The sequence below is a fragment of the Schistocerca cancellata genome, chromosome 2, assembly GCF_023864275.1.
Source record: "Schistocerca cancellata isolate TAMUIC-IGC-003103 chromosome 2, iqSchCanc2.1, whole genome shotgun sequence".
In the NCBI taxonomy this organism is placed as follows: Eukaryota; Metazoa; Arthropoda; class Insecta; order Orthoptera; family Acrididae; genus Schistocerca; species Schistocerca cancellata.
In genome coordinates, this window is record NC_064627.1 from 1,142,050,109 (window position 1) to 1,142,194,287 (window position 144,179).

Here is a 144,179-nt window from a genome sequence, read left to right on the forward strand (position 1 = left end):
ACCTATCCAGATCTTTCTTAGTCTGATCTAACTCAGCCAGAAGAGCATCAATTTCCCCTGCTCTTCTACTATCTCCTTATCTCTGCTACAGACCCACTGATGAAACAGACTCACTTCTTCAATTCCCACTCCACTACAGTTACCTTAATGAAAAGAAAAAAAAAAACTACTGCGTCCGTCACCCCAAACCCCAGGAAGTAGCAACTGTATGGCAAGTCAGGCACTTTTCACTCATGATAAAAATAATATTTTAGGAGAATAATTCAATTAAATTACCGAAAAACAAGATAACACGTTTACGAAAATTAGGCTTACTCTAGGCGGTATGTTAACAAAGCTGCTGCATTTAAAGTTTCTACATCCAGCAAATTAAATTTACGCTGCATTTCGCAAATAAAAATCAAAACAGTAGAGGGATATGCTGTTCTTAACTTGCTGGAAAGAAAAAAGAATACTTAAATGAGATTCCTGATCTTCGCCTCTCAGTCCGGCAAACGGTTTTAATCTGTCATGATATTTCATTTCAGCACACATTGCACTGCACACTGAAACTTTCATTGTTTCCATTAACCTGTTTCTTCTTCTAGCAAAAGGTCCATAAATTCCATCCTCAACTATGCTTATTAATGCTTCCTCACTTCCTGATTAATCTGTCTACTTAATTTTTAACATGTGTTGCATATGAACTTCTTGTGACAACAATGATTACATATACAAGAGTTTAAGGACGACTATTCTATTCTGTACGACGACACACATTCCCAGATGTGAAGCTAAGAGTTAATGTAAATGCTCGTCATCGCTGATTCATCTTTTAATTAAGATTAATAGCGTATTGAAAACAAACCAGAAGAAATCTGGTCGTCTCGAGTGAAAATCGCTGGCGCCAGATGCATGTTTGGCGCCGGTTGTTAGTGCCGGATTGCGTACTGCTTCGCAATAGAAATAACGTAGAAAGAGTGTGACATCTTCAAGCTGGTGAACTTTGTTATATGTGATTCGTGCATGTCGAGTTCCCGATTTGTTTACGTACTAAGTTACTAGTGTTGGAACGCTGATTTAATTAAGGCATGTCATTAACTGTTCTTAAGTGTCAACACGCATAATGGGGAGGAAAATTCCAGGGAAGAAACACAAAGGAGTGAAAGATCCACTGCAGCAGTTAGCCAAACGCAATCAGAGGTGAGTTATGGAAATAGAATTAATAGACAATTAAAATTTTACTGCTGTGGGTACACCGGCACTATACCTAAGAGAATCGTACTGGCACTGTAAGATTGCATTTTATTACCACAGAGTTTACCGACATCCTTCGTACAGGTTGAACAAACTTTGTGTAGAGCTCCCGGCATCATACAGGATAACTAAACAGAATTGTTTGCACTTGAGAGTGCTATTTCAGAACGTGCAGATTCGTGAATATTACTTTACTCCTTATTCAAGTTATATAAAAATGTAACGACTGCTTCATATTCTATTAGGACTCAAATATCGCACTAGCTATTATGATAAATTCTCCCAGTTCACGTCCCCTCACCCTCATTGTGTGCCGCTGTCTGCCAACCCAACCACCCGTCTTTGCCCCCTCTCTGCACCTCTCGGTTTCCACTCCCCCTGCTCCTCACAGCCTTCCCTAACATTGAGCCTTGCATCCTTGTCCTGCCACCATCAATCCATGCATGGTCTATTAGGCAGAGTTAACTTCCCCCCCCCCCCCCCCCCCGTACCCTGCTAGACCTCCCCCTTCCCATTGCACACACTCGCATTTGGGCCGAAGATTTCGGTCATGTGCACGTTAGGTGTGCTTGCTTGTGTGAATATGTGTGTGTTTCCTGTCTGAAGAAAGCCTTAGCTGAAAGCTCAATGTATAACAACCTTTTCATTGTGCCTGCCTGCAACTCAGTGTGTCATCCTTATGGTGAGTAGCAGTCTATTCTTTTCATATAATTGAAGTGACACTTTTAGCACAGTATTAGCTACAATGAACTCTAATTGTAGTTTAGATTCTGTGTTTGGATTCCATATTTGAGCTTTGGTTTGGCAAACAAGTTTAACTTATGACTTATATTCTCTTTGCAGTTGGTGTCTTAATTCCATTTTTTGAGACCTTTATTTAAGGTGTGAGGCTTGATTTAATTAACTGGATTGTAAAGTGTTGTTCATGAGGGCCACAGGTCCTTAGATCGTAAAAAGTTTCTTTGTGCGGCTGTTTTCCGCAGCAAGAGAAGGCGCGCGCATGCGAGTGTATACCTGTCCTTTTTTCCCCCTAAGGTAAGTCTTTCCGCTACCGGGATTGGAATGACTCCTTACCCTCTCCCTTAAAACCCACATCCTTTCGTCTTTCCCTCTCCTTCGCTCTTTCCTGACGAAGCAACCGTTCATTGCGAAAACTTAAATTTTGTGTGTGTGTGTGTGTGTTTGTGTGTCTATCGACCTGCCAGCACTTTCGTTTGGTAAATCACATCATCTTTATTTTTAGATATATTTTTCCCACGTGGAATGTTTCCCTCTATTAAATCCATAATTAACACTATTTTTTTCGACAAATAAGTTAAGCAACGAGGTCAATTCAGAAATTTAGAATTGCAAAGTAGCTAAATATCCAATTATTTTAGTGCAAATTGTGTACATGTGGTCAACAGTGATAAATGTGAGGCAGTTGGGAATGCAGTGTAGCTTGTGCGAGGACCTTTCATTTTAATTTCTGTAGCCTGGAATATCTGCTTTCATTGTTGTATGTGAATACAAATTAGCACTTTTGCCTGTTGTAAATACTGTAGTTCTAAGTGTTTTGCAACTTATAAAGTATACTAAATACTAGAACATTCAAAAGTGATGATGGCTTAAATAGCAGTGGTGGCGGCATCCTCTGACAACAAAAGTGACTGAAGTAAATAATATGTCACTGTGGGTTAGGCCCTATATGGTGGTGCTCCCATTCCCACTAGTTTATTCTGTATCACAAAAAGTTTCCGTGTCATGACAGTTAAAACCAATTGCGCCTGGTCTCCTGTAATCAGTTTCCTGAAACAGACAGATAGAGGAACTCTAAGTGCTTTGGTATTTTATGAGGGTAATTCAAATTGAAATGGATTTTCAAGCCATGGATGGTGAAAGATCTTGCAATAGAGATGGATACCAGAACTGGAAGAAGTGAAGGTTCTGATACCGCCTGCCAGCTTAGAACCACAATGTCAAGATTTTTCTTCTTATGGAGTGTGACAGCCACATTCAAGATGTGAACAGACGAAAACAATGTCAGTATATAAAATATAAACAAAATGATCCAAAGAACAACGTGAGGCTAATGGGAAAACTTCCAGAATTAGGGATTTGGGGCAGGGACAAACAAAATGAAAGACATTCCTAATATAAAACACATAGAGCTATCCAAACAAAAACTTACTAAAAAATACAGTAGGCCTAAGCCAACGTCACATGAATTCCACAGAATTGGTATCTGAAGTTTCACTTCACCTATACATCTTGAATGAAGACAACATCACAGCTCACTCCAAAAGCTCGTATTGAAAACTTTGTTTGACGTATGTTGCTAGAACCAACTCCACAATAGCAAAAAAACAAAATTCACTGGTCTAACTATTATTCAAAACCTAACTTGACTGAAATAGCAAGAAACGTAGCTCCACAATGTCCACCAATCTTAATTAGTACTATTATCTGCAACAAGTAGCAAAACACAAATTCATACATCATTTGATTAACACCAATTTCTGTATACAAACAAAACACAATCATGCAAGCAAATTGAACATACATGGGCCGACGATACTTCTTACACTAAACAAAATGCATCTAGGCTGGCTGAAAGAACAAACATCTAAACATGAGCGCGTGTGTTTGCCCCCCCCCCCCCCCCCCCCCCCCCCCACACACACACACACATGACTGTAGTCTGACGCCACTGAGGCCACACTCATTCAAAATAAGCTGGGAACCGTGATGTCACCTAACACAACAAATTCCATCACAGGTTAAAGCCTATGTCTGGTACTGCACATTAGGTTGACTCCGAGAAATGAGTGACTTTCAGTTGACCAGAGAGAGTATTGAGATGGTTTAAATGGTTCTGAGCACTATGGGACTTAACATCTATGGTCATCAGTCCCATAGAACTTAAACCACTTAAACCTAACTAACCTAAGGACAGCACACAACTCCCAGCCATCACGAGGCAGAGATAATCCCTGACCCCGCCGGGAATCGAACCCGGGCGTGGGAAGCGAGAACGCTACCGCACGACCATGAGATGCGGGCTATTGAGATGGGAATATATATTAGGCTGAGGACGTGCCACAACATATGAAGGACAAAAATAAAGATGTAGCGTATAATGCACTTTTTGCACTGTGCAATACTAGTAACCTTTCAATGTTGAAGATATGTGTGAGTTGTTGTTTCGTAGCTGAGCTTTTGGATCCTGTAGTTGATAGTTTGTCATTGTGTATTATGTGGAAATGAAAATACAGATATGAATAAAACTAATACTACTAATATGTACAATATAGAAAGGATAGATTTGTACTCACTGCATATAGGAAGCTTCAGCTGCAGACAGATACAGTGAAAAGGAGTAAAAACACACACACACACACACACACACACACACACACACACACACACACACACACACAGCCACTGTCTCTGGGTGCTGGAGCCAAGCTGCATATGCTGTTATTTCATATATTGTGAGAGTTTAATTTTAATATATTTTTCTTTTAGTCTTTCAGCAAAAGTCAATGCACCACCAACTCAACCAGATGATCAGAGTGTTCCAAAAAGTTTAATACGTCTTATGAAGTTAAAAGATGATGTTAAACAAGGAAAATTCAAGCGCAAGAAGAAGAGGAAGAAGCGGAAAGGTGGGGAGTGGCTTATAGACACCGAAGTCCTTGCTGAAAAAGACTACAAAGTACCTGGTATGACGCGGCCTGACAAACCTGTGCCACATCTGATTCAGAGACCTGGTGAATCAGAGTTCCACTTCTTACGTCGAATAGAGCAAGCCTGTCATGTATGTATATTTTAAAAAAATATGATGATATGCTGTTTGCAATTTTGCTCGCATGTGGTTGATTTGACCAGTTCCAGTGAGAGCTATACTCATTTCTAACTTGGCACTGTAAATAGTTTGGAAAACTGAATTTGGTTGATTTTGACTTGTGTTATAGACTACCTAACATTTTTAAAATTAATAGTAGTAGTTGAAGAGAGAACTTAAATCGTACATTAAGACATATGAATATACGCAGGTGTTTAATGAGGAGGGAGCAGGTGGTCAATAGTGGCATTATTGAAGGAACTATTCCGGCATTTGCTTGAAGAGATTGTTTAAAAAAAGAAAAAAAAAGAAAACAACAACAAGGGAAACCTAAACCCTGGCTGGACAGAGCATGAGCATCCATCCACCCAGGTATGAGGTCAGTGTCTAAACAAATACACTAAATCAATATGCAGTTACTTTAGGACTACAGCCTTGTTGCTATGCCTCTGTTAGATCCCCCTGTTGCCTGTCTGAAAATCTATGTTAGCATCTCCTCGGTATGAGTGAGATGTTGAATCCAGAAAATTCATGAGATATTGGTATGCATGCAACAGCATGCACAACCAACATGTTCCAAAACGGCACACATAAAAATGGAATTTTTCCTGGGTTCACACCTTGGTTTCTATTGGTGATAGAAAGATAGGTTCAAGTGTTTTGGATGGCCCTTGGACTAGGGACCATTTGTATACCCAACAGAAGGATCATCTTACTTTAACTACTCTACAGTACAAGGTCAAAGTTCGAATACTTCACACTTCCTGCTGTATCTGCAGGTAGCATGGTACCAGTGTGCATGTTGGAGCTGTAGAAGAAATGGGGATATGTAGGAACCCACTGTTGGGAGAGCTGCCTGCTGAAGAGTAACCCAAACTAATGGTAGGCAAACGAAATGCAACAAACGGACTGTGGACAAGACAATGGACCAGGGCAAGGACAGACAATCTACGCTAGAGGGAGGTGCTACGCAAAGTCATTGCCACAGTGATGACAACAAGACCAAGAGCAATGGATAGAGAAATCCGAGATGTGACGAAGGAACAAAGAGAGTAACTGGATGACAAGCAGCAGTAGATGCGACAAGGCGTCGGCATTAGAACATTGTTCTCCGTTATGTTGGATTGGAGCCAGAATAATGTATCCAATGGCTTGTGATCTGTAATTAGGGAGAACTTTGCTCCGGAAAGGTAGACTTGAAATTTGTTAACAGCAGACACTGTCACCAGTGTCTCGTTTTCGATCTGTGAGAAGTTGCACTGTGCAGGAGTCAACCTCTTGGACATAAGTGCAATTGGCTGTTTGGAGCCAACCTCATTTGTACTCTTATGCCATAGACAGATTAATTAGCCGCCACAACTGAGAGACGTTCAGGAGAGAAGGGGTGGATTTCAGCATGGTTTTTAATTGGGTAAGAGTCTGATCATAGGCAAGGGTCCAGTTGTAGGCCACTTCTTTTTTACGCAAGTGTTGAGGGATTGCATAGCAAGGGCTGATTGGGGGAGGAACTTGGAGTAGTAGCTGACGTTGCTCAAAAACGTCAGGTGTTAGTGTAAGTTCCTGGGGCAGTGAAGGGAATCGATGGCAGCGTCATTTCGATCAATAAACCAGACACTGTCTTGGTGAACTAATGCCCCAGATAGTCCACTCTCATTTCCTCAGATACCATCAACACTTCCTCAAACACCAATGCAGACCTGTGTCCAGCAGGGTTGTAAAGAGAGTGTGGAGGTTTTGCAAATGCTCCTGGCAAGAGGATCCTGTAACAATGATATCATCCAGATAATTCACACAAGCTGGAATGGGCTCGTGTCAGTTGTTCCTGATAAATTTGAAAAATTACGGTGTTCAAGGCAATGCCAGAGGGAGGCGCTTGTATTTTTATAATCCAAAAAATGTGTCGATGACAACAGTATTCTGAGATACCTCATCTAAGGACAATTGAGGGTAAGCATTGACTAGGTCAGTCTTTGAGTAGTATTCCCACCAGCAAGTGTGGTAAGGTGGTCTTCCATCCGGACGATAGGATAAGTTTCGACCAGTGATTGAGCCTTGAAATCGAAGGGAACCATTTGGCTTCCTGATTGTGAGTGAAGTGTCCCATGTGCTAGATTCTACAGGCTTGATACCTCCAACAGCCTGGAGATAATAAATTTATTTTAAGTTGGAAAGCTCTTTGTCACTGCAGCCTCAAATGAACTCACTTTGTATTTGTTTTTGTTTAGAATATTAAAACTGTTATTGGTATAGTAGGAAAAACTGCAATGTATTGAAGTTTACCTCTGGTTTTGTGTATTGTCGTAAATGCAAATGTTTTTGCATAGTTGGAACTTTTATTTTGTTTGCCATTCCTGTTTCACACTTTAGGCATTTCAGGAAATTGTAATGTGGTGGTTTTTTTTAAAAAAAAAAATGTTGCAGCAATAGACATAGTGATAATTAGCACCCAAGCCAAAAAAAACTATCAAAAATACTAAACAGAACAGGTTTCGTAGTTATCATGTAAGAAAATCTTAAATACCGTGAAAATGGGAAAGGTTGGGTCATAACCAGCTAGTGGCCAAGTTAATAATGCTTGTGCAAAAGATGTGTATAGCTTGACAAGGAACAAAAATTTACAATCCATTAGACATTTTGTGCATTACCAAATAAAACAGAAATAGCTTCATCGTGAAACCACTATATGCTGCTTGATGAATATAGTCATTATTAGACAACTAGTTTCATATGTCACAGTAAATACCAAGCCTATATGAGATTCATTATCTCCAAAATGATAGGGAAAGGATATTATACAGTGTATCCAAGTACTGGTTATCTGTTACGTAAAATACAGGGCAAGACCTTAGCCAAACTAGAAAGTTAGGTGTTCCCTTACAAAATGTGTCATACCTAATAGTCATATAGCAGCAGCAGCAACACAATCTGGTGGGTCCTCTTGCAGGAGAAGAAATCATTGTTGCCCAGTCAGGAGTCACACAAATTGCACTTTCTCATATCAGCAGCTATTTCAAGGCAGACAATATGTTTTAGTAACTGCAGCGTGTTTGTCACTTCTAGCAACTCGTCCTCTGACTGAAGAATTACTCTGTGCCTCAGAAGTGATGACAAAACTGTGGTGGCAGAACTGCATAAGTCTTTCCATGAGCAAAACAGATGCCAGACTGAGAGCAATCATAATTCTTCGCTTTCAGGGTTATCACTAAGAAAACACTTGATGGGCTAAGTCTTGATCATTGTTTGTCAATCCAGGATCTTTATCAGGTTGTATTAATGGAAGATTCAGATAATAGCTCTGTACCAGAATGAGATTTTCACTCTGCAGCAGAGTGTGTGCTGATATGAAACTTTCTGGCAGATTAAAACTGTGTGCTGGACTGGGACTCGAACTCGGGACCTTTGCCTTTCACAGGCAAGTGCTCTACCATCTGAGCTCACCAAGCATGACTCACGACCCGTCCTCTCAGGTTTAATTCTGCCAGTACCTTGTCTCCTACCGTCCACACTTCACAGAAGCTCTTCTGTGAACCTTGCAGAACTAGCACTCCTGGAAGAAATGATATTGCGGAGACATGGCTTAGCCACAGCCTAGGGGATGTTTCTTGAATGAGATTTTCACTCTGCAGTGGAGTGTGCACTGATATGAAACTTCCTGGCAGATTAAAACTGTGTGCTGGACTGAGACTTGAACTCACGCTGTCACACAGTTTTAATCTGCCAGGAAGCTTAATAGCTGTGTAGTTTGTCATGGATTTGGTTTAGTCAGTTTAAGAAACATTGTGGAAATGCTCAGCAAATTCCAGTGGGGACATCACAAGAAAGATTTGCATTGTAGAGAGTCGTGCTCTTAGAATTATGAGAGCTTTTCCAATAACAGTAAAGAATTACATTATGTCCTCCAACGTATGTGTGTGTTGACTACAAGGGGGAACAGATTAAGAACAACCCTTTTTCCCCACGTGTGTGTGTGTGTGTGTGTGTGTGTGTGTGTGTGTGTGTGTGTGTGTTTGTGTGGTCTTCAGTCCTGAGACTGGTTTGATGCAGCTCTCCATGCTACTCTATCCTGTGCAAGCTTCTTCATCTCCCAGTACTTACTGCAACCTACATCCTTCTGAATCTGCTTAGTGTATTCATCTCTTGGTCTCCGTCTTCGATTTTTACCCTCCACGCTGCCCTCCAATGCTAAATTTGTGATCCCTTGATGCCTCAAAACATGTCCTACCAGCTGGTCCCTTCTTCTTGTCAAGTTGTGCCACAAACTCCTCTTCTCCCCAATTCTATTCAATACCTCCTCATTAGTTATGTGATCTACCCATCTAATCTTCAGCATTCTTCTGTAGCACCACATTTCGAAAGCTTCTATTCTCTTCTTGTCCAAACTATTTACCATCCATGTTTCACTTCCATACATGGCTACACTCCATACAAATACATTCAGAAATGACTTCCTGACACTTAAATCTATACTTGCTGTTAACAAATTTCTCTTCTTCAGAAACACTTTCCTTGCCATTGCCAGTCTACATTTTATATACTCTCTACTTCGACCATCATCAGTTATTTTGCTCCCCAAATAGCAAAACTCATTTACTATTTTAAGTGTCTCATTTCCCAATCTAATTCCCTCAGCATCACCCGACTTAATTCGACTACATTCCATTATCCTCGATTTACTTTTGTTGATGTTCATCTTATATCCTCCTTTCAAGACACTGTCCATTCCGTTCAACTGCTCTTCCAAGTCCTTTGCTGTCTCTGACAGAATTACAATGTCATCGGCGAACCTCCAAGTTTTTATTTCTTCTCCATGGATTTTAATACCTACTCCGAACTTTTCTTTCGTTTCCTTTACTGCTTGCTCAATATACAGATTGAATAATATCGGGTAGAGGCTACAACCCTGTCTCACTCCCTTCCCAACCGCTGCTTCCATTTCATGCCCCACGACTCTTATAACTGCCATCTGGTTTCTGTACAAATTGTAAATAGCCTTTCGCTCCCTGTATTTTACCCCTGCCACCTTCAGAATTTGGAAGAGAGTATTCCAGTCAACATTGTCAAAAGCTTGCTCTAAGTCTACAAATGCTAGAAATGTTGGTTTACCTTTCCTTAATCTTTCTTCTAAGATAAGTCTTATGTTCAGTATTGCCTCACGTGTTCCAACATTTCTACGGAATCCAAACTGATCTTCCCCGAGGTCGTCTTCTACCAGTTTTTCCATTCGTCTGTGAAGAATTCGTGTTAGTGTTTTGCAGCTGTGACTTATTAAACTGATAGTTTGGTAATTTTCACATCTGTCAACACCTGCTTTCTTTGGGATTGAAATTATTATATTCTTCTTGAAGTCTGAGGGTATTTCGCCTGTCTGATACATCTTGCTCACCAGATGGTAGAGTTTTGTCAGGAATGGCTCTCCCAAGGCCGTCAGTAGTCCTAATGGAATGTTGTCTACTGTGGGGGCCTTGTTTCGACTCAGGTCTTTCAGTGCTTTGTCAAACTCTTCACGCAGTCTCGTATCTCCCATTTGATCTTCATCTACCTTCTCTTCCATTTCCATAACATTGTCCTCAAGTACATCACCCTTGTATACCATTTGTAAATGGAATGGGGAGATGACAAAGTAATGCTGGTACATCAAATCCCTCTCCATGCTGAACTGGTGTTTCCAGAGTATGTATATATATATGTACTGCTTTTCGAAGTGTTTAATAAATCCAGGCATCCAGGGCTCCAACCTTAATAGGCAGGGAAAGTACCAGAATGATGAAACAATGGAAAGTCTAGAATGGATAACAACAATATGAAAAGGACAGGTTTCTTCACACCTCATAAAGGAGGCGTAGAGCCACGGACATACACAATAAAAAGATTACTTAACTTTTAGCTTTCGGTCAAAAGAGTCCTTCCTCAGAAGCGAAAACAAATGTGTACACGTGCAGCCCCCCCCACCCCTCCCCCCGCAGACACACACAGACATGAATACTGTCCATAATCGCTTAGGCCCTATTGTGGGCTGCACTTGAGTCTGAGGGGGAGCAGCAATCCAGGATGGGTAGTGGGTTAAGGAGGTGGCGTGGCATGGCATGGAATGGGAAGGGGAAGCTGTTGTGCTGCTGTGCGACTGATTAGGGACATGATGAGGAGAGGATAGGGCTGCTAAGTGTGGAGTCATGAGGCTGTGCGGGGGGAGGGAAAGGAGAAAGGAGAGGGAGAGATGTGGCTCTCCCTTAGAGTATGTATCCCGTCAGTTACAGGAATGGTGGTAGGACGATGCATTGGGCAAGTGTGGGGCTGGTCACAGGATTAGGAGGCAAGGAGTAGGGAAATGTGTGTAGAGCAGGGCTTAACAACTCATATTTTGAGCATGAGCACCCACACCAGCTCATGCTTTTACTCATGGGGGTGGTCAGTTTTGACCACGGTGCCATCTAATAGTAGCATTGGCGAGTTGGTGTTGCAGAACACTGCCATTGTCTTCACACCTCAGTGCATATACAAGGAATCTTTCCTTTTTACACAAAGCGATGGGTGCAAAAATGGCACCTGGTAAAAGGAAATCCCACCCATTTTCCTAAAATGTCATCCGTGCAAGATGCTATTGTTGACAAAGACTTTGAATGGTGTTCACATAAAACTTCCTGGCAGATTAAAACTGTGTGCCCGACCGAGACTCGAACTCGGGACCTTTGCCTTTCGCGGGCAAGTGCTCTACCAACTGAGCTACCGAAGCACGACTCACGCCCGGTACTCACAGCTTTACTTCTACCAGCACCTCGTCTCCTACCTTCCAAACTTTACAGAAGCTCTCCTGCGAAACTTGCAGAACTAGCACTCCTGAAAGAAAGGATATTGCGGAGACATGGCTTAGCCACAGCCTGGGGGATGTTTCCAGAATGAGATTTTCACTCTGCAGCGGAGTGTGCGCTGATATGAAACTTCCTGGCAGATTAAAACTGTGTGCCCGACCGAGACTCGAACTCGGGACCTTTGCCTTTCGCGGGCAAGTGCTCTACCAACTGAGCTACCGAAGCACGACTCACTCCCGGTACTCACAGCTTTACTTCTGCCAGTACCTCGTCTCCTACCTTCCAAACTTTCTTTCAGGAGTGCTAGTTCTGCAAGTTTCGCAGGAGAGCTTCTGTAAAGTTTGGAAGGTAGGAGACGAGGTGCTGGTAGAAGTAAAGCTCTGAGTACCGGGCGTGAGTCGTGCTTTGGTAGCTCAGTTGGTAGAGCACTTGCCCGCGAAAGGCAAAGGTCCCGAGTTCGAGTCTCGGTTGGGCACACAGTTTTAATCTGCCAGGAAGTTTCATATCAGCGCACACTCCGCTGCAGAGTGAAAATCTCATTCTGGAAACATCCCCCAGGCTGTGGCTAAGCCATGTCTCTGCAATATCCTTTCTTTCAGGAGTGCTAATTCTGCAAGTTTCGCAGGAGAGCTTCTGTAAAGTTTGGATGGTAGGAGACGAGGTGCTGGTAGAAGTAAAGCTGTGAGTACCGGGCGTGAGTCGTGCTTCGGTAGCTCAGTTGGTAGAGCACTTGCCCGCGAAAGGCAAAGGTCCCGAGTTCGAGTCTCGGTCGGGCACACAGTTTTAATCTGCCAGGAAGTTTCATATCAGCGCACACTCCGCTGCAGAGTGAAAATCTCATTCTGGTGTTCACATATTTTAGTATCCCTGGAGAAAGAATTTGTGCAAAGTGTTCAAGATCTGATGGCATTAGAAACTAGTTTTGATTTGTTCTCCTCTCCATATTTAGCAAATATTGAAGAGACTTGTCCTGAACTAAAACTAGAAATTATTGACCTGCAGTGCAAAAGAAAATAAAAAGACAAATATCAGTACAAGAAAAACATCTTAGAATTCTACACACATATCCCTCAGGATAAATTTCCTCATTTCCACAAACAGGTGGTTACAATAATAATAAATGTTCGGTTCTATGTATGCTTTTGAACAATTGTCCTCTGCAGTGAAAAATAAGAAGACGCCCCTGGGAAACTCACTGTCTGACCACAATATAAACTGCATGCGGTGTCTACTATGTAAAAATAGAATTACTCTGGTTAAGGGGAAAAAATGCAAGAGAACCAAGAATCTTAAACTTAAAATGCGTCATTTTTCTATAACAACTCACAAAGTAAATTAAGAAAAATGTAGAAGTATATGTTAATAAGATACTGTGGAAAGTGTGCATCTTTGTTTCACTAGCAATAATATTCGATACGTGCAACTGGCTGTACATTTAAATTGACTGACGAACATGTGACAGCGGCTGTTGTGTTTCTCACTGGACTGTCCATTTGACTCCCCATTCTCCGCCGTGTGGCAATAGTTTGGATATCATGCTCAACACTCATGCACTCCTGCTCACAGCTTGCTCTGTAAGTTTCTCGTGATGTACTGGTGACTAGGATATTCCAGAGATTGGGGTTGATAAATAGCTAGTCTAGGTGGGTTGGGAGAAATATCAAATGGTATGCACTTCATTTCTGGACATGACTTAGGGGGGACATAGTGCTGTTGAAATAATTGATTAATATATTGAATAACAGGATAGTACTGAGTAACAAGGAAGGGGTGCGCTCCTAACTTTTTTTTTTTGAAGGATCATCAGTATCATTATTGGATGTGACGGTCTGGGAATGTACTTTTGAACTAGACTGGTGGAATAATTATGTATAGTAGGCTGAGTTGAGAATGGTGGTGTATAATTGTAAAGAGTATGCATCTGAAGAAGTGTACTTGCCTTGAATGCCAAGGTTGTTGGAAGGAATGTTAGACATGGAAAGGATGGCAACTGTGAAAATGCCTGTACTGCTGTTTGCTTGTAGGTTAAATGTTATCAGAAGTGTGTAGCTGACCATTGGTCATCAAGGAAAGTGGCTTGAGATGTGGAATAGGACCATGTGAAATTTATTTGGGAGTATGTATTTAGAGATACCAAAAATTTCAGTAGGCCAGCCTCACCATGAATCCATATGGCAGTTAATGTCATCAATGCATGTAAACCAAACAAAGGATTGAAGTCTTAAGAATCTGTGGAAAGCCCCTCCAAGCACGTGGGCATAGGAAGAAGCCATCTTGGATCCTATGGCGATATCCCTGTTCTGTACATTGTATGTATGCCCCTTAAAGGTAAAACAGTTATTGGTAAGTATGAAGTTGATTAAGGTGGGCAGGCATATGTAGGGAATCATCTGGGTGCTGGTTGAGATAATGTTCATCAGTTGGCAGAGCAGGTACATGGGGAATTGTTGATGTAGAGGATTTGGCATCAGTGGTGAAAGCAAGGTGTGTGGTGGGAATGGGCGGGGGGGGGGGGGGGGGCGTATTTCAGATTATCTAGGAAATGGTTGTTGTGTTACTTGTGATTGTTCAGATGCAGACTGTTTACACCAAAACAACGCAGTTTCCACGACAGCCTACGTAATTATCCCATGTTCTTAGTTCAAAAGAACATTTTCCGGGCCCTTACATCAAATCCGAATATTGTTGATTCCTTCACAAAACAACTTAGGAATGCATCTCTTGTTAGTCATTATTGTCGTCATCCTGAATGCGTTAATCAGCTGTTTCGATAGGGCTATGACTCCTTAAAATTATACCTGGAAATTAAACCCATTCTGTCTGATATTTTGCCCGCCTCACCTAGATAGCTATTTGTCGTCCCCCAATCTCCAAAATATTCTGGTCAGACCCAGTGTTCCTTCTACACTTCTTCCCTACCCTTGTGACTGTCCATGCTGTGAAATTTGCCTGATAGACCCTTGTACTACCACTTGCTCTAGTACTGTAACTGGCAGAACATATATTACCAAAGCAAGAGCTAGCTGTGAAACGATACATGTTGTGTACCAGCTTTTCAATCTTCTACATTGGTATGACTACAATCAAGTTATCAGTAAGGATGAATGGGTATAGATAGAGGGCATATAATGGCAGCACACAATATCATGTTGCAGAGCATTCTCTACAACATGGTTTGTGACCGCAGTGCTTGTTTCATCACAAATGCTCTCTGGACTCTTCCTCCCAACTCCAGTTTTCAGAAATTCACCAGTAGGAACTGGTTTTACAACATGTGATTGGTTCTCGCCACTGATCTGGCTTCAATTTATATTTATTTCTGTGGTCTCGGCATTTCTTTTCAGTACCTATGTCTTTTCTTCACTTGTTTTTATTTTGTTTTCTTGTCCCCCTTCATCTGTTTACCATGTGTAAGACATTATTTTTACACATGTATTGATTCTTTAATGATGCTTTTTTAAGTAATTTGTCTTGCAGATTGCCATATCTTCCACATTTAAGTTCTCATATTTTCAGATATCATCTGATGCAGGTACCAACAATCAGTCTTTCCTCTCATCTTGTTCATTCCATGACTCTTCCCATTTTCTAAATTTCACATTCCTTTTCCTTCATCCTTCTTCCTTTCCCCTCAACCTACCTGCCAGGAAAAAGAGCCACTGCCTTTGTAAGCATGCATGTTTCCACATCTTTTGTGTGTTTTCTTGTGTAATGCTTGTTGAGTAGATTTGTTACATTTTCAATACAGTTTATGAATAACAGAAATTGCAGGATGTAAACAATAAGCAAAAATGATGTAAGGCAACCACTTATCTGCTTGCGGTCTTAAGTACATGCAACCCCACAGACACCCAAATTTTGTTGCACTTGTAGCTGCCTTCCATAGTATCACTATGACTGCAGATTGTTGCCTTTGGGTAGCTGTTGGGTTGTATGTTTCGCAGTGTGAACTGTAACTGAAAAAGACAAAGTTAGTAACATTTCAGAAATACATAGCAGAACAAAGTGCAATGCCTTTTCTCATTGTATGTAAGTATCAATGCAAATATGTATATTTACAATAATATGTTTCAGGAAGTAGTAAAAGAATCCCAGTTTGAGGATAAATTTGGAGTAAATGTTATAAGAGATACAGATACAGGTGAAGTGGTTAATGTTGTGAAGAAACCAAAGGATCCTATTCTTGAGTTTGATGCAGCAAAGAAAAAGAAGAAAAAGAATGATAGTGCAAATGCCACCGACAGTTTGTCGAAAACAGCTAGGAGGCGGCAAAAGAAACTGGAGAGGAAACAATTGAATAACAGTGATATGGAAAGAGATTTTGACATGTTTAAGGACAATGTGAAGTTTGGAGAGGTTGTCAGTGAACCTCCACAATTGAAAGCACCAAAGGGAATCAAAAGCAATCCACTGGAATCAAAGGTAAGTTGTAATGAGTTGCTGCACAGAGACAAAGCAGAATGTTCTATTCTGTAGTCTCCTACAGTTCATTCAACTGTTAATGACAGTATTATATTGTATGTGGTGGATATATTGTTTAAGTTCAGATAGTTATCCCTGACTTGAAAGATCCTTATAAAAGATGATGATCTGTACTACCGTTGTCTGTGTCCTCCATTTCTAAAAGTCTTGGTATGTGTGAAATGGAGAATTTTAAAGAAGAATATCAATGTTTTCCTCATTTTTTGTGTGAGTTGTATAGTGTTAGATTCTCCTTTGCAATCTGGTCCCACTGCAGGCGAGAGCAGTGGAGTTGGACACCAACTCGTGTTCTCACTCTTGTTTAGAGTGATTGCTCTTAAGAAGTATTTTTCCATTGTCTTTCTGCATAGCTATATTTGTGATCTTTTCTCTTCAGCAGTTGTCACAAGCACTTGGTAGGCTCTCATGGAATTAGGCTAATTGGAGAGAAAGTCTTCTTGTCATTAAAAACTTGTCTTTTGGTCATTTTTAATTTTTTTAGTTACGGGAACGTACAGCTATTCACATCCTATTTATGCTCTGAAAACATTGCCGAGATCACATTGCATTGCAGCCTGTGTGTTATTACTAATTTTTGATTTATATAAAAGTTTTGTATTGGTTATAAATGTTACCTGAATGTTTGTAAAATAAATAGGTAAAATTGTATGTCAAGGACTATTCACCTTCTATCTGTGGTTAAAATTGCTTAAATTGATGTAAGATTGTGTCACTATTCAGGTACATTTGCAGAAAGTGAGTTAACCAGAGAGTGTCTCCAAACTTTATTCTTGTAGCACTTCTTTCACTCTTAAGTATGAAATGTTTATAATTACATAAATAATTCCTGTTAGGATGTTAGTCATGCTTTATAGCTGGAGGCTCTTCAGTCTCTTTTATGCCTTTAACTATGGAAATACTTGGTATTGTGTAAACTGCCAACTTTATTCTGTAAGAAAGCAGTCATCAGTTTGAAGATTGTTTTGAACACCAAAGTGCTTTACTAGTCATGGTCCTGTTGGCAGGGCTATGCAATTGCCTTCCACTGACCTTTGAACTGACTTCCTGAGCCAATTTAATGTGGATTCCAAACCACAGTGCAGCTCGGCATTTTTCATATCGACAAACGTTGCCATAGATGAAAGAATGTAACAGTATTAGAGAAGGGAAGTTGCTATTCACCATATAGCGGAGATGCTGAGTCGTGATAGGCACAACAAAAAGATTCACACAATTATAGATTTCGGCCATTATGGCCTTTGTCAGCAATAGACACACATACATTCATGCACACACACACTCTCATGCAAACGCAACTTGCATACACGTCTGCAGTCTCAGACAGCACCCGCGCATGATTGGAGTGGCAACTGGGTGGGGATAAGGAGGAGGCTGGGCTTGGGAGGGGGAGGGATAGTATGTTGGGGGTGGCGGGCAGTGAAGGGCTGCAGTTCAGATGGAGGGGCCGGAGAGGAGGTGGGGAGGGGGTTAAGTACGGCTGTGTAATGGTGGAATGGGAACAGGGAAGAGGCTGGCTGGGTGAGGTCAGTGACTAAAGCCCATATTACACGATGGGCCTAAACCGAACACCTATGCATCAACACCCCTAACGTGCATACCTGTAACTACAAACTAGTTCACTTCCGACCTATTACACCATCCATGCGGGATATACCTAGCGCGCATGTGCAGCAGCAGACTGTACGCGCGAAAATAAAATAGATGTCTTATGTTCTGATGTCTTGTAAAGTTGTTCGTTCTACCGTGCGTGCAACTCAAGGGCGATTGTATGATACACTGAAGCGTCATACGTTCAAATTATTTGTGAACTCAACGTTCCTATTTATAAAGACATTGTTTTCTACCATTATGTATTAAGTAATAGTTTTTCTCTAATGTAGGTTAGTACTGTTCTAAATTACAGACGCAACAGTTTTAGATTACGACACTTCATTACACAGGTATATGTGTATCAAAATTTACATTTATACAGCATATTGCACATTGAGGATCTACTTGTTTTTGGAGCTATTGCCCTAGCAGTGACAGTAAATCTTTGGATTAGGGCAGAACGGTGACGAAAACGAAAAGTCAAACGTTGTTGGGTTCGACCCTGGCTGACAAGAAGGGTGGAAGGCAGGGAAATATATTCACTGTTAATGAAAGAACTGAGGCGCGAAGATCCGCAAGAATTTCAGAACTTCGTTAGGATGGACATGGCCTGTTTCGAAAAGCTGCTGTCTATCATAGAAGATGGAAACAGAAAGTGTGACACAGTCATGAGGGAGGCTATCTCACCTTCTAGAGAGTAAGAATTATATGGTTATGATTTGTGATCATTCCAGCCTAGATCACTAATAAAATACCGGTGAACGCCCTGTTATGTTGCTGGCTGGTTGTAACATTACGTTTCCTGGCGAATGGGGAATCTTTTAAGAGTTTGGCTTTTAGCCACAGAGTAGCACAGCCCACCATTTCAAAAGTTGTTGTGGATGTATGCACTGAAATTTGCAACGCATTAAATGACCAATACTTAGGTGACGTGTTATTTTTCCAAGTTTGGACTATACTCAGAATTTTGCAGTCCTCGTCTGTCGCACTGAGGCAAACTGCAAGGACTTTCTCCCTTTCACTGCCAGTTTCTCTTTTCTGGCATGTTGTAATCAAGCAAGACGTGCAATTAAATCAAACCTGAACTTTCGTAAACTGAGGCGTTATGATACAAATCGAAAATCACCTTATAACGTTATATGCATATTCCTCAGAAAGAAACGATTTCCGACTACCTTATTATGATACAGTGGGTCATACATATACCTTTCCTCGCTGTTTGCCTGATTTCAGACGCTTAATTCCTCTCTGCACCATTTCATTTCTAGAATACGAAGCTATCAATAGAAAAAATCCTTTCACAAACAGCTAGTATATAAGAGTCTACCTAAAAAAAAAAAACTGCGTGCAGATAATGTGTCTGCTAATTTTCGTAGTTTCACCCATTCTACCGCTAGATGGCTGTCGCGGTAGACCAGTACCATTCGCGGCAGATCGTCGTGCAATACCGGCTTAACAAAGGTTGAGGCCAGGAGGGTTATGGGAATGTAGGATCTACTGCAGGGAAAGTTTCCACCTGCACAATTCAGAAAAGCTGGTGTTGGCGGGAAGGATCCATATGGCACGGGCTGTGAAGCAGTCATTGAGATACCATGTTTGGCAGCGTGTTCAACAACAGGGTGGTCCACTTGCTTTTTGGCCACAGTTTGTCGGTGGCTATTCATGCAGACAGACAGCTTGTTAGTTGTCATGACTACATAGAATGCAGCACAATGGTTGCAGCTTAGCTTGTAGATCACGTGACTGGTTTTACAGGTAGCCCTGCCTTTGATGGGATAGGTTATGTTAGTGACCGGACTGGAGTAGGTGGTGGTAGAAGGATGTATAGGACAGGTCTTGCATCTAGGTCTATTACAGGGGTGTGAGCCATGAGGTAAGGGATTGGGAACAGGGGCTGTGTAAGAATGGACGAGTATATTGTGTAGGTTCGGTGGACGGTGGAATACCACTGTAGGAGGGGTGGGAAATATAGTGGGCAGGACATTTCTCATTTCAGGGCACGACGAGAGGTAATCAAAACCCTGGCGGAGAATGAAATTGAGTTGAGTAGGACCAGGTGAAGCAAATGGGGGAGACGTTGTTGAGGTTCTGGAGGAATGTGGATAGGGTGTCCTCACCTTCAGTTCAGATAGCAAAGATGTCATCAGTGAATCTGAACCAGGTGAGGGGTTTAGGATTATGGGTTTTTAGGAAGGATTCCTCTAGATGGCCCATGAATAGGTTGGCATAGGATGGTGCCATGCGGGTGCCCATAGCTGCACCCCAGATTTGTTTGTAGGTAATGCCTTCAAAGGAGAAGTAATTGTCGGTGAGGATATAGTTGGTCATGGTGACTAGGAAGGAGGTTGTTGGTTTTGAATCCATAGGGCATCTGGAAAGATAGTGTTGAATAGTAGTAAGGCCATCAGGAATGTTAATGTAGCGGGAGGCGGCATCAATAGTGATGACCAGGGCACCGTGTGATAAAGGGACAGGAATTGTGGAGAGTCGGTGGAGGAAATGGTTAGTATCTTTTATATACGAGGATATGTTCCGGGTAATAGGTTTAAGGTGTTGGTCGACAGAAGCAGAGATTGTCTCAATGGGGCACAGTTAAACTGGCCACAATGGGTCGTCCTGGATGGATGGGCTTATGAACTTAGGAAGCATGTAGAAGGTGGGAGTGCAGTGAGTGGTAGGGGTAAGTAGACAGGTGGACTCTGAGGAGAGGTTCTGGGATGGGCCTAAGGATTTTAGTTGTGACCGGAGATCCTGCTGGATTACTTGAATGGGGTCACTGTGGCAAAGTTTGTAGGTGGATGTATCTGACAGCTGACAGAGTCCTCCTGCCAGGTAATCCTTGTAGTTCAAAACAACTGTGGTGGAGCCTTTATGTAGGCATGACAACCAACAAGCTGTCTGTTTGCATCAATGGCCAAAAAACAAGTGGACCACCCTGTTGCTGAACATGCTGCCAAACATGATATCTCAATGACTGCTTCACAGCCTGTGCCATATAGATCCTTCCTGCCAACACCAGCTTTTCTGAATTGTGCAGGTGGGAACTTTCCCTGTAATAAATTGTACGTTCCCGTAACCCCCCGGGCCTCAACCTTCGTTAGCCACTGACCTCACCCATCCTGCCCCCTCCCTGTTCCCATTCCAGCACTACACAGCCGTCATTTCACCGCCACACCCAGTCTTTTAATTTCTTTTTATTTCCCTCCTTTCCGCTATTTGACCCCCCCCTCCCCCCGCCTTATCTCCTGCCCTCCTTCGAAACTGCAGCACTTCACTGTCCGCCACCCCCACCATATTATCCCTCCCCCTCCCCACCCCAGCCTCCTCCTTACCCCCACCCAGTTGCCACTCCCATCATGCACTGGTGCTGTTGTTCCCAGTGTGATTTCAGTTGTCTGAGACTGCAGACATGTGTGCAAGTTCCATTTGCGTGAGGGTGTGTGTGTGTGTGTGTGTGTGTGTGTGTGTGTGTGTGTGTGTGTGTGTGTGTGTGTGTGTGTGATCCTGATAAAGGCATCGCGACTCAGCATCTCCGCTATGTGATGAGTAGAAACTTTCCTTCTCTAATATTGTTAAATTTCATCCTGGATTTTCCAGAGAGGAAAGAAGTGAGATGTGGCATAAAAATCCTAGAATTGACTGGGGATTGAACCCAAGACCTTTATATTTGTAGTCTGGCTCCTTACCGCTGGCCATTGAGCCACTTTCTTCATTCCATAACAGGATTTAATTTCACCAACAAAACTCTTCTCACACTTGTCATATATGGTAAGAAACTTGTGAATCAAATTTTATAATATTTTTCATAAGTAACCACACACACGATACATTTTATTACCACAGAAAGTTCTTGTATGACTTTCAATACATTTAATAGTTGCGCAGGCAAAGACAGACTTTACACTTCACTTAGAATTGTGAACATGTTCTATGAAGCTAGGGGATGGAGCAGTGAAATTGCAAAATGAAATAATGAACATAGAACATAATTTAAAAAGTATAGGGCACATAGACAGCAGAGTAAATGACTGACTACTTCACTCTTAAGTAAAGAAGTTTGGTGGTGTACTCTATATAAGAAAGCTAAATAAATTAGTTCTTTTCCTTTTGTCATCTCAACAGCAGTTGCATATAACAACATAATTTTCAAGGTCCTGTTATAGCTGGCTTCCACTGTACATGTAATGCATTACAAAAATCATCATCATCAGTTATCTGCTATATTAGCAGGTCCTTTGCCTCTCCATTGCTTCCTTCTTAAGGCTGCTGTATGTTGTACCGTCCATCATGTCATCCAGTATCTGGAATCTCTTCCTTCCTCGTTTCCTTTTCCCTTCTACATCATCATCATCATCATCATCAGCCAATTCAATCATTAGATGATGTGGCCTCTTCGAGTCGTGGATTCAGGTAGGCTTTCAGAAGTCTTCTCCAAGTGGGACGGTCTTGGGCAGTTTTCTGCCAGGTGTTACCAGCGATCTTCTTGATGTCTTTGTCCCATCTGTCTGGTGGCCTTCCTCTAGGCCTCCGGTGCTCTCTCAGACTCCACTCCAGTACTAGCTTCGTCCATCTGTTGTCTTTTCTTCTTGCGACATGGCCAGCCCACAGCCATTTCAAGGAACCTACTCTCTCTAAAATGTCATTAACCTTCGTCACAGACCGGATGTCATCTGCCCTTTTCCTGTCCTTTCTTGTATAGCCCAGTATTGATCTCTCCATAGCTCTCTGTGCTGTCCTAAGTTTACCTTTTGTGAATGAGTTCAGTGTCCATGTCTCGCATCCGTACGTCATCCCTTCTACATAACCTTCTAAAACTGTTTTTATCACTCCGTGATTATTTCTTAATATATGCCCAATCCAATTTCTTTTTCTTCTCTCTATTACATCTAGTAACTGTCTTTTCTCTCCCACTCTTCTCAGTGTCTCTTCCTTTTTTTACTCTGTCCGTCCAACTTATTCTTTCCATCTTCCGCCATGTCCAGATCTCAAAAGCCTCCAGCCTTTCTCTGTCTTTTTTCCTCATAGTCCACATTACAGCACCTTATAGAAGAACACTCCATACAAGACATTTTATAAGTCTCTTTCTGAGTTCTCTGTCCATACCGCTGCAGGAGCTTTTTGCAGCCGCCCGCTCTGGGCCAGACGCTGCATGAGAAGTATAGGTTGGAAAATGAAAGACCCCTAGCCCTTGAAACCTAATAGTGTCAGGGTCGGAAAAGAACAAGAGCTGGCCGAGGGTGGCCAGATAGGAAAGATAAAAGTGAGGAGCCTAGCGTAAGTAAGTGGAAGCAGTGCCAGGACTCAGCTCGGGGCCCCGTGGTTGCCAGTCACGTATCATTAGTTGTGACTCCCTGAGGGAATTACAAAAATACATAGCCTATATTAATTAAAGTATTATGTAAGAATTGGAAGTAAATCGGTCAAGAAATTTTTGAGATTTGTGTAAAATACGCTTTCTATTTATGTATTACATATCTATTTATATATTACATGTTTTACAAAAATATATAAGCTGTTTCTGTCTGTATGTTCATTGGTGTGTCGTGCAAAAATTTGTGGTAAATCAGTCGAGTGCTTTTTGATATTATTGGTTATGTTTCCCCTTTATGTATTACATATGTATTTATATAAAACATGCAACAGCAGAACTGTCAAGTCAAATGTTTCCTTTTTCATAACAACAATATCAATACCATCTACAGTTACGGACAAAAAGTCAAGCCTTTCTTATGTGATGACCTTTTATACATGTGGCATTTGTTTTTATTAATTTTGAGATTGGAAAATGTGATTAGTAAAATCAAAAGGTTGCATTGTCTCTTCCTGCATTAATCTACACTCCTGGAAATTGAAATAAGAACACCGTGAATTCATTGTCCCAGGAAGGGAAAACTTTATTGACACATTCCTGGGGTCAGATACATCACATGATCACACTGACAGAACCACAGGCACATAGACACAGGCAACAGAGCATGCACAATGTCGGCACTAGTACAGTGTATATCCACCTTTCGCAGCAATGCAGGCTGCTATTCTCCCATGGAGACGATCGTAGAGATGCTGGATGTAGTCCTGTGGAACGGCTTGCCATGCCATTTCCACCTGGCGCCTCAGTTGGACCAGCGTTCGTGCTGGACGTGCAGACCGTGTGAGACGACGCTTCATCCAGTCCCAAACATGCTCAATGGGGGACAGATCCGGAGATCTTGCTGGCCAGGGTAGTTGACTTACACCTTCTAGAGCACGTTGGGTGGCACGGGATACATGCGGACGTGCATTGTCCTGTTGGAACAGCAAGTTCCCTTGCCGGTCTAGGAATGGTAGAACGATGGGTTCGATGACGGTTTGGATGTACCGTGCACTATTCAGTGTCCCCTCGACGATCACCAGTGGTGTACGGCCAGTGTAGGAGATCGCTCCCCACACCATGATGCCGGGTGTTGGCCCTGTGTGCCTCGGTCGTATGCAGTCCTGATTGTGGCGCTCACCTGCACGGCGCCAAACACGCATACGACCATCATTGGCACCAAGGCAGAAGCGACTCTCATCGCTGAAGACGACACGTCTCCATTCGTCCCTCCATTCACGCCTGTCGCGACACCACTGGAGGCGGGCTGCACGATGTTGGGGCGTGAGCGGAAGACGGCCTAACGGTGTGTGGGACCGTAGCCCAGCTTCATGGAGACGGTTGCGAATGGTCCTCGCCGATACCCCAGGAGCAACAGTGTCCCTAATTTGCTGGGAAGTGGCGGTGCGGTCCCCTACGGCACTGCGTAGGATCCTACGGTCTTGGCGTGCATCCGTGCGTCGCTGCGGTCCGGTCCCAGGTCGATGGGCACGTGCACCTTCCGCCGACCACTGGCGACAACATCGATGTACTGTGGAGACCTCATGCCCCACGTGTTGAGCAATTCGGCGGTACGTCCACCCGGCCTCCCGCATGCCCACTATACGCCCTCGCTCAAAGTCCGTCAACTGCACATACGGTTCACGTCCACACTGTCGCGGCATGCTACCAGTGTTAAAGACTGCGATGGAGCTCCGTATGCCACGGCAAACTGGCTGACACTGACGGCGGCGGTGCACAAATGCTGCGCAGCTAGCACCATTCGACGGCCAACACCGCGGTTCCTGGTGTGTCCGCTGTGCCGTGCGTGTGATAATTGCTTGTACAGCCCTCTCGCAGTGTCCGGAGCAAGTATGGTGGGTCTGACACACCGGTGTCAATGTGTTCTTTTTTCCATTTCCAGGAGTGTATTTAAGTTAGCCACTTCTCTCTGTACAGCATTACTTCATCAGTAGATTATCAATTGCATCCCTTGAACCAATAAACTCACATAAAAATTATGTGCCTACAGCCTGGAAGAAAGGATCTATTATTGAAGACTTTTCTGGAGAACAAGTATGCTACAACAACAACAACATCATCATCATTATCGTCGTCGTCAGCTAAGCTGGATTTGACTGTGAAAAGGAAAAAACTTCCTGCTGCAGAACTTCGCCAACTTGAGCTTCAAAGGCAGGCAGCTGTTAATGCCTACAGGTTTGTCAAATCAAAGAATCTGGATAGACGGCCTCTGGCACTGTTAGAAAAATGAAGTATACCAAAATATTTTTATATTGACAATAAATTATACTTTTTACTTAAAACATTTGCATTTTTCTTGTTTGTGTGCGTGCTGTAATGGCGATCTAGCTCTGTGCTGGACTATGCAGAAGAAAAAAACAGAATATACACCTACACAATAAAGTAAGAATCATCTGTCAACAGTGACATATGTGAAATTCACTTTTCAGACAATAGATGTTGCCAAAATGACAACACATTTGAATCTTTGGCCACTCAATTCAATTATTGCAATCTAGAGTGAGGTACCTATCGTACTATGCTGAAAGGTAGAATACTTTGCGCATTGTCAATTCAGCAGTAGGTGGACAGCTGACCCTAGTGCACATGTATGCATAACAATATTGTTACTGGTCAGAGTTTCACCATTCCAATCGGAATGCAGTGCCACCATCACAGACAGCAGCAAAAAAAACACAACCAAATACATTGAGACTAAATTTTAGAAGCAGATGACAAATTCAAACACAGATCTAGCTGCAACATCAGGACAGTGTAGTTGGTTTTATGAATGTGTGTTATGTATTAGCCTAGCTCTGGAGAGGACATTGTCTGAAAGCTCAGTAATGCTTTCAGTGTCATTTATGTGCACACAGCAGTGAGTGTTACCTTTACAATGTGGAGTTAGGTGTCGCTGGGACTAAAAGGAGAAATTCTGTGTAACAAATAAGATATACACTAAACTCATAGCTTTTTATTCTTGGTATTTAGACTTTTGTGTTAACATCACCATACAGCACGTGAATGCCAATTGCGAATACATATGAATCAGTACTTCACATCCAGTGCACTTGCTCTTTTTTTTGATGTAGTATTATGCTATGAGATTGCTGACTGAAACAGGCATTAATTACAAACTTAAATCACTGTATTTTAGCACAAAGGATATTACTTGTTCTAGTTACAAAAAGGTAAGTAGTGTGATTTTGTGTGAAAGACAGTATTACTTAAATGGGATGTTGAAGAACTACTTTCATACCACTGTAGTGAAAGTATATTGTGGGTGGGCTAACGCCACCACTGTAAATAACCTATCATGAAACTGCATAGTACTATGTACCATTGTTACCAGTAAATCAAATCCAGTCAATATGCTATACTACAGGTTGCAGCACTCAAATAAGATGATTTGTGCAGATGAGATGGGAGAGCTGTTAGTGAGGCAAGGAATTTACCATGCTCGTCTGCACACCTGCACCTATAGCTACATCCATACTTTGCAAGCCACCGTATGATGCTTGGTGGAGGGTACTCTATCCCACTAATCATATCCTTTTCTTTTCCACTCACAAATAGAAGGAAGGAAAAATAGTTGTCTGTATGCCCCTATACAAACCCTAATATCATCTCCATGGGCCTTTCACGAACTTTATCTTGGCAGCAGTAGAATCGCTCTGCATCAGCATCAAATGTCGGTTCTCTAAATTTTCTCAGTAGAGGTCTTCGAAAAGAACGACGCATCCCTCCAGTAATTCCCATCTGAGTTTCTGAAACATTTCCCTAATCCTTATGTCTTGTTCAAACCTACAGGTAACAAATGTACCAGCCCGATTCTGAATTTCTTCGATGTCTTCCTTTAATCCGGCCTGGTGTGGATCCCAAACACTCAAATAGTACTCAACAGTGGGTTGCAGTAGTGTCGTATGTGCGGTCTCCTTTAAGGATGCAGTCTCCTTTATGGATGAAGCGCACTTTCCAAAAAATTCTCGCAATAAACCAAAGTCTACCATTCGCCTTCCCTACGACAGCCTTCACATGAGCATTCCATCTCATATTGCTTCGCAGCTTTACACTGGGATATTTAATTGACATGACTGTGTCAGACAACACACTACTAATACTGTTTTTAAACATTATGGGTTTGTTTTTCCTACTCATCTGCACTAACTTACACTTTTCTACATTTAGAGTTAGCTGCCATTCATCACACCAACCAGAAATTTTGTCTAAGTCATCTTGTATCCTCCTACAATTGCCCAATGAGACCACCTTCCCACAGATCACAGTATCATCAGCAAATAGCTGCAGACTGCTGGTTACCTATCCGCCAGATCATATATGTATTTATAAAATAACAGCGGTCCTACCACACTTCTCAGGGGCACTCCTGATGATATTCTTATCTATGGTGAACACTGGCCATTGAGGACAACATACTAGGTTCTGTGACTTAAGAAGTCTTCAAGCCACTCACATACCTGGGAACCTATTCCATACGCTTGTACCTTCGTTAACAGTCAGCAGTGTGGCACCATGGCAGATGCTTTACAGAAATCTATTAGTAATCACTCTGTTATGTGATAGGAACAATTCTTTTTCGGATGTGAATAATTTAATTGGAACATGCAGTGTGCCCCCTCCCTTTTGATCCCTCTTCTCACGTGTTCTACCTCTCTAGTTAAACTTTAATTTTAAATATTATCTGAAATGTGAATGATACTTTAATACATGCAACTGTATCTGTTTATAGATAAATATGCATGACCTAAGAATATTGGACAATTTCGTGGGAGAGGTGGTCACTGCAATTCCAACACACTGCAATTGAAGTATATGTGATGATTAATGTTACCAACAGTGAAATAAAAGCTTGCCAGCAGTGTGTAGCAATAATTGATCTTTAATGGCACTTGGAGAACTCATGGAATTTAATAGTAATACCTTTAACTATGAAACTCCTGTTAATTTTCTCACCACAAAAGCACATTTACCTCACATTATGGCAACAGGTCTATTGGGAAAGCAGAAATACTTTATTTAAAGTGTGAATTGTCGGTACACAATAGCCATGAATTATTAATCATTTATAGACACATCACCACCTTTATGAAAAGCAACAAGTGTTACATTTGGGAAAGAAAGTGTCAACTGAGTCATTTGTAGAAACAGTCCATAAATCTTTCCTGCACCTTGAACTAAGCATGTCAGAAACATAACTTGTGTAACACTTTGGAAAGCGAGTATTATTTGTGTATGTTTAAGGCCACTAACAGTTTCATCTGAATTCAAATCATTAACCAATTTGTTGCAAGCAAAATACTGTGCACTTTTTGTCTTCTTGTGTCTGTTGTCCTGGCTGTTACTGTTCATGTTGTTTAAATATGCTGCTTGGAGCTATCATTACCAGAACTTGCATGACATAGAATAATGTTGGCTCCATTAACCACTCACAATAAGCTGTGAGAATTCTGTACTAGTGAGAGATTATCACTGTCAATAGCATTTATTTTTCATAACACACATTTATTCAGAGAGTATACACACTGGGACAATCAGGAAATCCAGAAGAATTTTTTCAGACAGGAAAAACTTGGGAATTTTTTTAAATTCCAGGAATTTTTCATTGTTTTAGTTTGCAGTTAAATTTTTGTGATTTTGACTGGTGAGAACTGATACTCTAATAAAGAATTTCACTTTAGCCTGCTTCTGCAAAATAATACTGTAGCAATAAAACATAAACAAGAATAGAACGCCAAAATAAAACTTATAGTTGCAAAGAAAATGTGCCTTTTACAACAACAAAACACAGTGCACTCAAAAGTGTCTGCTGACAGCAAAATTTGTCAAAGGCTTTAGGACAAAGACTATGCAATATTTGTTGACAACAAACTGCTTTCCATGAGATTACATTTCTAACAGGTTACACGAAAATATTGTGAATAATGGTTTGAGATGTTACTCTCAAAGTAAATTTCCTTTTACGCAGGATGAATTACGTTACCTGTGAGAATGTGAGATGATTTTTGTAAATCTCGGAGCATTTGAGTCTCATTCAAAACTTAACACTTTGGGTACCAACAACATAGAAAATTTCAGGCCTAGAAGACCAGCCACTTACGCCAGTATTTAAAATTTTGCTTGGACATTTGTGTTTGATATATCTTAAAGGGTAACACGTTAAAAAAGACAAATATTGTATGAAATCTGTTTAAAAAATTCCAGAACTTTGTCCACAAATTTTTTCTACACTTACCTTTTAGTTATTGTACATGGTCTCCTTCAAAATGCTTTCCTCCACAATTGATACACCACTCACAACACTGTTTTCACTTCTGGAAGTAATCTTGGTATGCCTCCTGCTGGATCACATGAAGTGCTGTCTGCAAATTTACTTTTATCTTGTCTATCTTTGCAAATCACTGTCCTTTCGACAGAGTTTTCCACAGGGGCCAGGCCTGGAGAGTACAGAGGATGAGGCAGCACAGAGATTGCACTTTTGTGCAATAGTCACGCACCAACAGGGATGAATGTGCGGGTATGTTATAGTGATGCTAGAGCCATGAACTTTCAGGCCGTTTCCTTCTCACATTTTCTTATGTCCCAATAGTACCATTCATTAACAGTTTGTCCCTGTGGCACGAATTCATGATGAATTCATCCTTCAAAGTCAAACAAAATTAGCAGCATGGCTTTGACATTTGACCTGACTTGACAAGCTTTTTTTGGTCTTTAGAGCCTTTTCTGATGCATTGTGAAGTTTGAACCTCGGTCTCAACAACATAACTGTAGACCCATGTCTCATCTTGGACAGTCAGTCTTTGATTGGCATACACAATTTCACTGACGTTCGTAACATGAGCATCATTGGTAGATATCGAAGGGCGTTCTAAACGAGGGTCATCTTTAATTTCTGCCTGCATCGTTTGGCATGTCTCTGTAAAGGTTTCCTTGAATTTCATGCAAAATTTAATGCAGACATGTTTCTCCTCTAACTCTGCCAATTCGCAAACTGGTGACAACGTTCTACTCAATACAACACTGAACAATAACTAACAGACATATAACAATGAAACTTCTGGCAGTTGCACATTAAAAATGGGCTTAAGGAGGGATGTCAACTGCATGTTGCTCCAACACACCACTGGCGCAAAATGTTCCAGAATTTTTTGAACAGATCTTATATGTGAACACTAAGCTTTTCTTTTAGCTATATGAGATGTATATTAATTTAAACAATTTACTTTTTCTATATGTGTGTTTGCCCTACTTAATAGTGATTTTGCTATTGGCTCACTACATCACATTTCATACGCTCTATCTGCTATTATTGGCTGGTGAGATCACATGATGTGAGCTATGGTCGGCTGACAAAAGTGCATCGCAAGTTGATATCAGAACTTCAGATGCTACCATGCTGTATTTGGTGGAATTTGTATCTATTCTTTCATAATATGAAAATATGCTGTGTACATGTTACCACACATCAAAGATCTTTCCAAAAAGCATTGTTTTTTTACTGCATTTTGTTTCCTGAAGCACCTAAAAGTTCTATGGTGGGGTGTAAAACCTTTACCATTAAAAGGATTTTACTGCTCCGTTGGGTAGTATATTGTCACTTAACATGGGAAACACAGTTTCACCCAGTGTATAGTGTATTTTAACCAGGGAAAAAGTGTATTTTTAATGGGAATATCCGGAAATTTTTTCCCCCTTGTTGGCATAGACACTCTGTTATTACAGCTATTGTGAGAGAAAGGTCAATTACAATAAATGTTTAAAGCAGTTTATGAACCTTTGATGCAATCTATATGATATAAAAGAGAACAGGACATCTTGCCAGCTGTGTGATATAGTTGCATTTCTGTATATGGGCGGCTATAATTTTGGAGAATTATATCTCCAGTTCTTCATGGCCATATATCGTTTTGGTAACAACCACAATCAATACTGACCTTGCCACACAAAGAGGTAACATTCATTTTTATTTTATTTTATTTATTTAATTATTTAATATGATCTGATTTTACATTCAGCCAGGGTTTCACATATACAATACCTTTTTTACATTGTATTTTTCTAAGAAGTAATAATCTTAATATGACAAATAATATTAAAATGATTTGATTGTCTGAAGTTGTAATGAGAATAAATAATACTACGAACTAATTAAGTTAATACTGGCAGTATTTTTACTACTGCAGCTGCTGCCACTAGTAGTGTTAGTAGTAGTAGTAGTAGTAGTAGTAGTGGTGGTGGTGGTGGTGGTGGTGGTGGTAGTAACTATCTTCTGAAGCTGGAGCTCTCTAATATAATGTGGGAGTTTATTCCAGAGTTGGGTTCCTGCCATTGAGAAGGGCCTCGAGGAAGTGGCTAAGTGATGGAGGGACAGAAACGATTTTGCTGTGATGGGAACAGGTGTTTCTGCTATGTTGTTCACATAAGAGCACTAAGGTCGAGGAGAGAGATGAGGGACAGTGTTCGCTGTGCTTGTCCGCATGCAGCCAGGATAGCTTTGCATGCGATTGTGAAACGTGATCAAAGAGTTGAACACAGCAGATGTAATGAACACGAGCATTCGTAACCAGTGCCAGGCACCGTGATTTTTCCTGAGAAAAAGGTAGCAGGATAACATTGCTGTGTCAGTAATTGGAAGTGTAAGAGTTTGTACAAGCTGGTTTTACAGGTCAAGAGGGAACACCTTTTTATATTTTTGTTGGTCATGAAGAGATGCTAATGCCTTCTTGCACATTGCAGCTGTGTGCTCAGTCCAATTTAGATTTTTATCCATTATTACTCATAGCATAAGAAGCTACTTGGTAGAATATTTGCACAAAGCATTATTTAATCATAGCTAACACTTGGTTTAAGAATAATCAAAGAAGGTTGTTTATCTGTAAGAAACCTGGAGACTGCAGAAGGTTTCAGACTGATTATGTAGTGATAAGACAGAGATTACAGAACCAGATTTTAAATTGTACAACATTTCCAGGGGCAGATGTGGACTCTGGTCACAATTTGTTGGTTATGAAATGTATATTAAAACTGAAGAAACTGCAAAAAAGGTGGGAGTTTAAGATGGGACCTAGCTAGACTGAAAAAACCTGAGGTTTTAGAGAGTTTCAGAGGGAGCATTGGGGAACAATTGACAAGAACAGAGAAAGGAATACAGTAGAATGTGAGTGGTTAGCTTTGAGAGATAAAATAGTGAAGGCAGCACCTGATCAAGTAGGCAAAAAGATGAGGGCTAGTAGAAATCCTTGGGTAAGTCAAGAAATACTGAATTTAATTGATGAAAGGAGAAAATATAAAAATGCAGTAAATGAAGCAGGCAAAAAGGAATACAGAGGTCTCAAAAATGAGATAGACAGGAAGTGCAAAATGGCTAAGCAGGGATGGCTAGAGGACAAATGTAAGGATATAGAAGCATATATTACTAGGGGAAAGATAGATACCACCTACAGGAAAATTAGAGAGACCTTGGAAGAAAGAGAACCACCTGTGGGAATATCAAGAGCTCAGATGGAAAACCAGCCCTAAGCAGAGAAGGGAAAGCAGAAAGGTGGAAGGAGTATATAGAGGGTCTATACAAGGGAAATATACTTGAGGGCAATGATACTGTGTGAAGAATTTGGCAGAGCACTGAAAGACCTAATTCGAAACAAGGCCCTGGGAATGGAAAACATTCCATTAGACCTTATGACAGCCTTGGGAGAGCCAACCATGACAAAACTCTTCCATCGGGTGAGAAAGATGTACGAGACAGACAAAATATCATCAGACTTCAAGAAGAATATAATAATTCCAGTTCCAAAGAGAGCATGTGCTGACAGGTGTGAAAACTACGTCTATCAGTTTAATAAGTTGCAAAATACTAATACAAATATTTTAAAGAAGAATGGAAAAACTGGTAGAAGACGATGTCGGGGAAGACCAGTTTGAATCCAGGAGAAATGTAGGAACATGTGAGGCAATACTGACCTTATGACTTCTGGTAGAAGATAGGTTAAGGAAAGGCAAACCAACGTCTATAGCATTTGTAGAAAGCTTTTGACAATGTTGCATGGAATACTCACACCACCATATTCTAAAGGTAGCTGGGGTAAAATACAGGGAGCAAAAGGCTATTTCTAATTTTTACAGGAACCAGATGGCGGTTGAGGGTAATGAAAGGGAAGCAGTAGTTGAAACTGGAGTGAGATAGGGTTGTAGCCTGTCCCTGATATTCAGTCTATATATGGAGCAAACAGTAAAGGAAATAAAAGAAAAACTTGGAGATGGAATTAAAATCCAAGGAGAAGAAATAGAAACTTTGAGGTGTGCCAATGACATTGTAATTCTGTCAGACACAGCAGAGGACTTAGAAAAGCATTTGAACAGAATGGATAGTGTCTTGAAAGGAGGATATAAGATGGAAATCTACAAAATCAGGATAACGGAATGTAATCAAATTAAATCAGGTGATGCTGAGGGAATTAGTTTTGGAAATGAGACACTTAAAAGCAGTAGATAAGTTTTGCTTTGTGGGCAGCAAAACAATTGTTGATTGTCAAAGTAGCAAGGATATAAAATATATACTGGCAATCACAAGAAAGGCAATTTCTGAAGAAGAGAAATTTGTTAACTTGACAAAACTGTGCAACACACCATTCTACTCACTGAATAATAACTAACAGACATACAGCAATGAAACTGCTGGCAGTTATACATTAAACACAGGTATGTGCAGCGATGGCAACCACATTTTGCTCCAACATACCATTGGAGCAAAATAATAAATGTTCTGGAATTTTCTGAACAGACCTCATGTATGAATGTTACACCCGTTACATTTTAAAGGCTGATAATAGGCTAAGTGAAATTTGTAAAAGTTATGTAACTGGTTTCAAAAAAATTAGAAAATAAGATAACCTGGACAGAGTATCTGTAAATGTAAAAGCCCATAGTAAATAAGAAACCTTGTATGAAGGTCATAAACTTCTACCTGCAGTGATGCCCAAACTAGAGGTGTACAAGCGATAAAACGGTGGCCGATCATTTGTTGGGGTAAAGAATTAGTGCATAATCCCGATCCCTGGCAGGGTGCTAAAGGAACATTAGGACACTTGAAAGTCTCCCAGACATGCAGTCAGATTGATTGATTGTTGTAGAACAAATTGATCTCAGACTAAGAAAGACTTAAACCTGCACCGGACCACCTCAGGGACATGTTCCAGAAAACAGCTTTGGTGACTGCCAAATTTGACATTCCATCAGGTGAAAGGCTATGCCACCCAATGAAGACTAACTGGAAAAGATAACCTGCATTCCACAAGCAGGCAATGTATTTGGAAAAGTCAATAGAATTTTACAACATGTGTGTACCAGAATGAGATTTCCACTCTGCAGTGGAGTGGTGCTGGTATAAAACTCCCTGGCAGATTAAAACTGTTTGCCAGACCGAGACTCGAACTCGGGACCTTTGCCTTTCACGGGCGAGTGCTGTACCATCTGAGCTACCCAAGCACGACTCATGCCCCGTCCTCACAGCTTTACTTCTGCCAGTACCTCGTCTCCTATCTTTCAAACTTTACAGAAGCTCTCCTTTGAACCTTTGCAGAACTAGCACTCCTGAAAGAAAGGATATTGCGGAGACAGGGCTGAGCCACAGCCTGGGGGATGTTTCCAGAACATTTCTGGTTCCCCTGATGTTCTTTCCTTTTTCTTAAATTCCAGGAGGAATAACAATAATGTGGAAAGGATATACTGCTACTTTGCAAAAACAGATATAATATCTTATGGGATAACAGCAATCAGTGATATTATAATGTTACTTAAAATCCGTCTTGATTGCAAATTTTTTCTTCATATGACCGGTTTTGGTTCACTCAGAACCATCTTCAGATCTGATATTTCAGTTACAGGAGTAACCCGTCCAAATCCAGCAACTTTCACATGCAGCATGTGAAAGAAAAAAATTAGAAAATAAGATAACCTGGACAGAGTATCTGTAAATGTAAAAGCCCATAGTAAATAAGAAACCTTGTATGAAGGTCATAAACTTCTACCTGCAGTGATGCCCAAACTAGAGGTGTACAAGCGATAAAACGGTGGCCGATCATTTGTTGGGGTAAAGAATTAGTGCACTGTGCACTTTCACATGCAGCATGTGAAAGTTGCTGGATTTGGACGGGTTACTCCTGTAACTGAAATATCAGATCTGAAGATGGTTCTGAATGAACCGAAACCGGTCATATGAATAAAAAATTTGCAATCAAGATGGATTTTAAGTAACATTATATTGTTACTCACCACACAGAGGATGCATTGTGTTGCAGGCACACAAAAGGAAAAAGATTGCTGAAAATGTAGTTTTCGGACTAAGACCTTCATCAGACACAGAATACACACACACATTCACACAAACACATGGCCATTGTCATCTCTGGCTACCGGCCTTAGCGCCCGTCAAAGCGGTGTTCTGCCATCAGTACCATCTACAAAATATGCTGGTCCATTCTTATGCTACACCGATGCCAAGAAACACATGGATCAGACACCTGTTGAAGACTCAGGTGCAAGACCTGTCCTGTGCACCTATCTGACACTTTCTATCCAAGCCTTGTCACCTGTGAAAACAGCCATATCAGATATCATCTCTGCTGTGACCTGTGTAGAGTGGTTTATGTGGACAAGACCGTTTCTAAGCTGTGGCCATGAGCAGTGTTTCCTCTTGCAACAGCAGAACATATTGAGCAGTACATGGTCGGCTTCAGAGAATGCTGAACCTGTGCCATACGGATCTCCTCCCCCCCCTCCCCCCCTACCCTCTCCTCACTGCAATCATTATACCCACCCAACCCCATCTACCCCTCCTCTACATCACGGTGCATCACATGCAACTCGCTTTGACTGCACCAGGAAAGCCCTATTGCCATATTACTACTGATTCTTCCAGATGTCAGTATGCACCCTTCCAATCCTCCCTCACAAGTACAATTCATCCAGTAAAAACCTGCGAGTTCCTCTTCACCACTATCAATATTTACTTAAGTACTATGTCCAGAACAGCTGTTTCCCACTTACACTTAATAAATGTACTACTCTGATGAAATGACCAAATTTTGCCTGAGTGATGTTTGTCATTGCAGATCATCAGGATGCAAGCATACTGTTCACTGTGAAAAGAGCGAAACTCCAGTTGTTTTATCTGCAAGCCTACTGACCAGTTCTGGAAGAGATCTGAGCCTGTAGTTGTCCTCTGTCTCTTGAGTGTCGCAGAATTGTGCTTCATTCTCAAGTCTCACAAGTAGGGGCTTCAAAACGTAGCATCTATTTTTCGCATAATTTGCATCTAATTTTTTGTTTGTAAATGACTACATGTATAAATTTAAAAGGCTGTCATGCCACATGCCTGAAGAAAAGTCTTAGTGCTATGAAACTGTCAAAAAGTCATGATTGAGAAGCATTTAGACAGGAATGTTGGAATGTTGGCTGTCACAAAAACTTCAGCAGCTTTTTTTTTTTTTTTAATGGTCTTTGCTTGTTTTCTTCTGTTGGCTGTAGTTAAGCTCACAACAAATAATTGTTTCGGTTGAGAAGCAACATGATTTCCCCACTGGTAAACTGAATGTGTGTGTGTGTGTGTGTGTGTGTGTGTGTGTGTGTTTTAAGGTGTTTCTCAACATTATTATTATTTTTCAACCCAATTCGATAATTACAAAACTGGCTGATATTCATTTCAACCTTTTGTGGGCTTTCATAGCCATCTAGCCCATACTTGATAATGCTACAGATAGAACTGACAAGGCAGTTAGTCTAAAAGAAGAACCAAAAATGTTTTTATTCATAGGTTAGGGAAGACTTTCGGCATAGTTAAAATACATTGACAGATTTTGTTTTTCAGTCGCTGTTGTCCAGAGTGCGGACACTGTAAACTGGCAGCTGGCTGTGAGAGAGGGGGGGGAAAAAAATTTAAATTAAGACCGCCACAGAGGAGAGAAGTAGTGCAGTGAAACAAGCTTTGGCTCCCAATTGCAAAGCAACCAGCCTACAGTAGGGTGTTCCTTATTTTCTTACTTCAACATTGTTGAGCACTCACCCTCCAGTATCATTTGAATGACTTTAAAACAGGTATAAAATTCTGTTGTGTTAGAAGCACTGTAACTCATGCTGACTGGAGTGTGAACTCGCTTGAGGAACATAATCTTTCACATTGTTCATATATATCGTGCTGACGTCGTCATAGTACATGCATGTGCTGTGCAGTTAGTTGTTTATTTGCTAGGAATTGTATCACATTAATATAAAACACCAAATAACTGTATACAATTTACTGTCAGATAGACAAGTGCTGCAAGTTTTATAACATATGGGAAGTAAAATTAACCATTAGCTGAAGTGCTAATCTTGTTGTTTCTGAGTGCATATGTTGCAAGAAAGCAAGAATTCTGACAAGCTATTCAGCATAACTTTTTAACTTATATTCAGGTGCAGAAAACTGAAAGATAATGGAAGGAAGTGTCAAGATGCGTTTAGGCACAATGAAGACAAATTTATACATAATTTGGACAATGTATTTGATATCATAAATGCCAAAAAAGCAATGAAAACTGGAAAAATATAGGACATTTTTACTTTAACAGAGAGAGCCAGGGCATAAAGGCTACCTGCCATGAGTAGACCAAACACTTGTGGATAAAGAAGAAAAGGCGAGGCAGACAGAATCTGGAAGACAAGAAAAAGAAAAGTGCACACCTTCTATTTCTATATCTTCAGCTACATTTCCATCTTCATCATCTCAAGAATCAGATAGGGCATTTTCTAATTCAGTTGAAATTGATGTTGGTGATGGTGTCCTGGTGTAACCACAAGTGCCGGAATGGAGATGAAGAATGCAAGACCAGAGAAGGTGGTGAAACGCTATTCGCCAATGGTGCACGGAATAGGACCGCACCACGACAGTAGCATCCTCAAGCCGAAGTGAATATAAGCGCTGCTCATGCCAGCCTTGGCCGTTCAGATCGGCTCAGTATACAGACTTTAGTGAAACGAATTCACGGAGCATAGCATGGCCTAGCAGAGTGTGGTACGAGAAAAGTTAGTTGTGATTCACAAATATGTGACAGACTTGCCGGAACATTGAATATATCACAGGACTCTGATTTATGTCGTATGTCGCCCATCGCTTGTGACACCTATGTACATTAAAGTTAAGTATTGTCAATCTGCTTTATAGAAATAAAACTACTAATGTTATTTGCTTGAACTGTTGTATAGCATTCCGAGAACACAGCATCCCTTAGGCACCCTATATGAGACGAGTGGGCAAGACCAAACAGATGGTGTGTTTGTAGAACATACTGCTGAGAGTATTTCATTGGAGAATGCTGCAAGGCAAAGTACCAAGGTTTTACAACTGAAAAATTAGCATCTGCCTTTGATAGATGACAGGTGAGAGTAAGAGATTCCGTGTATATCCTTCAGATGACAGCAGAGGCACATGGTCACAATACTGGAGACCTCTGTATTAATAAATCTTCTCTTCATGCAGAAGAGAATCTTCTGAAACAATAAAATAAGCTTTCAAGAACGATATCCTTGCAGTTCTTACTGTCCATTAGGATGGTAAACTTACCAGCATTAACTGTCAGGAATCCAAAAGAAGAAACACTTCCAATCATTGCTACATTTGGTGACAGTGAACAGCTCTTTGGCCTTTCAAAATTACAGAACAGTTTTTGTAAAGAGCAAGTGAATGCTGTTCAGATTGCAACAAAGTATTGGGGTATTGAAGACAATGTACAAATTCTCTGCAGTGACACAACTGCCTCAAACACTGGCTGTCTTAATGGGGGCATGCCTCTTACTAGAATGCTAATTGGACTGGGAGTTGCATTTCCCATGCCGTCATCACAAATTAAACTTATTTTTACAAGTGTATTTGTCTGTGAAGTATGTGGTGTAACAAGCACACCTAATGAAACAGTTTTTAAACATCTGAGAGAAAACTGGAAAAGAATCAATATCATTACTTCACAGGCAAAATGACTGTCCATTTGGTATCTAACAAGGTAAAAATTAATATGTTGTTGCATTTTTATAAAATTTAATTAGATAACCCAACAGAGAAAAGTGATTACTGTGAACTCGTAGACCTCCGTCTACCATTTTTTGGGAGGAGACTTTGGAGGAGGAAATATGAAAATATACCCTCCTTGAGCAACACATAAAGCAAAATGGATAGCAAAAGCTATTGACTGCTTTAAAATGGTTCTTCTAAAATCACAGCTTCAATCATTTATTGAAAATAAAAATACATTTAGAGACGTATCTCTTTTCATTGTAAGTGTATGTGTCAAACTGTGGCTTCAGTGCAGTGGAGTTGTAGAAGTTCCTCATCTGGATCTGTGCTTCCTAACTGTAGCGGGACTTTGAATTTCGCCGCGCTGCACTCGTTCCCTCAGACATGAATTGTGCCGTCGCAGCGGTATGAGTGCTCGGCGGCAGAGAAAATACTAAAATTGTAACTCTTTTTTTGTTTTCTATCCGTTTCTTGATAGCCGAAGCTTAAGGCAGACATGATCTGATGAAGACGTTAAAAAATCTTATTAGCTAGTCTTGGTCTGATTTTAATGTGTAGACATAATGTGGAAGTTGTTAAGAAATTTGGAGGATGGAAGTAGCAAAGTAAATTAAATTGCATACAGTATCAAGATGATTTTAATTGGTATAAATTAGTGATTCCTGGACGATTGCAAGATTTCGGAGCAGACTTTTCACGCCGAAATGAAGGAGATTTTTGAAGACCTGGACGCCGCACGAAAGAAGACAAGTTAACCTGGTAAAGGATGAACTCTTATCTACGCCACTTCCCCCTGTCAGTTACATTTTGTTATTCTGTTTCTTTTCAATAATTATTGTAGTGGAAATTGGTTTAACTTTTGCTCAAAAACGCCACAAGGACCACCCCAACTATAGCTTTTCTGTAATACGAAGTCCGATCTGCATTTCTTTTCTTTCTTTCCCTTTTTTCACGGTCATTAACAATTAAAAAAAAAAAAAAAACCATTTTCACTTAAAATTTCTTCCCACATTTTCAACCTTTTTTCTTTTCTTCTCTCTTTTCTTTTTTTTATTAACCACTACAACTGGCGAGTATCTCTTTCCATTTTAAGTGTTTGTGTCAAACTGTGGCTTCAGTGCAGTGGAGTTGTAGAAGTTCCTCATCTGGATCTGTGCTTCCTAACATATCTGAAAGCAAATGAAAAGATAGATTCCATGACTTCAAAAGCAGCAGTAAGTGTATTTAGTCATCATTTTTTGTATTTAACAGAACAGTTCTCTCTCTCACCGTGCTGTGATGAAGTAGACACGCAATCCAAAACTTGAATGGTAGCAAATCTGGAGGGATAGAATTTACTGATGGAAAAGAGATATTGGCGAATTGGATGAACTTATATATGGCAAGATTAATTTTCCTAGACAAGGTACTGGTGGAAGTAAGGCTGTGAGGATAGGTCATGAGTCATGCTTTGATAGCTCAGATGATAGAGCACTTGCCCACAAAAGACAAAGATCCCGAGTTTGAGACTCGGTCCGGCACACAGTCTTAATCTGCCAGGAATTTTCAAGATTAATATTATTGAGATAACCATATATTATCAGTTTTAACTTGTTAATTTATTTCAGAAGAAACATAAACCAATTTCATGTCAAGAAAGAGCAGAGATTATTTTTCTTTCCTGAATAAGAATGAGCAGCCCTTCATATTTAGACATTAAAAGAATAGTCAAAGAGTTAAAAGTTGTTCATGACTATACTGAAAGGTGTGTTAAACTGATGCAAGATTTTCATGTATTACTGACTGTAATTGAGGAGCAAAAGGAATTTATTGTATTGTTTTCAAGAATGTTGTAGACTGTACCAGGATTGCAAGAAAGAAACACTGAAAAAAGTGTTCTCATGAATACTAAACACACCCTAAAAACCAAAGAGGTACTTAGTTTGATTTTATGCAGTCTCAATAGCTTTTACATTGACTAAAAACTACAAAACTCAATATTTCTAATATTAAAATTTGATAGGTAAAATATCTACTTGCCAATCAGCGGCAGAAGAACACACATATAAAAGGTATTGCATATGTGTGCTAGTGGTGTCACTGCTTCCGTGGAACAGTAAACACTGCAAGGAATGTGTCTGCTGCTTCTCTGCATCAAGCACTCATTTCCATGCACCGCTCAGATAATATTCGCTATCATGGTTAAAGTTCTTCTCACTCATTCTTATTTCAACAGCCTCCTTACTAACAGAATCCCAGTATGTGGAGGCATGGGACAAAATTTTTGTTTCATCAAACGGTATTTTATGTTTGCTAGTGAGGCTGTGCTACACAATTCCCAATTTCTCTTGTTCTCTATTTTTAATGTGGAGCTGGTGTTCTGCACAGCAGTCAGAAACGGCACAAATGGTCTGACGTATGTAATTACCTTCCTTCGTCCTCCATCTCGACAGTGAACCGGATGTTCGGATATGTGCTCTATGAATTGTTCGAGAGCTTCTGTGCCATGTGACTGTGGACCACAAATGTATCATCAACCTAACAATAAAATAAGGGTGGCTGGAGGAGAGCAGAATTTAATGCACGTTCCTCAAAATTCTCCATAAAGAATTTAGCCAATGATGGACACAACAGAGTGCATCACCATACTGTCCGTCATTTCATAAAATTTATTACCATACAAAAAGGAGGTGGTCATCATCACATGTCAGAAGAACTTTATAGTTTCAGGAGGAAAAAGATCCACCAGGATTTTCAAAGTGTCTTCTACAGCAATTTTTGTGAACAGCGATAGCATATCCACGCTGACTAAAATGTAATTTGGATCAATTCTAATCTGTTTGATTTTCTCAATGAACATCTGGAAGTTTTTGATGTGATGTTCACAATGGCCAACTATAGGAGACATCAATTTTTTAGGTATCTAGCCAGGTTGTAGGTAGGAGAATAAATTGCAATCAGTAGGGTAGTTTTTCTTCTGTTCATCAAAGTTGTGTCCCATTTAAGACATTTGTACGTACTGTCCTCCAATAGTGATGTCAGTTTGCTACGATAATCAGTAGTATTAAGAACGACGGTGGCATTTCCTCTGTTAGCTGGTAGAATGACAAGATTTTCATGTCTCAGAAGTAAATGGAGACCCTCTCTCTCCTCTCTACTGTTATTAGATTTGGGAGGCTTAGCTGATGCCATAAAAGGTACTGCAGTTTGCAGGCTTTTGGAGCCAGCAGCTCCTCCTCCTGGCAGAAGGGTCGAAGGGGAAGGAAACAGACTGGTGAAGTTTAGGAAAGAGGTAGAGTTCAGAAAAGTTGTCAAGAACCCTGTGTTAGAGGAGACTTACCAGATTGGACAAGAAGGAAAGACTGATTGTTGGGGATTCCACCGCATGAGATTTTAAAACCTGAGGGCTTAAAGGTGGAAAATAGGGTAATATGCAAGACAGAGATTACTGTTATACATTGTGCATGAGTTAATAAGAGCAAAAAGACACCAATCATTTCCTAGATCACCTGAAATCTGTGCCCGACCCACTCCTTGCTTGTCACCATTGATGCCACCTCCCTCTATACCAACAACCCCCATGTACATGGACTGTCTGTTGTTGAACATTTCTCAAGTCAGCACCCACTTGATTCCAAACCTATGACATCTTCCCTGCTCATTTTAATCAACTTCATACTTACCAACAACTATTTCACCTTTGAGGAGCAGACATACCAACAGATCTGGGGTATAACCATGGGAACCAGGATGTCTCCTTCCTATGCCAATCTTTACATGCGTTGCTTGGAGGGGGGCTTTCCTGGGATCCATAAGCCTTCAGCCCATGGTTTGGTTTAGATACACTGATGGCATCTTTGCCATATGTACTCATGGTGAGGCTGACCTGTTAAAATTCCTGGAATCTCTAAATACATTCACCCAATTAAATTTCACATTATCCTATTCCGAATCCCATGCTTCTTTCCTTCACGTTGATCTCATCCTCAAGGAAGGTTGTGGTGTCCCATAACATACTGTTACGCTCTTCAAAGTATGGAGGTTAGCCACATAAACGTAATAAAAGAATTATATATAGTTTTGATGGACTTTGTAAAAATAGTATACTGATAAGCGGTGTCTCCTTGAACAGAATCAAGTGAAATAAGACGCTACCCGTGCATGTGTGACCTAAGTGGCGAGCAGGCATCTCCACTTGCTGATGGAGCACACTATTCCATGCTGCCACCAGATGGTGTTTTGGAGGAGCGACCATAGAAAACACAGCAGACCACTCCAAGAATATCAATGATAGTAACGACTCGAAAGAGAATGGTTGACTTTGGGTGAAGACCCAGGTTAAAAAGTATTTGCAAATTGTAATTATGTAAGTTTATGCAAGAAAATACAGTGTCTAAAGCATAATTGCTGACAAAAATAATTTGTGTAGCTAAAGAAAGCAGAAACTCTGTTCTCTTTCAGTGAAGCACTCACAATTCGGTTAAGTTTACTGGGCATGGCAGGAACTGAAGTTGGTACTGACAGGGAAGTTAAGGAGACATTGAGAACCAAAAGGAAGACAAGAACAAGGTATCCAGTGAAACAAGCAGGACGTCAAGAAAGGTCTGGTAGGGAGGTACCAGGAGGTGCAGCAAGAAGGTTGAAGGGCAATAAAAGGGTTAGGATACTTCAGTACTTGTAATGATAGTTGTGTGATGTGATGCATCTCATAGATAGATAGAGAGAGAGAGAGAGAGAGAGAGAGAGAGGAGGAGGAGGACGGGGGGGTTAGGTTTGTAGGGTAGGTTACCCCTCAGATAGGAAATGGGAACCTATGTCAGGCTATGGTGGACCTAAAGGAGGGATGGCCTAACCACATTTTTTAGGATGATGGGAGGAGGAGGAGGTGAAGAGTGTTCATCACATCGAGTTTGTGTATTGGGGGGGAGGGGGGAGGGTGGATAATTATCCCTGGAAATGCTGTAGAGTGAAGAAAACTTAATAAAGGGCAAATGTTTTATCTGAAATGAGTTTTCTTCCAGACTGAAGGAAGTACAATGTAACAGTAACAAGAGAATTACAAAACTCACCTGTTTTTGGACTTCACTATGTTGTCTGTACCATGTTCTGAGGTTTTGTCCTAAAAAGCATGGTTGAAGTGCTGGCACATCCATGAATCTGCCGTATTTAAGTTACAGTTTGATGTTTATACGAGATGTAAAATACTGCTTTGAATCTTATCAGTTTTGGAACCAAGAGTTCCCTTTTTCCAAAAGATTTTAATGAATAATTGTAATTAAAAAAGAAAGGAAGTAGATATGATGAACTTCCATCTTAAATAAATATGAAAATGTTAAGGAGATACTTAAACAAAACAAATGCAGAGAAAATGTTCAATGAGAATTTGTAGTACACTGACCGGCACGAAAAATGCAACACCCAATAAATGATGTGCAATCATTGTATAATTATTATCTAATTACTCAAAATGAAGTACTTCAACCAGTTTCTTGAGACGGGATATGCTATTGGCTTTGCGAGCAAACAATGAAGTGTTGATTGTTTATTGCACTAGCCTCAATTGTTTCCCACGCAAACTGGAAAACACATCACTGGATGTGAATGAATAATGTGTTTCCATTCATGTAGTGCTTATTGTTGTACCCTGCATTATTCCCCTTTTCATCACACGTGTCTGTTGGACCTTTCTGCCATTGTCGTAACAAGCTTTCTGGAGTAAACATACTTTTAAGTCCTGAACAAGCTGCGAAAGCTGTTGCTTTGGTGGAAGATGGCTGCAGCTTGTATTATGTTATGAAAGTGTTGAGGACTACACTTTCTGTGATTTCCAGACCCATAAAAAGGTATAGGGAAACTGGAGACTTTGCAAGGAGACCAGTAGCAGGCTCGAGAAGAGAGATGACCACTTCGTACAACTTCAAGTTCTCCGCAACCATCACACCACCACTATTGAAGCACGAAATTGACTCCACCTGGTTCGAGACGTCAATGCTAGTGAGAGAACCATTCAAAGAAGATGGGAGAAAGCCAATCTTCAGATCATAAGAGCTGCTACAGATCTGGAACTCATCAGAGAGCATGGTACAGTTTGACTATGTTTCCCATGGGAGCATCTTGGCTAGACAGCACAACAATGGGATCCAGTGTTGTTCAACGGTGAGTTGTCATTTGGCTTCCGATTATCTGTCAGAAAAGAGAGGGTCTGGAGAAGGCCAGGGGAAAGGTATTCCCTTTGCACATTCTCATCCAGGACGGCTTTTCAGGGTGGTTCTGTGATGGAGTGAGCAGGAATCACTACAGCTGCAAGGACGGTTTCAGCCTTCGTGGAGCATGGGAGCCTTACTGCACATCGGTGTGTGAAGAAAATCCTTCTGCAGCCTTTTGCTCCATTTATTGTTAAACGACTGCACACCCACATGTTGGGAGAATTGTGCAAGAGTTCTTGGATGAAACAGGGATTCGTGCTATGGGTTGAGCAGCCTGAAGCGCTGATTTGAATTCTACTGAGCATGTTTGCGACTGGCTAGGGAGAAGACCCTGCCAACACTATCCAGAGTCCCTGCAGGACCTACAAATGCCCTCCTGGAAAAATAGGATACGGTTCATCAACAGCACATTACCACATTGATCAGGAGCATGCCTGAAAGGCTAAATGCCATCATTATTGGAAGACGTGGCAATACACACTTTTGAAGATGTGTACAGAGGTGTCAAGATCGTCTCCTATGTCTGTGAAGTAAAGTGTGAAGTGTGTAACATCAACAGACCTGCATTACCTTTATGAGCTTACTCAAAATTTCATAGAAGTGTGCATCTCTGGCTTAATTTCTTTTTTCATCGTTGGACACTTGTATGGGACCGTATCACAATGTTCCATCATAAATTTAGTTTTTCTTGCTGGTCAGTGTAGTAGCCAAGGCTATGAAATGTATGACTGAGTGATATAAAGTAGTACATAGATTTTTAACACGATATCCTCCATCTGAAGCTGGGGAGTATATGGTGTCCCATAATATTTCCATGTGAAAGGCCCATGGCACACACTTATGCTCTTCAAATTATGGAGGTTAGGTGTGTGAACAAAATAAAATAATTATATATAGCTTAGATGGACTTCGTAACAATAGCACACCCATGAGTGGTGTGTCTTTTTACAGAGTCAAGTGAGGTATAACACTACCAGTGTATGTGGCTTGAGTGATGTGCAGGTGTGTCCACTTGCTGATGGAGCATGCTATTCCATGTTGCCACCAGATGGTGTTTTGGTGGGGCCACCATAGAATGCGCAGCGGACCACTCAAAGAATATTAGTGATAGTAAAGACTCACAAGAGATTAATTGATTTTGGGTGAAGGTCCAGATTAAAAATTATTTGCAAATTGTAATTGTGTAAGTTTGTGGAAGAAAATACAGTATTTAAAGCAAAGTCACTGACAAAAATAATTTGCATAACTAAAGACAGCAGAAACACATCGTTTTCAGGGAAGCACTCACACTTCAGAAAAAAATTACCAAGTACAGCAAGAAGTGAAGTTCATACTGACTAGAAGGTCCAGCTGCTCATAAATTAAAGATGACTGTCAATCCTGTGCTAACATACTGTACATTCAAACAGCTAAAGAGGAGGCAGTGTTGCACCTTGTGTCAAGTACGCTGAAGCACAGCAGCACAGGGAACACGATAAATGCTGCTAGGTCAGCTACACACTTCTGTTCACGTTAAACCTACTAACAAATAACATTACTTACATTTTGACAGTTGCCAACCTTTCCATGTCAAATGTTCCTTCCCACACAGCCCAGGCATTTGAGGAAAACGTATCTGTTCAGAAGCCGACTTTTTACAGCAATGCACCGCAATTCTCACCTCAGCCTTCACTAGACATAATTATCCCATCACCATACTTCAAAAGCAGATTTCCAAATCATCACATCCAATCCTGGTACTCCTGAGTCCTCCATAAACCAGTTTAGAAGTACACCACTTGTCACTCAGAATTATCATGGTCTTTAATTTGTTAATCAGCTACTTTGACAAGGCTACAGAATCCTAAAATCAGGTCCATTCTGTCAGAAAATTTTTCCCCACACACGTAGAAAAGCTTTTCGTTGCCCTTCAAATCTCTGCAATATCCTTGTCAGACCCTACGCCCCTTCCCCTAGCTTATGGCTCCTACCCCTGTGACCCTCCCCACTGCAAGACGTGCACTATGCACCCTTCCTAGCACCACCTATACCACCCCTGTAACTGGCAAAACTTACGAGTACTATCAGAGGGAGAGTCACCTGTGAAATGGCATGTCACATACCAGCTGTTATGTAAACACTGTTCAGGCCTTTACATCAGCATGACTACCACCAAGTCATCAGTAAGGATGAATGGGCATAGGCAGAGTGTGTGTATTGGCAACACACAACGTCCTATTGCAGAGCATGCTCTACAACATGACAGTTGCGACCTCTGTGCCTGTTTCACAACAAGTGCCACCAGGATTCTTCCCCAGACAACAGTTTCAAAGAACTCCGCAGCTGGGAACCGGCACTACATCGTGTCCTTGGTTCATGTCACTCACCTGGTCTTAATTTCTGTTAATTTCTTCAGTATCAGCATTTCTTCACAAGTAATTATTCCTTTCTTCACTCCTTTAGTTTCCTATATCTTTCTTTATCTGACCTGTCTTATTTCTTCCCGTATGATAGAACATTGATTGCACTTAGCATTTTTGCTCAGGCACAATGTTTTAGCAGTAATCTCTGTCTTGCCTATTTCCCTGTCTTCCACTGTTACACTCTCAGGTTTTCAAATCTCGTCCAGTGTGGTCCCGAACAATCAGTCTTTCCATCTCATCCTGTCTGGTAAGTCTCCCCTGATTTTTCCAAACTCTACCCCTTTTCCTAAGCCTCACCAGTGATTTTCCTTTACCCCTCTTCCTTCCCCTTCACCCTTCTGCCAGAAAAAGGTGCCACAGACTCCAAAAGCTTGCAAATAGTAATACCATTTATATGTTCTCTTGCCACCATTTGGTTACTAGATTTTTTATCCATCCCATTACTTATATTTTGAAAAATTGATTGTTTTTGTTGACACAAATTAAAATTTGTCACGCCAATCGGCATAGGTTAAGGTCATCCTATTGAGATGAAATTTTGTTCAAGAGAAAATCTAACAAAATAGAAAACATTTAAGAGATATGCATAAAACTTTTCGAAAAAAAATTTTTTTTGGCCTAGATAAGGGACACCCTAGCCTACGAGGGACGTTTGAAAAGTCCGTGCAAAGTCTAAGAGATGGCACCATCAGCATGTATTGAGGTCACGTTTAGTTAGTTGCATCTTTGGAAAGAACGAACGCCAAGTTTCAGCCATATTGGTCTATTTTATTGTTTGGCATTCATGTGAATCAAGGAAGTTGAGTGATTGTCAAAAAATGTACGAAAAAGAATTTCATATGGTGATTAAACATTACTTTATGAAAGGCAAAACACCTGAGTAGACTAAAGAGAAGCTTGATAAACATTACGGTGACTTTTTTAGAGTAGCCATATGGGCACAAGTGATGCTGAAAGTTCTGGATGCCCTGTGGAGGTTATGACTCCAGAAATCGTTGATAAAATCCATGGTATGATGATGGATGACAGAAGAGTTAAGGTGCCTGAGATGGCTAGTGCTGTGGGCATCTTCAATGAATGGATAAATAATATTTTGCATAAACATTTGGACATGAGAAAGCTACCCAGAAGATGGGTTCCACGATTGCTCACACTTGACCAAAAATGGAATCGTATGAAGTGTTGCAAGGATGGTTTGCAGCTGTTCAGGAAGAATCCGCAGGATTTTAAGTGTCGTTTCGTCACTGTGGATGAAACATGGATACATTACTATACTCCTGAGACCAAACAACAATCTAAACAGTGGGTTACCAAGGGAGAATCTGCACCAAAGACCATTCCTTTGGCCGGAAAGGTTATGGCGACTGTCTTTTGGGATTTGCAAGGGATAATCCTCATCGACTATCTGGAAAAGTATAAAATTATTACAGGTGCATATTATTCATCGTTATTGGAACATTTGAAAACCGAACTGAAAGAAAAACGCCAGTGATTAGACAGCAAAAAAGTCCTTTTCCATCACGACAATGCACCAGCACACACCTCAGCTGCTGTGGTCGCAGGATTTCCCTGTTTCATAGGATTCCAACTCGTTTCGCATCCCCCCCTATTCTCCATACTTGGCTCCCTCGGACTACTATTTGTTCCCCAATTTGAAGAAATGGCTGGCGGGACAAAGATTTTATTCAAACGAGGTGGTGATTGAAAGGGATCAACAAATGAACAGCGTTGGATGAAGTGTATAAGTCTAAAAGGGGACTATGTCAAAAAATAAATGGGTTTACCCCAAAAATGTAAGTAGTTTTTATTTTTGCACGCACTTTTCAAATGTCCCTCGTATACCCATGTTGTCCTAGGAAATGCAGATTCCTGCTGAGGCTGTGAGGGTCATAATCAAACTCTGTGATGTGCAAGGATTAAACTCTTCACTTATTTTATTTTATTTATTTTTTTTTAAAGAGCAACACAAAACATAAATAGTTCGGCAATGGTTACCACACAATTTTTTGCTGAGGTTGGAAGTGTCTTAAACGAGGTAAGGTCTGATTTCTATTAGTATTTGACATGACCACAGTTCAGAATACTCACCACCTAAAAACTATCATGTTAAAGTGAGCACACTGCACAACTTTTGCTAACAGACAAACTTATATGTTTCTTTGTTTTAAGATGCTAACTCTCACAGTTGAGTCCTACATTGCGTTATGTGGCTCGTATGTTGTAGAGACCATCAGACGCCCACAACAGACATGGTATAAAACATCGAGTGCACCAATACACTGCCATGCACTTCTGATTATGCAAACACATTATTACATACAGTATCTCTTGATGGGGGGAGGGAGGGGGGGGGTGTTCGTGGTGGTGGTGCATGGCTTCTACAGAATACAGATCTTGTACGCTTCACTAAGGCTCAATCCTTTCAGCCTAGCCACCCTATGTCACAAACCATACTTGGGGAGAGTAATATTGAATTTTGTCATACTCAGTTGAAACCCATCTTAGATGGGTTTCATACAACCCACATCCTGCGTATATAAAAGCACCAGCATCAGCACATTGAAAATGCAATATTATTGGTTTCATTTGAAGAATTTTTGTATTATAGTTTGCATGATGATAGAAGTATGTCATTACAATGCAATGGCCCATTGAAGATGTATGGAAAACCCCTATTTCTTGGTACAATTTGTTGCAGTTAAATAGCAGTTAATGAGATATCGGGTATTAATGCCTTCTGGGGATCACATAATGTAAGAGATATGAATGCATGGAAGTTTTAGTAGTGTAGTGGATAGAGGCACAGACTTAAATGTCAAAGTTACTTGGTTTGCATCCTCCTTTCTTCAATTTTTTTATTCATCTTTGTGTTTTCTAAAGGATTCTGGGACTTGCTTATTAATTTAATAGAAGTGAGTTCTGTGCTAGTAGATGTACATATAAGAGCTCTCTCTCTGGAATGAATTTGTTTCACTGTATGAACATGCCAGAGAATATGAACCAACAACTTGAAGATTGTTTTCCATGTCACTGCCTGATTTGATCACAATTCAGTATTTATTTATTCATAAAAAATCACAATCACTGCACAAGACTCTTGATGTCACAAAAAAAAATCACTGTTTTATCATCCAATTTCACAAATGCCATGGACTGAACATACACAAACGCATTAAACGTTTCAAGCTTAGACCTAAAAACATGAGAAACATCAAGCATGCGGCAAAGTATAACACATACAGCATTAAATATCGCTCCGAAATGCACCTTTTGTACAGTCTAATACAGCGTGGCTCGTATCTATACACCTTGTCTTGGAGTTAGCTTTTGGTGTTATTTTGTAGTTGATTATGAAAATAAAAAGACGATATTTATGTAAACTTGACAGAAAGCATAAAATGACTAAGCCCAAGTGGCTAGAGCACAAATGCAAGACTATAGAAGAGTGTAAAACTAGGGGGAAGATAGTTACTACCAACAGGAAAATTAAAGTCATTTGGAGAAAAGAGAAGCAGTTGTATGAATATCAAGAACTCAGATGGAAATGCAGTACTAAGCACAGATGGAAAGGTAGGAGTATATAGAGGGTCTGTGCGAGGGAAATGAACTTCAAGGCAATATTACAGTAATGGAAGGGAAATTAGATGCAGATTAGATGGGAGGTACAGTACTGGAGAATAATTTGACAGAACACTGAAAGAGCTAAGACAAAATGGGGCCCCTGGAATAGGTGACATGCCCCCTGAACTGCTGATACCTTTGAGAGAGCCAGCTGCAACTGAACTATTCCATATGGTGCACAAGATATATGACACGGGGGAAATGCTTTCAGACTTCAAGAATACTGTAATAATTCCTATTCCAAAGAATGCAGGTGCTGACAGGTGTGAATATTACCAACCTATCTCTTCAGCAAGTCATGAGAAGAATGGAAAAACTGGTAGAAACTGACTTTGGGAGATGATGATGATGATGATGATGATAATGATGATGCTGCTGATGATAGTGGTGATGGTGATGACTGGTTTGTGGGGCACTCAACTGCATGGTTATTAGAGCCAGCACCCCCTGTAAAAGAAAGCCTGTCCAAGTAGTGTGTGACGTCACAAGATGGCTACACATCTACTCTCTTCTTCAACAGTTTCACAGAACAGTCGTGCGGCGAGTTTCGCGTCAGTTTACTATTATAGTGAATGGTGTTCCTGCGTTAGTGTACGTGATTTGGTTGTTTAGTTTCTGTGCACTAAACTGGTGATCTGTTTTTCATGCCTGTGAAAATTTCATTGTCTGCAAAATGCCGTTTTGTTGCTCTGTGCCAAATTGTAGAGGAAATTACGATGGTGGACCAAAAGTAACTCTGTTTAAATTTCCGGAGGATGAAGCAACGAGGAAGAAATGGTTGTCAAGTATTCGCAGAGATAACTTTACTCCTTCTACAAGTTCAAGAGTGAGTATTTGTTTTGTTTATTTCTTAAAGGAGGTTAAGTGTGCTAACAAAGAGTAGACACTTATGCAGTGTGGAAGGTCAGCGACATTTTGACGAATATATCAGATCTTAACTGCATAAGGGACGAAGAAAACAGTGTTTAGTTACCTTGTCCTGGCAATTCTACAGTTTAGCTGGTTTAGGTTATATGAATTCTGTATTCTGCAAGTTCAAGCAGTATAGCCTAAGCACAGTCACACTTTATTTGTTAAATATCTCAGTATATCTTTATACTTACTGTTTGCGCTGTTTATTGTTAAGAATAAAAGTTGATTTATAATTAAGTACATGAGCTTAAGAAACAGATGACGTTCGATGTATTCTGGTTCTAGTATTTAGGTCTGTTTCGTTCTCAGGAAGTTGCCTGTTCAAAAACATGGAATGTGGTGTACCCAGAAATTGAAAATTAAGTAAAAGCAGCATCTCAGTTGCTTGTTTTTAATAAATTATTGATGGGAATTTGAAGTTCAATGCAAGGAATGTTACTATTAGTGAATATAGTAATTTTTCGACTTTACAGTGCACAAATAAATATTTTGCTTTAAAACCATGTTGTTGTGGTCTTCAGTCCTGAGACTGGTTTGATGTGGTTCTCCATGCTACCCTATCCTGTGCAAGCTTCATCATCTCCCAGTACTTACTGCAACCTACGTCCTTCTGAATCTGCTTAGTGTATTCATCTCTTGGTCTCCCTCTACGATTTTTACCCTCCAATGCTAAATTTGTGATCCCTTGATGCCTCAGAACATGTCCTACCTGTTGTGGTTGGCAGGAGAGCCAACACCGTGTTACTAGAGGAGGCCGAAAGGCACGCGTTTTAGCTCACGCAGGCGGGCGTGAGGTCTGGAACAGGACAAGGAAATTAGAATTTAGAAAAACTGACGTAGCTGGTGGAATACTTAACTTTAATCCATTAATGATGAACGTCACTCTTGACGGTGCATGATCCACAATATCAATGGTAACTGAATATGGCGCCTTGCTAGGTCATAGCAAATGACGTAGCTGAACTATTGTCTCGGCAAATGAGAACGTAAGTAGGCAGTGAACAATCGCTAGCAAAGTCGGCTGTACAACTGGGGCGAGTGCTAGGAAGTCTCTCTAGACCTGCCGTGTGGCGGCGCTCGGTCTGCAATCACTGATAGTGGCGACACGCAGGTCCGACGTATACTAACGGACCGCGGCCGATTTTAAGGCTACCACCTAGCAAGTGTGGTGACACCACACTACCGACCGGTCCCTTCTTCTTGTCAAGTTGTGCCACAAACTCCTCTTCTCCCCATCTAATCTTCAGCATTCTTCTGTAGCACCACATTTCGAAAGTTTCTATTCTCTTCTTGTCCAAACTATTTATCGTCCATGTTTCACTTCTATACTTGGCTACACTCCATACAAATACTTTCAGAAATGACTTCCTGACACTTAAATCTATACTTGATGTTAAGAAATTTCTCTTCTTCAGAAACGCTTTCCTTGCCATTGCCAGTCTACATTTTATACCTTCTCTACTTCGACCATAGTGTTATTTTGCTCCCCAAATAACAAAACTCCTTTACTACTTTAAGTGTCTCATTTCCTAATCTAATACCCTCAACATCACCCGACTTAATTCGACTACATTCCATTATCCTCGTTTTGCTTTTGTTGGTGTTCATCTTATATCCTCCTTTCAAGACACTATCCATTCCGTTCAACTGCTCTTCCAAGTCCTTTGCTGTCTGACAGAATTGCAATGTCATCGGTGAACCTCAAAGTTTTTATTTCTTCTCCATGGATTTTAATACTTACTCCGAAGTTTTCTTTTGTTTCCTTTACTGCTTGCTCAATATACAGATTGAATAACATCGGGGAGAGGCTACAACCCTGTCTCACTCCCTTCCCAACCACTGCTTCCCTTTCATGCCCATCGACTCTTATAACTGCCATCTGGTTTCTGTACAAATTGTAAATAGCCTTTTCCTATCTGTATTTCACCCCTGCCACCTTTAGAATTTGAAAGAGAGTATTCCAGTCAACATTGTCAAAAGCTTTCTCTAAGTCTACAAATGCTAGAAACTTAGGTTTGCCTTTGCTTAATCTTTCTTCTAAGATAAGTCATAGGTCAGTATTGCCTCACGTGTTCCAACATTTCTACAGAATCCCAACTAATCTTCCCCGAGGTCGGCTTCTACCAGTTTTTCCATTCGTCTGTAAAGAATTCATGTTAGTATTTTGCAGCTGTGACTCATTAAAGTGATAGGTTGGTAATTTTCACCTCTGTCAACACCTGCTTTCTTTGGGGTTGGAATTATTACATTCTTCTTGAAGTCTGAGGGTATTTCGCCTGTCTCATACATCTTGCTCACCAGATGGTAGAGTTTTGAATGGACTGGCTCTCCCAAGGCTTCAGTAATTCTAATGGAATTTTGTCTACTCCCGGGGCTTTGTTTCGACTTAGGTCTTTCAGTGCTCTGTCAAACTCTTCACGCAGTATCATATCTCCCATTTTGTCTTCTTCTACTACCTCCTCTTCCATTTCCATAATATTGTCCTCAAGAACATTTCCATTGTATAGACCCTCTATAAACTCCTTCCACCTTTCTGCTTTCCCTTCTTTGCTTAGAACTGGGTTTCCATCTGAGCTCTTGATATTCATACAAGTGGTTGTCTTTTTTCCGAAGGTCTCTTTAATTTTCCTGTAGGTAGTATCTATCTTACCCCTAGTGAGATAAGCCTCTACATCCTTACATTTGTCCTCTAGCCATCCCTGCTTAGCCATTTTGCACTTCCTGTCGATCTCATTTTTGAGACGTTTGTATTCTTTTTTGCCTGCTTCATTTATTTCATTTTTATATTTTCTCCTTTCATCAATTAGATTCAATATTTCTTCTGTTACCCAGGGATTTCTACCAGCTCTTGTCTTTTTACCTACTTGATCCTCTGCTGCCTTCACTATTTCATTCCTCAAAGCTACCCATTCTTCTTCTACTGTATTACTTTCCCCCATTCCTGTTAATTGTTCCTGTCAATTGTTCCCTTATGCTCTCCTTGAAACTCTGTACAACCTCTGGTTTAGTCAGTTTATCCAGGTCCCTCCTTAAATTCCCACCTTTTTGCAGTTTCTTCAGTTTTGATCTACAGTTCATAACCAATAGATTGTGGTGAGAGCCCACATCTGCCCCTGGAAATGTCTTACAATTTAAAAGCCTGTTTCCTAAATCTCTGTCTTACCATTATATAACCTATCTGGTACCTTCTAGTATCTCCAGGATTCTTCCATGTATACAACATCCACAACATCCTTTTATGATTCTTGAACCAAGTGTTAGCTATGATTAATTTATGCTCTGTGCAAAATTCTACTAGACGGCTTCCTCTTTCATTTCTTACCCCCCCAATCCATACTCTGTGAAAACATGCAAAAAAATAAGAAAAATACTTGTGTATTTTACAAATTCTTACTTTCTGGGTCTGGAATTTCAGATACATACAAATGGCCTAACAGCTGTCTTCCCACTAAAGTACTTGAAAGCAACTGAGTGCTCATGTTTAGCCTAATAGGTAGCACATATCTGGCAATGTATTAGTTCATTATATTGTCAGTTTTTATGTAAGTTATGAACTGATATATCGACTAGAGAATAGCAGCTGAAATACAAAAGCAAAACAGTGTCTATCTCATAAAAAGCACTACCATTAAGCATTCCACAGTTCTACAGGATACACAGTCTGAGAATTACTTTGAAATATTTTGTTACTGTTTCACAGTTGCTTCTATGGACCGCACCTGTGTGAGTTTGGTGTCGTCATGCTTTCTTGTATCCGAGGTGTGTGTGTGTGTGTGTGTGTGTGGGGGGGGGGGGGGGGGGGGGCAATAGACCACGAGATTAATTGAAAATCCCACCCCTCTATTGAATATATGAGCTTCACGGCTAAATTATAAAAAAAATTATCACTTTTATTGAATTATGCTACAAACATTAGTCAATGTTAGTAATTATTGATGGGGGCGAGTACTTTCTTCATTTCACCATCTGTTGAAGAGCTTGTTGCCATGACATGTACTGCATGTGTTGTGATATTGTAGTGTTACTGTTTTATGGAGTTACTGTGCCATGGCCACATTTATCACTTGGGTATTCCTCTGCATTTCAGTTGGGAGTCTATTTGTATTTTTGGACTAGAAACTAACTTTATATACATAAATTGTTTTCACACTATTAATATTGTCATCACATTCATTTGTAGGCACCTTTTTCATTTTTTATTCATTTTTAATTACAGGTATGTTATGTTCACTTCCACAAGGATGATGTTATTTGGGAAACACAAATTGTGGATGAAAGGACTAGTCAGTTATTAATAGCCCCCCCTTCGAAAACCACGTTTGAGACCAGATGCAGTTCCATCACTACTCCCAAACTGTCCTTCCTACCTTTCAAAGGAAGAAAGCAGACGTGAATGGCCAGAGGAGAAAAAATCAAGGCTTGAAAATGAGCTATTAGCTGCAGCATTACAATCTAGTTTAGCGTCACAGAAGGACTAGAAAACACTTTCAGCTTCAGTTCTTTAGAAGAGTTGATGTTACGTACGAAGAAAGTGGAATTGCCCAATGGGTGGAGTGTGACGGGAAAAAAAAGTGATTTTGTGTGTTTTTTAAAGATAACAAGAAAACCAGCACCATTAATTACACATTCTGTCATTATTGATAGTAATTTAAATGTTTTGTTGTTTAAGAAAGATGTGCAAATTAAGACATTAGGAAAAAGATCTTTTCCTGTAATTGTAACCAATAACCATGAAATTGTCACTGTACTGCAGGAGTTTTCAGAGAGAGATTGTGGGCACTCAGAAACTTCTGTAGATAGTATTGTAGAGATAGTGAAAGACAGTTTAGGAGTGCTTAAAGACGGTGTACAGGAGAGTGAAAAGGAGATGGTACACTTCATATATGAACAAGTTAGTCTCATAAATGTCAAGAAATTTAATCATAGGTTTAGTTCTTTATTTATGATACTGTGTTGTTTGCTATTTTCAATTTCATCTCATGCTTATAAATTTTTACGTGGCAGTTCATTAATGAAAATGCCACATCCAAGCACTCTGCGCAGAACCTGCTGCAAATTTAATGTGAATCCATCTCATGAAAGGCTTGGGGGAAGTATTTTTGTCCTACGCAAGACAGAAATTTCAATACTTGAACAGTGATGATGTCGATGTTGAGTGTAGATGAAATTAATCTAAATTCTTATTTGGGATATAAAGGAGGTAGCTTTTTGGGCATGTCATATAACTCAGAACATGCTGCAAATTCAGCGTTTGTATTTATGTTGCAGAGTGTCATGTCTGTGTACAGGGATGTTGTTCACATTTTACCAGTGAAAACCATTTCATCTAATGTATGATATGATGTGCTACTGGCCATAATAAATGGCCTTAAACTAATAGGCTATACGGTTTTTTGTGTGGTAACTGACAACAAAATCAATAGCAAAACCATGTCCATGTTTTCTGTGCATAAAGCTGTTAATATAGTTTTTAAACATCCATCTGATCCTAATCGTCCACTTTTCTTTTTAATTGATGCCATACACATTGTTAAATGCATAAGAAACGTGTGACTGAACCAAAAAAAAAAAACCTGATGGTAACAATATGTTTTATCCTCAGTTTCCAGTCAGAAAAGAAGTGGAAGAAAATAAGTTTTCTGTAGCTTCTTTTAAAACGCTGAAACAGATTTATGACATAGATTCCAGTTCTTTAGTAAAATATTGTCACACATTGTCTCTCAAATCGCTTTGCCCTACACCATTAGAAAAACAGAGCATGAAACTAGTGTTGCAGATATTTAATTGACATGTTTCAGAGGGCCTTGAGGTAGCTAGTGGTAAATTTGATTTGAGACATGCACCATCAACAGTAGAACACATTCGAATAATAACAAAATGGTCTGATGTCATGAATGTGCAATAAATGTTTAACGGGAAACACAAGCAGAATCCCTATATGGATCAGTTGGCAACTGACAGTGTTTCAATGCGATTTCTGCTAGATTTTCTAGACTGGCTTGACGTGTGGAAAGCAAAGGGTCTGTCAAGTGGGTTTCTCCCAAAAGAAACATTTTTTGCTGTTCAGCATACAACATATGCCATTGCAGAAATTGCTTGATATTATACTGAAGAGCTAGGTATGGCCTATTTACTGACAACCAAGCTTCAAACAGATGTGCTTGAGTAGCGTGTTGGAAAGTATAGGCAGCTTGCAGGTTCCCAATACAATGTTTCAGTGATACAAGTCTATGAAGCAGAAAAGAAGCTTCGAATTCAAAGTTTAATGCCTTTAGTTTTATGTTCTCCTTCCTATGGCAATATCACAGTAGGGGGCCATAAAATTCTGAAGTTGAAGAAATGAACACATTAGACATAGAAGCCAGTGTGATGTTCTTTCAGTGAAAGATATTGCAACATCTTTAACTTTCATTGCAGGCTACTGTGCTCATGCAGTGATTAAGAAGATGAGGTGTGAGAGTTGCCTTAGTGAAATTGTGATTGAAAAGGAGTTGCCAATAAACGAACAATTTAGTTTGATACAAAGACTTGACCTGGTGGACTAAAATACCCACCAGACACTATTTTAAATATGGTTGTCTACTAAATGAAAAGCACCAGTTTGCTTTTGTTCTACAATATTACTTTTATTGTTAACCGGTTTTTGGCTTGCAAGGCCATCTTCAGACATTTACTGAGTATTATCACCAAAGAAGTTAAATGTTAGCAGACAACATTGGAAGAGAAGTAACACATCTAGACTAAAGTAGAAAGATACACAATTGGTTCTGTATCTCTCTCCATGTTTCATACCTCCTGTTGCAGCCTTGTCTAGTACTTATTTTATTTTATTTTATTAGTTTTGTTTATTAATAGACACTGTTATGTAGGCATGCTATTCCTATTTTGTGCTAAAGGTTTTCCTGTCTACTCCATTGTTATTTGTGCTGTTCAGTTTTTACTTTTTCATTGCAAAGATGTTACTTACTGTATGTTTCTACTTCAGTCTTGATGTGTTACTTCTACATCTACATCTACAGTTATACTCCGCAAGCCACCCAACGGTGTGTGCCGGAGGGCACTTTACGTGCCACTGTCATTACCTCCCTTTCCTGTTCCAGTCGCGTATGGTTTGCGGGAAGAACGACTGTCTGAAAGCCTCTGTGCACGCTCTAATCTCTCTAATTTTACATTCGTGATCTCCTCGGGAGGTATAAGTAGGGGGAAGCAATATATTCGGTACCTCATCCAGAAACGCACCCTCTCGAAACCTGGCGAGCAAGCTACACCGCGATGCAGAGCGCCTCTCTTGCAGAGTCTGCCGCTTGAGTTTGTTAAACATCTCCGTAACGCTATCACGGTTACCAAATAACCCTGTGACGAAACGCGTCGCTCTTCTTTGGATCTTCTCTGTCTCCTCTGTCAACCCGATCTGGTATGGATCCCACACTGATGCGCAATACTCAAGTACAGGTCGAACGAGTGTTTTGTAAGCCACCTCCTTTGTTGATGGACTACATTTTCTAAGGACTCTCCCAATGAATCTCAACCTGGTACCCGCCTTACCAACAATTAATTTTATATGATCATTCCACTTCAAATCGTTCCGTGCGCATACTCCCAGATATTTTACAGAAGTAACTGCTACCAGTGTTTGTTCTGCTATCATATAATCACACAATAAAGGATCCATCTTTCTATGTATTCGCAATACATTACATTTGTCTATGTTAAGGGTCAGTTGCCACTCCCTGCACCAAGTGCCTATCCGCTGCAGATCTTCCTGCATTTCGCTACAATTTTCTAATGCTGCAACTTCTCTGTATATTACAGCATCATCTGCGAAAAGCCACATGGAACTTCCGACACTATCTACTAGGTCATTTATATATATTGTGAAAAGCAATGGTCCCATAACACTCCCCTGTAGCATGCCAGAGGTTACGTCTGTAGACGTCTCTCCATTGATAACAACATGCTGTGTTCTGTTTGCCAAAAACTCTTCAATCCAGCCACACAGCTGGTCTGATATTCTGTAGGCTTGTACTTTGTTTATCATGCGACAGAGCGGAACTGTATCGAACGCCTTCCGGAAGTAAAGGAAAATAGCATCTACCTGGGAGCCTGTATCTAATATTTTCTGGGTCTCGTGAACAAATAAAGCAAGTTGGGTCTCACACGATCGCTGTTTCCGGAATCCATGTTGATTCCTACATAGTAGATTCTGGGTTTCCAAAAACGACATGATACGCAAGCAAAAAACATGTTCTAAAATTCTACAACAGATCGACGTCAGAGATATAGGTCTATAGTTTTGCGCATCTGCTCGACGACCCTTCTTGAAGACTGGGACTACCTGTGCTCTTTTCCAATCATTTGGAACCTTCCGTTCCTCTAGAGACTTGCGGTACACGGCTGTTAGAAGGGGGGCAAGTTCTTTCGCGTACTCTGTGTAGAATCGAATTGGTATCCCGTCAGGTCCAGTGAACTTTCCTCTGTTGAGTGATTCCAGTTGCTTTTCTATTCCTTGGACACTTATTTCGATGTCAGCCATTTTTTCGTTTGTGCGAGGATTTAGAGAAGGAACTGCAGTGCGGTCTTCCTCTGTGAAACAGCTTTGGAAAAAGGTGTTTAGTATTTCAGCTTTACGCGTGTCATACTCTGTTTCAATGCCTTCATCATCCCGGAGTGTCTGGATATGCTGTTTCGATCCTCTTACTGATTTAACGTAAGACCAGAACTTCCTAGGATTTTCTGTCAAGTCGGTACATAGAATTTTACTTTCGAGTTCACTGAACGCTTCACGCATAGCCCTCCTTACGCTAACTTTGACATCGTTTAGCTTCTGTTTGTCTGAGAGGTTTTGGCTGCGTTTAAACTTTGAGTGAAGCTCTCTTTGCTTTCGCAGTAGTTTCCTAACTTTGTTGTTGTACCACGGTGGGTTTTTCCCATCCCTCACAGTTTTACTCGGCACGTACCTGTCTAAAACGCATTTTACGATTGCCTTGAACATTTTCCATAAACACTCAACATTGTCAGTGTCGGAACAGAAATTTTCGTTTTGATCTGTTAGGTAGTCTGAAATCTACCTTCTATTACTCTTGCTAAACAGATAAACCTTCCTCCCTTTTTTTATATTCCTATTTACTTCCATATTCAGGGATGCTGCAACGGCCTTATGATCACTGATTCCCTGTTCTGCGCTTACAGAGTCGAAAAGTTTGGGTCTGTTTGTTATCAGTAGGTCCAAGATGTTATCTCCACGAGTCGGTTCTCTGTTTAATTGCTCGAGGTAATTTTCGGATAGTGCACTCAGTATAATGTCACTCGATGCTCTGTCCCTACCACCCGTCCTAAACATCTGAGTGTCCCAGTCTATATCTGGTAAATTGAAATCTCCACCTAAGACTATAACATGCTGAGAAAATTTATGTGAAATGTATTCCAAATTTTCTCTCAGTTGTTCTGCCACTAATGCTGCTGAGTCGGGAGGTCGGTAAAAGGAGCCAATTATTAACCTAGCTCGGTTGTTGTTCTCTTCCAATGTTGTCTGCTAACATTTAACTTCTTTGGTGATAATACTCAGTAAATGTCTGAAGATGGCCTTGTAAGGCGAAAACTGGTTAACAATAAAAGTAATAATGTAGAACAAAGGCAAACTGGTGCTTTTCATTTATTATAATGTTGTTCTATCAAGAACCGAGGGAAAATTCTGTTAATATGATAAAATGTGCCACAACAGCACAATTATCCGTCTTTTATAGTAGATTACTGAGACAAAAAGTAAAATCAACACAACACATTTGGTTTAACAAACAGTGTTTGCAATGCAAAATTACGCCAAAATACGTCTCCATAAAGTCAAGAGGAACATCTGCCACAGCAAACAAAGCTGTTGACATCGCAAGATACACGTGGATAAAGGAAGAAATGATATTGTGTTCGTGACAATGTGTGTACACGTCTGAAAGTGGTACTTTGGCAATCACATATAAGTTACACCTGTGTGAGTTCGACGTTTTCGATCGAGAAGTTCGTCAAAGTGTAAGTGATCTTATTCACGACAGAACAAGAAATTATCTATGATTAGGAAGCTGAGTGTACCTCTAACGTCAAACTGTAAACAAAATTTTTCGCAACGTGTAATTAACTTATCGAACTTGGTTCTGTTTCCAAATGAAAAAAAAAAAGTGCTTGAGAAAGGTTTTAAATATGCTCCTCCCCACCCTCCATCAGAAAAACAACTGGATGTTATGAAAGTTGATATTGAATATGCCTTAAGGAAAGACACCACTGCAAAATATATAGTTGCCAATGCACTAAAGAAAGAAACCAAATTCGTGTGTAACATCCCATGGTCTATTGACTTTCACACCCTCAAGTCCTTAAAACAGAAATTACAACACCAAGGTTGCCAAAAAATCTGATAAAGGCAACAGATTGTGCTTTTGAACAAATGTGATTATGTGGATAAAGTTAATGATTTTCTGAATACCACAGGCTTCCAAGTCCTTCCTAAAGACCCTACTAAATTGTTCAAAGAGGATGTTAAATATGCAATCACTTCATGCAAAAGCATATTCTCTGAACTTGAAGCAAATCTGTTAACTAATATGAACCCAGTGCCTCCTAGAATGTATGGGTTTCCTAAACTGCATAAACAAGATGTTCCTATTCATCCAGTTGTATCATTCACTGCTCCATCTTACAAACTAGCCAGTAAACTGGATGTCCTAATTAAAAGCAAGACTAAATTCAAGCCAAAGCATGGTAATTCAAACTCTGTGGACCTAGTAAACAAGTTAAAAGGTACATCTGTCTCACACAGTGATAAATTTGTATCCTTTGATGTTAGCAGTTTGTTTTCTAACATACCAGTAGTAGAATGCATTGCTATTCTGACAGAGCTGATGCACAAGTCTAATGTCAATCCTGTGGAACTGAATGACTTGATACTGGCCACACAGACATGCCTCGCACAGAACTATTTCCAGTTCCAAGGCACTCTTTATAAACAATTAGATGGCTTGGCTATGGGTTCTCCTCTTAGTCCACTGTTGGCTTAAATATTTATGGACCATTTAGAACCAAATTTTCTAAAAACAGAACCTTTGAGTGCAAACACCAAATACTGGTTCAGATATGTAGATGATGTCCTGTGTATGTGGACTGGTACTACAATACAACTCAACACATTCTTGAAAAACCTAAACAGTCAACATAAGAATGTCCAGTCCACAAAGGAAATTGGCAACAAATCCATAAACTTCTTAGATCTCACCATTGACATCAGTACACAAACACATTGTTTCAAAATTTACAGAAAAACAACAACTACAGACACAATAATACCTTCTTGCTCACAACACCCCATAGCTCACAAACATGCAGCTTTCCACTCAATGGTACACTGTCGCATATCCATCCCCATGTCCAGAGATGATTTTAAAACAGAGTTAGATACAATAAAATTTATTGCCACAGCCAATGGCTACAATTCAGTTCTTATTGACCACATCTTGTACAGGAAACAAAACCGGAAAATTATACCCCTCCTCTATGCCCCACCTGCTTCCCCATCCACTGTCTGCAAGAAATGGTGTACACTACCATTTCTAGGTCAGGTATCACAGATTGTAGCCGAAGCACTGAAATCCTGCAAGTATAGGCTTTGCTACTATGTCAGGAAAGACAACCCAGTGTGTTTTTAATAGCAAAGACAAGATCCAGTTAGTAGCCAACAGTGGGGTATATAAAATAACCTGTTCTGATTGTGACAAATTTTACTTTGGTCAGTGAGGCAGAGACATATCAACTAGGCTGGCTGAACACGACTGCAGCTGGAGGTTGCAGAATTCAGACTCTGCATTTGCTGAGCATGTACTGAGTGAGGGTCACAACTACCAGCCAGTGTAGCAAACAAAGGCAATAAACTCAACCTGCTGGAAGCCCTGGAAATTAAGAAACATATTGCTCACAGTCCAGATCTCATCCTAAATGACCAGACACACCTCAACACTTCCCCTCTCCTAAACTTCATATAATCAACTTTGTTGTTCATTACTTCCCACACTCTCTCTTCCTACATATTCCCATTTTCCTGTATTCATTAAGTTGTTTTATTTGTTGAAGTTGTCCTTGTATTCCACATAGACTGTAGTTTCAATAGTTAAGGCTTTCTTTTAACTGGTACTTGTATTACTGTCCATGTTTACACCCCTTGTAGTTGTCTCATCAAATACTGTTCATATTTTACTTTGCTCATTTATTTAATGAAAACTGGTACACAGCCACTGCTTTGATTATAATGTTAATGTTAAACTGCAGTACCACCACACTCTCAAACTGTAGGTTCCCTCAAACACTTCCATTTATTAATTTCTGTTTATCTTATTGATATTGCTTAAGTTCCTTATGTATTCTGTATTTACATTGACAACTGTCTCTTCTTTTAATTGGTTGTGTATCACTCTCCATGTTTCATACCTCCTGATGCAGCCTTGTCTAGTACTAATTTTATTTCATTTTATTAGTTTTGTTTATTACTAGAAACTGTTATGTAGGCATGCTAATCCTATTTTGTGCTAAAGGTTTTCCTGTCTACTACATTGTTATTTATGTATTGTTCAGTTTTTACTTTTTCATTGCAAAGATGTTACTTACTGCATGTTTCTACTTCAGTCTAGATGTGTTACTTCCTTCCAATGTTGTCTGCTAACATTTAACTTCTTTGGTGATAATACTCAGTAAATGTCTGAAGATGGCCTTGTAAGCTGAAAACTGGTTAACAATAAAAGTAATATTGTAGAACAAAAGCAAACTGGTGCTTTTCATTTATTATAATATTGTTCTACCAAGAACCGACGGAAGATTCTGTTAATATGGTTGTCTACACTTATATTGTCGTCAGCAAATTTCTCAAAGAACATGAAAGAGATTTTCTTGTTTGTACGAATCAACATGCTATTGCCTGTGCAGTAGCACTTGGTACTCTTCAAGAAAATGACTTTTTATTATTTGATGGGCTATGCTGCAATGGACATTCATCCCAGGCAATAATGAAAAGTGTTGTTTGGGTTGGTGTCAACATATTTTTAAATAACTACTGTAAAAAGGTTAATGGAAAAAAAATTCAAAAAACACTCAGCGAAAAGTATTCGAATTAAGTCGGGTGATGCTGAGGGAATTAGATTAGGAAATGAGACACTTAAAGTAGTCTTGCTATTTGGGGAGCAAAATGACTGATGACGGTCGAAGCAGAGAGGATATAAAATGTAGACTGGCAATGGGAAGGAAAGCGTTTCTGAAGAATTTGTTAAGATCGAGTATAGATTTAAGCATCAGGAAGTCATTTCTGAAAGTATTTATATGGAGTGTAGCCTTGTATGGAAGTGAAACATGGACGATAAATAGTCTGGACAAGAGTAGAATAGAAGCTTTCGATATGTGGTGCTACAGAAGAATGCTGAAGATTAGATGGGCAGATCACATAACTAATGAGGAGGTATTGAATAGAATTGGGGAGGAGTTTGTGGCACAACTTGACAAGAAGAAGGGACCGGTTGGTAGGACATGCTTTGAGGCATCAAGGGATCACCAATTTAGTATTGGAGGGCAGCGTGGAGGGTAAAAATCGTAGAGGGAGGCCAAGAGATGAATACACTAAGCAGATTCAGAAGGATGTAGGTTGCAGTAGGTACTGGGAGACGAAGAAGCTTGCACAGGATATAGTAGCATGGAGAGCAGCATCAAACCAGTCTCTGGACTGAAGACCACAACAACAACAACAGATATCAATGTAAGAGTTAGGAAATCTCTTCTGAAGGCATTTGCCTGGAGTGTAGCATTGTACAAAAGTGAAAAGTTTAGACAGGAGGAGAATAGAAACTTTTGAAATATGGTGTTACATAAGAACACTGTAGATTTGAGGGATAGATTGGATAACTAATGAGGTAGTTCTTAAAATAATTCAGAAGAAATGAACCAAATGGCATAAATTGACTAAAAGAGGAGATCAGATGATAGAATGCATACTAAGACACAAGGAATAGTTGATCTAGTACTGGAGGGAAGTGCAGGGAGCAAAATTTGCAGATGGGGACCGCAAAACAAGTACAGCACTCAGGTTCAAATGGATGACGGTTGCAACCGTTATTTTGAGATGAAGAGACTTGCAAAGGATACAGTGGCATGAAGAGCTGCATCAAACCAGGTTTCAGACTGAAGACCACAATAACAAATCTAAACTCATGGCTCTAGAGTGTAATGGTGGCAGACTGATCTGTAGTGTAGCCTGCAGTCTATGTTAATTTAGATCAATAAATGTTGCAGCCGTCCTCATTACTGGAACCGTAAGCCAAGCCTAATCTAGGGATCTGATCCTTTTTTATGATTGTACATTTGTCATGTGCAACCGGGCAATAAAAATTTCTCTCCTGATCCAACATCACATACAGTAACCACTCATATGAAATGGTTCATCATGATGTTGGAAACAAATCATATTAATGTAATTTCATACTTTTAGCAAGGACTAAATCAATGTTGAAAATGCTAAAGAAAGTTTTATTATTAGTAAATGCCATTGAGAAATACAGCAGATTTTAAAGACATTTTGAGTTTTGTGTAGTCATTATAAAATTATCAATAAATGCAAATTTCCAGAGAGCTGTTGTTTAAGAATAATACTGTACAGAACTGACTGCCTATGTGTTTCTAGTATGTGTCTAACTGCATATAAATATGACTTTCCCTTTTCTACACAAACTTCAAGCAATATACTGTGTCATGTCACAACCATATTCAGCTACTAAACAGAAACACAATGGTTGCATTAAACTTCCTTCCACATGAGGAGCTGTGCATTACCAAAATGCAAACTAGGAAAGCAGTAACATGATTTAATCAATACTTAATGTTAAAGCTAAAACTTGGTTTTTTACTTTACAAGGTTTCACTTTGAACCATACACAATAAAAAAGAAAAATGTAATAACAACAAAGTGTTAGAAGTTGACAGCACCCCAATGCTGTGATATAAACTATCACAATTGTTTGACTTTGTAAACAGGGAAGTTAATGTTACACCTGTATCAATGTAAATATTTTTGCACCTGGATTAATAAAAATGTCTTGAAGTACTGTTCTCAAGATCAAAATTGTGCCCAGCATTTCACAGTTACTGGTGAACTAGTATCAAGCCAATGCAGTTTGAAGTTAGTTACTACCAATAAATAATTCTGGAGAGCACAATCTCTCAGCCTTTTATCACCAAAGTAAAATGAAGAGGAGAACTGGAGCACAAATCAATGCATTCTGCAGAAGTTTTACAGTTCCCTCTCTGCTGGTTCACCATTTGTTCTAAATATAATTGATCCCAGGCTGTTAATATAACAGTCACTTGGTTGAGCAGTATTAATTTTTTTTTTTTTTTTTTTTTTTTTGCCATTTGTTATATGAATAGAGAGTATTACACAAAAAGGAAAATGCACTTGAAAGTTCAAATGAAGAAGAGAATATAAGTGTATTTAGATGTTCCCCAAATTATTCTGCTGGATCTGTCAGCTATCTTCTGAATGAAATTGTGCAGCATTTATGGATCAAAAGCACCACAGTACATTAAAGTTCCAATTAGTGACAGTTTATGTTCGTTTAGTTTGTTCCCACAACACTGATAGTATGATAATGAGCTGCTCATGACTACTTGAATGCTACAAAGAGTTGCATGCTGAAATACTGAAGTTTTTGTTTCATCTGATTTGCAGCACATAGTGTGTGCTGGGTGCATACAGAGTTTAGTATCATGTGAAGTAATGTCATAAGATAAGGAAATGGCATTATTTACCTACTGTCAGGACACTATATATACATGTTCAGTGAATTCCATATGAATGTAAAACAATATTTTGACTACTATCAACTAGTGACTTAGTTTCATTCACAGCTCCTTACAGAGCTGCTGAAAAATAGATACACACAAATTTCAAAAACTTCAACTGTTCCTGGTTTAAAAGCCAGGCAATCAATTGCACTTGCATATGGCACATAATAAATAATGTGTCCATACAGTCTTCACCACAGTGGCCACCATGATCTCTTTTCTGTAAGTTTTAATGCTTTTGTCCCAACAGCCTCCTCAACTGACTGGTAATTATTTATTCTGAAAAATAATAACAAATAATCATAGTAGTGAGTGAGTTACCATCAAATCACATCAGTATTCAGGAAAGAAAGACATGACATAAATGAAACATTTTACTAAAACTAACAGTATGAACTCATTGAATAACTTTGAATCTGAGACACAACAGACTCTACAGGTGAACAAACAAACAGCTTCCTGTCTTTGTTAAGTTATTTGTTATTGGATACTTCTAAATAACTGAGTGATGAATCAGACTCACACATAAATTTATAACATTCAATACTAAAATAGCTAAAGAAATGTACAAGTTCACCTAAAATTAATCCTCAGAGTGCTATGGTCTTGTTACTACACAATACTGTACTTTTCCCAATCTGTTTAAGTGTTTTAAGTGTACGGGAGTGATTTTGCCAGGGTTACAAATGTGGGTATTTGGGAAACATGGATGACACTCAATTGCTATGCCTCGTTTATACATACAGCCCCCTTTCCCCCTGAAGTCCTGGTGGGCTGAAAACATGTTACTGCCTACCTTGTTTACACCCTCTCTCTGAGGAGCTATACAAAGTTGAAACTGATTAGGTGGAGATTTTCATGGGCTGTGGCTTCATGCTGATGTTTTACACTTTGTTTTTTGTTTTACTCTTCAGCACTGACTTCAGAGATGACAAACCTTTCAATTATATTAAAATTTACACATTGACAGAAGTGCATTAAGGAAGAAATTGTAGCTACAGTGAGTGACAGTCAGAGTGAATATTTGTATTGACAATCACGACGAATCCTCTACAGAATCTTAAAGTAACACTCCACAGCTGTGTACACTAACAAGTCTTACATAACAGATTATTCTTTCTATAGTCGACATTTCACCAGAAATACAAAACAGAAAAAAGAAATGGTAAAACACTTTAGTAAAGAGCAGTTAACTGCAGAAAAAGGCTACTGAGCTCACTCAGATCAGTGCAAAAGATTGTGAAATGGTAAAATAGATAATATACTAAAGTTCTGGACTGATGCATTTTAATTTCTCACACTTTCCACAGGGCAACAAATGGGTGAACTAAGAGAAAAATGAACAGCAGATCTTCATACAGTTCTTAGTAAAACAACTTGTAAAAACTAATTCAACAGAATAGAAAGGGGGGAAATTTTCTGATAATGAGAATCATTTACTATTTTGTAAAATAAGAATCTACATCAATTGTAGTAAGAAATTCTCACTACAAATGAAAGTCAGTCTTATTTTACAAATATGTTACCCAGTTGCGGATATCCACATCAATTTATTTACTTTTTACTGGAAGGAATTTAACCAATGTTATAAAAAGTCGCTACTGCAAAAAATGTACACTAATGTGTAGATGATGATTTTGGAGGGTGTAGGGAGACATTTTGGGGAGGGAGTGGTGGGGCATCAGTTCAGTGCAAGTCATTATGCAGGAAGGGATAAGAATTCTTAAAACTGGAAAGAAACAGTAGTAACTCAGGCTGAAATCTGCAAAGCTATATTTCCTATAATCAGAAATTATACTTATTATCTTCTCTCCCACAATGATTTGGTTTTCCAAAATCATTACTGCAGTACTGTCTTCTATTTCAGAAACATTTCGGTGATTATCAGTTTTATAATAAATTACCCCTAAATCAGAATGAAAACTTAACATCTGAAGCTGGTGAATAGTTTTCCTTTTGGCCACTCTGATAACTCTGGATTGCTAAATGAAACTTCTGCCACAATAAAACTTATAACAAACCAAAATTACCTAGAAGCCTATGTCAATCCTCATGTCAAATACAGTTGGTGATACCACTGTCAGTTTACAAAAAGCTACTTTTCCATCTCTCTCTCTCTCTCTCTCTCTCTCTCTCTCTCTCTCTCTCTTTTTTTTTTTTTTTTTTTTTTTTTTTTTTTTTTTTTTTTTTTTTTTTTTGGTGGGGGGGTGGGCAATGCTCATTCAAGTGGCTATAAGATACAGGATTCATGTCTACTGAACTAACACAATATCCTAAAGTATTTACAAAAATTCTATACTTTTCCAAATTATTTTGCAACATATTGAAACATTAGTTGTATCCTTCAACGTAAAAGTTTTTGGTCATACAAATTAGTTATACTACAGATTTCACTTTACATTAGTTATAGCAAATGTCATATGTTTCAAGTATTTTTCCAAGTTTCATTTAAGTAATGTTTTATGGAAATTTGTTGTTCACTTAACAGAAAACCATTATGATGTTCTAAAAACATCCTTAATTCTTTCATACACAGTTCAATATTGTGTAAAAGCTAAGCATATTCTGTCCTTTACCAATGGTATACTTTGGAATCCCAAAATCTCTATTTTGCATTACTAATGGCATATTTTGGAATCCCAAAATTTCTATTTTGCAACTTTATAAAATAACTTTCATCATTATTTTATTCCTTTGATTTTTGCAAGAATGAATAAGACAAGTTTATGCTAAATTGTTAATAACACAAGAACTGGATGTTATTATAATAATAAATTTGGGCAATACAGCTTCTAGAACATACTAGAAGCTTATGTTTTAATGTATGTCAAATGAATAAGTGTCAAATTGTCTTTCAGTAATCTTCTCTCTTAAAGGCATGGGTAAAAAGCTCTCTTTAGTGCTAATCAGCTGAATGAGGTATTTTTACTGTTGTGACAAGTTAAAATGTGAAATAAAACATGTGATGTGATGTAATGAGAAAGTGTCTTCATTTTGTCAACAAAATCCTGAGGCTTGAGATCATCTCCAAGGAAAACACTGTGCACTGTATTAAGGACAAACAAAAAGATGAGTACCTCTTTCTTTATATTATTATTCATCGAACTTTTTGACAAATGATTTCTCTTTCCTTGAACTTTAAAAATGGATTACATTAGCAATTTAGTGATGCTAGAAGAGTACATAACTTCGATACAGAACAGCAAGAGTTGTTTTTCATGTAATTTTGGCAAGAGAATTGTTTCAACCTCCACTATAAAATGTCTTGCTGTATTCTCTTCTTTTTTTTTGCCATCTTTAGGTACCCTACTTAAAATGCATCTTTAGGTACCCTACTTAAAATGCTCACTTTATACTTGATGACATACTGGTATCTCAACTATGACATACTGGTATCTCAACTACGACATACTGGTATCTCAACTATCACAACACAGCAAAGAAGATAATTACAAACTTAACACTTAGAGCTCAGCATCTGTATGCCCTATGGGTGCTCTCACCCTGATGTTGACGGTGCCTGTATCCCATATGGGTGAGTGTTAATCGGCTACCTGAAGGTCACTTGATTTGTCCCGGAAGTTGTTTCATCACACAAGATGGAGGCAGTTCATCGTTCTTTGACCAAAGGACAGTGCTTATTGGCAAACTGACAAGAGATGTTTTAGATATTTTATATGGGGATCCTGGATCAGAAATTGAAAATACTGATGGGGTAGGGGTGTTAAGTTTGTAATTATCTTCTTTGCTGTGTAGTGATAGTTGAGATACCAGTATGTCATAGTTGAGATACCAGTATGTCATCAAGTATAAAGTGAGCATTTTAAATAGGGTACCTACAGATGGCAAAAAAAAAAAGAGAATACAGAACGACATTTTATAGTGGAGGTTGAAACAATTCTCTTGCCAAAATTACATGAAAAACAACTCTTGCAGTTCTGTATCCAAATTATGTACTCTCCAGACAAGAGTACAAGTACTGATTCAGGTACGCCTGTGCTTATGTTGGGTGTAAAGTGAGTGGTTAATTCCAGCCTTTTTGTACTGTGTTCACTATTTCATTCACATTTGTGACTTTCAAGTATTGGTGGAAGGATTTTTTTGCTATGCAGACAATGGTACAGAGCATCAGTCATAATTTGTGGTACCTGGCTCAGGTGAGTATTGCTAAGGAAAGACAACAAGACTACTAGGAACTAGATGATCAGCCACACTGCCTGCATTCCTGGAAGAAGTTGGAGTAAACTCATTTTTTCAGATGCTACTGAGGAGTTTTAATATTTTAGTTATTTCTTTAACAAGTGCACAGTTGAGACACCAAAAATTAAAGGAATCAGTATGCTATTGACACAATGGAATGTAAAGGCAATTTAAAAATAATCTCTGTATAGTATAAATGGCCTGCAGTAAAGTCACATGAAATTTACTGATTTTATAGTACTATTTTGCACATGTGCATACTCATATTGCCAAAACTCATTGATTATTGGTTAACAGACCTGTTTCTGCAGACAGATAAAGAGAGTAAATTGTTCAGTCACAATTGATTTTGAGCTATACTGTCCACATTACACATGTAATGTTACATAGGTCAGCAGGGGTGAAGAAAAGCATGGCCCACTTCATAAAGTAATGCCTTTCTGTGATTTTTTTGCAAGGAAATATCAAAGTAGTTCTCATCCCAGTATGTTGAGGCAATGTGTTCTTTTCGCAGCAGGTTTGGCTTTAGGGTGTATGGGGGGGGGGATACAATTGTATGCTCTCTCCATTCAGCAATCAGATTTGTGGTAAACTGTGATTTATACACACGTTCTGTAGGAAATATTCACAACAGTATCCAGGGCCTTGTACATAGATTGCGTGCAGAGAACTTTGGCAAAGGACATAATAAAGGTATGGATAGATACTACACAAACCCATCTCTTCAGGACATGCTGTGGGAAAATAAAACTCAGAGTGGTTATGGTATGAAGAACAGGAAAGAACTGCAACATGCAGATTTTCAAAGGTAAGCACACCTCTTGGCAGTGAAGTCAATATGTGATGTTTATTGTCTTTCCACAAAACATAAGGATACTACCACCGCTATCTCAGCGAGGCCCAAGGGAGGAATAGCAGAAATCATAAAGTCAGAAGTAATTATTGACTACAAAAACAATAAAAGTGGCCCTGACAAGAGTATATCAGCTTCCCAGCTACTATCAATTTGCCTGAAATACTGAAGTGGTAGACATTATAAACATACTGGGGAAGAAATATGCTGAAAATGGAGGAGACATTTTTTCAGCAACAACCCAATTCATCCTAACAAACTGAAAGAACATTTGCATGGCATCTTTCAAAGACAGTTCCACCTACTGCAAGCAGAGTGAATACAACTTGATACTGCAAGGTGTGCTCAGACATGAAAGAAGAGAATGGTAACCACAAAAGGAAGGAAAGTAGATAGTGGTGCAAGAACTGCAACTTTGGTCTTTGTATCCCACAGTGCTTCCAAGATTACAACATCAAAATTAATTACATCTGAATTACATAAAATACATAATAAGGTGGAAGGAGTATATAGAGGGTCCACACAGGGGCGATGTTCTTGAGGACAATATTATGGAAATGGAAGAGGAGGTAGATGAAGATGAAATGGGAGATATGATACTGCGTGAAGAGTTTGACAGAGCACTGAAAGACCTAAGTCGAAACAAGGCCCCGGGAGTAGACAACATTCCATTAGAACTACTGACAGCCTTGGGAGAGCCAGGCCTAACAAAACTCTACCATCTGTTGAGAAATATGTATGAGACAGGCGAAATTCCCTCAGACTTCAAGAAGAATATAGTAATTCCAATCCCAAAGAAAGCAGGTGTTGACAGATGTGAAAATTACCGAACTATCAGTTTAATAAGTCACAGCTGCAAAATACTAACGCAAATTCTTTACAGACGAATGGAAAAACTGGTAGACGCTGACCTTGGGGACGATCAGTTTGGATTCCGTAGAAATGTTGGAACACGTGAGGCAATAATGACCCTACGCCTTATCTTAGAAGAAAGATTAAGGAAAGGCAAACCTATGTTTCTAGCATTTGTAGACTTAGAGAAAGCTTTTGACAATGTTGACTGGAATACTCTCTTTCAAATTCTGAAGGTGGCAGGGGTAAAATACAGGGAGCGAAAGGCTATTTACAATTTGTACAGAAACCAGATGGCAGTCATAAGAGTCGAGGGGCATGAAAGGGAAGCAGTGGTTGGGAAGGGAGTGAGACAGGGTTGTAGCCTCTCCCCGATGCTATTCAATCTGTATATTGAGCAAGCAGTAAAGGAAACAAAAGAAAAATTTGGAGTAGGTATTAAAATCCATGGAGAAGAAATAAAAACTTTGAGGTTGCCTGATGACATTGTAATTCTGTCGGAGACAGCAAAGGATTTAGAAGAGCAGTTGAATGGAATGGACAGTGTCTTGAAAGGATGGTATAAGGTGAACATCAACAAAAGCAAAACGAGGATAATGGAATGTAGTTGAATTAAGTTGGATGACGCTGAGGGAATTAGATTAGGAAATGAGACACTTAAAGTAGTAAAGGAATTTTGCTATTTGGGGAGCAAAATAACTGATGATGGTTGAAGTAGAGAGGATATAAAATGTAGACTGGCAATGGGAAGGAAAGCGTTTCTGAAGAAGAGAAATTTGTTAACATCGAGTATAGATTTAAGTCTCAGGAAGTCATTTCTGAAAGTATTTGTATGGAGTGTAGCCATGTATGGAAGTGAAACATGGACAATAAATAGTTTAGACAAGAAGAGAATAGAAGCTTTCGAAATGTGGTGCTACAGAAGAATGCTGAAGATTAGATGGGTAGATCACATAACTAATGAGGAGGTATTGAACAGAATTGGGGAGGAGAGGAGTTTGTGGCACAACTTGACTAGAAGAAGGGATCGGTTGGTAGGACATGTTCTGAGGCATCAAAGGATCACCAATTTGGTACTGGAGGGCAGCGTGGAGGGTAAAAATCGTAGAGGGAGACCAAGAGATGAATACACTAAGCAGATTCAGAAGGATGTAGGCTGCAATAGGTACTGGGATATGAAGAAGCTTGCAAAGGATAGAGTAGCAAGGAGATCTGCATCAAACCAGTCTCAGGACTGAAGACAACAACAACAACAACAACAACAACAACTCTTGCTTAAGGGTAGCTACTTTTAGACTTTCCAGAACTATTTTTGTAAATGTAGACAGAATAATAACTGTGCTACTCTGCAGAGAGAGCATATAAAACTGTTTTTTCACAATTTTTTCTTCTTCTTTTTCATTAGTGTGTCTGTTTGCATGGCATATTCTAAAATAAACCATATTCATCTACTGTAATTACTTTTCCCTTTCAAATGAAGCAAAAATCATATTTCTATCACATTTCTGTATTTTGCAACCTGATATTTTAAAAGATCCCATAATACCACAGTTCACAGCCAAGTACCAGGAGTGAAGGGGGAAGTCTTGAAAGTTTAACATTTTTCAATGTTTCATTAGTACACCTAACTCATATGGGAACTACAGTTAATATAAAATTGATAATACGTACCTGAGTAACTCATCAAGTTCTTTTTTAATTCGTGTAATACGAGGTGGACCATAGAAAATGAAGGAAGTGTACAGCTGCACAGCGGAAGCACCAGCACATATTTTGTCATACGCATCTTGGCCAGTGAAAATGCCTCCAACTCCAATGATTGGTATCTTTCCTAAAATAAAATTTATTGAAATTGTAACAGCTCAATCATGATACCAAAACTGTTTAATTTATGACGACTCATTCACTCAATTTAGAATGTAATAAGATTCATGCTGAATGTACCAGTATATTATTATACAAATGAATGTTTTTGAGAAACACACTTCTTTTTTTCTAAATACTCCACTTGCCCAATATACACAAGCAGCTTTAAAAATCAGCCATTACGTTTTTGCCTTCCTTACTCATTCTAGTTTGCTATGTCATGTCTAACACTGGAGTAATATTATTATTGTTATTATTGCTTAGTGAGAAATTATGTAGTTGTAACATAACATGAAAAGATGTTTTCACTCAATGAGCTGCCTTTAAAAGAAAGATGTGATGACAATCTAACTCCTTGCTCAGTGCATCATTCAAGGTGGAGACACATTGAGAACACCACACAGTCGACTGGTGCTGTCTTTCTGGATTACAGATACAATTCAGGTTCCCTATGCAATATTTAATGGCACCAATTAGACTGTTGAAATGTAAGACAGATGGCATTTTAGAACCACATTGCTCTATATATGTTTAGGACCCTGACCTAATATTCAGAGACAGGTCTGATTCCCTGAATGTGGTGTGACCTCTTATTTCATAAGATTCCCATAGAAGCTATGTGCTCACTCTTTACTATTCTCTGGCCGAATAAAGATCTTCTTTAAGATTATTCCTTTCATAGTTTAATTCTGTACAGCAACTGAACTTCAGCATATGATTTAGGAAAGTTTTCGAAATAATTTACCAGACACTTATGAAATTTAACAATGGGAACTCCAGGTAGGAATATCAACAATATAGGAAAGAGAGTACTACTTAATGTAAGGATGACACGTCAAGTTGCAGACAGGCACGACTAAAAGAAACTCACATATAGCATTCGGCTACAGCCTTCATCACTAAAGACACACACACACACACACACACACACACACACACACACACACACACACACACACAAGCAAGTAAAGCAAGCACACCTCACACACACATGACCGACAACTCCAGCCGGCCCAAGATGCTGCAGTTGGCGGTCATCTGTGTGTGAGGTGTTCTTTGATTTCTTGTGTGTGTGACTCTCTTTACTGATGAAGGCTGTGGACAAAAGCTATATGTGAGTGTCTTCATGTGAGAGTCTTTTAATCGCACCTGCCTTCAACTTGACATGTCTTCTGTATTATAAGTAGCAATCTATCTCTTCCTACACTTATGAAATTGATATTCACTTAAATAAGAAATTAAATTATAACAAAGTACAACATAAAATTCTCTCCAGGGCTCAATTTTGTTCCTGGACAAAAAAATATTGATACCATTCAACTTCATGTTTCTAAATTCAAACACTTAAGTGCTCTGCCCTCTTTAAAATATGCCAGTACCAGTCATTTGTAGCAGTTTCACTGGAAAATGCTAACAACTAATGTAAACTGACAAAAACCAGCAACCTATAAAATGATAGGAGGAAACATATCTATGACCGACTAACTGCTTGTATAAAAAATCTCCACTACTACTTAACTGCAGGGAACTGGTCAATAACGTGTTGTCTGAAGTCTATAAAACCTCATACCGGGCACAGTACTGCACTAAAAAGTTTTTATTGTCTTCTAGACAGACAAATATTGTTCCGACTCAAATGATGATGATGTTTATACAGGGTGTTTCAAAAATGACCGGTATATTTGAAACGGCAATACAAACTAAACGAGCAGCGATAGAAATACACCGTTTGTTGCAATATGCTTGGGACAACAGTACATTTTCAGGCGGACAAACTTTTGAAATTACAGTAGTTACAATTTTCAACAACAGATGGCGCTGCGAGTGATGTGAAAGATATAGAAGACAACGCAGTCTGTGGGTGCGCCATTCTGTACATCGTCTTTCTGCTGTAAGCGTGTGCTGTTCACAACGTGCAAGTGTGCTGTAGACAACATGGTTTATTCCTTAGAACAGAGGATTTTTCTGGTGTTGGAATTCCACCGCCTAGAACACAGTGTTGTTGCAACAAGACGAAGTTTTCAACGGAGGTTTAATGTAACCAAAGGAACGAAAACCGATACAATAAAGGACCTGTTTGAAAAATTTCAACGGACTGGGAACGTGACGGATGAACGTGCTGGAAAGGTAGGGCGACCGCGTACGGCAACCACAGAGGGCAACACGCAGCTAGTGCAGCAGGTGATCTGACAGCGGCCTCGGGTTTCCGTTCGCCGTGTTGCAGCTGCGGTCCAAATGACGTCAACGTCCACGTATCGTCTCATGCGCCAGAGTTTACACCTCTATCCGTACAAGATTCAAACGCGGCAACCCCTCAGCGCCGCTACCATTGCTGCACCAGAGACATTCGCTAACGATATAGTGCACAGGATTGATGACGGCGATATGCATGTGGGCAGCATTTGGTTTACTGACGAAGCTTATTTTTACCTGGACGGCTTCATCAATAAACAGAACTGGCGCACATGGGGAACCAAAAAGCCCCATGTTGCAGTCCCATCGTCCCTGCATCCTCAAAAAGTACTGGTCTGGGCCGCCATTTCTTCCAAAGGAATCATTGGCCCATTTTTCAGATCCGAAACGATTACTGCATCACGCTATCTGGACATTCTTCGTGAATTTGTGGCGGTACAAACTGCCTTAGACGACACTGCGAACACCTCGTGGTTTATGCAAGATGGTGCCCGGCCACATCGCACGGCCGACGTCTTTAATTTCCTGAATGAATATTTCGATGATCGTGTGATTGCTTTGGGCTATCCGAAACATACAGGAGGCGGCGTGGATTGGCCTCCCTATTCGCCAGACATGAACCCCTGTGACTTCTTTCTGTGGGGACACTTGAAAGACCAGGTGTACCGCCAGAATCCAGAAACAATTGAACAGCTGAAGCAGTACATCTCATCTGCATGTGAAGCCATTCCGCCGGCCGAAGTGGCCGTGTGGTTAAAGGCGCTGCAGTCTGGAACCGCAAGACCGCTACGGTCGGAGGTTCGAATCCTGCCTCGGCCATGGATGTTTGTGATGCCCTTAGGTTAGTTAGGTTTAACTAGTTCTAAGTTCTAGGGGACTAATGACCTTTAGCAGTTGAGTCCCATAGTGCTCAGAGCCATTTGAACCATTTGAAGCCATTCCGCCAGACACGTTGTCAAAGGTTTCGGGTAATTTCATTCAGAGACTACGCCATATTATTGCTACGCATGGTGGATATGTGGAAAATATCGTACTATAGAGTTTCCCAGACCGCAGCGCCATCTGTTGTTGACAATTGTAACTACTGTAATTTCGAAAGTTTGTCTGCCTGAAAATGTACTGTTGTCCCAAGCATATTGCAACAAACGGTGTATTTCTATCGCTGCTCGTTTAGTTTGTATTGCCGTTTCAAATATACCGGTCATTTTTGAAACACCCTGTATTATACCATCTTTTAAACAGGTTCAATTATATCACTAAAAGGTTCCTACAAGTTATCTTCCAGCAAGAATTACAGAACTATAACAGCAGCAATAAGGGTTCTAAATTCTTTCCTCATACACAGTAGCTTAAGCTCAGTTTACTGCATTGCTGGAAAGAATATATTTCACAAGACCTATGCAGAAATGTGTATAGGGAACGACCTTTATTGGATCTGCTAGATCTGTGAGAAGCATATTAAATGATATAGTATTTAAACACAAGCATCAGAAAGACAACAGGCAAGTTTTACTTTAACACAATGACATTGTGGCCTCCAAAATTAAATTTTTGCAGACGATAAATTTGATGCGTACTTCAGGTGACATGAGACTTGTATTCCATTTGGATGAAACTTGGGTTGCTCAAAACCTTTCTCAAAATTAAATGTGGCAGAATTCAAACTAAAGTGGGGGCCTTAAGGTACCTATTGTGCAAGGAGCAAGGCTAATTGTTGTGCATGTGGGCTCTGTGAAGACTGGTTCTCATAAAGAAAGTAAATTAGTTTACAGATGCAGCAAAACAAACAAATCAGAAGATTATCATTCTGAAATGAAATAGCTAAGTTTAAGAATTGGTTGAAACTAGTTTTTGAATTTATTGGAGGAAGGTTCCACCACCCATATGGACAACACTGAGTATCATTCGGCAGTCAGGAACCGAGCTCCAGCAATGAAAACACAAAGGTTGGCGTAGCCACTTAGCTAAATGTGAAAAATATTGCCTTCTCAACTACAGAGACAAGAGCTGAGACATTATGAGGGATGAGACCTATCTACGAGCAAGGTCTACCAACACATGACAGGGGGCACCAAGTAGTACACTTATTACCTTTCTAAGTCACAGAAAGAACGAGCTGCAAAAAACCACACATTTAAAATCACAGATATCGAGTGCTTACTTCATGAAGCCATGGAAAATACCACAATTGAACAATGGCAGAAATGTGTTCAGCATGCAGAAAATCTACAGAAAGAAGATTTTGAGAAAGAAGTCACCCGAGACACTGAAACGAGCCTATAATATCAACGGCAATGATGACTCAACAACCACAGATGAGGGGAGCAGCAAAGAAGAAGAAGAAGAAGAAGAAGAAGAAGAAGAAAAAGAAGAAGAAGAAGAAAAATGCAATCAGGAGGATGACACAAGTGAAGAAAACTGAGATGGGATACTGAGACATTTTACATTTTATTCTCAGTTTAGGTCCAGTTATAAAAGCATTCACAACCAAAACATTTATAGCAGATTGGATTCCATAGGGAACTGGTATGCTCCGTGACTGTACAACAATTTGGAAAACAAAGTAGGTATTACTTACAGCAATCAGTTGCATTACAATTTGGTTTAATTGCAGGTCTACGTTTCAGCTTTCTTATAGCTAACATCAGTGCATTTAGAATATGGTATATACACCAATTATGAATTCTCGTTGGTGTGCTAATTTGATTGAAATTCCAGTAGTTCTACTTTTTCCATGATATGCATTTTTGTCACTAATTTATGTACATTTCCACTTCATATAAACATATAATACCTACTGTTGTCTACAATAATTTTGTACATTGTAGACTGCAAACAAGGAATTAAATAACAAGACTTTCAAAATGTTTTGAAATTGAAACAATGTAAACATACATTGCTTACATAACAAATGACTGACATAGCCTAAACCAATATTTCACAGCAAAAAATGTAACTGATTTTTAGAAGTTTAGAAACTATTATGAGTAACAGAGGAACTTGTGACTATGAAGTGTATGTGACTCTCTGTCTGGCAACAGTGCACTAACAGCCATCCACCAGTACACCTGACCACAGCTATTGGAAAATAGCGTCCGAAGTGTTGCTTCAATGTACAAATTATGAGAAAGCTGCCACCCTACTCCCTCCTCTACTCCTTGCCATCAAACACAGTGGCTAGAATGCAGGTTCTAGGGGTGCAAGACACTAGTTTACACACAATGCAATTTTAGCTATGCACTACTGTCAAATAAGAGTGCAGATGTACGTGGGCAGTTGATACATCTCAGTATGGGTGATTAAAATAATTTGATGCTTTTGTCAGTCTGGGCAGAGTGAGTGGAAGGAAGGACTGTTGTCACTGCAAGCCAAAGATGGCACACCAACTTCCTGTGTGCAGTCTTTAACAGACCAGTGAAGAATTGTTAAGTAATAAACAAACACCAATACCGAGCAGGGCACTTATGTCAATGAATGTTTTATAAATATTCATGAATATGGTGCACTTCAAGGGTAGAATCATCACTGTCCTCTTTCCTGGACACACAACTAGTGCTGGGGCCGACAGAAATCACTATCTCTTTGACTTACCCTTCACAGATCAGTGTTCCTTCAACAACTTTCTTGGAATGGTTTGAACACTGAGACCAGTCATGTGGGGTAACTTTCATAATAGCTTCTTTCATCACCATTTCCACATCACTGGGATTAAACTTTTTATTGTTTCTTGCTGCATAACTTTTCACCTGGACCCATAAAAGTTCAATAGAACTGAAACGAGCAAGATATGAAGGAAGTATGAAGGAAGCCTGATTACAGCACATCCTTTCGCAATCGCCATTTCACCAACCTGCCACCCTCTCATCTCAGTGTTTTTGCTGTTCCTTCGGCTGTGCAATCCACATGCCTTTTGTCAAGGACAAGGAAGGTAGGAGACGAGGTACTGGCAGAAGTAAAGCTGTGAGTACCGGCCGTGAGTCGTGCTTCGGTAGCTCAGATGGTAGAGCACTTGCCCGCGAAAGGCAAAGGTCCCGAGTTTGAGTCTCGGTCGGGCACACAGTTTTAATCTGCCAGGAAGTTTCATGTGACATAAATTAACATGTCTTGTCAAGCCACACAATGTCCTCAAAGGAAATGTTCCTCACTGCACAATGACAATCTACAAGCCATTATCTCACTTCCCTCGATAATAAACTTCAAAAATGAGAACTTTCTTTTCCTGAAGGCGAGCTCGTAAAGGCATTTTCAAAGAGACAACATATTCTCAGTGAATGACAATGCTTCTTTGAGGCTAAAAAAAAGATTGCTCATTGTTTCCAAGAGAGACTGACTTGGTGACACTTTAACTTTCTCATTTGCCTTCTTTTCTTTCTCCTTATCTTTCACTACTGAAAACTTTAATTAGTTCACCACTATTGCACTCTATTTCAAAGTACAAATTCACAACCTTCTCTTGAGATTTACAACCCACAATATCTTTAAAGACAGCAAACATGTTCTCAGATTACTTTTTTATGGCAAATCTTATCTTGAGACATATAATACTGTTACTAGAACAACACTAATACAACAACATTAGTTCACAGCATCAGCTGACAAATGCAGAACACTCCAATGCTCGAAGAAGGGGATAGAATTAAAAAGAATACTACTGTTCACGAGAGCAGAGGAGCACACAAGTAACAGTTTGGTCACCAGCACGTTTATTGATGCTTTGCACTTTACCTGCCAACTTGTTGGCAGTTTGGGTGGGGTGTGGACAGGGGACAAGCTCATCATTGAGGATACCTGGACAAGTTATTGCACAATGACTAATATCTATCACACAAATGAGTGAAAGAGATTTAGAAATCTTCATGCACTGCAGTAACTTCTCAGTGATGAGTTTTTCAGCATGTGTTAATCACTCCATTGGCCCATGGTATGACTGCCACTATATTGTGCTGAGCTCACTGGTTCTTCATGTTTTAAGAATTTCCACTACGACTAAGCTAAGATTATTTCTTTTCTTAACAGAGCAATAAAACATTGCATGTGTAGCAGTAATAAAATTAGAGCAGAAAAAAATGTGGGAAGTTCCTTCTTCAGTGAAGGGGATTAGGGGATTAGAGAGAGGAGGGGGAAGTGGACAGAGAGAGAGAGAGAGAGAGAGAGAGAGAGAGAGAGAGAGAGAGAGAGAGAGAGAGAGATTGCAAATTGCATTCAAAAAGAACAACTATCATGTTTCTTTAAAATCAAAGTTATTTAAAGATAACAGCCTTCTGCCTTCCTTCTCTTGTTTACAGCAACTATCCTTTCAACAACCATCCTTGCAGGTTACTTACTTTCTTTTTATTTCAGCATGAATTCTAGTTTTTTAATTCTTTCCCGAGTGGCTAAAGGCTAGATTATGGTCAGGTCTTGTCATATCTAGGATTTTTCTGACACTTAACACTTTTTGCTCCTCTGGCAGTGATTTGTTAATGTAAAAATACCAAGCTGCACTGTGTTTTGGAGTTAAAAGTGTAGGTCCCCAAGTATCTGACTAAGCAAAGATTGAAGGTCATGAGGAAAACGAAGGCATGCCACCTCCAATAAAATGACTTTTCAAACAGGACTGTGTGGAATATTGCTCTGATAACAGGAACACCAGTAGTACATTAAGGAAAAAAATGTGCATCTGCGGCACAATAAATTGAAGAAAGAAACAGGGAATTCAACGTCAAGAGATTTAATAAGTGAAATTGATTCACTAGGCATTGTTCGGTGTATGAGTACTGATGTAATCACACCATTTTCCGACTGAATTGAAGGAAATGACTAGTACAGGAAGAAAGCCAGCATCCTACTTGTCTTATTGTGAAATTTGATTAGCCTAATTTTATTCTTGTGGTAACAACATAAAACATGTGGACTAGCTCTCTCGTCACACAGGATGGCACAATTCCACACCATTCCTGCAAACAGCAATCATTTTGCAAATTTCCTATTTATAATTACCAAATATGGTTTTAGAACCTAATGTTCACAACACAAGGTGGCAATAAACTGGTAACATCTTTGAATACTATGTATGCAACTACTTTTTATCAATACAATTTTAACAAGATTTCATGTTTATCAATAGTGCTGACATATGGATACCACAGGAGCTTCAGCAATGATCTTCCTGTGTCACATTCTGGTGTAATACACGTAATGCGAAAATGTGCAAATACTTCATACAAGAACCACACGCACTGAAGTGGAACATAAAATGCACATTTAGCAACCCAGGGACACCGTCAGGAGACGCTCTCAATAGAAGGAAGAAATAACCAAACATATACCGAAAAATAATTTTACACATTTAGGGCGTAATGGCGCAAAATTTGATCATGCTATTTCTCAATTAATCAAAGTAAGGATAATCGTATTCATTGTTGGCTGCAACTGCTCTGAATCACATTTGTCATTTGGGACAAAAAAGATAATAGTCTAAATTAACTAAATAAAATGAAAAGTTTACAGAAAATATCTCAGGCAACGATAGTTCCCCAGAAACACAATTAGTTTAATATAGATAGAAACAAAGACTACAACAAATAGCAGAATGTCGGAGGTTAATGTGTATCAAACCCTTAAAACCTTACATATGCAGCTTCAGGAACAAAAGAGAAATGGCACATCACTTTACTATTGGTATTCTTATGCTGAATGCCATGTGACTGTTCCTGGAAATGGTATTCAGAATGAGTCACTTGCTGTACCTTCATCTATCTTTCTCTTTAATTCCTTCTGTGCAGTTGTTCCCACATTGCCCTATGGAGCATAGGCACCAGATCTAGTGCACACATTCTACACATTTGAGTCACTTTGCCACTCCTGTCCTTGGGCTCTCAGCCTGGGCAGTGCATTCATGCGGGCTATGGTCCAGCTGGCTGAAAGTCAGCTGTTTGCCCGACTGTCCACAGGACGGCACTTTGGCTGGAACAGCCAGCTTTAGAGGAAAAGGAATGATACTGGTGTTCCAACACACCAAAGCCCAAGTTGAGTACTTAGTTCATATAATTTTCTGAGATATTTTAATCAGTTTTTTTACGTAACGAATCAGATGGTAATAAATACAATCATGCCATACCTCCTGTCAGTGAATACATTTCTGCAATTAGATTTGTGGATAAATCTCTCAATGGCCGGCCACTCAGTCCTCCTTCCTCAAATACAGAATTACTCTGGAGATTTTCAGGTCTGCCCACTGTTGTGTTTGAAATAATAAGCCCATCAATAGCACACTGTAATGAAATAAGAGAATCACTCACAATTACTAGACCAACACATATAAATTATTACTATTAAAAGAAATGAACTCAGTACTTTACCTTAAATAAAACAATCTGAATATCATGTTTCATAAAATTTAGATGTGTGCACTATTGAACACAGTGAATATATTAAAAGATGTCCATTTCCTACTTCTTTGCTCTGGCCTTTATGTTAACAGTTTAAAACTGTTTACCACTTATACCATGCTAGAAGTAACTGGCCTCCCCATGTGTGTGTGTGTGTGTGTGTGTGTGTGTGTGTGTGTGTGTGAGGGAATAGGGGGAGGGGAGCAGCTGTGGGGAGGGGGGGGGGGGTGCATACACATACAGATAACTGAAATAGGCTCATACTGTTATCTCATTCATAAATTTAATTGAAGTTTAAACGATATACAACATGGGAAAACAGTGACTGCTAATGCATGTAAAAAGGTGCATTCAAACTCTTATTCACACCAAGAATAACTGAAATGCTGTAACAAATGCATAAGACTTTTCCTCAATGAGGTAATACTGAATTAAATAATTTTTGAGAATTGTTGTGATATCTCAAGTTTTCTCACCTTGCTTGACTGCAGGGGTGTTTTCGGGTTTCCGGCCCAGATGACAATCCCATTTTTCAAACAATATTGAGATGACTAGTGTAGGCATCTTTTTCGTGTGCTCTGAGCAGTGATATAGCATGTGCCTGCTCTCTGGACACGAACCAAACTGTGAGGTGTTGTTGGTCTGTCAACCCCATTTATAGCAGAGTTTGACTGCTGCGCTTGAAACTTGCTTTGGTGATCTTTGTTTCCCATTGTCTGTAATATTCTTCCATGAATAATATACTCTTAGATTTTTCCAGCAATAATAAACAGAGTGGTTGGTGAGATCGCAGTAAACTGTGTGCTGACCACAAAACTTGTGTATACTGAAACATCTGTTCCTGTTTATGAGTCGTCATATCTTCTGTATTTTGACAGACCTCTTAATTACACTGTCCTACAGCTTGGAACCTGCAGGATGATTTGTTATTGTTGTTTGTCATTTCACTATTGTATTCCAATCACTGCTTGGAAAACACCAATTTCCTTGGCTGCTTCTGTCAGAAGTGCTAATAATGTTCCTCACACAGTTTTCAAAAATTAGTATAAAAAGGTTGCACATCTAAGTACATTGCTTGGCACAGTTATAAAACACCTTTTGGCCTTAGGACTGAGAAGATAAACTAACTAAAATCATGAAATACTGTAAATCTGAGGGCAGCCTATAGCTATAGATTGTTAAAAAGATCAACAAATTATTTAGCCACAAAAACAGACTTAAAATTAATTTCCTATCAAATCTACATCACATACCTTTGGATCTTTGATGACATCGGCTATGTCTCTCTTTTCTTCATCTGTAAGATCTGGTGACAATTTTAGAAATACAGGTGTCCAACAATTAGCTGGTAGATCATCACGTGCTGCAACCACACCAGACAGCAGCTCCTTCAGATGGTGTTTTGACTGCAAACTACGAAGTCCTGGCGTATTCGGGCTGGCACGGTAAGAAAATGCATATGAAACTATGCTGCTTCGAAACTTAATCCAACGAACAACTAACTTCACTTTTATAACACGACACTAATGAACTTAACAGTTTTGGAAATGTAAATAAAATAAGTGGAATGCTGAGAGACAGAGATGAATCTAACTTTTGGTTCTTTTTAAGGTGAAAATTAGTAACAACTTCCTCTACATTTTAAATGTTTTTGGCATGGCATAAATGCTTAACTTGTTACAAGAACAACCAAAACTACAGCATCAGTTTTAGACCATGTACTCAGAGATATCAGCAATGAAAATTGTAGTGCATAAATAAATTCGAATTAAGTCAGGTGATGTTGAGGGTATTAGATTAGGAAATGAGACGCTTAAAGTAGTAAAGGAGTTTTGCTATTTGGGGAGCAAAATAACTGATGATGGTCGAAGTAGAGAGGATATAAAATGTAGACTGGCAATGGCAAGGAAAGAGTTTCTGAAGAAGAGAAATTTGTTAACATCGAGTATAGATTTAAGTGTCAGGAAGTCATTTCTGAAAGTATTTGTATGGAGTGTAGCCCATGAGGCTCTGCTAACGGTATACGACACCTTCCACATCGCTGGCAACGGTTTCTACACAATGCTGGTGACTACTTTGAAGGACAGTAACAGGTGCAAATATGTAAGTCTTTTATATCGGTTGTGAATAAATAGTTGCCACTATTTAAGTTCCAACCCTCGTATTTAACAGTTTTGCATCAGAGATTCCTTACATCACTTGGTGGCACCCAGTCTGTAAGTTCAATAGCAGTTCTGTGAGCATTGCAGAGGATGTTGTGAAGGACTCTGATTTCTTTATCCATTTCTGTTTAAATATCAGTCTATATCTGCACACTCTCCTCTGGTGCTCCATGGCTGCAGGGAGTGCTCCCTTTGTCATACAGCATGTAACTGATTCCTGAGCCTTTTATTTGATAAATAGCTTAGCTATACCTGTGATCTAGTGTTAGCGTCTTTGATTAATAATCAAAACGTCCTTGGTCCCATATTTGAAACTCGCCTCCACTTAAATTTTGAATAATACGAGGGTCACTCCAAAAGAAATGCACACTATTTAAAAAAAAAAAAAACCATCTTTTATTCTACATATTTGAAAGTTTTACAGTGTGTAGATACATCCTTTAGGAACAATATTTTCATTTCTCCACATAATTTCCATCCCTCTAGACTGCCTTACGCCATCTTGGAACCAGCGCCTGTATACCCGCGTGGTAAAATTCTGGACCAACCTGTTGGAGCCACTGTTTGGCAGCGTGCACAAGGGAGTCATCATCTTCAAATCTTGTTCCACGAAGAGAGTCTTTCAGTTTCCCAAAGAGATGGTAGTCACATGGAGCCAGGTCAGGACTGTAAGGCGGGTGTTTCAGTGTTGTCCATCCGAATTTTGTGATCACTTCCATGGTTTTTTGGCTGACATGTGGCCATGCATTGTCATGCAACAGCAAAACATCCTGCTTTTGTTGATGTAGTCGAACACGACTCAGTCGAGCTTGAAGTTTCTTCAGTGTCGTCACATATGCTTCAGGATTTATGGTGGTTCCATTTGGCATGACGTGCACAAGCAAGAGTCCTTCAGAATTGAAAAACACCACAGCCATACGGTAACTTTTCCAGCAGAAGGTGTGGTTTTGAATTTTTTTTTTTCTTTGATGGATTTGCATAATGCCACTCCATTGGCTGCCTCTTCATCTCTGGTGAAAAATGATGGAGCCATGTTTCATCACCTGTCATAATTTTTCCAAGAAATTCATCTCCACCATTCTCGTACTGTTCCAAAAGTTCACTGCATACCATTTTTCTTGTTTCTTTGTCACTGTTTCACTGTCAACATCCTGGGAACCCACCTGGCACAAACCTTTTTTAACGCCAACACTTTCAGTATTCTGCAAACACTTCCTTTCCCTATCCCAAAGTAGCATGACAGTTTGTTCACTGTGAGGCATCTGTCAGCAGTCACCAATTCGTTAACTCTCTGCACATTGTCTGGAGTGTGTGCAGTACGAGGCCTGCCGCAGGGAGAACAATCCTCAATATTGCCATGCCCGCTTTCATCACGTAACCTTCTTGCCCACCAACTAACTGTACTGCGATCGACAGCAGCATCTCCGTACACCTTGTTCAACCTCTTGTGGATGTTCCCCACTGTCTCGTTTTCACAGCACAGGAATTCTATGACAGCACGTTGCTTCTGAGAAACATCAAGTGTAGCAGCCATCTTGAAGACACGCTGTGATGGCTCCACTCACGGGAACAGGTTGGACTAAGTTTGAAAACAAGCGGGAAGGATGTATTACACACTGTAAAACTTTCACACGTGCAGAATGAAAACTGTGTTTTTACAAAAATAGTGTGCATTTCTTTTTGAGTGACCCTCATAATCAGCATTAGTGGCCGAAGTACCCTCATCCTGCCAACAACCTTGTCAGAGAGGATGGAGGAGCGGACAGAGGTTCAGGACTCTCTCCTGCCCTTGGGGTGGGAAACTGCCCTTAAAGGCAGAAAAATCTGCGATGATGTAGGGAATGATGATACAGAAGGCAATGGAAACCACTGCATTAAAGACTGTGTCCACTGGATATGTGGACTGTAATTGAAGCAGTGTCATGATGATCTCTCCATTGGCAAAATATTCCAGAATAGCCCCCCATTCAGATCTCTGAGAGGGACTGCCAAGGAGAAGGCGACCATGAGAAAAAAATTAAATAACCAGCAAAAGAATGACATTCTATGAGTTAGGCCATGGAATGTCACAAGCTTGAACATGATAGGGAAGCTAGAAAATCAGAAAATGGAAATGCAAAGGCTTAGTGTAGATGCAGTGGGGGTCAGTGAAGTGAAATGGAAAGAAGAGAATGATATCTGGTCAGGTGAAAATGGTAATATCAACAGCAGCAGAAAATGATATAATGGGAGTAGGATCTGTTATGAATAGGAAGGTAGGGCAGAAGGTGTTTTACTGTGAACGGTTTGGTGATAGGGTTGTTCTCATGAAAATCAACACCAAACGAACACCAACAACAATAGATCAGGTATACAAGCCGACGACGTAGGCTGAAGATGAAGAGATAGACAAGTATACGAAGATATTGACAGGGTAATATGGTACATAACAAGAGATGAAAATCTAATTGTCGTGGAGGACTGGAATGCAGTTTGTAGGGGAAGGAGTAGAAGAAAGGTTTACTTGAGAACAAGGGATTGGTACTAGGAATGAGTTGATCGATGAAAGAAGACAGTACTAAAATGTTCAGGGAAATGCAGCAATACTGAAATAAAAGTCACTGAGGAATGAAATAAATAGGAACTGTAGGGAAGCTAATATAAAAAGGCTACATGAAAAATGTGAAGAAATCAAAAAAGAAATGATTGCTAGAAGAGCGGACTCAGCATACAGGAAAGTCAAAACAGCCTTCAGTGACATTAAAAACAAGGCTATTAACATTAAGAGTGCAATGGGAATTCCACTGTTAAATGTGGAGGAGAGAGCAGATAGGTGGAAAGAATACATTGAAAGCCTCTATGAGGAGGAAGATTAGTCTGATGTGATAGAAGAAGAAACAGGAGTCGATTTAGAAGAATAGCGGATCCAGTACTAAAATCAGAATATAAACGAGCTTTGGAAGACTCTAGATCAAATAAGGCAGAAGGGATGGATAACAAAACATCAGAATTTCTAAAATTATTGGGAGGGGGGGGGGGGGGGGGGTGGCGGCGGCGCAACAGAATGACCATTCAAGTTGGTGTGTAGAATGTATGAGTCTTGCGATTTACCATCTGACTTTCGGAATAATATCGTCCATACAATTCCGAACACTGAAGGAGATGACAAGTGGAGAATTATCCCACAGTCATCTTAAGAGCTCATGCATCCAAGTTGCTTACAAGAATAATATACAGAAGAATGAAAAAGAAATTGAGGAGGTGTTAAATGAAGATCAGATTGGCTTTAAGAAAGGTAAAGGCACTTCTGGACATTGTGGTTGATAATGGAAGCAAGACTAAAGGAAAATCAAGAGACATTCATAGAATTTGTCAACCCGAAAAAGTGTTTAACAGTGGCAAATCATTTAAGGTGCACAAAATTCTGAGAAAAATCATGGTGAGCAGTAGGAGAGACAGGTAACATACAACATGTACAAGAGCCAAGAGGGAACAGTATGAGTGAAAGATGAAGAATGAAGTGCTAGGCCAACAACGAAGTGTTAGAATTATAAAAGATGTAAGATAGGGATGTAGTCTTTCACCCCTACTGTTGAATCTGTACACTGAAGAACAGTGACGTAAATAAAAGAAAGGTTCAGAAGTGTAAGTAAAATTCAAGATAAAAGGATATCAGTGATACAATTCGCTGGTGACATTGACATCCGCAGTGAAAGTGGAGAAGAATTATGTGATCTACTGAATGGAATGAACCACCTAACGAGTGCAGAATATGGATTGAGAGTAAATTGAAGAAATACGAAAGTAATGAGAAGTGGCAGAAATGCGAACACTGGGAAACTTAACATCAGTTTGATATTCACGACGTAGATGAAGTTGGGTTCTGCTGTCTGGGCAGCAAAATAACCAATGATGAATGGTGCAAGTTGGACATCAAAAACAGAGTAGCACTAGCAAAAAGGGCATTCCTGGCCAAGAGAAGTCTGCTAGTGTCAAACATAGGCCTAAGTTTGAGGAAAAAATTTCTGAGAATATACGTTTAGAGTACAGCTTCATATGGTAGTGAAACACGAACTGTGGGAAAACCAGAACAAAAGAGGATCGAAGCATTTGAGATGTGGTGATACAGACGAATGTTGAAAATTTGGTGAACTGATATGGTAACGAATGGGGAGATTCTGTGCAGAGTCAGAGAGGAAAGAAATACGTGGAAAACACTGACGAGAAGAAGGGGCAGGTTGATAGGACATCTCTTAAGATGTCAGGGAATAACCTCCTTGATAGTAGAGGGAACTGTAGAGGGTAAAAACTGTAGAGGAAGACAGAGATTGGAATACATCGGCATGAGGATGTAGGTTGCATGTGCTACTCTGAAATGAAGAGGTTGACATAACATGAATAGAATGGTAAGAAACCCTAATAACTGTCATAGTGGGAAGTGCACTCTGCCATGCACCTCACAGTGGTTGCTGAGTATAGATATAGATGTAGAGACGAATTTGTGGCAGGCCACACCCACTGATGAAGAAAAAAAAAACTGCATGTTCTCAGTTTTCCCCCGATTGAAATGGTTAAAACAACCACCTTGCATTATAGAGGAATGGCATCCATATTTGTTTAGATTTGGTTTGCTAATACCTTTGAAACAGTATGTGTTTTATGTTTAGAAGAGATTCTATTATAAGCATGCAGTTTTGTGGGATTTTCCGAGCTTGCCTTTAACTTTATTACTTGGCAGTAATAAATTGGGAGCCTCTGACCTTTTATTTGTTGTTGTTGTTGTGGTCTTCAGTCCTGAGACTGGTTTGATGCAGCTCTCCATGCTACTCTATCCTGTGCAAGCTTCTTCATCTCCCAGTACCTACTGCAACCTACATCCTTATGAACCTGCTTAGTGTATTCATCTCTTGGTCTCCCCCTACGATTTTTACCCTCCACGCTGCCCTCCAATACTAAATTGGTGATCCCTTGATGCCTCAGAACATGTCCTACCAACATATCCCTTCTTCTGGTCAAGTTGTGCCACAAACTTCTCTTCTCCCCAATCTATTCAATACTTCCTCAAAGCCTGTGCTACAAAACACTGGTGACTACTTTGAAGGACAGTAACAGGTGCAAACACATAACTCTTTTGTATCGGTTGTGAATAAATAGTTGCCACCATTTAAGTTCCAACCCTCATAGATATGTAAAAAAAGGTATAGTTGTAGTCAACCTGGAAGCTGGTTTGAACATCGCAGAGCTCCAACTTTTGAAATTACCCAGCCAGTTACGGGGGCGGGAGGTGGGGCTACAGTTTAATGTTGCAGGCTTGAATGTTTGAGCATCTGTGTGTGAATGTGTGTATGATTACAAGAAAAAAGAGCACAAACTTGAAAACCAGTGTGAATATTGTTTTCTGTTACATGTTTCTATGCTCCACATGTTACTCTTCTATAGGTGGATGTGTTGCCTTTCTCTTATTTTACATACTGGAATACAATGTTCAGAATTCTGAAGGTGGTAGGGATAAAATAAGGGAATGGAAAGTTCTGTACTGGAAAGTTCTCTACAACTTGTACAGAAACCACACTAGTTATTAGAGTCAAAGGACATAAAATCAAAGTAGCACTTCATAAGTTTTGCTGTTTGGGCAACAAAATAATTGATAATATCTAAAATAAAGATGATGGAAAATGCAGATTGGCTACAGTGAAACTTGGATCATAAACAGTACAAACAAAAAGAATGTATAAGCTTTAGAAACATGGCCCAACATAAGAATGCTGATGGTCAGACTGTACGACAAATGATGAGGTACGGAATCTATTTGGCAAGAAAGGAATTTGTGGCACAGCTAGATGAAAGGCAGGGATCAGTTAGTAAGATACATCCTGAGGCATCATAGAACTGCCAGTTTAGTAAATGGAGGGAGGTACGGAGGGTAGATATTCTACAGGGAGAGCTAGACTTACTGTGAGCTGGTTCAAATAAATATACTTTGTAGTAGTTATGCAGAGCTGGAGAGTCTTCCCCAAGATAAACTAGTGATGTGTGGGCAGTGGCATCAATCAATCTTCGGACTAATAGTCGAATATATTCACCTCGTCCTTGTTTCTTGACTTTACTAACCTTTCTGGGCATACATTCACAAATGTCCAGAGATTTTCACAGAGATTTATTTTAAACTGTATACATATATTGTTTTTATTCTTATAGCAATCTGGCTTTGCAATATTTTTACAATTTCTGTGCTAGAATTGCAATTATTCCTTCTTCTGCAACCTGTTCACTCTGTCTATTTGTTTTTCCTCTTCCACATTTATTGTAACTTACAAATCATTCTTTTCTTCACAAATACTGCATACTGAACTTCGACGGGTTTCTGTTATTTAATGTTTCCTAAACATCCCAAGTAAACAGTTAGACAGCCATCAAAATTAAAATACTTCATTACATCTGATGCAATAAGATATTGAATAAATCTGATGTTGAATTAGGGGCTGAATATAAGTTACAGTTTAAGTTTTACTGCTGGAAGTGGCTGGGTGAGCTGGTTCTTACGTCAGAGGAAGATAAAGGCTAACTATTCTCAGTAGCGCCATTTTGAAATGCTGCTGAATTCAAACCGACCTCTGATCTGATGACAGCCTTTTTTACTCAATAGTATCTCTTCTTTTCTCTCAAATACACTGCCTGACAAGAAAGTGAACCATCCAGAAGACATGGCCACATTTTAATGCAACTTCGTACACATACACAGCATGGAACATGTATGTAATGACTAGGGTTGCAATCCCCTGAGACTGGTAAAATGGCCACTAGAGTGTGTTAGTGCTGTTCACATTGAACTTTGTTACCAGGCTCGTTAGGGTACCCAGATGAACAGCGGCAGATGTTGAGTGACCATTGTGAAGGACACAGAAATACTGTTTACTCTTGTGAGGCATTTTCATCAGCAACTGGCAGAATTTGAAAGAGGCCTCGTTGTAGGTCTCTGTTTGGTTGACTGGTCAAACTGTACAATATCCATTATTTGTGGTGCATTAAGATGTGACAGTAGCCCAACGTTGGACTGCACGGACATATGAGGGCAAGCATACTTGTCAGTGTTCTGGTCGACCATCAAGCACTTTGTGACCCCTTCAACACTGGTGTCTGCCATCTGAGAACAAATGATGACTTGCCTATAATGTTCTGTGTCATCCCACACCATTGGTCGGAGACAAAAACAGCCACATTAATTACGGTCCCATTTGTAGGCTGCCATTAACACAACACAAACGGCTTTGTTTGGAGTGTTGCCATGACTGGGAAGCACTGATTGCTGATGAATGGCTTCACACTATGTTCAGTGACGAATTGTGGTTCTGCACTATCATAACCCTCATCAGTGATTGTGGAGGCGAACTAGGGAGAGACACATTCCTCTAATGTTTTGGAGATGCACAACGTTGTCACTTCTGGAATAATCAGGAACAACTTCATGTCACAGCTGGTAGCGATTGAGGGAACACTGGTGGCACCATATATGGTATGGGATGTTGGACGTGATAACAGATGTAGTTGTTGGTCATCCACAACATACCACACAGAACTGGGAGCAACATTCATTGAACGTCCAATTGCTCGTGCAGTATGGCCTCTTTGAATTTTGAATGTAGGATGTCTTCTTGGAGGACCAAAGTCACACCTGCTGACAGGGAAAGTACCCCTTCCTCAAAGCCTTTGCTTAATTGTGGCAAAAAGGGCATAAGGTCGAGTTGGATATTATGCTTAACAATCTTGACAAGGTGATGATTAGCTCTTCCATTAGCATGAGCCTGCTTTGCCATACAAAAGGATCATGTCAGTGTATTCTGATTCACCATACAGAAGGATCATGTTAGCGCGTTCTGCAAACGTGTACCTAACCAAGCTGCTCTAACACTCACAGACATGTGAATGAAGCTCGAACCAGGTCAGAGAGGTAGGATAGACGTCAAACGACAACATCAGCCAATTCGACATAAGCACCTCCCACCGCAACCACCAGCTGCAAATCTACCCAGTGAACATTTTCGAATGGCTGTAGCATGGAAATGGCACACTTCGGGACATGGGTTCCTATTCAAAATTTTATGTACTCACTGCCCTCTAACAAGTCCTAGAAGATTGTAATGGGAATTTCTGAACTCCCTGTATAAGATATCTTAGACGACAATCAGTTTGGCTTAAGAAAAATAAGGAAACTTTCATGTGACTGATCAAGTTAGAAAGTGTTCAACTATGTGTAATGGTGCACGATACTTGAAATTATTGGAGAAATATTTAACACTATATAGAAAGATTGGTAATACACAGTATGTACCAGACCCATTGGAACAATAAGAAAAGAAGTGCTCCGATAAAAATGGGTGTAAGGCAAGGATGCACTCTCACTCTCCTGTTCAATTTGTATGAAGAAGCAACAATGGAAGTAAAAGAGATATCAGCAGTGAGATTCAAATTCAAGGCTACAGGATATCAATGACACGATTTGCTGATGGCACTGCTATTCACGGTGTGAGTGATGAAGACTTCCAGGGCATGTTGAATGGAACGAATGGACTAATGAGCACATAGTATAGTGCGGGAATAAACCAAATAAAGACCAAACTGATAGCAGAAATGAGATTATTGACAAAAGTGACATAAAATAGGGATCTTGAAGCAGACCAAGTAAGGGAATTCTGCTACCTTTGAGGCAAAATAATGCATAATGGATATAGCAAGAATGATACAAGAACCAACTGGCACATGCAAAGAGAACATTTCTTACTAAAAGAAATCTACTGGTATCAAGCACAGGTCTTAATATCAGGAAGAAATTCCTGACACTGTACAGCAGGAGCACATCATCGTATGGAACCGAAAGATCAACTGTGGGGAAACTTGAAGAGAAGAGAATGGAAGTGTTAAGAGATGTAGTATTACGGCAAGATGTTGAATATTAAGTAGACTGATGAGGTAACAAATAGGTGGTCCTTCACAGAATCGATGAGGAAAGTGGTGTGGAAAATAATTAGGAGAAAGGGCAGGCTGATATGGGATGTTTTCAGATGTCAGAGAATAGCTTCCATGATCCTAGAGGGGGCAGTAGACAGCAAAAACTGAAGGGCAAGACAGATATTGGAATATATCCAACTAATAACTGAGATTTTTGGATGTTTGTCCTATGCTGGGATAAAGAGCATGGCACAGGAGAGAAGTAGTTGTGGGTGCATCAAATCAGGCAGCAGGGGAAGAGGGAGGGAGGGGGAGGGGGAGGGGAGAGAGAGAGAGAGAGAGAGAGAGAGAGAGAGAGAGACGGTGGGTGGTGCAACATACAGCCCACAAATGTCACAAATATTACATGAAAAAAAGTTGTATCTGTCTTCACTCTTTTTGGAACCTGCTGTTTCACATATTTCAAATGTGAGCCCCTTGCATCTCTCACCGGAGTTTGTTGAACATTTATGCGGAAATTTTATACCAGATTAGATTAGATTTACTTTCATTCCAATTGATCCATAGTGAGGAGGTCCTCCAGGATGTGGAACATGTCAGAAAAACAACAATACATGACAAATATTTATAACTAAAACAAATAAGCTAATGTACCATTCCACAGGTCCCAAGTGGAATGATCGTCATTTTTTAATGAACACTAAGAGTCATTTTACAAATACTAATGCACTGAATTTAAAATAAAAAAAGTTTTTTTATTTATTTATAAGGTAATAAACATGTAATACAACTACTGTAATACTTATTTACAATGAACACATTACTGCACTGAAATGATGCAGAAGTTAGATTATACTTACACACACACACACACACACACACACACACACACACACACACACACACACTTTCAGTGAACACATTACTGCACTGAAATTGTGCAGAAGCTATGTTGTACTTATATACAAATCAGTTGGTTTTACTAAGAAATTCATCAATCGAGTAGAAGGAGTTGGCCACCAATAAATCCTTTAGGCTTCTCTTAAACTGAATTTCATTGGTTGTTAAGCTTTTTATGGCTGCTGGCAAGTTATTGAAAATGTGTGTTCCTGAATAATGCACACCTTTTTGTACAAGACTAAGTGACTTTAAATCCTTGTGAAGATTATTCTTATTTCTAGTATTGATTCCATGAATTGAGCTGTTGGTTTGAAAAAGTGATATATTTTTAATGACAAATTTCATTAACGAATAAATATATTGGGAAGCTGTAGTTAGTATCCCTAGTTCCCTATACAGGCTACTGCAGGATGTTCTTGAGTTCACACCACATACAATTCTTACTGAACGTTTTTGTGCCCGGAAAACTTTAGCTTGGCTTGATGAATTACCCCAAAAAATAATCCCATATGACATTATGGAATGAAAGTAAGCATAGTATGCCAGCTTTTTCATTTTTATATCCCCTATGTCTGACAAAATTCGCATTGCAAACAGAGATTTGTTAAGACGCTTCAGCAGTTCTGTGGTGTGCTCCTCCCAGTTGAATTTATTATCAAGCTGTAATCCCAAGAATTTAACACTGTCCACTTCTTCTATCTTCTTGTCATCGTATGTTAGACATATACTCTTGGGACACCCCTTACAAGTTCTGAACTGCATGTAGTGTGTTTTTTCAAAGTTTAGTGACAAAGAATTGGCTAGGAACCAGTGATTAATGTCCACAAATATTTTATTGGCTGATCTTTCTAAGACTACACTTGATTTGCTATTTATTGCAATGTTTGTATCATCAGCAAACAAAACAAACTTGGCATCTGGTAATGTTACTGATGAAAGGTCATTGATATACACAAGAAAAAGTAAGGGCCCCAAAATGGAACCTTGTGGGACCCCACATGTAATTAGTTCCCAGTTGGATGATGCCTGATAGCTTGATACACGTCTCTTTCCTAATAACACCCTTTGTTTCCTGCCAGAGATATAAGATTTGAACCATTTTGCAGCATTTCCTGTTACACTATAATATTCTAGTTTACTTAAAAGGATATTGTGATTTACATAGTCAAATGCCTTTGACAGATCACAAAATATACCAGTTGCCTGCAATTTTTTGTCTAATGAATTAAGCACATTTTCACTGTAAGTGTAGATAGCCTTCTCAATATCAGAATCTTTTAGAAATCCAAACTGTGACTTTGACAGTATGTTATTTGAGATAAGATGGTTATAAAGACGACTGTACATTACTTTTTTGAAAATTTTTGAGAATGCTGGCAACAGTGAAATTGGACGGAAATTTGATGCTATTTCTTTATCTCCCTTCTTTAACAGTGGCTTAACTTCAGCATATTTCACCCATTCAGGAAATATTCCACTGATAAACGACAGGTTACACAGATAGCTTAATATGTTACTTAGCTCAGAATCACATTCTTTAATTAACTTTGTTGATATTTCATCATATCCACTAGATGTTTTTGATTTTAAAGATTTTATGATGGACATTATTTCTGTTGGGGTAGTGAGGATCAAATTCATATTATGGAAGTTACTTGAAATGTCTGGTCTAAGGTAATCCATAGCAGCATCTACCGAACCAGACAACCACATCTTTTCAGTAACAGTTATAAAATGTTTGTTAAAAAGTTCTGCAACACTATACACATCTGTCACCAATGTATCATTTACTCTTAATGCTATTTGTTCCTCTTCATGTCTGGTTCTACCGGTCTCCTCCTTCACTGTATCCCATATTGTCTTTATTTTGTTATCTGATATGACTATCTTTTCCTTGTAATATACAGGGTGTTTCAAAAATGACTGGTATATTTGAAACGGCAATAAAAACTAAACGAGCAGCGATAGAAATACACCGTTTGTTGCAATATGCTTGGGACAACAGTACATTTTCAGGCAGACAAACTTTCGAAATTACAGTAGTTACAATTTTCAACAACAGATGGCGCTGCGGTCTGGGAAACTCTATAGTACGATATTTTCCACATATCCACCATGCGTAGCAATAATATGGCGTAGACTCTGAATGAAATTACCCGAAACCTTTGACAACGTGTCTGGCGGAATGGCTTCACATGCAGATGAGATGTACTGCTTCAGCTGTTCAATTGTTTCTGGATTCTGGCGGTACACCTGGTCTTTCAAGTGTCCCCACAGAAAGAAGTCACAGGGGTTCATGTCTGGCGAACAGGGAGGCCAATCCACGCCGCCTCCTGTATGTTTCGGATAGCCCAAAGCAATCACACGATCATCGAAATATTCATTCAGGAAATTAAAGACATCGGCCGTGCGATGTGGTTGGGCACCATCTTGCATAAACCACGAGGTGTTCGCAGTGTCGTCTAAGGCAGATTGTACCGCCACAAATTCACGAAGAACGTCCAGATAGCGTGATGCAGTAATCGTTTTGGATCTGAAAAATGGGCCAATGATTCCTTTGGAAGAAATGGCGGCCCAGACCAGTACTTTTTGAGGATGCAGGGACGATGGGACTGCAACATGGGGCTTTTCGGTTCCCCATATGCGCCAGTTCTGTTTATTGACGAAGCCGTCCAGCTAAAAATAAGCTTCGTCAGTAAACCAAATGCTGCCCACATGCATATCGCCGTTATCAATCCTGTGCACTATATCGTTAGCGAATGTCTCTCGTGCAGCAATGGTAGCGGCGCTGAGGGGTTGCCGCGTTTGAATTTTGTACGGATAGAGGTGTAAACTCTGGCGCATGAGACAATACGTGGACATTGGCGTCATTTGGACCGCAGCTGCAACACGGCGAACGGAAACCCGAGGCTGCTGTCGGATCACCTGCTGCACTAGCTGCGCGTTGCCCTCTGTGGTTGCCGTACGCGGTCGCCCTACCTTTCCAGCACGTTCATCCATCACGTTTCCAGTCCGTTGAAATTTTTCAAACAGATCCTTTATTGTATCGCTTTTCGGTCCTTTGGTTACATTAAACCTCCACTGAAAACTTCATCTTGTTGCAACAACACTGTGTTCTAGGCGGTGGAATTCCAACACCAGAAAAATCCTCTGTTCTAAGGAATAAACCATGTTGTCTACAGCACACTTGCACATTGTGAACAGCACACGCTTGCAGCAGAAAGACGACGTACAGAATGGCGCACCCACAGAGTGCGTTGTCTTCTATATCTTTCACATCACTTGCAGCGCCATCTGTTGTTGAAAATTGTAACTACCGTAATTTCGAAAGTTTGTCCGCCTGAAAATGTACTGTTGTCCCAAGCATATTGCAACAAATGGTGTAGTTCTATCGCTGCTCGTTTAGTTTTTATTGCCGTTTCAAATATACCGGTCATTTTTGAAACACCCTGTATTTGCTTTGACACCCGTATTACAGTCTTTAATATTTTGCAGTATTTCTTATAATGTGCTATAGCATCAACATTGGAAATGTTTCGGATTGACAGATACAGTTTTCTTTTTGTTTTACAAGATACCCCTATTCCTCGAGTAATCCATGGTTTCTTTGTAGACTTTGCTCTAACCTTGGTAAGTTTTGGGGGAAAGCAGTGTTCGAATAAGGTAAGCACTTTATTAGCAAAAATGTTGTAACAGCTGCTCTTTGCCCTCCTTATCCATCATTTCTCTAATCAAACAAGGGAAAAAGAACTTAACATAGGTTTTCTGTTACCTTAGAATTCAAAAAATCTTAATATGGGAAGTATCTACTTTGTCATCTGAGAGCAATGCCAGAAAGCCATATCACACTTTCTTGAAAAATCCTTTTTTGCTGCCTCTTTATGTCTGTTCACTGAGAAGCATGTTTGGGGTTCTGTTTTCTTGGACGTATTCAAATGAATCACATACACTTGATAAATACACATTGTATTTACTTGGCAACAGTGAAGAATTATGTCACAGGTTTGCTTTATGTGAAGCTCCAGTATCAATTATATGCTACTACTTATGGTCTTCTTGTAGCAAAATAATGGACAAAAGCCGAGTTGCAGTCTAATTTGGAGTGCATCAAATTACATTCCCTCAGTGATTTACATCTGCTTCACAATTACTACAATAATTTCCACCTCAAAACTTGTCCTCTTTTAACTGTCTTCCTTCAGATTACCAACTTGTTTCGTGGTAAATGTGGCAATCAAATTATAAACTGAAGACTTGGAAGTGTGTTGTCCTTTCCTGCTTCCTTACAATACAGTGGAACCTCACATAGTGAGCATAATTCATTTCAGTAGCTTGCTTGTAGTGCGAAACACTTGTTAAATGAAACAGTTTATCCCATAAAAATTAATGTGAAATACGATAATGTGTTCCGTGAAGGAAAGGTACTAAATGTTTTATCTTATTCATGCCATTTATGTGAAGAAAATAATAAATACAGTTTTATGTACTTTATTATTCACAATACAACACTTGATGAAAACATAACAAAGCATTATTGACAAATAAATTTTTAGTGTGCATAGCCACTGCTTTTTTGAGGTGATCATTTTCAATGTACAATGCAACCAATTCCCATACTCTCAGCATTTGTCTTAGAAGATTGCTGCTTTGCTGTTACTGCCTCCTCCTCTGAAGAACTCCTCTCCACGACTTCCTGCAGTCAAACACATTGCAACTCCATAAGCTCTTCAATGGTCATTCCTTAGCTGTGATCTTCCACAAGCTCAGCAATATCATTGACATCCACTTCCAGTCCCCCGCTCTTGGCCAGAGAAACAATCGCGTTGACTACAGACTCCACAGGTATGAACTCAAATGCCACTGAGTGACCTTTGACAATGCATTCCAGCCAAAACTTCTTCCAAGCAGAGGTGAGAGTCTTCTTGAACCACTTCCCATGCCTTTTCAATCCTCTTCATGCAGGCAACGATGTTGAAGTGATATTTCCAAAACTCTGAGTGAGATTGTTAGCTTTAGTCAACCCAATGCTCAAAGAGTGCTTTAGCGTATAGTTTCTTAGAGTTAGAAATAATCTGTTGGTTCATATGCTGGAGCAACAGAGTGGTGTTGGGAGGCAGAAATTGGATCTTGATGAATGAAATTCTTCAAGATGGTCTTGTAGGCCTGGAAAGTGGGCAGGAGCATTGTCCATAACAAGCAAGATATGGAGTGTCAGATTCACCTCAAGCAAATATTTTTTCACCAAAGGACCAAACACTTCATTGACACAATCATAAAAAAGATCATGTGTCACCCAAGTCTTGTTGTTGGACTTCCATATCACATTTAACATGCTTTTTGAAGGCTTATGGAGTTTCTGAATGATAAACAAGCAATGGTTTAGTTTTCAAATTGTCACCTGCATTGGCATAGAATAGCAGTGTGAGACAGTCTTTCACTGGCTTGTGATAGGACAATGCATCCTCCTCTGCTGTTATAAAGGCATGCTTCGGCATTTTTTTTTTAGAACAGACCTGTCCAGTCACAATAAAAAACCCACTGCGGCAGATAACCCTCAGAACCTACAAGCATCTTGAAGTTGCTGATGAAGTTGTCTGCTGCCTTTGTGTTGGAGCTGGCTGCTTCGAGGTGCCTCACAACACTGTTGATACTGGTTCTTCTCTAAAACTTCTCAAACCACCCACAGCTTCCCTTAAACACTTCTTAGGCCAGTGATGATCCTGGCACAATCTTAAAGAGGTCAGCAAAAATCATTCTTGCCTTCTCACAAATGATCTTCTTGTTAATAGTGTTGCCTTGCAATTGCTTTTCATTTACCCATATAAGGAGCAACCTTTCAACATCATCCAGAGAACAAAACTGTTGTTTAGATACTCTTGTCTCCTTAATCTTGTCCTTGTTCTCAAGGATGGTGAACATAGTTGATGTAGACCGATTGCTTGTGCATGCTAAACAGCAACACTCACACCACGTTCGCATCTTTCAATAATTTCACATTTCATTCTAATGTCATTTTCTTTCTCTTATGATTATCTTCTTGCAGCTTTATCTTCGGGGACATTGCTACGAAGGTTATTACAATTTGAAGAAAAAAGAAACCACTGTGTGAACACAAGTTTAGAAAAATGTGTGATCACAAGCTGCACTAAGATGGTAGCAGAAAGAGCTCTAAACCCACACTGCAGAACGTTTCTGGAAAAAATTTTTGACCTACAGTGTCATCCATTTTATCTTGCTTTGGTCACACTGATTTCAAAGCTTGAATAAGTACATTATTTCCCAGAATTTATAACAAACTGCACCTTTCATTTTTGTTGTTGCAATAATTAACTCTCATGGGTTTACAGCTCTTTAGATATAAAAGAAAGACAACAAAAAAATCTAAGAGAAATTTTGAACTGCCTACCTTGATACATTTATGACTAAGTAGTCTGCAACATCAGCAAATTTCCGGATTCCAGACACATAATCTTCTAAAGGGTCTTCAGAATTTTTATTTTTACCAAGATTGACTCCAATGATTCCTACATAATTGGTTTTTCGTAAATTATGTAATCGATTGTATACAATGTCATGACCTTCACTGTTGAAACCATATCTGGAAAGAAATTTTTGCAGTGTTTTTCAAAATATTTTTGACATTTTGTATCTATTATGTACTCTCACACATATTACATACAAAAATCATTTGTAACAGCAATCATCCAAGAGTTTCTTAGAATTTCTGTCAGTATGTATATACTGTAAATCTACAGTGATGAATCATGATGAAAGAGAGAGAATAGATACGAATTTACATTGCAATAACGAAACCAAGTAAGAGAATAGATGTATAGCAGAGGGTAAAACAAACACACACACACACACACACACACACACACACACACACACACACACACACACACTCTGCATTAAATCTACATCAGTCAAGTGAAATGAAGACATCAAGGGAGTGTGGGTATTTTCAAACACTATGAGAGATGAATTATGTTTTGTTCATGCCACAGCTTTATAAATTAGCACTTCACAATAAAACTGGGTAAGTGCGAACAGTATGCCAGGCAATGTATGATTACTTGTGATTTCATCTAAGACTTTTATCACATGCAATGCTTCTCACCATGTGGCAGTGGAAGTGCAGATTTTCGCTTTTTATGACAATGACAACTGGCATACCAGCTACGACAGGATCATGTGAAAAGTACAAATGTTGAACTGACTGAAATACTCAGAATGTGAGCAGGGAAACAAATACTTATACTTTACATCAATATTTTTACCATGTAAATACATTTGCATATTTACAACAGAAATTAATGATATGCTGAGAGTGTATTAAAGTGAACATCTTATTTTTCAGATTTCCATCACCCTATGTAATTTCACAGAAAATTTGTAAAAATCCTTCTGGTGTATCAAGAGATATGCCATGATGACAGTTCGGAGAGTCTCTTCAGCTCACACGAATAACACAGAATTCAAGATGTGGTCATTGACCCTACATAGGACCTTGTGCTCTTTGCACTCATCGAGATTTTTTTTTTTTTTTTTTTTTAAATATGCATTTGCAGTAAAAAAAGCTGTTGATATTATTTAGAAACTGTATCTACAAAGCAGAGCCCAAAAACACATTAGTAATACTACAAGAAACATAGTACAAAGTAAAACAGTAACAAAACTGGCAAGCCTAAGTTAAAACGACTGTTGTCTGTCTGAGAGAATTGTTTCACACACAACTGTGACAAATCATAATTGAATAACGTACAAATTTAATATACACTGAAGAGCCAAAGAAACTGGTACACATACCTAATATGGTGTAGGGACCCAGCGAGCATGCAACAGTATGTGACATGGACTCGACTAATGTCTGAAGTGGTGCTGGAGGGAACTGACAACATGAAACCTGCAGGGCTGTCCATAAATCCGTAAGAGTACGAGGGGATGGAGATCTCTCCTGAACAGCACGTTGCAAGGCATCCAAGATATGCCAAATAATGTTCGTGTTTGGTGGCCAGCAGAAGTGTCTGAACTCAGAACAGTGTTCCTGGAGCCGCTCTGTAGCAATTATGGACATGTGGAATGTCGAATTGCCAAAGTCTGTCTGAATGCACAATGTGCATGGATGGATGCAGGTGATGAAACAAGATGCTTAGGTACGTGTTGCCTGTCAAGAGTTGTATCTGGACACATCAGGGGTCCCATATCTGTCCAACTGCACACACTCCACACCATTACAGAGTCTCCACAAGCTTTAACAGTCCCCTGCTGCAATGTAAGGGTACATGGATTCATGAGGTTGTCTCCATACCTGTACACAGCAATTCGCTCAATATGATTTGAAACGAGACTCGTCCGACCAGGCGACATATTTCGTCATCAACAGTCCAATATCGATGTTGACGGACCCAGGCAAGGCATAAAGCTTTGTGTCATGCAGTCTTCAAGGGTACATGAGTGGGCCTTCGGCTCCGAAAGCCCATATTAACAATGTTTCATTGAATGGTTCGCACACTGACACTTGTTGATGGCCTAGCACTGAAGTCTGCAGCAATTTGCAGAAGGGTTGCACTTCTGACGCACTGAATGATTCCCTTCAGTCATCGTTGGTCCTGTTCTTGCAGGATCGTTTTCCGGTTGCACCAATATTGGAGTTTAATGTTTGACTGGATTCCTGATATTCACCGTACACTCATGAAATGGTCGTACAGGAAAATCCCCACTTCATCGCTACCCTGGAGATACTGTGTCATATCATTCATGTGCCGACTATAACACTATGTTCAAACTCACTTAAATCCTGATTATATCCCAATGTAGCAGCAGTAACCAATCTAACAACTGTGCCAGGCACTTGTTGTCTTATATAGGTATTGCCGACCGCAACACCGTATTCTGCCTGTTTACATATCTCTGTATTTGAGAATGCATGCCTATACCTATTTCTTTGGCACTTCAGTGTATATGTCTTTAATATTGACAGCCACATGTAGAAATCAATACTAAAAGTTATTCATTATTTTTTGTATCCTTATCATGAAATACAATTATTGTAGTTTCCTCTCAGTGTTACTGTACCTGTTAATGACTGCTTCATCCTCAAGCAAACGGAATACTCTAGGTTTATCATTTCCAGGTTGAGGTACAGGAGTGACAGAACCAACTTCAACGAATCCGAAACCAATTTTATTAAGAGCTTCAACAGCTTCTCCTTGCTTATCAAATCCTGCAGCAATTCCAACAGGGTTATTCAATTTTAATGTTCCCAGTGAGGTGCTCTAGAATGAAACTAAAAAAATTTAGAAAATATGATCAAATGCTATAAATAATGAACACTACAGAAATTCTGAACTATGAAGTAAAAGTTTACACTGTCTTACCAAAGTATCTGGATCTTTATATTTGCTTCTCAAGACAAAACCATATTTTGAGACTGTTACAGCAAAATTGTGTGAAAATTCAGGATCAACTTTATGCAAGGCAGGCATCAAAAATTTCTCATAAAATATCTCATTTTCTTGGAAAATATTTAATGCTACAAACATGCCTGCAGCACCACCCGAAACTAAAAGCAGGGATTTTATTTTGTTCTGTGGAAAGAAAGAACAAAAATATACAGTTTAAATATGAAGACCAACTATGTAATAATTTATTACATGTATGTGTATTTTACTGAAATAAGCTCTGATGCTTAATCTTTAAATAATAAAAATAAATAAGCAAAATCAAAGACATTTGGGACATGTTAATACTACGGTAACTGACTGAAGATTACTAAGGGTGTTGAAGTATTACCAAAATGTATATTCAGTGCTCACTTTTAACCGTTACGTAATGATGTTGCATGTGATGTCATATGTCGGAGATGTGTTGTAAAGTTGGCATGTAGGAAGAGGGCATTCTGATGCAGGTTTTCATTCAATGTACTGATCTCTGTGGTATATTTCAATGTCAAGGGAGTGTTATTTGTAAAAGACTGTTGTGTGTGTTAGGTGTGTGATGGATCTGACAGAGAAGTTTAATAGATGTACTTCAACAGAGGAGACGCAGGACATACTGAGTATTATAACGTTTCTTCAGAAGTATTGCGTATAGGCAGAATAAGTTAAGTGACAAAAATGTGGAAAGCCTAGGAAGTGGCTCCAACCAGTAGCAATGATAATTTTATCTGACACTGTAGGGACGATAACTTTTGGAAACTGATTTGGTACTGAACTTGGTTCAAATGTTTAATCTAGCAATATCAGTTATTTAACTTACGATTTTTGTTATTGATCATCTGCATCACTTTGTTCCCAAAGAAAAATCATGCAATTACTGACTGTTTGGGAAGGGACAGAGCAGAAGTTTTACATTTCAAAGTATTTTCTGTTTGTTACAATTAATCAAAAGGAGTACTTTCACATTTTTTAAAAACTTAATTTATGTTTGTATTTTGTTTGTTGGAGGAAACTGGGAACTGGTTGGTGGGAGGGGTTTTTGATTTTTGGGGCTGACAATGGTAAGTAAGCACAGGTAGTTGTTTAGAGGAGAGTATGTGTTGTTTGGGTTTTGTGTTGAACTGTGTTTATTTGTTGATTTTTTGTTTTTGTGTAAGTCTAGATATTTTTGGTATGGTGATGTTTTCTGGAGAGTAAAATACTGGTATTTTGTTAAGATACATCTACTGAGTGTTTGGTTTTTTTTTATGAAAGTATTTGCATTATCTGGTGGATATAATCAATTTCGTTTTAGCTATACAGGCACACTGAAGCTAATGATACCAGATGTCCAATCATATTGGCACATTATTTTGTTTCTTTGCAATTGATGGGCACTGTGGAGTCCACTTTAGTGATGCAGGGCAAGTGCAAATAATAATAATAATAATAATAATAATAATAATAATAATAATAATAATAATAATAACAACAACAGTGTTACATCATATCGTGAACAGCATTGTTTTGTGGTTCATGAGTATTGTGGATTACATTTGAGCTATATAGGTGGAGTGAATTGGTCAATACTTGCATTTACATTGCCATAACCTTCCCCCTCCTGCATATATCAATAATTCATTGTTAGCTGGTATTGTGGAATTCAGCTACGACATAATAGTTAAACAGAAGACGATAATACCACCCCTTTGAGTTAGAAAGAAAGAGAGTGAGGTTAATGGATCTTTTTACATTTGAGAAGGAGGAAGTTAGTTGTAGCTACAGTTTATTTCCATCCACAATCCCCTAAATTCAAATTGGGTGTCCCATTAATTACATACTGGTTTTATGATTATTCCAAATATTTTTATTTATTTATTTATTTTTTAAAGCCTGAAATTTCTGTTACTGTGTGCATATTATGAGCGAGGGTGACTTCACAGTTGTTATTTTGGATTTAGAGGAGTTGCATATATCCACTGTTTTGATGACATCGCTAGCAGAAACCAATAACCAGTATCGAACACTTCAGTATTCCCGCATTTCTACAATACACGAAGAATTTAAAATACTCCAACAACCCCCACAATTTGACATCAGACACCTTTCTACAATTTGACATCAGACACCTTTCTAAGTATTCATTGTGTTTAATAACAAAACTGCCCTCAATTAGATTTGAACATTATTCAGTGAATACCTAATTAAATAATTTTCATTTGGGAGGGAAACATGGACCGGATTAGGGCATCACATTAATTCATGCACAAAATGTATCCCATAGCTATAACAATAAGGAACACTCTTTAAAGATATGGAATGAATTAAGTTACATGCTAATGGGCAAAAACAGCCACTGCAGCCTGCTTCCGTAAAGTGTACTAAAACAAATTAGGACTAGTGTCAATTTATTTGAAATGATAATTATGAGAATTACTTCTAGACTATGTTAGACACATACAGTAGGTGAGAAGCAGCTGCCCTGAAAAAGGATTCTGCTCCTCCTCTTAAATTACATGGTTCCCATTTTGACTAGTACAGTACTGTGAACAAAGAATTCCCAGACTTCTTGGGATGTTAATTCAGAGTAAAACTTCAAGCTTTTGACAATTACTGACTCTCAAAACTGCTGCTATGGTTGCCTTATATACACCATAGACAGCTTCTGACAGGTTGCTAATTATATAATACTATCTTGGCCACTCATTGTACCGCAAGCCGATGAACATTAATTTAGATCTTAGTGTCCAGAGTTTCCATTATCCAGTCAGGAAGATGCACTGATACCCACTGCAAAAACTGTTTCTGATGAGAACCACTTGTTGTTGTGGTCTTCAGTCCTGAGACTGGTTTGATGCAGCTCTCCATGCTACTATATTCTGTGTAAGTTTCTTCATCTCCCAGTACCTACTGCAGCCTACATCCTTATGAATCTGCTTAATGTATTCATCTCTTGGTCTCCTTCTATGATTTTAACCCTCCACGCTGCACTCCGGTACTAAATTGGTGATCCCTTGATGCCTCAGAACATCTCCTACCAACCGATCCCTTCTTCTAGTCAAGTTATGCCACAAACTCCTCTTCTCCCCAATTCTATTCAATACCTCCTCATTAGCTATGTGATCTACCCATCTGATCTTCAGCATTCTTCTGTAGCACCACATTTCGAAAGCTTCTATTCTCTTATTGTCCAAACTATTTATCGTCCATGTTTCACTTCCATACATGGCTACACTCCATACAAATACTTTCAGAAACGATTTCCTTACACTTAAATCAATACTCGATGTTAACAAATTTCTCTTCTTCAGAAACGCTTTCATTACAATTGCCAGTCTACATTTTATATCCTCTCTACTTTAACCATCATCAGTTATTTTGCTCCCCAAATAGCAAAACTCCTTTACTACTTTAAGTGTCTCATTTTCTAATCTAATTCCCTCAGCATCACCTGACTTAATTTGACTACATTCCATTACCCTCATTTTGCTTTTGTTGATGTTCATCTTATACCATCCTTTCAAGACACTGTCCATTCCGTTCAACTGCTCTTCCAAGTCCTTAGCTGTCTCTGACAGAATTGCAATGTCATCAGCGAACCTCAAAGTTTTTATTTCTTCTCCATGGATTTTAATACCTACTCCAAATTTTTCTTTTGTTTCCTCTACTGCTTGCTCAATATACAGATTGAATAGCATCAAGGAGAGGCTACAACCCTGTCTCACTCCCTTCCCAACCACTGCTTCCCTTTCATGCCCCTCAACTCTTATAACTGCCATCTGGTTTCTGTACAAATAGTAAATAGCCTTTCCCTCCCTGTATTTTACCCCTGCCACCTTCAGAATTTGAAAGAGAGTATTCCAGTCAACATTGTCAAAAGCTTTATCTACGTCTACAAATGCTCGAAACGTAGGTTTACCTTTCCTTAATCTTTCTTCTTAGATAAGTCATTGGGTCAGTGTTGCCTCACGTATTCCAACATTTCTACGGAATCCGACTGACAGTTCGGTAATTTTCACATCTGTCAACATCTGCTTTCTTTGGGATTGGAATTATTATATTCTTCTTGAAGTGTGAGGGTATTTTGCCTGTCTCACACATCTTGCCACTAGATGGTAGAGTTCTGTTCGGACTGGCTCTCCCAAGGCTGTCAGTAGTTCTAATGGAATGTTGTCTACTCCCGGGGCCTTGTTTCCACTCGTCTTTCAGTGCTCTTCACGCAGTACCGTATCTCCTATTTCATCTTCATCTACATCCTCTTCCATATCCATAATATTGTCCTCAAGTACATCGCCCTTGCATAGACCCTCTATATACTCCTTCCACCTTTCTGCTTTCCCTTCTTTGCTTAGAACTGGGTTTCCATCTGAGCTCTTGATATTCATACAAGTGGTTCTCTTTTTTCCGAAGGTCTCTTTAATTTTCCTGTAGGCAGTATCTATCTTACCCCTAGTGAGATAAGCCTCTACATCCTGACATTTGTCCTCTAGCCATCCCTGCTTAGCCATTTTGCACTTCCTGTCCATCTCATTTATTCCTTTTTGCCTGCTTCATTTACTGCATTTTTGTATTTTCTCCTTTCATCAATTAAATTCAGTATCTCTTCTGTCACCCAAGGATTTCTACTAGCCCTCGTCTTTTTACCTACTTGATCCTCTGCTGCCTTCACTATTTCATCACTCAAAGTTATCCATTCTTCCTCTACTGTATTTCTTTCCCCCATTCCTGTCAATTGTTCCCTTATGCTCTCCGTGAAACTCTGTACAACCTCTGGTTCTTTCAGTTTATCCAGGTCCCATCTCCTTAAATTCCCAACGTTTTGCAGTTTCTTCAGTTTTAATGTACAGTTCATAACCAATAGATTGTGGTCAGAGTCCACATCTGCCCCTAGAAATGTCTCACAATTTAAAACCTGGTTCCTAAATCTCTGTCTTACCCTTATACAATCTATCTGAAACCTTCTGGTATCTCCAGGCTTCTTCCTTGTATACAACCTTATTTCATGATTCTTGAACCAAGTGTTACCTATAATTAAGTTATGCTCTGTGCAAAATTCTACCAGACAGCTTCCTCTTTCATTTCTTAGCCCCAATCCATATTCACCTACTACGTTTCCTTCCCTTCCTTTTCCTACTGTCGAATTCCAGTCACCCATGACTATTAAATTTTCGTCTCCCTTCACTATCTGAATAATTCTTTTATTTCATCATACATTTCTTCAATTTCTGCGTCATCTGCAGAGCTAATTGGCATATAAACTTGTACTACTGTAGGAGGTGTGAGCTACATGTCTATCTTGGCCACAATAATGCGTTCACTATGCTGTTTGTAGTAGCTTTACCCGCACTCTTATTTTTTTATTCATTATTAAACCTACTCCTGCATTACCCCTATTTGATTTTGTATTTATAACCCTGTATTCATCTGACCAAAAGTCTTGTTCCTCCTGCCATCGAACTTCACTAATTCCCACTATATCTAACTTTGACATATCCATTTCTCTTTTTAATTTTTCTAACCTACCTACCTGATTAAGGGATCTAACATTCCACGCTCCGATCCGTAGAACGCCTGTTTTCTTTCTCCTGATAACGATATCTTCTTGATTTGTCCCCACCCGTAAATCCGAATGGGGGACTATTTTACCTCCGGAATATTTTACCCAAGAGGGCGCCATCATCATTTAATCATACAGTAAAGCTGCATGCCCTCGGGAAAAATTACGGCTGTGGTTTCCCCTTGCTTTCAGCTGTTCGCAGTACCACAACAGCAAGGCCATTTTGGTTAGTGTTACAGGGCCAGATCAGTCAATCATCCAGACTGTTGCCCTGCAACTACTGAAAAGGCTGCTGCCCCTCTTCAGGAACCACGCGTTTGTCTGGCCTCTCAACAGATACCCCTCCGTTGTGGTTGCACCTACGGTACGGCTATCTGTATTGTTGAGGTACGCAAGCCTTACCACCAACGGCAAGGTCCATGGTTCATGGACATAGATTCACTTAGATTCAGAAATCAATCATCTGAAGTACGTGTTCCAAGAAAACGGTGACTGTTCATGTGTTATGAAGGCAACATTCTAAAACAAAAGAAAATGTGACAATGTTGAATGCTCACATGGTGAGTCCCCAAATGTATTCCTTCCTTTCTGTGATACCACATTAAGTAAACTAGGCAATTTCCTAGGAAGACAAGGTATAAGACCTATTTTCTGACTTCCTAAGAAAATAAAGGAAATGCTAGGCCCTGTTAATGACAATTTTGGCCCCAGCAACCCTGGATCTGCCAGGAAGTTTCATATCAGCGCACACTCCGCTGCAGAGTGAAAATCTCATTCTGGAAACATCCCCCAGGCTGTGGCTAAGCCATATCTCTGCAGTATCCTTGCTTTCAGGAGTGCTGGTTCTGCAAGGTTCGCAGGAGAGCTTCTGTAAAGTTTGGAAGGTAGGAGACGAGATACTGGCAGAAGAAAAAATGTGAGGACCGGGCATGAGCCGTGCTTCGGTAGCTCAGATGGTAGAGCACTTGCCCGCGAAAGGCAAAGGTCCCGAGTTCGAGTCTCGGTCGGGCATACAGTTTTAATCTGCCAGGAAGTTTCATATCAGTGCACACTCCGCTGCAGAGTTAAAATCTCATTCTGGAACCCTGGGATAATTTGTAACATCCCTTGTGAGTCCAGAAGCAGTCAGTCCAACCATACCATTTCTGATTGCTGTGAAGAACATTCATGACAACTGAGAACTGAAGAAATCTGCAGTTGCTGACCATAGCCTCCAAACACAAATTTATTGTTTCATGGAACAAACATTTAGTCCCAGGCTTCAATATGCTGGCACTGTGTAACTAAAGAGGCTGTAGAAATAAGAATGTGTTAGAACTTTGATTATCTTTGATTGTGACAGTGGATATAATCTTGGTGGCACGTGGAAGTGAGCTCTCGATGCAGAAATTTTAGTCATGATGTTTACACTACTATGGAAGCAGTGGCACCACCAATGGAGATGCTGACTGCATCTGCGACATCATTACATAATTACTGACCAGTCAGAAGCCATCTGTGGGCTACATAAGGCCTCCACAGCAGCAGTTTTGACAGTCAGCTGCTCCTGACAAAGACAGCTGAGGTAATTGTCAAATTCTTGAAGTTTTACCCTAAACTTACACTGCAAGAAATCCGAAAATGTTTTATACAACAGTGCAGTAGTGAAAGACTTTATTCTCATGAATTTATATAGTTTTAAGCAGAACCGAAGGTACCTCAAACACTATCCTCTCCTGTGTCCCTGTCTCCTCTGCGGGAAGTACAGGATCTGCATTACTCAGCCACTTGACTGTGAGTGGTGTGTCAATGCTAGGTCTACGTGTCCTGTGCAAGGGACAGAGAGTATTCAGGCTGTTGTACCGATCCCCCTAACCAGTAAGCTGTAGATGCTTTGTCTCAAAACCAAAAGTGAGTCTAAGCCAGTGGGACTCAATTCATCTATTGGGAAACCTGCTTTATCCTGTCTCAAAGGGAGGCAAATGCAAAAGGGTAAGGGGTCTACTAATTGTCAGCATTTCAAATGTACGGTGAATAATGGTACCTCTCAGGGAAATGGCAGCAAGGTACAGATGCACTCAGTGTGAATACCTGGGGGCCTTATTCAACATGCTGAAGAGACTATCCAAGCAGCTACTGAGGAACATGATGCAATCAGCAGCACACTGAGGCACACGCTGGAATAAATGATGCCTCTCTCTGGGCTCTGAGCTCGTACCTGGATCATTCCAGCAACTGGCAGAGAAGACTGAGAAGGAAGACGAGCCTCGAGCAAGGAGTTTCAATGAAGCTCAAATCTGCAACATTGTCCCCAGAACTGATTATGGTACCCTGGTTTGGAGTTGAGATGAAGCACGGAACCAGACACTACAAAGGTTCTGTGACAAGCTAGGTTGTGCCACAGGATTGAGTCTCCCTAAATGGTTCAGGTATGCACTACACGTCACAGGCTGCTACCCAGGTAGCTGCTGTAGGAGGCTCAGAAGTATTTGTGTAAGATCCGAAGGAAACACAGACCCTTCAGTGATGTAGACCGAGTTAATGAATACATTACCAGTGACTGATAAATAGTCCTGTTTATAATGCATTACAATTTATCATGCAGCTTTATAATAAAATTTGCTACTTGCCATGTAGGTAACACAGCTTTTCAATTCTAAACATTTAAACTCAGAGAGGTTGAAAAAAATCAGGCAAATAGTTGCAAAGAAAGTTTTTTCATAATTTTAAAATTATTTTTTCAGAAGGTGTAATGGACATGCTGATTACATTAAACAGAGCCAAACGGCTCGTCATATTTGACATCCACCTTAAGAACACAAATAATCACACAACATTACTTAGGATTGAAGCACTATAGTATTACAGGTGTGCACATCAAATGCCAAGTTGACTTGTGTACAACAGACCACAGGGATTCTACCTGGATTACTATACTTGGCATTTGATCTGTCCACCTGTAGTACTACAGTGCTGTAATCCTAAGCTGTGGCTTGTAATTATTTGTGTTCTTAAGATGGATGTCGAATATGCCGATACCTGTTTGGGTTTATTTAATGTACTTAATCAGCATGTGGCTTAAGGTCTATTATACCTTCTGAAGAAGACAATTTTAAAACTGTAAAAACCCAATATATGGTTCCTATGAACCTTTATTTGCAACTGCTTGCCTGATTTCTTCAATCTCTACAACTTTACTGCCACACAGTTGCTGAAGTTGGATCCATGTTTATCATTCTAAATATCTGTATAATTTCTAAGAGTGACTCATTTAAGTACATTTTTAACTTTCTTTTCAGTTAATTGGGATTCTCAATTTCTTGTTTATGTACGTAATATGACAATACTTCAGCCGTTTAGTTGGAAATTATCATCATGTGATGGGTCAGAATTAACACCTGATGAAGATGATGGAGGCAGTCATCGTGAGCTTACGATTTTATTCATATTTGATGTGGCAAATTAGTCACGAACCTTTTATTCCATAGCTCTGTCATGGAAGACTTCATTATCAAGTGTTACTACTTTTCAGTAACTATGATATTTAATGACAGTAGTAGTGAGGCAGACTGCTAGATTCAAATCATTGCCCACTGAATATAAGCAAAAAAAAATTCCCATTCAAAGTAGACAGGCACTGCAATGCCAACTTGAGACATAACTTAAATTGATATTAAATGTCTTTAGCAATTTGTGTCTCAGGTTGGCATATGCAGTGCCTGTCGACTTTGAATGGTAAATTTTTTGCTTATCTTCAAAGGGTAATGATTTGAATGTAGCAGTCTGCCTCACTACTACTGTCATGAAATATTTGAACATCATTAACCTACTAGTTCATTCATTTCAAGCCTAATAATGTTTGCTTTGATCTTGGCTTTTTTCTTTTTTTTAACAGTGCATGGTTTTAGCCTTCATGATGACACAACGAACAATTTTGCAACGTTACTTGTAACACATTTTTAAATCTCGATTCAGCATGAAATAAAGAGGCTCTCTCCCCCTGGTCAATATTTTGATCCCATATGTTAGCCACTCTGTTTCTTGGCATCCATTGTAATTGTTCCTGATGTGCTGTAAATGAAAACTGGATTCATAATACTGTACGAATATTTTACTTCTGTCTTTCTTAGTAAACTTACGTCATTGTTTTTCCTGTTAATTCCTTTCTGAATACTGTGATTGAATCACCATTTATCACCTTTTTAACTAAACTTGACTAATGGTGAAATTTCTGTTGCTGCCTTTACAGCATAGGAGGCATGCAGTGCACTATTGGGGAACTAATGTCCATTTTGCGAAACAAAGTTGAATTTGGAAATTACTATCAATCAGTACCTATTTCCAGTCTGGTTAATAATATTTTACTGTGGCAAACAAACTGTAGCTGAACGTTTAGTAACTCTCACTGCCTTGGATCAGTATTATCTGAAGTCAATCAATGTGGGAATCTACTCACATAACGATTCATCAATTGTAAATCTAATATCACCTCTGACTGCTAGAAAAGTTAAATACACTTACTGGTAGAGGCACATACACCACTAGAACTGTTAATTTAGATGTTCCCAAGGCTACTAACAGCACTCGCAGAAATATTCAGTGCAGTATGCATTTAGGCTACTTCTTTGGCCTGGTGCTTTATCCCACTTAGATGTACACAGTCACTACATTCCCTTCTATAATGCCAACAGTAATGGGGCACTGTAGTCATTTCGGTTCATCTGTGCAATCTGAGTAATATATTAAGCTATGTATACGATGACAACGATTTTTTTTTTTAATTTTTCTGTTTCCCACTGTGAAACAAATCTATTACTCTAACATCACAGAAATCCCAATTTATCGTTATTTTCACTATAATGACGTCCAACGAGAATGGAAAGTGTAAACGCTATTACTTGAAGGTAATTAAATAGTCACTGAAAATAATGAAATACAACTATCCAAATGTTATCCCAATTCAAAAAAATGTTAAGAAAAAAAACATAGGCCGCAATAATCAAGGTAATTAGAGCGAAGCAACGATGTTACTCATGACATTCGCTAATCCAACGCATTATTCTCGTCAAATCCAATGGGTAACTTCAACCATCACAGTAAATTTTTCCCAATCAGCAGCTACTCACCAAAGCCATTGTCCCTCTCTGGCAGTGCAGTTTCGGATTAGTTCATAACACAAAATTTTGCACTATAAAATTATATGCCTTCTTTATAACATCAAATTTAACAGCTTTATGGCTTTAAATAAGACGACTGCATTCACGCAAGAAAATTTTTCTTTCAAAACATTGTGTACAAAATATGATTGTAAAGCAATCACAACCTCAAATTTTACTACAACAAGTAACAGCCATCACGACTAGCAAAACATACATTGCGCCCTCCAAAGTTTACTATTGACGAAAACACGCTCATGAAACGCCAAAGAGTCAAGGTTTTCTGTTCCAGAGGCAATGCGTATTAAGCGGAGTTCACACGCGTCTAATGTGGCGCCACAGCTTTTGGCTCGCTGTAGTGGCATCGTGAGCTACCATTCACATAGGACGCCGCAAATTGCACAGCTTTCAATATGACGTACATTGAAATCATGTGGATGTTATAGTGCAGCTTTAGAGCTGTGCCAAAAGTTAAATACAAGGAAGATGAAACACAAATATTGGATCCGAAAATATTTTTTCACACAAGGATAAAACAAGGGGAAACAAACAAATTTATAAAAGAAATAACACTCAGAGATGAAAATGCCGTCTGCAATGGCAAAGATTTCAAAATCCACAATTTATATAATGCTTGGTGTCACAAATTACGAAGTCCGTACGACTCGCTTTTTGATTAAATATATTAAGTTACTTTATTCATTCAAAAACCCTCTAAGACAGTGAGATACATCATTGGTTTGCACAACCAAACACTACTCTAGAAAACCAAACATAGGTTGCTATTCTTTTAGTTCTAGAAGCTGCGAGAGCGTACCTCACCACCATTCTTTTCACTTTTTTTCAGAAATACAATTAAAAAAACACTGAAATCGAATGGCGTACAGCAGCAGTTATAACACGATAACTGCGACAGAATGCTCGTGTTTTGAAATACTGCCCGCCAGGGATCAATGGTGGCACGAAAATGGTGCAACAAAGTACAACCAAGCTGAACTGTTTGTGACATGACAAAAGTTGCGACTCTTAAGTTGTGCCAATAAAAACTGGGAATTCACATATGTAACTACAATGCAACTGCAGTATGCCACTAGCTGTGGCGACACTTTCGTTGAGTGTGTGAACCTGGATTTCTACCTACGACCACACGCACGTGTTTTTCAGTGTTTCTGGTGGTATTCACATAAAAAATACAGACAAATGGTGCTGGCTGCACCATGCGTTTTCGCATGCTGTGCACTTGCAGACAGCTGCGTTTACGCATCGAGAATGGGCTGAGTAGCATTCGTTCTGCGTTTTTTTTTTTCACGCTGGCCGGTGGCTACACATGCGCAAAAAACTCTACGATTTTATCATCTGTCTGGGGGAAGTGGCCTCACAGGAAGTGTCCAGAATTATATGTATTAATCGCGCGCGTGTTGCACTGGACTTGTTGCTGATTTTGTGACAGCAATGACGTCTATAACGTTTTTATGCTTATTTAAGGGCTGTTCGACATCCGTTCTTTCATTCCTGTGTTAGTAGATGTGAGAAGCTGTCAACTAATAGGAACAATTTTCAATTAAATTTCAACATTTTTTCTACAGCCTGAATCATATCACAGCATGAATTTATGGTACTATAAGTATAACAATAAAAAACAGTATTTGTTTAGTCAATAAAAAAATATTTTAACATTCCAGTACATTACTGGAGATAAATCCTTAATAATCGAACAATCGCATTTGTGAAGTTCCCTCATTCTGATGTAGGATAGGACCAGTAACTTGGGGTTTTATAATCTTCATTTTGCTTCAGTTTCGGCGGGGCGGGGTTGGCGGGACTCGTTTCGCGATTTATTTAATGTCCACCTACCTCAGTATAGTGTCCATTCACCACCTATTGCTCTGCATTCGTAGGTACTATGCAGACGATGAGAAAAGCAGAGTCGAAGAAAACCACCGTCCCTACTTATGATTACAAAGTCCATCTAACTCCAGTAACAAGATAAACCTGTAAATCTCTATTAATAACGGCCAAAGTGGGTGCTTCCTCCATCCATTGAAAATGTTTGTTTGTAGATACTGATGTTTTATTCCGGTCCTTTTCATTTATTGTGTCACCAAGCCCACATTTACGTTGGTAGTATATCTACTACTAGTTCGTGCAGCTTATATCACAAGTAAAACAGCCAGAAATGTGCTAAGTCGAACCCGAAATATTACGAGATTCACACAGGCAACACACTGTTACAAAACGAGTTCACATTCGGCCCTTTTCAGTGGATTCTTCGAAAGAAGATGTTCGCCAAAATGTTCTGTACATGCATACAGAACAACCCAAGCAGAATATTCACAAAGACCGATAGTTTCACACGCGGTTTATTCTGCAACCAACATTCCAAAACCTCTAAAAACTTCACCGTAATGTCCATAATTGCATCTGCTAGCAAGGCGATTTATAAAATTATAATCTTAATACTTTCTCTAGGTTCTTGACTGGATAGTTGGGTTCAATATATTGTTGCATGTTAACAGTTTCTAAGTGTGACAAAGCGTACTAGTAATGTGAAGCAGAAATCTTATAACAACGACTAATTCAGAAAGCAAATTATTTCTCAATAAATGGTTTCACATGTGAAATGTGGTGTAATCCTTTACATTTCCTAGTATGCAGAGTTTCAACTTCAATGCAATTATCGTGTGGTATACGACAGATCCTTAAGGTCCACTGTATATCAGAAAGAATTTGTGACTCAAGTGTTATTTCTTATGTGACAATGAATGAGCTTTAATGAGAACTTTCTGATCAATATATACACTCCTGGAAATTGAAATAAGAACACCGTGAATTCATTGTCCCAGGAAGGGGAAACTTTATTGACACATTCCTGGGGTCAGATACATCACATGATCACACTGACACAACCACAGGCACATAGACACAGGCAACAGAGCATGCACAATGTCGGCACTAGTACAGTGTATATCCACCTTTCGCAGCAATGCAGGCTGATATTCTCCCATGGAGACGATCGTAGAGATGCTGGATGTAGTCCTGTGGAACGGCTTGCCATGCCATTTCCACCTGGCGCCTCAGTTGGACCAGCGTTCGTGCTGGACGTGCAGACCGCGTGAGACGACGCTTCATCCAGTCCCAAACATGCTCAATGGGGGACAGATCCGGAGATCTTGCTGGCCAGGGTAGTTGACTTACACCTTCTAGAGCACGTTGGGTGGCACGGGATACATGCGGACGTGCATTGTCCTGTTGGAACAGCAAGTTCCCTTGCCGGTCTAGGAATGGTAGAACGATGGGTTCGATGACGGTTTGGATGTACCGTGCACTATTCAGTGTCCCCTTGACGATCACCAGTGGTGTACGGCCAGTGTAGGAGATCGCTCCCCACACCACGATGCCGGGTGTTGGCCCTGTGTGCCTCGGTCGTATGCAGTCCTGATTGTGGCGCTCACCTGCACGGCGCCAAACACGCATACGACCATCATTGGCACCAAGGCAGAAGCGACTCTCATCGCTGAAGACGACACGTCTCCATTCGTCCCTCCATTCACGCCTGTCGCGACACCACTGGAGGCGGGCTGCACGATTTGGGGCGTGAGCGGAAGACGGCCTAACGGTGTGCGGGATCGTAGCCCAGCTTCATGGAGACGGTTGCGAATGGTCCTCGCCGAGACTGCGATGGAGCTCCGTATGCCACGGCAAACTGGCTGACACTGACGGCGGCGGTGCACAAATGCTGCGCAGCTAGCGCCATTCGACGGCCAACACCGCGGTTCCTGGTGTGTCCGCTGTGCCGTGCGTGTGATCATTGCTTGTACAGCCCTCTCGCAGTGTCCGGAGCAAGTATGGTGGGTCTGACACACCGGTGTCAATGTGTTCTTTTTTCCATTTCCAGGAGTGTAGTTTCTTTGAATTTACTTTACTGTGTAGTTTTCTCCTTTTGTCTGCAGAAAAATTTATATTTTTATTAGCCAAATGAACTATGTCTTTGTGTCGAAGTTTATGTGTATTTGGAAAAGATACAAGCTCTCTGATTCTGTCTAGTGGTTCTTCAAACTTCAGTACAAGAATAGGTGGTAAAGCAGTGGTGTCATGAGGCATTTCATTCAGCACATTTTGAAATAAGTGTAAATATCTGTCCCAATATTGATGCTTTCTGTGACAATAAAGCCTGCAGAGCTTATTGATTTCTTTCACAATCCGTTCAGACAGGTTAAAATGTGGTGAGTACAATGAAATAAAAACAGGTTTACGCTTCTGAAGCATGCGTGACCAAACAGCAGATCTGAATTGTGGTCTGTTATCTGAAATGACTTTAACAACATGTCCATCTTCAAGTAAGAAATTTTTAACAAAGGCGTTGGATACCGACCGTCCAGTGGTTTTACATAACATTGTGAAAGAAACAAATTTTGAAGTAAGTTCAAGAGCGACTAGAACATACGAAAATACATTCGATGTTCTGACCAGTGGTCCCAAGAGATCAACAGCAGCAAATTCTTTTAATTTAGCAGGGATGATAGGAAACAACGGAGCACGATGTGAGATGGTAGATGGTTTAGATTATTGACAAAGTTTACAAATAGACAAGACTCTTCGAATTCTCTTTTCCATATTGTTAAAATAACAAGTCAACTGAAGAATATGATAACATTTTCGTGAACCAAAATGTGCATAGCTGAAATGAATGTACCAAATGAGATTATTAACAAAATCGTCAGGAATGCAAATGTACCCATAACTTGTCATCAGCAATGCAACGTTTGAAGAGTATGTTGTTTCTAACCAGATAATAATGCCGAATCTGTGTGTGTCTTTTCATGCCATTTACTTTTGATGTCTTTCCAAATCGGATCTTTATCTTGTTCATATGAATAAAGATGTGGTGATGAAGTTTTCAAAGGCGACTTTCTGAATGTAAAGAATACTGAAATTTTTCTCGAGGTTGGCTTCCATGTTACTTTCCTCGAGCCCAGCCAGTGGATGTGATAGTGCATCCGCAACAATGTTCTCCTTGCCAGGAATGTAGACTATTCTGAAGTGGGATTCTAGCAGAAACAATGCCCAACGCTTTAACCTGTCATGATTTCATTTTGAAGACATAAGAAATTGTAATGCACGATGATCACCGTATACTTTTATGTGTTTACCAGAGAGAAACGGAATTTGTTAAATGCCCAAATGACAGCTAAAGCTACTAATTCAGTGATGGAATAATTTTTTTTCTCAGATTTTGTTAGCACGTGGCAAGCAAAAGCGATGGTTTTCTGAACAGTAGTGTCATATACTATGGCTTCTTGAAATAAATGGACACCAAGACCAACTTCCGAGGAATCTGTGCTAAGGCAGAAATCTTGCGGCAGATCCAGGTGAGCTAGGATTGGTGCGTTAAGTAGCACTTCTTTCAAAGAATTGAATTCCAATTGTGCCTGATCGTCCGAGTTCCAAATAGTGTTTTTTCCAGTAAGAGAACAAGGTTTTGGTGTTTCTAGAATTTACATATTCAGAGAACGACGGTAAAAGTTCACAAGACTTAGGAAACAGTGGACTTGTTTTTTTGTCGATGGAACTGGAATGGCTCTGATTGCTTCTAACTTCTCAGGATCCAGATGAATGCCTTCAGAAGAAATAATGTGTCCCAAAAATTCCAGATTCTCCAAAAATACATAACACACTGTTGGGGATGCGATTATGTTGTTCCTATAAGGCTTCTGCTATTAGAATATCGTCCACATATAAGGTGATGCGACGTTTTAAGAACTCAGGTAATATGGAATTTAGCACACGAATAAATCCTGCTGAAGAAATGTTCAAACCAAAAGGAAGTATCCGAAATTGATAACAAACGCCGAAACAGAGAAAAGCTGTGTATTTTCTGCATTCTGGATGAAGTTCGATCTGATAGAAGCTGGATCTGAGATCAATAGAGGACAACACTTTTACTCCATTAAAATTTTGAAGAAGTTCTTCCAACATTTGCGGTCTGTCTGTTTCAGGAATGATGATGGTATTTTTTTGTCTCGAATCTAAGACAAGCCTGACCGATCAGTTTTTCTTCTCAACAACATGAATTGGATTATTATATGAGCTTACTGAAGGTTCAATAATGCCCTCGTCGGGCATAGATTGTATTTCCGTTCTGATATGGTCCCTATAATGTGTCAGAATTACGTATGGTCTGACGCAAAATTTAGCTTGCTCACGAACATGAAGCTGGTACTGAAATCCCTTGATTGTTCCTGTTTTGTGAGTAAAAACTGTGGAATGTGCTTGTAAAATGTCAAGAAGGTCCTGCCTATCAGTGTCATTACAGTTCTGAGTTGTTTGAATTTTATTCTGAATTAAGTCATTAGTATCAAATACGTCGGCGATATCATCCCTGTCAATACTTGTGAAGTAATTATTATAGTCAAGTTCCGTCGATAGTTCTGAACTGTTGTCTAACAAGAGGTAATCCGATTACTTTTCTCATCATGGTTTGAGAGCCAATCTTCAAATTTCAAAGCTATTGACTTACCTTCTTTCTCTAAACTTAATTCAGCATCATGAAAGCTTAAGATTTCTTTGTATTCATTCAAAAAGTCTACTCCCAATATAATTTCTGTTGACGATAATGGAACAATAAGAAAGTTCATAGAGAATCTGTGATTTTGACAAAAGAATTCTAAGTTGGTTTGTTGGCAGACATCTACACTTTTGCCAAAGATTGCACCTTGTAATTTAATCTTACATAACGGAAGTGTGGGGCAGTTGTTCGATTTGTTGCATTTGCTAAAAGTTGTTTCACTAATTACAGAAATTGGACTGCCAGAGTCAAGTACTGCCATAAATTTTATGTCATTTACTGTGATGTGAATTATGGGATATACAATATTGTTCTGTTTTACATCACGTTCCTTGAGTAAGTTGTCCCTAATGTCTTCCATTTTCACGTAATTAAAAGTCACGGCAGCTACGTCGTCAGCTTCGTAAGTACGTTTTGTGGCTGCCAATGGTGTGTCATTGTCTGTTGTCTCTTTGTTGTTGCACTTCGTTATTGGGATTTGGAGATCTAACTTCTACAATTTCAACCTGTCGATCCCACCAGTTCTGATTAAATTCTGGTCCGTTGTTAATATTATGTCATCTGTCATCATGTCAGTAGGTTCCATAGTTTCTTTCTCGTCAGTCACGTGGTGGAGAACTTCTCCTGGAATCATAGCTGCGAGGTGGGCCATTGCAGCTGAAGTTATTCTGTCTCCCTTGATAATAATTATTTTGGTTCCCATATTGTCTGTTTCTCTGATTGTCTCTGTTATAGTCATTATTGCATAGAGGTGATTTTTCTCTGTAATTATTATTACTCTGCCAATGGTTGTCATACGGGTAGTGTCTGTTTTGGTCACGATTTATGTTGTAAGGATAGCCTTGTCATGTCCAGTTATCATTTCTGTCATCACGGAATTGTGACAGATGTGACCTGTAATTGTTGTTCTCCTGATTATGCATCCCACGATTGTCAGTGTCATTTTCCAATTCTTGAACAGTCCCTGAAAAGTTTCAGTGTTGTCTTTACAAAGTCCCAACAAAATGACATGTCTCAAATGTTCAGGCAAATTGATTAAGCACATGCGGATGAATTCTGAGGGGCTGTATGGGTTTGACAGGTACTGATTCTTGTGCAACATGTCTTCAAAATATTTGACAAGACTGGAAAATTCAGATTGTTCAAAGTGTTTCATCATTATGATGCTGTATTTTACTTGGTCTTGAGTAGCTTGAGACCAATATGCTGAGGGGAAGGCATGACAAAATTCTCCTTCACTGTGACGATCGTGAATGATCAAACACATTCTTAAAGCAGGTTCATTTTCCAAATAGCCACATATAAATTCGAATCTGTGCTCTAATGACCAGTTGAGAGGAAAACAATGAGAGAATTGAGGAAGCCACACTTGTGATAGAATTCCATTGCCAGAATTCTTAAATGATTTGAATTTACGTGTAGTAATGAACAGCTTATAATCAAAATCATTGTGTCAGTGAATTGCATATCGGTCACTGCTACGTCGTGTCGGCGGTTCCATCTCAAAATTCGGTGCACATTGCCGATTTCTTTCAAAATTTCCGAAATGCCCTGTGTTATTACTTTGTGGCTTTCCTGTATTTCTAAGTCCCTCTTCCCGTATTGGAGCACGAGTGTCCTCTGAAATATGTAATTCTTGTATTACTTGTGCCAATTGATCTTGTACTTCCTGGATTTCTCTTTAGTGTTGTGTATTAATTTGATTCTGATTTTGTTTGAATTTCTTAATTTGTTCCAGTGAAGGCTACCGGTCTTGTGTCATTCAGATCATCATCTACCTTCACAGATAAATTATTTAGCTGATCTGTAAGTTCGACTGCTTTCTCCAATAATGAACTGACTTCCTCCGTGTGTCTTTCTGAACCAAGTGTCAGAGTGTCCATTTGTGTTGAAAGCGTATTTACTGTGTCCTTTAAGATTTCCTGAGTTTCTGCAAGTTGTGTAACCGAATCAGTAGATGTAACTGAGTCAATTGTAGCTTGTAAGGTGTCGTGATTTTCATGAACAATAGTTTGTAGTTCTTTTATGGCTGCTTCGTGATTCTGTAATGCATTTTTAAGATGCAAAAAAATAGGTTGAAAATGCTCATAAATCTGTGTTTTTATGTCATTACAGACTTTTTGACATATCGATTCTATTTTAAGTAACTCAACAGTTAAATCTTCACATGCTTGTTCAAGCATTTGCTCAATTGTGTGTAACTTTAGAAGCTTTTGTCCCAGTTGTTGCTGTGTTTGTTTTTGACTTTGTTCCATTGTGTCTAACTTTTGTCCCATTTGTTTCTGATTTTGTTGCACTTGTCTTTGATTTAGTTTCATTTGTTGCATTAATTGCAATAATAATGTATTAGTAACGGCTGAAAGCAAGGCAAAACTAGAGCCGTAATTTTTCCCGAGGGCATGCAGCTTTACTGTATGGTTAAATGATGATGGCATCCTCTGGGTAAAACATTCTGGAGGTATAATAGTCACCCATTCGGATCTCTGGGTAGGGACTACTCAAGAGGACATCGTTATAAGGCGAAAGAAAACTGGCGTTCTATGGATCAGAGTGTGGAATGTCAGATGCCTTAATTGGGCAGGTAGGTTAGAAAATTTAAAAAGGGAAATGGATAGGTTAAAGTTAGATATAGTGGGTATTAATGAAGTTCGGTGGTAGGAGGAGCAAGACTTTTTGCCAGCTGAATACAGTGTTATAAATACAAAATCAAATAGGGGTAATGCAGGAGTAGGTTTAATAATGATTAAAAATATAGGAGTGTGGGTAATGTACTACAAACAGCACAGTGAACGCATTATTGTGGCTAAGATAGACACAAAGCCCACACCTACTACAGTAATACAAGTTTATATGCCAACTAGCTCTGCAGATATGAAGAAATTGATGAAATGTATGATGAGATAAAAGAAATTATTCAGGTAGTGAAGGGTGACTGGAATTCGATAGTAGGAAAAGGGAGAGAAGGAAACATAGTAGGTGAATGTAGATTGGGAGTAAGAAATGAAAGAGGAAGCTGCCTGGTAGAATTCTGCACAGAGCATGACTTAATCATAAATATAATCTTGAACACTTGGTTCAAGAATCATAAAATAAGGTTGTATACATGGAAGAAGCCTGGAGATACTAGAAGGTATCAGATAGATTATATAATGGTAAGACAGAGATATAGGAACCAGATTTTAAATTGTAAGACATTTCCAGGGGAAGATGTGGACTCTGACCACGATCTATTGGTTATGGATTGTAGATTAAAACGGAAGAAACTGCAAAAAAGTGGGAATTTAAGGAGGGACCTGGCTAAACTGACTAAACCAGAGGTTGTACAGAGTTTCAGCGAGAGCATAAGAGAACAATTGTCACGAATGGGGGGAAAAACACAGTAGAAGAAGAATGGCTAGCTTTGAAGGATGAAGTAGCGAAGGCAGCAGAGGATCAAGTAGGTAAAAAGACGAGGACTAGTAGAACTCCTTGGGGAACAGAAGAAATATTGAATTTCCTTTATTGAGAGGAGCAAATGTAAAAATGCAGTAAATGAAGCAGCCAAAAAGGAATACAAACGTCTCAAAAATGAGATCGACAGGAAGTGCAAAATGGCTATGCAATAATGGCTAGAGGACAAATGTAAGGATGCAGAGGCTTATCTCACTGGGGGTAAGATAGATATTACCTACAGGAAAATCAAAGAGTCCTTTGGAGAGAAGAGAACCACATGTATGAATATCAAGAGCTAAGATGGAAAACCCACTTATAAGCAAATAAGGGAAAGCAGAAAGGTGGAAGGAGTATATAGAGGGTCTATACAAGGGTGATGTACTTGAGGACAGTATTGTGGAAATGGAAGAGGATGTAGACGAAGGTGAAATCGGAGATACGATACTAAGTGAAGAGTTTGACAGGGCACTGAAAGACCTGAGTCGAAACAAGGCCCCGGGAGTAGACAACATTTCATTAGAACTACTGACAGCCCTGACAAAACTCTACCATCTGGTGAGCAAGTTGTATGAGACAGGCGAAATACCCTCAGACTTCAAGAAAAATATAATAATTCCATTTCCAAACAAAGCAGGTGTTGACAGATGTGAAAATTACCGAACTATCAGTTTAATAAGTCACAGCTGCTAAATACTAACGTGAATTCTTTACAGATGAATGGAGAAACTGGTAGAAGACGACCTCGGGGAAGATCAGTTACATTGGAGCACCTGAGGCAATACTGACCATACGACTTATCTTAGAAGAAATCTTATCTTAGAAGAAATACAGGGAGCGAAAGGCGATTTACAATTTGTAAAGAACCAGACAGCAGTTATAAGAGTTGAGGGACATGAAAGGAAAGCAGTGGTTGGGAAGGGAGTGAGACAGGGTTGTAACCTCTCCCCAATGTTATTCAATCTGTATATTGAGCAAGCAGTAAAGGAAACAAAAGAAAAATTCGGAGTAGGTATTAAAATCCATGGAGAAGAAATAAAAACTTTGAGGTTTGCCGATGACATTGTAATTCTGTCAGAGACAGCTAAGGACTTGGAAGAGCAGTTGAATGGAATGGACAGTGTCTTGAAAGGTGGATATAAGGTGAACGTCAACAAAATCAAAACGAAGATAATGGAATGTAGTCGAATTAAGTCGGTGATGCTGAGGGAATTAGATTAGGAAGTGAGACACTTAAAGTATTAAAGGAGTTTTGCTATTTGGGGAGCAAAATAACTGATGATGGTCGAAATAGAGAGGATATAAAATGTAGACTGGCAATGGCAAGGAAAGCGTTTCTGATGAAGAGATATTTGTTAACATCGAGTATAGATTTAAGTGTCAGTAAGTCGTTTCTGAAAGTATTTGTATGGCGTTTAGGCATGTATGGAAGTGAACCATGGATGATAAATAGTTTGGACATGAAGAGAATAGAAGCTTTCGAAATGTGGTGCTACAGAAGAATGCTGAATATTAGATGGGTAGATCACATAACTAGTGAGGAGATACTGAATGGAATTGGGGAGAAGAGAAATTTGTGGCACAACTTGACTAGAAGAAAGGATCGGTTGGTAGGACATGTTCTGAGGCATTAAGGGATCACCAATTTAGTATTGGAGGGCACCGTGGAGGGTAAAAATCGTAGAGGGAGACCAAGAGATGAATGCACTAAGCAAATTCAGAAGGATGTAGGTTGTAGTAGGTACGGGGAGATGAAGAAGCTTGCACAGGATAGAGTAGCATGGAGAGCTGCATGAAACAAGTCTCAGGACTGAAGACCACAACAAGAACAAACAATGTACACTCCTGGAAATTGAAATAAGAACACCGTGAATTCATTGTCCCAGGAAAGGGGAAACTTTACTGACACATTCCTGGGGTCAGATACATCACATGATCACACTGACAGAACCACAGGCACATAGACACAGGCAACAGAGCATGCACAATGTCGGCACTAGTACAGTGTATATCCACCTTTCGCAGCAATGCAGGCTGCTATTCTCCCATGGAGACGATCGTAGAGATGCTGGATGTAGTCCTGTGGAACGGCTAGCCATGCCATTTCCACCTGGCGCCTCAGTTGGACCAGCGTTCGTGCTGGACGTGCAGACCGCGTGAGACGACGCTTCATCCAGTCCCAAACATGCTCAGTGGGGGACAGATCCGGAGATCTTGCTGGCCAGGGTAGTTGACTTACACATTCTAGAGCACGTTGGGTGGCACGGGATACATGCAGACGTGCATTGTCCTGTTGGAACAGCAAGTTCCCTTGCCGGTCTAGGAATGGTAGAACGATGGGTTCGATGACGGTTTGGATGTACCGTGCACTATTCAGTGTCCCCTCGACGATCACCAGTGGTGTACGGCCAGTGTAGGAGATCGCTCCCCACACCACGATGCCGGGTGTTGGCCCTGTGTGCCTCGGTCGTATGCAGTCCTGATTGTGGCGCTCACCTGCACGGCGCCAAACACGCATACGACCATCATTGGCACCAAGGCAGAAGCGACTCTCATCGCTGAAGACGACACGTCTCCATTCGTCCCTCCATTCATGCCTGTCGCGACACCACTGGAGGCGGGCTGCACGATGTTGGGGCGTGAGCGGAAGACGGCCTAACGGTGTGCGGGACCGTAGCCCAGCTTCATGGAGACGGTTGCGAATGGTCCTCGCCGATACCCCAGGAGCAACAGTGTCCCTAATTTGCTGGGAAGTGGCGGTGCGGTCCCCTACGGCACTGCGTAGGATCCTACGGTCTTGGCGTGCATCCGTGCGTCGCTGCGGTCCGGTCCCAGGTCGACGGGCACGTGCACCTTCCGCCGACCACTGGCGACAACATCGATGTACTGCGGAGACCTCACGCCCCACGTGTTGAGCAATTCGGCGGTACGTCCACCCGGCCTCCCGCATGCCCACTATACGCCCTCGCTCAAAGTCCGTCAACTGCACATACGGTTCACGTCCACGCTGTCGCGGCATGCTACCAGTGTTAAAAGACTGCGATGGAGTTCCGTATGCCACGGCAAACTGGCTGACACTGACGGCGGCGGTGCACAAATGCTGCGCAGCTAGCGCCATTCGACGGCCAACACCGCGGTTCCTGGTGTGTCCGCTGTGCCGTGCGTGTGATCATTGCTTGTACCGCCCTCTCGCAGTGTCCGGAGCAGGTATGGTGGGTCTGACACACCGGTGTCAATGTGTTCTTTTTTCCATTTCCAGGAGTGTATTAGTATCTGGAACCTGTTCCTCTGTCCTTTTCGGCAGTGCATTTGTACCGGTAGCATTAGCATTTTGAAAAGCAGAAATAAGTGTCTTGACTTGACTGAGAAAAGGGTAATGATGCAAAATCGGAATCCACAGTATTTGCAAGATTTTGTCCTATCTTTTCTGATTCCTGAGGCGAGCTATTGCATACCGATCGACGGACAATACTACCCTGTTCACTAGCTGTTTCACTTTCTACACCATTATTTAGTGCCTGGTCCATTTCCCTATGCACAGTTAACAAATTACTGTGTTGAACATTAGTTAATTCACTACTCAGTGGCGGTAACACACTACTCTCGTTTTCGCTGTCATTTCTGAGTTTACTTTGGAGCCTAGTATTACGTTTTTCACCCGCCATAATTGTCACAATATTTCACATGATAACAGAGAAAAGCACAATTTGAAGAGCAATATAAGAAAACACATTAAAATAGCACTGACAATATAATCCAATTAATTGCAAGCATGGCTGCGAAATATGTGGTGCATATCTACATGCGTGCCACAACTGTTTTACAGTACAACAATGAAAAACCATAATTACAATGGAAATTCTCTCTACAGTAACACGTTAGCAATAAACAATAACTTCACTAATTACTCAAACTATAAGAAAAAATTGGAAGATTCCAGTGAGGTATCCTTGGCTAAGGGTCGACATATGAAACGTCCCATTAGAAAATTAAGAATGACAATGCTGGAAAAACTGTTACGTTATTTCATTTTCAAACAGCTGAGCAAAACTAAACGTACTGAGAATGTTGCAACTTTACTTATTCTGATCATGTCTAAACTGACACACAATATTTTAGCGCAACGCAATCTGACTTTCAATAATCCCTACAAAAGAATGGCCCTGACTAACATACCCTTCATGAATCACTTACCTCACAAAAATCTTCGTTACTCGAACTACTGCAATACAGCGAGCGCCAGTACTGCTAGCTAAATAAAAGATTCTAACTACTGAAGGGCCCGCATCTCGTGGTCGTGCGGTAGCGTTCTCGCTTCCCACGCCCGGGTTCCCGGGTTCGATTCCCGGCGGGGTCAGGGATTTTCCCTGCCTCGTGATGGCTGGGTGTTGTGTGCTGTCCTTAGGTTAGTTAGGTTTAAGTAGTTCTAAGTTCTAGGGGACTTATGACCACAGCAGTTGAGTCCCATAGTGCTCAGAGCCATTTGAACCAACTACTGAAGGCAGTAACTACTGATAGGCATAGTTAGCAAATGTAAGATTTTGATAGAGAACAAACAATGTATTTACCTTAATAGTGTTCAAAAGTTATTATATTTATAGCAGTTTGTGACATCCAATTTTACAAATTTCCTTTTTCTGACGGACACACGTCCAGATCGTCCGCTCATAGTAACCTCTCCAAACTCTGGTATTTCTCTCCCCACATCCACCGCTGCTGGCGGCTCACCTCCAACAGCCCAACACTACTGGCTGCTCACATCCAACTGCCCAACACTGCACGATTAACTACCAACAACGAGTCCAACCAGCCACAGACTGCACACAGCGCAGTCAGCGATTTTAATAGAGAGCGCTACGTGGCGTTACCAACATAAAAACCTAAACAGCCTACTTACAGTATCTAAGGCGAAAGAAAAAAAAACTTACTGCTTTTTGTAGAGGCCAGCATAGTGACAAGATGTGGCTTACAACGAGTACAGGCCTCTAGGCCCTAAAATTAAATCACCAAAACACCAGTCTGCACTTTACGTAAAATCGGGCGCCTAAAAATTTTTAAAAACATTTACTCTAAATATAAGCCAATAGCCCCACGGGGGAGAGTTGAGAACGTGCTGCAAACCCTCTAGAAATCACATTAAATTAAAATGGGGAGCGTAGCACAACAAAAAATTGAAAAATCAAGCGGAAGACCAGCGCCAAACTGCTTCAAACACAACAGACAGCAGGCAGTGGAGACAAGTCGCTGTAGAACATACATACGACGCTCACCATAAATATCAGGAAACCAAACCGGGCTTTTGCTTCGACCAAGGAACCCGAAGAAGGCGTTGACTCGGTGCTCGGCAAAATCCTGTGGTGTAGGCCTTCCGGTCTCCAGGAGGGGCGCGGATACTTCACGTGCAAGTGCAGCCAGGGTAGGACTAAGCTAGCCCACCACGGTACGTCAATAGCCGCACCGAGCGCACGCTGAACGCCAACCGCCAGTGCGCACACGAGATAAACGGTGCGCCGGCAATGCTGACCAACTGCCCCTACGTTCCACCGGACCCACCATCCACCATATGCGACCAGTTTCGGCTGCGCTCTTCCTTTTTGCACAACCCAAGAGAAAACCAAAGACACTCTAATCGGCAAAGACGGTGCTCAACTCTCCAGACGCTGTCGAATTCGGCGCACGGCTCAAAAACATCTTGTCATTTCACATAACGCTTTCACACTATAAATCACGTTCTTCTATCCCTTTTCTCTTTTCTGGAAAATCTACTCTCATTGCTATGCAATGTACACTAAGGCGACAAAAGTCGTGGGCTAGTGATATGCACATTCCCAAGGTGGCTTCTGTCAACTCCCCCTCCAGGATGATGCCCTCTCTCCCTCCATTTATCCTTCCTATCAACTCTGATCCTCCCTCCCCCTCCTTTCCTCTGTCCTTTCCCTGGGCTCCCTCTTCCCCCCCCCCCTTCTGTCCTGTTTCCTCCCCACTAAACCTCTCCCTACCTCCCTTCTCCCCCCCCAGTCCTTTTGTATTCCCCTCCTCTGCCTACCCCCCTCCCTGTCGCGTCTGCCCCCCACCCCTCTTATGGGTCCTCATCCTCCATCAGCTCCTTTCCCGGTTCCCCCCCCTTCGCTTTTACTCTCCTTTCCCCCCTTTTTTTGTTTTCCCATCTTCTGTCCAGTTTCCCCCCACCTGCTCTCGACTGTGGTGTCACATTTGCCAACTTTTTCGTGCAGTGTTCCAGTGACTATTCAGTGTTGTTTGTCTTTCTCGTGTTGCGAACAGAAACCATGCTGTCGCTGGGTGCGAATTTTATGTCTTTTGCGAACAGAATCCAGACTGTCGCCGTGTTTTTTAATTGTCTATTGTTTTCCCTGTCTGCTCCGTATGTATTTTTATTAGCATCATCATCCCTCTGTTGTTTGTTTTAAGTTCCACGATTTCTTTTCGCCTTGTTACTCTCTAAGTCCCCGATTTTATCGCCTGTTTTTTATTATTATTTGTTCTCCTGATCTTTGTCACAAAATCTGTAGGCTGAAGAGCGGCATACTAAGCTGCTGCCAGCCCGCCCCCTTCGGGGGAAATTGAAAAAAAAAAAAAAGAGATATGCACATGTACAGATGGCGGTAGTATCGGGTACACGAGGTACAAAGTGGCAATGAATTGGCGGAGCTGTCGTTTGTACTCGTATGTATGAATCATCTGAAAAGGTTTCCCGACGCGATTATGGCCGCACGAAGGGAATCAACAAACTCTGAACGCGGAATGATAGTTGGAGCTCGACGCATGGGACCTTCCATTTCGTAAATTGTTAGGCGTTTCGATATTTCGATATTCACAGTGTCAGGAGTGTGCCGAGAATATCAAATTTTGGGCAATACCTCTCACCGCGGACAGCGCAGCAACGCAGTGACCTTCGATGTTCAGTTAGTGGCCGAGAGCCGTGGCGTTCTCTTAGACTTGTCAGTGCGTGAAATTGCTTCACTTCAAGTTTAAACACACAAGCTAAAAGATGTCAAAGTTGGCGTAAGGAGTGTTATGCGTGAAGCGTTCAGTGAATTCAAAAGTAAAATTCTGTGCACCGACTTGACAGAAAATCCTAGGAAGTTCTGGTCTTACGTTAAATCAGTAAGTGGATCGAAGCAGCATATCCAGACACTCTGGGGTGATGATGGCATTGAAACAGAGGATGACACGCGTAAAGCTGAAATACTAAACACCTTTTCCCAAAGCTGTTTCACCGAGGAGGACCGCACTGCAGTTCCTTCTCTGAATCCTCGCACGAGCGAAAAAATGGCTGACATCGAAATAAGTGTCCAAGGAATAGAAAACCAACTGAAATCACTCAACAGAGGAAAGTCCACTGGACCTGACGGGATACCAATTCGATTCTACACAGAGTACGGGAAAGAACTTGCCCCCTTCTAAGAGCCGTGTACCGCAAGTCTATAGAGGAACGGAAGGTTCCAAATGATTGGAAAAAGAGCACAGGTAGTTCCACTTTTCAAGAAGGGTCGTCTAGCAGATGCACAAAACTATGGGCCTATATCTCTGATGTCGATCTGTTGTAGAATTTTAGAAGATGTTTTTTACTCGCTTATCATGTCGTTTTTGGAAACGCAGAATGTACTCTGCAGGAATCAACATGGATTCCGGAAACAGCGTTCGTGTGAGACCCAACTCGCTTTATTTGTTCATGAGACCCAGGATATAGTTTCGCACTGTCGTCTGATAAACAAAGTAAGAGCCTACGGAATATCAGAGCAGCTGTGTGGCTGGATTGAAGAATTTTTAGCAAACAGAACACAGCATGTTGTTGTCAATGGAGAAACGTCTACAGACGTTAAGGTAACCTCTGGCGTGCCACAGGGGAGTGTTATGGGACCATTGCTTTTCACAATATATATAAATGACCTAGTAGATATTGTCGGAAGTTCCATGCTGCTTTTCGCGGATGATGCTGTAGTATACAGAGTAGTTGCAGCATTAGAAAATTGCTGCGAAATGCATTAAGATCTGCTGCAGTGGATAGGCACTTGGTGCAGGGAGTGGCAACTGACCCTTAACATAGACAAATGTAATGTATTGCGAATACATAGAAAGAAGGATCCTTTATTGTATGATTATATGACAGCGGAACAAACACTGGTAGCAGTTACTTCTGTAAAATATCTGGGAGTATGTGTACGGGACGATTTGAAGTGGAATGATCATATAAAATTAATTGTTGGTAAGGCGGGTACCAGGTTGAGATTCATTGGGAGAGTCCTTAGAAAATGTAGTCCATCAACAAAGGCGGTGACTTACAAAACACTCGTTCGACCTATACTTGAGTATTGCTCATCAGTGTGGGATCCGTACCAGGTCGGGTTGACAGAGAAGATAGAGAAGATCCAAAGAAGAGCGGCGTGTTACGTCTCAGGGTTATTTTGTAAGCGTGATAGCGTTTCGGAGATGTTTAACAAACTCAAGTGGCAGACTCTGCAAGAGAGGCGCTCTGCATCGCGGTGTAGCTTGCTGTCCAGGTTTCGAGAGGGTAAGTTTCTGGATGAGGTGTTGTGTCTAGACAAGACAGCCTAGACACAATGCGAGGAAGCCGAAAGGCACGCGCTTAAAATCACGCAGGCTGGCGTGAGGTCTGAAACAGGATACGTAATGAATGCTATGAAGAAAAGTACGTAGCTTCTGGAATACTTAACTTTAATCCACATTTGTAGAACATCGCTCTTGATGATACATTAATAGAATCTCAATATCTATGGAATACGGCGACTTGCTAGGTCGTAGCAAATGTAGCTGAAGGCTATGCTACTATCGTCTCGGCAAATGAGAGCGTAATTCTCAGTGAACGATGGCTAGCAAAGTCGGCTGTACAACTGGGGCGAGTGCTAGGACGTGTCTCTAGACCTGCCATGTGGCGGCGCTCGGTCTGCAATTACTGACAGTGGCGAGACGCGGGTCCGACGTATACTACCGGACCGCGGCCGATTTAAAAGCTAGCACCTAGCAAGTGTGTTGTCTGGCGGTGACACCACATGAGGTATCGAATATATTGCTTCCCCCTACTTATACCTGCCGAGGAGATCACGAATGTAAAATTAGAGAGATTCGAGCGCGCACGGAGGCTTTCAGACAGTCGTTCTTCTCGCGAAGCATACGCGACTGGAACAGGAAAGGTAGGTAATGACAGTGGCACGTAAAGTGCCCTCCGCCACACACCGTTGGGTGGCTTTCGGAGTATAAATGTAGATGTAGATTTACCGCAGAAATAAACGTAGGACGTGCGACGAACGTATCTGTTACGACAGCGCCGGCCAGTGCGGCCGAGCGGTTCTAGGCGCTTCAGCCTGGAACCGCGCGTCCGCTACGGTCGCAGGTTCGAATCCTGCCTCCGGCATGGACGTGTGTGATGTCCTTAGGTTAGTTAGGTTTAAGTAGTTCTAAGTTCTAGGGGACTGATGACCTCAGATGTTAAGTCCCATAGAGTTCAGAGCCATTTGAACCATTTCGTTACGACAGAGCGGCAAAATTTGGCGTTAATGGGCTATGGAAGCAGAGGACCGACGCGAGTGCCTTTAATGAGACCACGACATCATCTCCAACGCGTCTCCTGGGCACGTGACAGTATCGGTTCGACCATAGTCGACTAGAAAACCGTGGCCTGGTCAGATGAGTCCCGATTTCAGTTGGTAAGAGCTGATGGTAGAGTTGGAGCGTGGCGCGGACTCCAGGAATCCACGGGCCCAAGTTGTCAACGACGTACTCTGCAAGCTGGTGGTGGCTCCATAATGGTGCGGACTGTGATTACGTGGATCATTGACTGGAAGTGGTTATGTTCAGCTACTGGGGGCCACTTTCAGTCATTCGTGCACTTCATGTCCCCAAACATCATCATCATCATCATCATCATCATCATTTAAGACTGATTATGCCTTTCAGCGTTCAGTCTGGAGCATAGCCCCCCTTATACAGTTCCTCCATGATCCCCTATTCAGTGCTATCATTGGTGCCTCTTCTGATGTTAAACCTATTACTTCAAAATCATTCTTAACCGAATCCAGGTACCTTCTCCTCGGTCTGCGCCGACTCCTCCTACCCTCTACTGCTGAATCCATGAGTCTCTTGGGTAACCTTGCTTCTCCCATGCGTGTAACATGACCCCACCATCTAAGCCTGTTCGCCCTGACTGCTACATCTATAGAGTTCATTCCCAGTTTTTCTTTTATTTCCTCATTGTGGACACCCTCCTGCCATTGTTCCCATCTACTAGTACCTGCAATCATCCTAGCTACTTTCATATCCGTAACCTCAACCTTGTTGATAAGGTAACCTGAATCCACCCAGCTTTCGCTCCCATACAACAAAGTTGGTCGAAAGATTGAACGGTGCACAGATAACTTAGTCTTGGTACTGACTTCCTTCTTGCAGAAGAGAGTAGATTGTAGCTGAGCGCTCACTGCATTAGCTTTGCTACACCTCACTTCCAGTTCTTTCGCTATGTTGCCATCCTGTGAGAATATGCATCCTAAGTACTTGAAACCGTCCACCTGTTCTAACTTTGTTCCTCCTATTTGGCACTCAATCCGTTTATATTTCTTTCCTACTGACATTACTTTCGTTTTGGAGATGCTAATCTTCATACCATAGTCCTTACATTTCTGATCTATCTCTGAAATATTACTTTGCAAACTTTGAATCGAATCTGCCATCACAGCTAAGTCATCCGCATATGCAAGACTGCTTATTTTGTGTTCACATATCTTAATCTCACCCAGCCAGTCTATTGTTTTCAACATATGATCCATAGATAATATGAACAACAGTGGAGACAGGTTGCAGCCTTGTCTTACCCCTGAAACTACTCTGAAGCATGAACTCAATTTACCGTCAACTCTAACTGCTGCCTGACTATCCATGTAAAGACCTTTAATTGCTTGCAAAAGTTTGCCTCCTATTCCATAATCTTGTAGAACAGACAATAACTTCCTCCTAGGAACCCGGACATATGCCTTTTCTAGATCTATAAAGCATAGATACAATTCCCTGTTCCACTCGTAACACTTCTCCATTATTTGCCGTAAGCTAAAGATGTGGTCCTCACAACCTCTAAGAGGCCTAAACCCACACTGATTTTCATCCAATTGGTCCTCAACTAATACTCGCACTTTCCTTTCAACAATACCTGAGAAGATTTTACCCACAACGCTGATTAAAGATATACCTCTGTAATTGTTACAATCTTTTCTGTTTCCATGTTTAAAGATTGGTGTGATTACTGCTTTTGTCCAGTCTGATGGAACCTGTCCCGACTCCCAGGTCATTTCAATTATCCTGTGTAGCCATTTAAGACCTGACATTCCACTGTATTTGATGAGTTCCGACTTAATTTCATCCACCCCAGCCGCTTTATTGCACTGCAATCTATTGACCATTTTTTCCACTTCCTCAAATGTTATCCTATTTCCATCATCATTCCTATCCCATTCTACCTCAAAATCTGAAACATTACTGATCGCATTTTCATAAAAATTCCATCGTTGTCCCGAAACAACGATGGAATTTTTATGGATGTCAATGCGCCATATGACTGGACCACAACTGTTCGCAATTGGTTTGAAGAACATTCTACACAGTTCGAACGAATCATTTGGCCACCCGGGTAGCCCGCCATGAATCCCATCGAACATTTATGCGGCACAATCGAGAGGTCAGTTAGTATACAGTATCCTGCACCGGCAACATTTGGCAATTACGGGCGGATATAGAGGCAGCATGGGTCAATATTTCTGTAGGGTACATCCAACGACTTCTCGTGTCCGTGCCACGTCGTCTTGCTGCACAACGCCGGGATAAAGGGGGTCCGACACGGTATTAGCAGGTATCCCATGACCTTTGTCAAACCAGTGTGTAATACCAACACCTTATCGCATTTCTGATATTAACATCTCACTAATTACAGACTGATTGACTTCTCAGGTTAGCAAAGGGCTCTTTTGGTACGCAAAACGAAAACCAGACATCATCGCTATGGATCTGACATCAGCTGACAGTGTGTGTATACCATTACGAAATAATAATTTGTGTGTAGTGTGTATAATGACTGATAATGAGAAATGAATGGACAGAGTAGCACCAGCCATTTAAATTATTAATTAACTTCTCTGTGAAACTGTATCGTGTAGTTGCGATCAACTGAATACTGTAGCACTATTTTAAACATCCTGGTCTTGTTCTCGGGAAGATAGGGATTGCAATTTTCACACAGGCATCCTGATTCTGGTTTTCTGTTGTTTTCCTGAATTACTTCAGATAAATACTGGGACGGTTCCTACACTATGGCCACGTCCGGCTGCCCGTCCCATCCTTGTGAAACTAGGCCTATGTGTCTGTAAGAGTTATACTATTTTTGTTCTTAAATTGCAATACCACCACACGTCCAGAATCATTGTAAAAGTGACAGACGGATGAGTAAAGCTAAACGCTACTTCTGCTATTAGTACTTCTGCTAGCTCACGTACTTTTGAAAAGAATTAGGGAGACAGTGATTAAAATCCTTCTGAGTATTATGCCGCGTCATTGCTAAAAAGTTAACAACAATAGTAAACTGAAACCGACGTTTCGGCCGAATTGCAACGGCCTTCCTCAGGGCAAGACTGGTTTTGCATGGGGATAGGTGCTTCTATTTATTAGCCAATCATATTAGAGGGCCAATTAAAAGTTTTACAACAGTGGCGTCAGACATCGATAATCTGTAATAAATAGAAGCAACTATCCGCATGTAAAACCAGTCGTGCCCTGAGGAAGGCCGTTGCAATTCGGCCGAAACGTCGGTTTCAGTTTATTATTGTTGTTAGTTTTTTAGCAATGACGTGGCATAATACCCAGAAGAATTTTAATCACTATGACACTGGCCGCGGCAGCCTACGTTCTTATATCAGTGAATTATGGAGACACTCGCTTGAAGTGATTTAGGGGGCCTATGGAGAACCTAACGCTGGACAGGGATGGCAACTTAACTACCGTCGAATGCATTAGGCTTGTTTCACATCTACCCGGCAGCCGGCAGCCGACACCGGCTACCCGGTTGTGGGGGTGAAGAGCTTACGGAACGTTTCACACCTACCCGGCAGACGACGTGACCGGCTGGACGAGGAGGATGCTAAGTTCACCGGACTTGGATACGATGTTACGTCATTATGACGTATACACGCTACATCAAAAACGATAGAAACCCTATACCAACTATTCGACTTTTGTGAACTCTCGAGAGGTTGTGACACGGTAGCGCTGTGCTCTGCGCCATTCGTTTCTGAACAGTAGACTCCAAAGCTGAACTGAGTATATGATGACGTAACACATTGGTTCTCCGAGTAAGAGACCTTTACTGTTGCCATCTTCTGCAGGCTGCATCCAGCAAAAGTAACGAGACTTCTGCATAGTTTAAGGTATCCGCTCATGTTGTGATGCAATTCGTATTTTGCATAATCTTGTCTTAGCAAATTATATTGCTGACATAAACCACATTGACATGGCCAGGTACAAGCTAAAACTAATGTGGTTGTATACATGACATAATAAACAGTACGTCTGGTTTATCATACCACCGTGGAATGCGTTGACACTGCATTCAATTGTTTCATACGTCAATCAGTACTGGACACTAACCTTTGGTTAAGATTACATTGAGAAATCCACTTCCCCTCGTATTTCATCTCCGGTCGACGATTTTTCTTCAACAATGCCTCATATTTTTCTTTTTAAGTTCGAAATTCAATCATTCTACACACCAGTCATTACTGGACACTAAGGTACCTGTCTCTGCGGTCCGAGTGTAAAATTACTTGGAATTATGGTTGATAAAAGACTATCTTGGGATGGACATATAAATTACTTAGCTAACAAACTAGCACGAGTTCTCTTTCAGCTATATAAATTAAGAAAAAAAGTCAGCAAGAGTATGCTGCTACAATCTAATATGTACTGACAAGACCAATTGTATGAAACCATACTAAAATATTGATAATAAATAACTATTATTTTCGGCGTAAGCGTTCAATACAACAATCACACAATCTAATCTGGTCGGGACATAAGAAGACTTCACTTTTTTACGAAACGTGTTGTCCGTGGTGTTTTCAAGGCCACGGTCAGGAATATTTCTATTAATATCCAGCTCTTTTACTTTTATTTTGGCGAAATACATATAAGCTGCCACACTGAGCTGTTACCAGAATCGCACATGTCAAAACAAGCCACTAGCTGACGACAGTTTAGAATCTTGAACGTTCGTAAAAGTCGATAGGTGTGTTAATCGACTAAAGCGTATATACGTCATAATGACGTCACATCATATCCAGGTTGGGTGAACTTAGCATCCTCCTAGTGGGGCAGGCAACACAGGGCTTCACATCTACTGTCGTCTGCCGATCACTTGCGTTTTGCTTTGTTCTGGTGGTTCAGCCTGTTCTGATGATTTCTAGTGTGCCATAGCGGAAATCGATGCCGAAATTCTGATAACATTAGTGCAGGATCGACCAGTTTTATGGGACAAGACTTTAAGTACTTACAAGGACAGTATACAAACCAGGAATGCATGGATCGAAGTCTGCAAAGAATTGAAAGAAGGTTTTGAACGGATGTGTGACAAGGATAGAGACAACTACGGTAAGTACAGATCTTTATTTTTTATGTTAAATCCACAACTTTTTTTATAATCAGTGGTACATTAAATTTTAGGTAATTGCCATTTCACAGATCCTTCATCCACAACATTTTTTACAATCAGTGGCCCATTAAATTTTAGATAATTGCCATGTCACAGATCCTTCAGGTGTCATAAAACAGTCCGTCATGATTTTTCGTACATTGTTGGCAGAAATTCCCCCACGTGCACGTTCGCTTCTTGTTATACTTTCAAGTCCAGTTATGGACAGAGTATCCTCAGAGTTGTAGCCTTCGTTTTTAAGAACAAACTTGTGCAAAACAACACATGCCTTAACAATGTCGAGAGCAAAATCGGGTTTTAAATTTATAGCTCTGTGGAAAATCCTCCATTTATTAGTCAGTATCCCAAATGAACACTCTACGTAGCTCCGGGCTCTTGACAGGCAACAATTGAAGACTCTTCTAGCAACTGTTAATTGGTGTCCAGAGAACGGTCGTAGAAGATGTTGATGCAGTCCAAACGCTTCATCACCAACAAAAAAATAAGGTACCTTTGGAGTTACTGTACTAGGAAGGCATCTGTCTTCAGGAATTACCAGCTTCTTTTCTATCAGTGATTTCCACAAAGAACATTCTTTAAATATAGTAGAATCACCCTCTTTGCTATAACTGCCGATATGTGCGTAGATAAAATTATAGTCTGAGTCTGCCACAGCCATCAGCACTATTGATGAATATCCTTTGTAATTGTAATACATTGAGTTAGATGGATGGACGATACGAACATGCTTTCCATCTACAGCCCCCATGCAGTGAGGAAAATTTTCTCTTTGCTCAAATTTTGCAGCTATGTTTTCGAAGTCTTCTTTGATGGATAGAGGCATATATTCACAACGTAGACACCAAACAGCTTGACACACACACATCTGACTATTTTACTGATAGTGGAAATGCCAACTCTGTAACTATAATGAAGATCTGTGAACGTACAGCCACTGGCCAGATATCTGAAAAGAAAGTTTCAGTATTGTAGAATATCTGCGTAGCTTTCTGGAAAAGTAAATTGAATATAGTATGTGCTGTAACGTAAGCAATAAAATGAACTATCCTACATTAGGACCAATCCATGCACAGTGATCTAAAATCGGAAAGTATTCCTGCGTGAACATCGTGGATTTTGATCAAATTTTGTATGAATATTGACACATATCCTCAATGAGCGATGGCAATGTTTAACGTTAACGAATTAAATACTTCTGGAAGTATTTGACCCTGTCGTGCACCTTTCAACAGCCCGCCCCTAGTTTTCGACAACGTTGAGCTATATCTCTGGCAATATATTTGTGAAACAAACAAATCTACGACATATTGTACAACGTTTTGGCCTTTTTACGTGAAATAACAAAAAAAAACTGCATGACCAATTTTCATAAAGGCGATTTAAAAAGAAGACTGACGAAAAAATAGTCGCTGGAAAGAAATGTGAGGTCAGGCTTCTTGTATGTCGAGAAGAAATTGCACGATAAACCTTAAACTTCGTGTGAAATAACTTATCGACATGCGGATTTACAATGCAAAATTTCATTCTCCTACTGCTTTCCATTACTATTTACATTGTGGGCAGCACTGGTTTTCTAAAAACGTTAATTTCTAGACCACTAGACACTTTAATTTTTCCGGCTTTCATGACGCTTTTATATCACACAGGTTGAAATCCATTAAACTTCTTTTTGTGATGCAGTGCGCTGGATTGAAGGACTGGAT

General features: G+C 40.0%; 2 protein-coding genes across 3 annotated transcripts; one reads left to right on the forward strand and one right to left on the reverse strand.

Moving 5' to 3' along the window:
* The first annotated feature begins 989 nt into the window (after positions 1-989).
* On the forward strand, positions 990-57,223 carry LOC126163178 (coiled-coil domain-containing protein 137). 2 transcript variants are annotated; one of them, XM_049920130.1, is made up of 5 exons: positions 990-1,182; positions 4,744-5,035; positions 15,943-16,290; positions 25,302-25,486; positions 56,687-57,223. In XM_049920130.1, the coding sequence occupies exons 1-5, from the start codon at positions 1,106-1,108 to the stop codon at positions 56,763-56,765; spliced, it is 981 nt and encodes a 326-aa protein (XP_049776087.1). In that variant the 5' UTR covers positions 990-1,105; the 3' UTR covers positions 56,766-57,223. The 2 variants fall into 2 exon arrangements, with proteins under 2 accessions (XP_049776087.1, XP_049776086.1); XM_049920129.1 differs by lacking the exon at positions 56,687-57,223 and adding an exon at positions 36,418-36,535.
* Positions 57,224-66,993: 9,770 nt separating this feature from the next.
* On the reverse strand, positions 66,994-118,028 carry LOC126163177 (dihydroorotate dehydrogenase (quinone), mitochondrial). Its single transcript, XM_049920128.1, has 8 exons — positions 117,731-118,028; positions 107,030-107,239; positions 106,728-106,927; positions 104,056-104,247; positions 86,916-87,099; positions 85,392-85,545; positions 75,905-76,064; positions 66,994-68,607 (listed from the first exon to the last, which is right to left on the reverse strand). Exons 1-8 carry the CDS (start codon positions 117,737-117,739, stop codon positions 68,520-68,522), a joined length of 1,197 nt encoding a protein of 398 aa, XP_049776085.1. The 5' UTR covers positions 117,740-118,028; the 3' UTR covers positions 66,994-68,519.
* Positions 118,029-144,179: the final 26,151 nt, after the last annotated feature.

What these genes read in the sequence shown, in the direction of transcription:
- LOC126163178 (XM_049920129.1), top strand. Translation starts at nt 1,106, where the DNA reads ATGGGGAGGAAAATTCCAGGGAAGAAACACAAAGGAGTGAAAGATCCA. An exon ending in GCAATCCACTGGAATCAAAG is followed by an intron (nt 16,291 to 25,301) that starts GTAAGTTGTAAT and finishes ATGTGCCTACAG; the next exon opens with CCTGGAAGAAAGGATCTATT. An exon ending in GCAGCTGTTAATGCCTACAG is followed by an intron (nt 25,487 to 36,417) that starts GTTTGTCAAATC and finishes TTGTCATTGCAG; the next exon opens with ATCATCAGGATGCAAGCATA.
- LOC126163177 (XM_049920128.1), bottom strand. An exon ending in GATGAAGCAGTCATTAACAG is followed by an intron (nt 104,248 to 106,727) that starts GTACAGTAACAC and finishes ATTTCTTTCCAG; the next exon opens with ATATGGTTTCAACAGTGAAG. An exon ending in TTAGTCATAAATGTATCAAG is followed by an intron (nt 87,100 to 104,055) that starts GTAGGCAGTTCA and finishes TTACCGTGCCAG; the next exon opens with CCCGAATACGCCAGGACTTC.